This window comes from Dendrobium catenatum, unplaced genomic scaffold (genome assembly GCF_001605985.2).
Source record: "Dendrobium catenatum unplaced genomic scaffold, ASM160598v2 fragScaff_scaffold_556, whole genome shotgun sequence".
NCBI classification, from domain to species: Eukaryota; Viridiplantae; Streptophyta; class Magnoliopsida; order Asparagales; family Orchidaceae; genus Dendrobium; species Dendrobium catenatum.
In genome coordinates, this window is record NW_021319018.1 from 91,597 (window position 1) to 225,734 (window position 134,138).

Below are 134,138 nucleotides of genomic sequence, written 5' to 3' on the forward strand. Positions count from 1 at the left end.
ATTTTTCTTACTGGTTGTTATTACAGAAAAGGAAAAAGAAAAGATCAGAGATGACTAATTGCAAGTACTTAAATGTTTCAAGTAGTTTTAAGTCTGTTTGTAAAACTACGCTTAAGGTATGTGAACTTTATAATGAAGTGTTACTTTGGATTTCTGTAGTGGCTTTATAAGTATCTTATGTTAAAATTTAAAGTTATTAGTTGTTTTCATTTGATTAGATGTATGAGAGCTGAATTGTTAGATACTTTTATAATGTTCAAAAGTAATGTATGATCAGAAAATAAAAGGTCTATGTTAGTAATACTTCTTGTATTGTTAAAGGGTATTATGGGGTTTACAGTATGAGAACGATCAAGAGAGAGAAGAGAGAGTGAGAGAGAGAGAAGAAGACATCTATAAAATTTTGTCATATGAAGCTAAATGTGCTTTAACATCTGTAAAATGTAGATTGCTTGGTTAGTTTTGATCCAACAGTGTAGAGGAAATAAGTTGAGGTGGCTGCTCCATTCGCTATTGTATAGTGGCTGTCGTAGTTACAATCAAAGTAACAAAACCTAATTATTTCTCCCAGCACTAATTAAGAGCTTGAACCATTAACCCATCTAAACCTCAAACATCTACAAATCTAGTAACAGTGCCTTCCACCAAATCAACCGCCAGACCACCCATTTATAATTCTCCCATTACAATTAGAACTCAAGAAAACGAACACTCACCCAGTACCGCCGAGCCAGGGACTCGGACGCCTCCTCCTCCTGCCTCCCGTAATCGTCTCTGTGCTTTCCCAAGCTCAAAAGTGTCGGCAGCGCGGATCTGATCGCTGTCTGGATCCTCCCTTGAACTCCAAGTTAGAAGCGCTAATCGCGAGCGCCAGCCTGCATCTGGAACTCCTCCTCTGTTGAATAGTAATCAACCCGCTCCACCGCTGTCGCCGATGCCCTCCCGTCGGCGATGGTGGGGTCATCACCGGCAGCGCTGGAGGCTCCACCATAGCAGTCTGGTGATCGGAGGCGCATGACCTGGCTACGGCGCCTGATGTGACAGCTGGAGCCGGAGAAATCTCTCCAGATCGGATATGATCTTGGGTACTTCCGATGTGAAAGCTTCCGAAAAATATTCTTCATCGTATTCTGCTTCGAGGATAACTTTCTCGCCCGCTAGCTCTCGTGGGAGCTCGCAGGAGGGAGGGAAGAATTGGGGAAGTCTTTTCAGTATAACCAAGCTAAGTATGGTGGGCATTTAGTTTTATATAAAATAGATTATTCTATTGAAAATTTACCGATGCGACCCAATCTCCGTATTCGTAAATTTAGAGAAGATTTGGCCCTAAATCGAAACACAGAGAACAGCACGAACGCAGTAAATAATAGTTTGCTCTTTGCCCGCGGCAAGTGTCGAAAGAACGGACAGAATATTTGTTTTTAATTAATTGACAGCGGTTGCACGTCGATTCGTATAAACTTTTTATGCGTACTTTTTTTTATCGTAATCAATATTATTTTTTTTCACATTTATTAGTACGTCTGTTTTATTTTTGTCTTATTTAAAAAATTATTATTTTAAATATAAACTCTAATTAGAGTGTGAACGTGATTTTATTTTATATATATATATATTATATATATATAAAATTGAGAGACTAACCCATTTAAAATTGTTTGGTATAAAGAAAATTGCAACGAAGTCAAATAATCAGTTAACAACTCAATTGGGACACAACTCTCCTTGGCCCTATTGGTTGAGAACTTAGGCTTCCAATTAAGAGATTCAAAGTTTGAGTCTATGTGTATGCGTTGTATGTGTGAGTTTGCCTTCTATGACCTAAATGTTCAATAATAATTTGGTGCCGATCAAAATTTTTATTTTTTAGATAAAACTTTATTAGTATATTTATTATTAACACAACTCCCCTTAGCCTATTGGTTGAGAGTTTAGGCTTCCAACTAAGAGGTCCAAGGTTCGAGTCCATGTGTATGCGTTGTGTGTGTGAGTTTGCCTTAAATGGCCTAAATGTCCCAAAAAAAAAAACAACTCAATTGGGAAAGAGCCAAAAAGGTTGTAGAAGATTATGCAACAAAAAAACTTTAACAAATAAAATAAATATATAAATATAATTTGTAAACATAAGAAAATGAAAGGAAAAAAAAAACTAAAATAAATTGGACTCAAACGACAACGAAAGCACCCAAAGCCTAAAAATACTTTTAAATAACCAAATTCTTCTGGTTGCCTGAGCAGGAGTAGAGAGCATCGAGGAGCGAGGCTAAAGCAGACCAAAAATTAATTCTCATCGTCCAGTCAAAACGACACTAGAAAAAAAAAACAGTACTATCAAATTTGTAGAGCATCCCAACTAGGGGTATCAATTTTTGACATGACCCGAAATCAGTCCCGGACTTGGCTCAGAAAAATCTGGGTTCGGGTCAACCCGTTTGTGAAACGGGTCGGGTTCATGTTCAACAAACCAACTCGTTTCAAAAATCGAGTCGGGTTTGGGTTGACCTGGCAACCCGAAAATGACCCGAAAATCCTCTGCTCGCATCTGCTGCCAGCCCTGCCTGAAGTGTCGAGTGCCCGCCAGCCCGGCTACCCGCGTTACCAGAAGCGTCGAGTCGCATCCCCAATCGTGTCACTGGCAGTCTAGCGCTGTCTGGCTCTGGCGCTGCGTCGCTTCACGAATCACGAGTCGCGAGTCTCGACGTTCTCTTGTTGCCGCCGCAGACGCTGCGCCGCTGCTGTCGCGCCGCCAGGACCAAAACTGGAAGTAGCGACTTAAACCCGCGCCTTTGAATTTTTTTTTTTTATATAATTTTTTGAATTCCTAAAATATTTTTTAAAATTTTATAAATTTTAAGAAAAATTTTCAAGTTATTCAATAATATGATCTTTATTAAAATTAATTATAATGATAACTTTATTAATTTATAAAAAATTAATAAAATAAAATTTTAAATTTTATTCACATGCAATCATATTATATAAATATTATTTTTTAGTTTTTATTAACGTGCACCATGTGCACGTGCATTTATACTAGTATAATAAAATGACGTTCACACTCTAATTAGAGTTTATATTTAAAATAATAATTTTTTAAATAAGACAAAAATAAAACAGACGTACTAATAAATGTGAAAAAAAATAATATTGATTACGATAAAAAAAAGTCCGCATAAAAAGTTTATACGAATCGACGTGCAACCGCTGTCAATTAATTAAAAACAAATATTCTGTCCGTTCTTTCGACACTTGCCGCGGGCCGTTCCAAAGAGCAAACTATTATTTACTGCGTTCGTGCTGGATCTGCGTGTTTCGATTTAGGGCCAAATCTTCTCTAAATTTACGAATACGGAGATTGGGTCGCATCGGTAAATTTTCAATAGAATAATCTATTTTATATAAACTAAATGCCCACCATACTTAGCTTGGTTATACTGAAAAGACTTCTCCAATTCTTCCCTCCCTCCTGCGAGCTCCCACGAGAGCTAGCGGGCGGAGAAAGTTATCTCGAAGCAGAATACGATGAAGAATATTTTTCGGAAGCTTCACATCGGAAGTACCCAAGATCATATCCGATCTGGAGAGATTTCTCCGGCTCCAGCTGTCACATCAGGCGCCGTAGCCAGGTCATGCGCCTCCGATCACCAGACTGCTATGGTGGAGCCTCCAGCGCTGCCGGTGATGACCCCACCATCGCCGACGGGAGGGGCATCGGCGACAGCGGTGGAGCGGGTTGATTACTATTCAACAGAGGAGGAGTTCCAGATGCAGCTGGCGCTCGCGATTAGCGCTTCTAACTTGGAGTTCAGGGAGGATCCAGACAGCGATCAGATCCGCGCTGCGACACTTTTGAGCTTGGGAAAGCACAGAGACGATTACGGGAGGCAGGAGGAGGAGGCGTCCGAGTCCCTGGCTCGGCGGTACTGGGTGAGTGTTCGTTTTCTTGAGTTCTAATTGTAATGGGAGAATTATAAATGGGTGGTCTGGCGGTTGATTTGGTGGAAGGCACTGTTACTAGATTTGTAGATGTTTGAGGTTTTAGATGGTTAATGGTCAAGCTCTTAATTAGTGCTGGGAGAAATAATTAGGTTTTGTTACTTTGATTGTAACTACGACAGCCACTATACAATAAGCGAATGGAGCAGCCACCTCAACTTATTTCCTCTACACTGTTGGATCAAAACTAACCAAGCAATCTACATTTTACAGATGTTAAAGCATTTTAGCTTCATATGGCAAAATTTTATAGATGTCTTCTCTCTCTCTCACTCTCTCTCTCTCTCTTGATCGTTCTCATACTGTAACACCCCATAATACCCTTTAACAACACAAGAAGTATTACTAACATAGACCTTTTATTTTCTGATCATACATTACTTTTGAACATTATAAAGTATCTAACAATTCAGCTCTCATACATCTAATCAAATGAAAACAACTAATAACTTTAAATTTTAACATAAGATACTTATAAAGCCACTACAGAAATCCAAAGTAACACTTCATTATAAAGTTCACATACCTTAAGCGTAGTTTTACAAACAGACTTAAAACTACTTGAAACATTTAAGTACTTGCAATTAGTCATCTCTGATCTTTTCTTTTCCTTTTTCTGTAATAACAACCAGTAAGAAAAATACTGGTAAGATATGAGGCTCAGTAAGCATTGCAAATTAATTAACATTTAAGATACAATCATTGAAATTAATCAAATATTGAAATTATAAAAAAAATCATAATTAGCTTTAATATTTATTTCTTCTGAATTATAACTGAATATCAATTTTAATCTATAAAAGATTTGACTACATTTTCAAAACATTATTCAATGGAGCCCAGATAAATTTGATATTATCGCTATTGAATTATATAGAGGTTCCTTTTTCCTCTTAAGGGGTCCATTTTGCCCAACATGCTATGTAGGTATCATAATCTCTGAAGTACCTTTTACCCCACTTATAATGTAATTTCATATATGGGAACCCTTTTGTCTCACATACTTTTATAAGTTATACATCAATTTTAGCTAAACTTTACTTTTAAATTAATATTCACTAACTTTTCAGTATTCATAAGTCATACATAAGTTGTTGCATGCTTCATAATCATTTCTGTACTAATTTGTACACAATTAAAATGTATACCATATGCAAGAAAATTGATAAATTTCTAAAATAGTATTAAATAGAAAAAATATTTAGATTAACATACAAAACCTTATTTTATACTTACACGATTAAATTATGTATATGGTCATTCATACTTGAAAATTTGAATGAAAAATAATTTCTATACATTAAACAAATTTAAGAACCTTTCACTTTAATGCGTTCAATATTAATCTTCATGATTATAATTGAAAGTTGTTATATTTGAATATAAAGGCATTACTTACTTCCTTGACGAGTGTTCCCTTCCAAACCTACACCACGTAACCTTCTTCTTTGATACATTAATCCAAAACCTTCTTTCTGCATAAATATACGAATAATCTTATAATATAATTGATATAGTTACTTTAAGAACTATTATCAAATTTATAAAAATCTGAAAAACAATTATAACATTATCATACAACAATTTGCTTACCTCTTTCGTCTTCCCTCAACTTGTTTATTATTCATAAACATGCCATGACATTACCAGATGGAGTTTGCTTTTATGGCATTATAGATTTTTGCCTAGCGGCAACACCCAATCACCTACAATGGATCAGTCGGCCAAATCTCAGCCTGGCAACAAAATATCCACAGTGCAAATCAATGATCCTCCCATCCCCTCACTCAGATTCTTTATATCCAAGACCAAAACCATTATTCCTACCCAACTATCAAAACGAAAACTATCTAATGGTTTTACTGGATTCTTGGAAAGAATTGCCGACTCCCTGTGCTGTCTTGTCCTTGAAACCAATGGGCAGTCTCGACCTAACCCACCTAGAACCAATGACTTCTCATATTCCAAAACCTCACCGCTTCCATGCGCTCCAACCTAGTAGTAGTTGTCCTTATGTTATCAAGCTTGAATGCTATCAATACATTTGAAATGCGGGTAAATGGCAAACGGTGCTTACAATCCTTCAACCATTCTCGTCTGATCCAACTGAAAAACGAATTCCACAAAATCTCTATAAAAAACCTCTCTATGATCCAAAATCTTAGTAAAATCAAATCACTGATTGGCGACTTAGCAATTGTTGGATCCATAGTGGATAGCAAAGACATCTACTATAAACCCTCAATGGTCTCCCAACCCAATATCATGCATTCAAAACCTCCATCCGGACCAAGCTCACACCCATTAAAGTTGAGGATCTCTACTTCTTCTTCATTAGTGAGGAGATCAATTTGGCAACATAGTCAACCAAAGAACAAGTCTCCCATGATACACATAGGGCTCTTTTTATCTCCAGAGGCCACAACCACCACGGTCATAGCTGCAAATTCAACCAAAGCCTACGTGTCATAGGTCCCACTTTGGGTGATTGAGGAGGATGAATTGCCAATCCAATCTCTTGCCAAATTTGTGGCAAACATGGTCACACCGCCCTCACATGTGGTCACCGTCTGACATTATGACCCCCCAAACTCTCAGCAATAGCCTAAAGCTTTGTTTTCCACTTCACCCTACACCTTACCTCAACAACATCATCTACACTAATCCACTCTCTTTCAAGGCTTAAACCAAGTCAAGGTAGGCAAGGGTGGTTCATTTCCTATTGCTCACATCAGTAAATATTTGTTACCTACACCACATTGTAAGCTTTCACTCTTAAATATTTTATCCATGTACCTCATCTAGCTCATAATATTCTCTTTATATCCAATCTAACCACTAACAATAATGTTTCCATTTCTTTTGGTGCCTTTTGGTTCCATTAAGGACATGAAGTGCAACTGTGTACTCTGAGGGCTATGCTGTAACAACCTCTATCCTATTCAACTATCACCATCGCAATCTGCTTATCTAGTTCTAATAACAACTAATTATCCCTCACTGCTTTGGTATCAACATCTCCTACATTCTCACCATCATGTTTTGACAACCATCTCCAAGCAAAATAGCAACATCAACATTCCTACTACTTTCTCTCATTGCATTTCTTGTAATGCCTCCAAATATCATAAATTACCTTCTATAAAATCTAGCAATCACAATTACAAACCGTTGGAACTAATCCACTCAAATGTATAGGTCCTTCTGCAGCCTCATCGGTTCAAGGTTTTAACTTTTAAATATTACACTTTATTTATTTGTAACTTCTCTTGCTATGTTTAGACATTTTCAATGTACACAAAATTTGAAGTCACCTCTCACTTCATTAAATTTAAAACTCTACTAAAAAATCAACTCCTATACAAAAAAAAAGCCTTCTCATTGATGGAGGAAAGTAATATCTCAATAATTACATTCAAACCCATGATATAATTCATCAAACTAGTTGACTACACTCCAGAGCAAAATGGCCTCGTCGAATGCAAACATAGGAATATTCTTGAAACTACTCAAACCCCCTTCACGTTGCCCATCTCCCTTACCACCTTTGTATTGACACTCTACTTCAGTTTATCTTATAAAGCACATGTCCTTCACTAATAGAAAGCACAAATCCCCATACCACCTTTTGTTCAAGCAAAAGACAAACTACTTCCATCTATGCACTTTTGGATGCATCTGTTTCACTTGTCTCTCCCCCCTCCCCGTCATGTAGCCATAAATTGGCTCCTAGATCTAATAACATTTGTGTCTTCCTTGGATGTTCTTAAACTCACTAAGGATACAAATGTCTTCCTTGGAAAGTTGGCCTCGTCGAATGCAAACGTGAATTTTGATGATTTGTCCTTAACCTATCAAATCCCTATCTCTTAAACACTTCCCACTCCTCTCACCTCCAATCCTCATCTTCTAACATGAACATTTCAATACAGCCAACTTTCCAACAACCCACACTACATTTAGTATTCACCTCATAACTCTCCAATTTTCCCTCCCATTCACAGACTATCCAACATTCCTTTAACAACGTAGTCTTCCCCCGCCTCCTCTTCATCTAACCGGAAGTAAAATCTCCCAATCCCACTGGCCACCACATGCTGACCATATTCAAATTTGGTTCTCTTAATTCATGTCAAATCCTAAATCTCTTACACTACACAACCATTCCAAAAAACCCATCCTTCTTCAAAGAAAGCATGGAGATGAGCTATGTCGGAGTAGTTTCTTTCCTTTCCACAACTAGGTACTTGTCAACTAGTGCCACCTCCCCCTCACCAAACAATCCTAGGCAGTAGATGGATTTGCTGGACAAAGCATAATGCCGATGGCTCAATTGTTTGATATGAAGTCCGACTAGTTGCTCAAGGCCATCAACAAGAACCCAACCTAGACTACAAAGAAATGTTTAGTCTTGTTGCCAAAATACCTTTGATATATCATCAACAAATTAGCTTGATCGGACACGAATCTCGAGGCAAAAATCAAGTTGGAAACTTCAAAAATTAAATATGGGATCATTTAAACTCCGATTTCAGCAAACTTATAGTCGAACTGATCGTCTCGAAAATATGAACCCAACGACATCAAATTCAACTCAATCCGAGCCCAAATGAGTCCAAATCAAGGACCCGAAGTGCTGTTGGAAGGTTTAAATCACAAATTGGATTACCAAACGGTTTCCAAACATGACATGCTTATATTCGAATCGAGCGGCTAAACGAAATGAATCCAACAAGCCCAACATCGCCGAATTCCGATATCATTAAGACCTTCAAATGTCTGATGAACGGTCCATGATCAAGGGATTCAATATGGACCGTTCATTCGAACCACTCCACATTTTCCCTTGATCCTCCTATTTACGGATCATGCCACTATAAAAAAACTATAAATAGTCCCCTCATTTCTCTTGAGAGGGGACCCAAGCAAGAAGAAGAAGAGAAGCAAGAAGAGGAGAAGAGAAGAAGAATAGGAGGGAAGAAACTCCTCGACCACCATCAAAATTCTGCCTGACCTCCAAGTGACGTCAAAATTTCGCCCGACCTCCAAGTGACGCCCGAGTTTCACCTGAACTCCAAGTGACGCTGGAGTTTTGTCCGACCTGACGCTGAAGTTTCACCTGAACTCCAAGTGACGCCGGATTTCTGTCCAACCTTCAATTGATGCTGAAGTTCCTCCCGAACTGCAAGTGACGCCAGAATTTCGCCCGACTTCCAAGTGACGCCGGAAATCCGCCTGGCCTCCAAGTGACGCCAGAATTCTGCCCGACCTCCAAGTGACGCCGGAGTTTCACTCGAACTCCAAGTGATGTCAGAGTTCTGCCCGAATACCATCTAACGTCAGAGTTCTCCTCGGTCGCCAACTGACATCGAATTTTTACCTGACACCGGACCTCCGCTCGTCACCAAGTTTCTATTCGACGCTAGACTTCTGCCTGTTGTCGTACTTTCGCCGGACATCTAGCTGATGCTGGATTTCTATCAATTGTTGGATTTCTACCTGACGCCATCTTTCTAACCTCCGTCGCTCGCCTACTACAGTCTTTCTGACTTTAGTCGCCCACTGACACAGTCCTTCCGATCTTCATCGCCCGCCGACTACGATCCTTCTGACTTACGTCGCCCACCGACTGCAGTCCTCCCGACCTCCGTCGCCCGCCAACTATGGTCCTTCTGACTTACGTCGCCCATCAACTACGGTCATTCTGACCAAACGAACATGTCAATAGTGATTCTTTGTATTCACATTATGTAATGTACTCAGTAAGATGTACATCAAGCTAAGGCCTTCCCCCAAGGAAGGGCCTCATTTGTAATCAACTGCAATAATAATGGATTCATTCAAACTGGGCAAGGCCCCGTGGTTTTTCCCCCTTTTCAGTGGTTTTCTACGTAAAAATCTTTGTGTCTCATAATTGCTACACCCTCTCTTTATTTGTATGCGTACCATATTTTCGTACAAAGTTAAGACGTTAAACTTTATATTTCTCTACTGCTGCGAATACTCCAGGACGCAACAACCTTCAATCCGCATCTTCCTCACAGTGGCTCTCAACCAACATTGGCCAATACACCAACTCGAAGTCTCTAACATATTCTTACACAACAAGTGCAATGAAAGAGCCTGCATGACATAACCAAAAGTCTTTTAAGATCCCCAACATCCCAACCCTCATTTGTTTAATGCATTTGGTTTGTCCTTTTTAATGATGGAATTAACGTAGACATGAACTATACCACTAACTTAGCTAACCCAGGAAATTTTTGAACTGTGTTGCTGTTGTTGCAGTTGGATTGAATTAGAGGATTGGGTTCTCTTTTGATATTAGTAATTTCTTTGTCAAATTATATTTTATAATGTTTATTAGCCATACAAATGGGGTTCTCGTTTAATTTTCATATTTATGCAGAGGTGCGGCTCATATGGTTATATGTTCATTGGGTTTCTGGTTTTGAGTTGTTGTCACGTAAAATTTAACATTCATTATATGGTAAAATTTAGTGGGAGCTGAGTATATTCCATTCAAAAAATCAAAAGGGACATTCAAGCATAAGTTCTCTTAGTGTTTGTAATCTTTTTTGAACATAAATCTCAACTTTATTTATTTATTTATTTCCTCTTAAGTTATTCTCTTTTTTGTAGTGTTAAATGTCTGTCTCATCTAATTTCAAACAAAATCTGCTCTCTTTTCAAAATTTTAATTCAGTAGTGTTTTGAACTCGATTTAAAATTTTAGGACTCATTTCATGAATATAATTTGCTAATTCAGAATATAAATAAACCTCTATTTGTTCTCACTATTTTGACATTCTGAAAGCTACACTGATTTTGATGCCATCCTTATGTTCAGGACTACAATGTGCTAGATTATGATGAGAAAGTCGTGGATGGCTTCTATGATATATTCGGGCTTTCCACTAATTTGAACCATGGGAAGATGCCATCTCTTCATGATCTCCAAACGAGTATTGGGGATCTTGGTTTTGAAGTTATTATTATAAATCGTGCTGTTGATACTGCTTTGGTTGAGTTGGAGCAAGTTGCTCATTGCATTGCTTTGGGCGTACCTGCTACTGAGGTTATGCTTTTGGTGCAAAGAATTTCTGAGCTCGTTTCCCAGAACATGGGTGGGCCTGTAAGGGATGCAAACGACATATTAGCTCGTTGGATTGAAAAAAGTTCAGAGTTACGAACCTCACTCCAGACAAGCTTATTGCCCATTGGCTTCATAAATGTAGGTCTCTCTCGCCATCGTGCCCTTCTTTTCAAGGTTTGTCTTTCTAACCTAGTTATCCTAATGTCTGATGTTTTTGCTGCATTTGATATTCAGTGCAAATTTTTTGTTGCATGTTAGAAAATTGACATCGGCAATGGCATGGATTTGCCATTGATAGCTACGGCAAGTAATCTGCATTACCATGCACATAACAGATTATAACTGATAATGATGTGAAACATATCGGGAGTTACTTTAAGAAATTAAAGATAGCGAATTAACAAAGCGTTTCCACAATAAAGTTATTACTTATAGCAATGATTGATCCTTAGAATTCTTGTTTTTTAACTTGCTTAGGCAAAGAAGAGCAAAGCCGATTCTCAAACAATTCAAGAAAACACAAAGAACAATTGTAAAACTACGACGATACACCAGAATCCATGATTTAATAATGAGAACTTTCACCTTTGGAGCCCATACTCTCAACTAGTCTAGGCTTTAGCGGAAGAAGAGTCTCCACATTAGAACCGAGGTCACTCCGAGGAAGAAGGAGCTTAAGATCTTCGTTCTTGGATAGATGGCCGGAGTGGTGGAGGATGACGGTCGTCCAATGATGATCCAATGTCCCTTTGATCTTTGCTCGTCGATCACATCAACTAATGTGTAATGGATACGGTCGATGTAATCTTCAATCGTGTCGTTGAAATCAAAGTCCACATCAAAGAACGGTGATTGGAGGATGTCAACTTGATCTCGCTCGTCATGTACGAATCCAAAGTTCCATTCAAATTCGGGGTCCGCCATGCATGGTGGGATCTAGTGGGGAAGACAAAAGAGGGAGGTGGGAGAGGGGGCCGTGAGCTAGGGAGAGAGTGGTCACGGGTTTGAGCTAGGGGAATTCGGTTATGGTGGGGGTCAAATGGTAGAGTGCAGGAATTCTGAATTAATTTCAGAATTTGGGAGGTTTAATGGTGGGAGTTAATTTGAAATTCAAATTAAATCAAGGAGGGAGGGGGGCCGGTAAAGAGAGGGGAATTTGGGGCTGAATTTGTGGAGCTATTAAGGTGATTAGGAGAGAGAGAGGAGGCAATTAAGGGGGCCAGCTACATGAGGGGGAGAGAGGGGTGAGTTTTGGAATAAGTGGGGACCACCAATTTAATTTCAGATTTTTACAAAAATCTGAAATAAATTTTCAGTTTTCTTAAGGAGAAAAAACTTCCATTTAGGAGGACAATCAATTTAAGCAATTTGGATTTCAAAATTGAAATTGAAAATCAATTAAATTGACGGCGTAAATTAAGGAGCTACTTTAGGAAACAATTAATGACCCCTAAAACATTTGAATTTCAAATTTGAAATTCAAGGAGAGGGAAGCCGGCGGCTAGAGGAGGGAGGAAAGGGGCGGCCACGGTGTGGAAGGTGGCTGGCCGGCGGGAGGCAGTGGCCTGGAGGTCGGCGGCCTGAGCGGGAGGGAGGAGAGGTGGTAGAAGTGCTGGGTGGAAACGGGTGAGGGGATGGAGTTCAAGGAAGAATGCGATCCGGACGGATTCTCCTTGAATTCTCACACTAATTGATAGCAAACAAAAATTCCAGGAAGCTCTAGAACTCACGAAGGTCTAGAACTCACAAAGAGATCTAGCTCTTCCCAAAACTCACTAAGAGATTTGGGAGAGGGATGCACTCACAAAGAGAACACAAAGTAAATTTTCATTTCATCAAAAAACTCTCATTACATGAGAAAAGGGCCATATATATAGGCCTCAAATGACAAAGAAAACAAAAGACTAAAATGCCCCTTGGGCTACAATAGCGATTAAATACCCATGAGGGCAAAAGCGGAAAAACATAAATAATAAAATAAACTACTACATAAAATGACAAAAAATACAGCTCATGATCGTGGCCGTCGATCTCCGGCGTCTCATAATGGTACATGTGTCGAAGTTGCTGACGATGTCCTCATCAGATAAGAATAAAGGTTTCATTGATATAAGATACAATATTTATGCCAATCTCTATATCATACTGATTTATATTTTTTTTTTTTACATTTTTGAGGAGGATAACTATTGTCGTGCTGTGGGAAGGGGCCTATATAGAAGGTCACAGGAATAAGTGCAACGTTTTTTTATTGTAAAAACTCCTTTGTGTGTTTTATTTTTTTGTAGCAACACTTTAAATCAATGCATGCTATGATGCATTGACACATATACAATATGGACATGAGATATTCATATTATTAAAATATATGACACAAACACATATTGGATATAATTTTACTATGCAAATATCTTAAAATAAAAAACCATGATGGGTAATTACACAAATTAAATAAACATAAAATGCATACAATCTAATTCATAGAGTGATAAATTTTTTGATGCACATAATAAATTTAATTAAAAAAGAGAACCTAAAAAAAATTAAATTTTAAAGGCATATTTCACTTTTCTCTTTCAAAACTAAAAGCCTCTTATTTGTTTTTGACTCTTTCTTAGTTCCTTCATTTTCATTATTGATATTTCACTTAACCCATAATACGCATGTCAAATATATATTTTTATTTATTCATTATTTTTTAATCAGACACATAGACGATGTATTTGACATGTGTTAGACATGTGTCGTATTCTGCATATGAAAAGAAATTGCTTGAAAGAACTGAAGTGTGAAAAGAAATTGCTTGATGATACGCACGAGGACTTATGATAAATTACTCAAAAAGTGTAGATTTGTATTTTTAGTAAATTGATACACCTATATGAAACTAATGTAAACTTGAGAAACTAAAGGCGGCATTTTGCAAGCAAAACATCTGATTCAAACTTGCTGCACTTAGATGTCATTTAAATTTAAATTTATCTTATGCTGTGAGATGACCTGCTAATACTAGTTTCCAGAACCATGAAATGTACTATGCTTGAATTCCAGATTATTGAGACTAGAAAATTGTATCTAGTTGTTTTTTTGTAATTACAAATTTCTCAGATCCTTTTACAGCCCCATGTAAAATAAATGACCAATTGTATTTACCTTAAGTAGCCTATAACGTAGTGATAGGTGCATTGTTGAATTCTATTTAGTTAGGAACATGGATACTTGTGATACATCATGATTTAACTGAAATAATTGCATTTGAAGGATATAAAGCTTATTATTTTTTATGCTTTCAGTGACGATGCCATGCTACTATATGCCTTGAACAAATGTTGTTGATATGTGCCATTATTCATCTTCAACTCCTCAAAATGCAGGTTCTTGCTGATAATATTGGCATTCCTTGCAAGCTAGTCAAAGGAAGTCATTACACAGGGGTTGATGAAGATGCTGTCAACATAATAAAGTATGGTGATAACAGGTAAGTGCTCATATGAGTAATAGTTTCTCTTGTATGCTGTCTTCATTTGTGTTTCTTTTTGCTAATTACATGTTATTTAATTTTTAGTTGCGTTTTTATTAAGTTATATATTCCGCACAATTCTCCCAATAATATAAGCAAAAGGGAGTGCCATTTTTTTCCCAAACTGCAGGATTGCATATTTAAGTGTTTCAAATTGTCATATCTTTATGAATGAACTATGATCTCATATTTAGCGTGCATCATACAATAAGTTCTCAAATGCTGTAATTTTTCACTAGGACATAAAACCCGAGTTTTATTTGTTGTTTATCGGTCTTATAAGCATTTCATAAACTTTAAACTTCTAGTTTTTAATCTCTTTTATGAGGTTTTAGGTTGGATGATAATCTTTCTTACTTTAAGGAAAATGACTAGGCTATATGGAGCTTAGCAATGTTTTGTGATATTTTGATGATAAAATTTGTGTGTGATGCACTTGAAATCTCTGATATGCTCGTTGTTTTAAGTTGGAGGGTAATAGTTTTCCTTGTATCTAACCAGTAGAACTGTTATGTACAGCCTTTAGTTGTTAACCAATACATGAATTAGAGCATTCAAAAGAACTTCAACACTTTTTGCAGTTAAGATTCATATGCTATTCCTTTTATATTTCATGCTTGTATGCAAGTTTTGTTTCATTCCTCATGACTTTTTGTTGTTTTGCACTATGAGGAAAGTCCTCATGGAATTGATATTTATCAATTGGAGGATTTCCTATCAGATTAATGATAAAAGAATCATCAATATGTTAATTAACTAAATTATTGTGAATGGAATAGAAAGATAAAAAAAAAGTTGGCCAAAAGTAAATTGCTAGAATTGGTATTAAAACTTTTGCAAACTAGATTTTACATGTCATTTAGCATTGGATGAGAATGGAGTATTCATCAAGCTACCTCAATGAGATAAGGCTAATGATGATGGCATGACAATGCATTCATGTCTGCTCCATGTTGGATTTTGCACACTTGGTGTTGATGAGCATGGCTAGAAGAAGGGAATTGTAAGACATTTCTCCAAATGTTCAACTCAATACTAGTTAAGTTAGCTTTCATATTGACATGCTGTTAGTTGCTAGCCATGGTATGTGGTTAAAATGTTATATTTTTTTGAAGGTGAAATTCTCGTTTTTGATTACATTTATGTTTGCCTATGATGCGCTAATACATACATGATATGAATGATTGAAAATATAGGACACAAATATATATTGACATTACATTAATATAATACACACTAAAAGTATGTTATAGAAATTGTAAAATTAATTAAACATGAAATATATATATATATATATATATAATTCTATTAATCACAATTAAAAATTTTGATTTTTTAATTAGAAAATAAAAAATTTCATATATAATTTTGAACGATTATATGATTACATTAAATGTAAAAAGATTAAAATTTTTTCCTTAAAAAGATAAATTAATTTCCATGCTTTTCAGTTATAAAAAAATGGTAGAAGGATTTAAATAAGTTTCAATAAAAATGGTTTTGCTGAAAACAGTATGATATACCATTAGGGGCAAAAATATAGTGATTTTGTCAATTGAAATATATGAAAAACAAGCAAGTAACGAAACCAAATCCTGAGAAAACTCAAGCATGTGTATCCAAATCTGCAAAATATTATCAAATATTTCAAAAATATTTGGATTCATTTAAATTTATCTTTAAAATCTAATATAGTTAAAGTATTTATTTTTAAATAGTTGGACAGTGGACCGGTCTAACAATACTCCCCTCCCAAAGATCCACCTTGTCCGCAAGGTGGAAAGACGACACCCTCCATTCCTTCTTCATCACAAACAGTAAGAACCTGAAGAGTTCGGTCCTTACACCTGAGCCTCGGCGTATACCTCTCGTCACATCTGAAACAAATCCCCTTTGCCCTCTTCTCTTGTAATTCTGTCTCGGTGAGCTTCTTGAAGTTGTCCCCACTCCCTCCTCCTGGCTTCTCCATGGTGGTCTCATTAATGTTGCCTGATGTAAGCCCCTTCGGTGCTAAAAGAGCGGTCATAGTCTTGTAAGAGCCTCCTGAGCTGCTGCTCCTGGCTCCCTTATCCAGATTCTTCTGATTTTCTACCAGCTGTGCCAACTTCATTGCCTCCTCCAAGTCACTAGGCATCAGAACTTTCATTGCAGCTCGGATCTCTGCTTTCAACCCCTTCATGAAGTTCCCCTCCAATATGATATCTGATAATCGCTCCACCCTACTAGCCCAGTGCTCGAACCGCTAACGGTAGTCTGCTACTGATCCCTCCTGCACCAGAGCAAAGAACTGCTCATAAATATCTCCTCCCCGGTCGGTTTGGAAACGTTCTATTATGCAGTCTTTGAATTCCCTCCAGTTCCTGATAGGCCTCTTATGATCTCTCCACTGATACCACGATAGGGCTTTTCCTTCCAAGCACAATCCGGCTGCGGTTAGCTTCTCCTCCTCCGTCAGCCCATTGATGGCGAAGTATCGCTCCACCTTATAAATCCACCCATACGCATCTTCTCCTTCAAATATGGGCATCTTTAACTTCCTCACCTTCTGGTCGCCCCCATTGCCCCGGATTTTTCCATAGTTTCCCCTCTCCCAAATGCTAGGTGCACCCCATGTTTCCCGATCTTCCCTTGCTCTACCATAGCCCAAACCCCCTTCGAAATCCCCCATTCTGTCTTCAAAATCAGCAACTCGACGACCATAGTATCCCTCGTGGCGTTCCCCATATCCACCCCCTCTTTCTTCCCTATGGACAGGTTCCAAATGGGGCCTTCTTCTTCCTCCTTCCATGATTTCCACCTCATCTTCCTCCCTACGAATTTCCGAATTCGTACTTTTGCCTTCCCCTCTTGCCACGGAAGCCGCCGTTTGATTTTGAATTTCTAACATCTTCTTCATAATGTCTCGGAGATCGGCGACTTGTCCTTCCATGGAGGAAATCCTTTCCTCCACCGTCGTTTTGATTTGATTCATCTCCCCTTCAAGCCTTTCCTCAAGAGCATCCACCTTTTTGGCCGCCATCACAATCCGGAGTTTGTAAAAGTATAAATTCTGGATTTGGAACTTCAAAAACAGCAATTCCCCTTCCTTCCGGGCAATTAATCACCACTGAAATTTGCCGAAATCAGCCCTCCACCGGTCCCACGACTTGCTCTGATACCAATTTGATAGGAAACACTTGTAGATCTCAAGTATTTCCTATCAATCTTCGAAAAACAGCGAGAATCCTTCACAAAATCCACACAAAACCACAAAAACAGTAGATAATTTGTATTTTTTTGATGAAAGGAACAAGGAAAATAGCAAGATACACTTGATCCTCAATTCGAGAGGAGGATCGATCTCTCCCAAATCTCTAGATGTCGCTAGAGCCCAAAGAAAACCTAAATATAAGAGATATCAAATTTCAGCCAAATTCAAGATATGTCGCTAGAGCCCAAAGAAAACATAAATATAAGAAATCAAATTTCAGCCAAATTCAAGATGCCCTAACCCTTAGGAAAACAAAGTATTTAATGCATACAAATCAAAAGGAATTCCCTAAACAGTCCCTACATTCAATTTCCCTCCTAATTTTCCTCAAAATTCCTTCCTAAAATGCTCCCGCAATGCTAGCGGCTCGTGCGGCCTCCACCCAGGCAGACAAATTTTGGTGTTTCGCCCTTAAACCGGTCCCGCCTTCTAGTCCAGTGGACCGGTCTAACACATAGATGCTTACTTTTCTAATGATTTGTATTGTTGGATCTGTCAATATTTATATTTGATAATTACAATTTTAAGAATATATCATTTTTTAACTCGTGTCTTCCTGTTTGGCTGTTTGGCAATAGGGAGTTTTTGGTTGATCTTATGGCTGCCCCTGGCACCCTTATTCCAGCCGATGTGCTTAGTATGAAGGATGCTTCGTTGATTTCCTATAATCCACTGCTGACTCAAAACATACTTAATAGGGCAATAGATAATTCAGGTGATGGTTTTCCAGAAGGTAAAAATAGATATTGTAACTTGGATGGAGATAATAATTTTGATAGAAGGGCAAGCTCTGAAAAATCAGTGTTACTACCATCTGTGCTGGGAGAATCATCAACAAGTACTGCAAGCAATTCAACTGGAAATAAAGAAAGTTTTTATTTACATGGATTTTCAAATCTATTGCTATCTTCTTTTAGTGAAGCTTCAAAGCAGGAAGATTATAAGGTTCATGAATTTGCTTTTATGAATGAAAAGCCTAAAGAACCGAGATCGGAAGATGCCTTGAACTCAAGAAGGCTTTTTGCTGAGCTTAATCCATTCCAGGCTCTTGGGGTTGGCAAACATTCTACAGTATTCGAACTTGATGATAATAAAACTAATGAATATCAGAGATCTAGAGAACCAGTTGCTTTAGGACCTGGAAGGCCACAGCATCAGTCACCCCTAGTTCGTAAAAATCATTCTCCATGCAATGACGTTTCAAGCATGAAATATTTCAACTTTTCCGAGGAAATTCCAGGGAAAAATCTAGAATATAGAGATCTTAATTCATCACGTTATACATCCACCACAACTGGGGGCTCTCAGGCCAACCCTATTTCATGTTCTGGTATCTCATGCTCAGTCAGTTCTAATGATAGTTTCAGAACTCCTGATTGCTCGTCTGGAGCTTTTAACTTTGGTTCTGGAAAGAATGGTAAACTAGGGATTAGAAGTGTTGAACCTCCAGAGGATAAAGCACTTATCCCAGTTCAATTTAAAAAACATGGTTTGGCTTTGCATAACAATGTCATTCATGAGGCAAAGGAACGTGACAAAAATATTAATGCCAAGCGTGACAGAAGGTTTTTACATGATAAATTTATGGACAGAAATATAGCGTCAATGGATACAGTTCCATCAGCACCTAGTGCATATGATAGATTTATTGGTGGTGATAAGGGATTGCAGGATGCAGATCCATCATCATCTTTGTCTCCATCCAGATCAAGCAGGATTGATCCAATGCTTGATGATGTAGCTGAATGGGAAATTCCATGGGAAGATCTTGTAATTGGTGAAAGAATTGGATTAGGTAATTCTAGTAATCCTTTACTAAGTTTTATTATTTGTAAAATGTAGTGAGAACAAGTGACATTTTAGACATGCAGGTTTTTTTTGGAACCTCCATTCACATTTTTTAGATATGAGCTCAAGTTCCAAACACTTCAATAATCTATAGAAGTTCATTTTTTTTATCAAGTGAAGCAATTCCATTCACAATTTTTTAAACATGTGCGACTGCTTGGTGCCAGAGCCTGTCTAGCGACAGCTCCAATACCAGTCTCTACATGAAACTGAACAAAAACAATTTCATCTAGTGAAGGAGTTAGCTTGTAACCTTATGATTATTTTCAAAATTACATTATCTTAAGAAACATGATAGATAACGTTTTCCTTATGAACAGGTTCATATGGAGAAGTCTATCGTGCTGATTGGAATGACAAAGTGAGTATCATTTATAATTCAATTTCTTGTCTGATTATCCTTATAATGCATTGTTTCATGTTTTTTCTTTCTTGGTAGTTCATCATATTGTGAGTAAAAATGGTTTCAGATGAGCAAAGAGAAAAACCATTAATCAGTTTGTTTTTAACCTTTTAGCAATTATATACCTTAACACCCCACAATACCCCTTAACAATATTGTAAAGTGCCACCAAAATAAATATAATATTTTTCATCATTTTTAACATATGATACTTTTCATCACTTAAATATATATGTAAAACATAAAAAAATATTACATTTACTACATAAACAGAAGCATCTAATAAATTCAATTACATTAAATAAATACTTATAGAGTCACTAATACAATCCCAAAATATTACACCACTGAATTATCTACATACCTCAGTTGTAGACTTACAAACATAGCTAAACACTATTATATAAAATAAAATAACTTACAAATTATTCTTCATCGACATTTTTCTTTCATTTTCATGTACCAATAGCCAGTATGAAAAGAACTGATGAACTATGAGGCTTAATAAGTTATGCAATTTAAATAACAGTAAAAATTGCATAATTATAAAAAATCACCACATTGAAATCATAAATTAAATAAACTTGACATTGTGTATAAAACAACATAAAATCACATTTGACATCAACATTTACTTCATCTGAAGTCTATACTGAATATCAATTTTAATCTTGTAAAGATTCGGCTAAACTTTTATAAGAATATTCAACGGAGCCCTTGTAAACATTGTTTTATCGTCATTGAATTATATAAGATTCATTTTGCCTCTTTAGGGGTCTCCTTTACCCCATATGTTATGCATATATCGTGTATTTGGGGTCTCTTTTGGCTCATTTACAATGCAGTGTTATACGTGAGGATCCTTTTGCCCCACCTGCAATTGTAAGTTGTACATCATTTTGTAACAAAACTTTACTAAATTGACATTCATTAAACTTCACATATTCATAGTTCATACTTGTATTGTTGCATGTTTTCATAATAATCTTTATGTTATCTATTTATGTAAAGAAATTGTGTATGCCATATATAAAGAATGAAACTTCTTTCCAAGATTTTTCCAACTAGTAAAATCTTTAAATAAAAATAATAACTTTTATTTGAAAATCCATGATTCAAATATATAAGAGGTCATTCATACATGAAAATTTGGCTATGAACATCCTTTAGCAAAATAATTAACTTTAATACATATTTCCTTTTTAATTAATTTAATTACAAATATACATGTATAAATTAACAACAATTGCCTTTTAAAATTTAATTTTCATTACTTATTTTTTTGACTAACTGTCTCTTCCAATTTTACACCACACAATCTTTTCCTTTGATATATTCTCTCAAAACCTTCTTTCTACATATATCTGATTAATCCTCAATTCGTTCCTTTCCTTCAATTCTTTATTATTCCCCTGTAAATAGAATGTCTTCACTAAATTCCACTCTCAATTACAGCTGTAGAAATCAGTCGATCTTAGCAATATACTCAAACAATTCTTTGCAAATCTTACTACATTTAATTGCAAGTTTACTTACCTAAATTTGTATTATTATCTGATTTTCCATTTGCATTCAACACTTCCTCTGCCGAATATGGATACTTCCCTTAATGACAAACTCATTTCAATTTCAACCAATTTCCATTCATAAAAAAAATATAAAAATTTCTGTTAAAAAATTTACTACCTGCAGCCGAGCCCTTCTTCTTCAACAATTCAACAAATTATTGTGCAGAATGCACTCTGCAGACTCCCATAATTCACTGTGCCGAACAGCTACAGGAATTTCTGCGAATTCCTCTACAGTCCCGCAGGCACTGTACCGAACTCACTTTTTTTTGCACTGTTCCGAACACTCCACAGTGGCTGCTTGCATGAATTCTGAACAAATGTTGGGATAAAGGAGTGGATCCAATGCTATAACTTCTCTATCCTCAAACAACCCAAAGGAAACATCTATTCATAACATTAATTTCCATAATAACATCGCTTAGAATTTTTGTTAATATTAATTTAACAGTACTTAATCGGTAAGTAAAAATTAAATTATTTTATTGTGAATTATAATAAAAAGTACTAAAAATTTTAAAATAAATAACGGATTGAATTTCTATTACTGAAATTTCTGGTTATTACGTTTACTTTGTTTGGTAGACAAGTGCAGCCAGTGTTCAAAAGCATAGATTTTTTATGTCGTGGCTGTGTTAAATGAGATTTGAAATTTGGTCATGTTATTGAAGTCTACCCTTTTAAATGAACTACTCTCTGTTGTCTAATTGCTCAAAAAATGCAGTTTTGTCCCTCCTTTCCACACAAAAGGTCTCAACAAAACTTACAATTGAAGTGACTCTTAAAGCCTTTAAACATCTAAATATGGTGTTTAGCATAACATCCTATATATCAGAACCGAAATTATACTTTATACTATATGTTAAATCTCAACCTTACGATCCCAAAGATATCCACGGCTGTAAACAGTAATCCGTGGGAAGACTACATGGATTGCATTAATTCCTCCCATTAATTTAGGAATAATTATATTCATGTTATTATAAGAGTTATTTGTTTATCGATACACCTTGTATAGATCTATAAATAGGGAGTAGATTGCTTAATAAAATTCAAGCTTTTCCTCTCAAACTCTCCGATTTAACATGGTATCAGAGCCAACGGCCTTAATTGCCGTCCGAGAACGATCCTAGATCGTCGAAAGAAAAAGTGAAAAACAAAACTTGTGCTGAAAAAAAGAGAAAAACTAGTACTGAAACAAACCTAGTAAGAAGAGCCAATATTGTAAGTAAAGTTGCTACTGTAGGCAAAGCCAACATTGAAACAAAACAATAGTGCTGGTGTCGAGGAAGTGAAGTGTGCAAAAATACATAACTGCTACCATAACCCCACTAAGCTAAGCCCTATAGGTCACTGCTAATATAAGTAGTAAATCTCACTGATAACCATTTCACTAAGTAAATCTACTAAGTGAAGCAATGAACACCTAAAATTAAAGCCAGACAACTTTTAATAGAGGTCGTAAGTCCGACTTCAGTTAATGCATTAGGAGAAGTTTCTAGGTAAAAGTAATCTACCCCTAAATCCCATATACAAGCAATTTCTAAGTGAAGCAGTAAGACCCACATACTAGGAAAAGTTCAAAATGAACAACCATAAACCTAAACCAACAAGATACTTCCAAGGGAAGCCATAAAACTTGTTGTACGAGCAACTCTCAAGCAGAGTCACAAGTCCCAACCCAAACAAAAAATGTCGTAACATTAAAATTTACATATATCCACTTTAGTTTATTTGGGATCCCTAAGAGGAGGCAACCTATGACTGCTAATCAGATTCCCTGGATACTACAATCGATGATTGTTAGTGTTGGTAGACTAAAACCTACTATATTCTCGGGATGTTGGGATCTTGATTAGGTCTATCTTCATCCCCCATAAACAAGATTAAAACACTTGCACATCTAAACATTAATTCATCATTAATTGAGATTCTCTTCTATGTGGTAGAATGGGTAATTAATTATGAGGGTTTGCGCTCATAGGAAGAAGGACTCATGTCTTAATAAACCCTGATACCATCTTCAGGGAAAATCTGGTTAACTATAATCTGCCTTAAGGAGGATGAAATCCTATGGTTACAAAGCGGGATTCATGCCTACGCGCCATTTTCTCCGAGTGGACATTGGGCTAGATGAATAGTGCTCATGTTGTTACTATGCAACCTCTCATTCCTTTACCTTTTGTCAAGTTCTATTAAGAAATTTTGCAATTGTATCATCTCTTTACTAGTCTCAATAATAGCAATATACTTAGCTTCTGTGGTTGAGAGCACAACAATCTTCTTTTAATTTGAAAACCTAACTCACTGCAGTCTTTTTTAAAGTGAAGATATAACCAGTTGTACTTTTCCTACCATCAAGATCTCTAGCAAGATTATGTTAGGCCGGTTCACCCTGAACCGACCCAGTCGGCCCAAGGGCTGGCTCAAGTTTATAGGAGGCGGAACATGTCCACCTCCTTTACTCTTGCCCGCCCACATGGTGGGCCCCAACTTGCCTAATGGATTTGAAATTCAAAAGGAGGGGGTAGCTAGGTCTTGGGAGGGATATTAGATTAGGAAAGTGTTTGTATTAAGAGCAAGAGATTCTTAGGGAAGGGGATGTTTTGATTTGTTCTCAATTAAGGTTTCTTGGTGACTTGGGCTCTAGACTCTCTTGTCTAGAGATTTGGGAGAGACGATCCTTCTCTCGAATTGAGGATCTCTTCTATCATGTTTTCCTTATTATTGGGCTTTGATTTTCATACTGCAATATATTGTTTTGGGCTGTTTTCACCCAGATTTTGTGTTGTCCTCACTGTTTTTCATCAATTGGAGATAGGTTTGCTTGCGAACTCAAGTATTATCCTTAGGGTTACTTGCGAACTCAAGTATTTCCTATCAGATCACAATCCCTGCATCTTCGAAGCAAAGAGTTAGATTGCTGATATAAACATGGAAGATCACCAAACTCCTATAGATAATTTTTTTAAAAATTCTGTTCGCATTCTTTCACAGTTTTGTCATCTCCCTTCCACCTGCAAAACAAGAAAAAGGAAGCCAACAGTAACCAAACCTACAACAATTGGAAATAATGCAATCAATTTATTTCCTTCTTGTTGTCCAAAAAAAAAAAAAAAAGGAATGCGTTCTTCCTTTGTCCTGCAGAAACTAGCTACCTGGTTGCTTTCTAGACCCATTGCCGGTACCTAACAATAGGAAATGCTTGCTTCCGATTTCAGCAACTCCTAGAATAGGAAAACCAGACTATGCTGGACCACTAGAGACAATATTGTGGTTGGGTGATTGATCATGGCAAAATTCTGGACTCCGCTAGGATATTCTTCTCTCTTTCCTTCTCTAGAGTTAGGGGAATCCATCTCCAAAGCAGATAAATCGTTCCCAAACAAATATATGACTTGAAATAACTTTCCAAAAACCTACTTCTAACATGAGGTCAGTTATTTATAGAAAAATGCATATTAACTCCTATGCCACCTAATTATTACATTACCCATTCTAGGGAAATTTTTAAAGGATTCATGTCATGATTATTCGACAAGTTTTACGTTGGCTGTCGACTACCTAACGCAACCCTTCACTTTTCTCATCCAAAACTTGGGACCTGTCAACGACAGTGTTAAAACTAGAAAGGGAGTTGAAGGTAAACTTGAATTATGGAGGTCAACCTTAGAGTCTAAACGTTTTCTCTTGAGTAGATTTAAAACTGAATATACGGAGTGTAATTTTAGTAGCAATAGATCTAGTAAGGGGATTGTGACTTTCGACAATCAAGTCATTAATAAGAGTACACGTTTTAGATATCTTGGATCTATTGTTCAGAGTGATGGTGAAATAGATGAGGATTTTATCAGCAAAATTCAAGTTGGAAGGTTGAAGTGGAGGAATGCATCGGGCTTGTTGTGCGATAGAAAAGTCCCCCTCAAACTTAAGGGAAAATTTTATAATATGGTGGTGAGACCTGTAAGGCTTTATGATGTTGAATGTTGGCCATTAAAAGAGAAGCATAATACTAAGTTAAGTGTTGTAAAGATGAGGATGCTTAGGTTGATGAGTGGCTTTACCCTTAGAGATAGGATACGAAATGAGCATATATGTGAAAAGGTTGGAGTAGTTCCAGTGGAAGATAAGATTAGAGAGAGCCGTCTTAGATGGTTTGGTCACATTAAGCGGATGCCTTCCGATGACTCGGTTAGGAAAGTTGAGGTATTAGATTTGACTTATGTTAAGAAAGGTAGAGGTAGATTTAAAAAGACTTTGTTAGAAAATATTAGAAATGATCTTTCTTTATTAGATTTAAATGAGAATTTGACTTTTAACATAACACTATGGCGAAAAAGGATTCATGTAGCCGACCCCACATAGTGGGACAAAGGCTTGATGTTGTTGTTGTTGCACCCCTTCTAGGGAATTAAGAGAAAAAATCCATCTATTTAATTTTTATAAATAGAAATGACCTTCTATCTCTATTTCATAGTAGGTTGATAGTATTGTAATATTAAATGTTTTGGTGTTGACCATTTCGTGCAAAATTCCTTTATGTTGAAATAAAGTTCTTTTGATCATCTCGATTGACTTTGGAGTACGAACAAAAATATATCTTCGACTAAGGGCATCAATTATTCTGTTTTGAACATCTGATTTATATTTCAATTTGTTTTGTAAAATTGAAAATAATTCAACACGCTTTATATGGCTATATTTGGTAGTAAAAACATCTTGGTATTGTTGAAATAAAGGTTGAACCTTTCCTTGCTATACACTCATCTTCTCAATTTTCTTCCAACTCTACAAGTGAATTCGTGGATGGGGAGTCTTGCACTGGAATGGTTTTCAGACCAATCACCTAAGTTCTTTCCAAGTTCAGTTGGTGACCTTCATAATCAGGTTCCCTTTGTTTACAGTGAAGCTGCAGTGAATTCAAGAAGAGAAATGGATAGATAATAATTTGATAATCATTCAAATAATGATAATATTTTTTTGGAAGAATACGGACAATGGAGAACCTGGTCAAAATGTATCTTGATTCAAGAACATAATAATTTCCTTCTAAGGGAATTAACTGAGTGGATGCTGTTATATTTTCCAAGTGTTGATGTCACCTCCAACAAAATTTCAATTCTTTCACAAGTGTCATCTCCATTCCACCTGCAAAACAAGAAAGGAGCAGCTAGCAGTGTCAAAAATGCACAACTAGAGGAAATAATACAATCAATTTAATGCATTGTTGATGTAGGACTATATGATAAATTGGAAACTTGCACAAGATAGTTTAAGAGCAATTTAAGATTTTAGTTATTCGTGATTAAAACAACAAGGTAAAACTCTTAAAGGTTCAACTCAGTTAGGCTAAGCCACACAATAGACGTAAGTTAAATCAAAACACGTAGGAAAACTAAAACATTGCATGCGAAGTAGTTTCCAACTTAACCAAGACTTAACAATGAAATCTAATAGCAAAGAAGTAACAAACCTACGATTGCTAATGGATGGCGATTAGTAGGCACAGTTTCTTGTTTGGACAAATCTCAATAAGGTAAGTAGAATTTGAAAAGTAAATGAATCAAGGACGAAGATCACCTTCTCGGAGAAATGACGTGAATTACTACAAACCTTCCCTTAGTTTCTCTTCCCTAGCCTTGATCACAATGAGTAGCAATTGGTAGGTGGTCTTCTCTTTGAATCACAATGGTTGGAGTCAATTCGATGAAGGCAAGTGAGGAGATCCGTGCAATTTTTAGCCTTGTACGCCAAAACCGGATTCAAACTCCGGATCGATCATCCATCTCAAATCAATGAAGGAGATACGCCTTGAGAGGGGGCGAAGAGAGAGAGAGGGTGGACGGGTGAGAGGGAGGAAGAGGCTAGGGTTATGAGAGAACTAATTGGGATGAAGAAAATATGTTGTAATCTTCATACTATAATTATTCTCAGATTTTAAGTAAAAGTGGAGGGAAATTTTCTGAAATTTGAATTTCAAATACATGTAATTAGGAGCCTTAATTTAGCATTCAAATGAGGGGGGGACCACCAAGGGGCCGGTGGCATAGTAAGGAGGAAGGGGTTTGGGGAAAGTGTGACGAGTTTCCTAATTCGCTCCAACGATTTAATGAAGAAAATTTCAAATCCGTTTCAATTCAAATTTGAAATTGAAACCTCATTGAAACTTTCCTAATTTGACACCGACAAATTTGGAAAATTTCACTCATCAAAATTTTCAAATTTCGAAATTTGAAAATACATGAGGTGGCGGCAAGGGGGGGTCGGCAATTACCGGGATTGGGGTGGTGGATGAAGAGGAGGACGGCGGTTGAGGGGATGGCCGACGGGATGAATGGGAGTGGGCGGGTTTTGGGGAAGAGGGGAATTTCGGTGGTGAGGTGAGGAGGTGTTGATTGGAGGTGGGGAAAGACCGGGGCGGACGTCGGGTAGGAGAAGACAAGGGAGGAGGATAAACCAAGAGCCACCGGTGGTGACTGTTGGGTACGACGGGTGGCCTCTCCTAGGCTCCACCAAACTCCAACTCTCAAGCTCCACACGAAAGCTTCAAGAAGGCAAAATGCAGGAATTTCTTTTCAATATCCTTCATTAACCATCAAAAGTATAAGATGAAGGCTATAAATAGCCTAATACAAAGACATAAAATAAAAGACTAAAATACCCTCGAGGGGCTACAAGACTCAATCCCTCAAGCAAGGGTAAAAATGGAAAAATGCAGAAATAAAAATACATCCAAATAAAATGACCATACTAAATCAGAAATACATCGGGTAAATCGTGGCCGTAGATCTACGGCCACGTCGACGGTAGACTTTCCAACTGATGTCCCCATCAATTGTTGCTGTCCAAATAAAAAACGGTAGACATTCTTTACTTTTCCATTGGAATCCTACAGAAACTAGCTATCCAGGTTACTGTCCAGACCCATTTCCGACACCTAACAGCAAGAAATGATTGCTGTAATTTCCAGCAACTTTTGGAACATCAAAACCAAGCTATTGTTGACCATCGGGGATGATATTGGGGTTGGATGATTGATTGTAGTAAGATCTTGGACTCCACTACAATCTTTTCCTTCTTTCCTTCTCCAAGTTATGGGAATCTACCCCAATACTGGGAAATCCTTCCAAAACCTTGATATAACCTGAAAATTAACTCTCCAAATGTCTCCTTCCTAATATAACGTTTGAGTATTTACAGGTAAACACCTATGAACTCCTAGACCATCTAAATACTAAAGTTCCTCTCCTAATTAAATAAAAGACAAGCTTACTAAGTAATTTTTCTAAACAGAAATGACCCTCGTATCTGTAACTATGTTAGATGATGTGATATTTGCATCTTTGAATAGTCTTATGTTAATATATATTTATGTAATTACTCATTTGCTTTACATTATTTGTTGCTTTAAACCTTTTGTACTATTCTTTTTGGATGCATGAAAATCCCTTGTGAATCTTGGATATCTAGTGGACTGTTATTAAATTCATTGAATGCATGTTCCTTCATTTTCTTTTCCCAATTTGTGTTCTTTGCTAGAATATGCACCTAGAGATTTCTGAGGCGCCATTTGCATGATTCTATTAATATGTATATTTTTGGTGGACTACAGGAAGTAGCGGTTAAGAAGTTTCTCGATCAAGATTTTTATGGGGATGCCTTAGATGAGTTTCGAAGTGAAGTAGGTGAACTAATATCAGTTGATATAAAAGATTGTAGCTTAAAAAATTATTTTATGCGGTTTTTACTACTTTTTTTTTTAATTTTGTTTGCAATGATGCGTTTTGAGAAAAGGATCAAAATGATCCTCTACTCTTTGAGAGGGGCCAAAATGGCCCAATTATTTTGAGGGACCAATTTGGTCCTCAACTCTTAAAAATTACTAAAATACCCTTTTAAAAATTTTGTTTGCAATGACGAGTTTTCTTGATGTTGTTTATTTATTTTATTAGGTGCGGATAATGCGTAGGTTGCGTCATCCTAATGTTGTTCTTTTTATGGGTGCCGTTACCCGACCTCCTAATCTCTCAATCGTCTCTGAGTTTCTTCCAAGGTAAGATTATTTCTCCTACTGACATCATCATATTGAGATTACTGTAACTGGGTGTAGTTAAGTTCCTTGATAATCTCTATGCAGCTTTCATCTTGTTGGATGATGATATGCATATTTTGGGTCTGACAGTATGTATTTTTTGGGTCCATCTTGAGGAAAATATTTCCATGCATGTTGAGTCATGGACATTTTTTCTCCCTTTAGTCTTCACAATTGAATTCCAAAATATTCTTTACCAAGTGGTTAAAAAAAAGGCCAATTTCTTTAATCTTGAAGTTCTTTTTAGTTGCTGCACCTCATATTTTTTTTTCCTTTTAGTTGCCAGTTCGTCTTGCAGATTCCTACATGTTGACAGGCTCTGTTTTTATCCTTCGATGAATTTGCTGCAAAGGAAAGACAAACTCTGCTGAACAGGCTTTTTTCTTTGAATCCTGTTGCAATATATTATAAAAAATATTTCAAAGATTTTGCAGTTTGAAAGTTCTGATAATTTGGTATTTTGTTGATAGCATACAAATCTTTGTTTTTGTTTTTTTATCTTTATTATTGTTAATTTTATCATTTATTTTTATTATATTCATTGGTCTTGATATCATTTGAATCCTCCATTTCAAGTATTTGTTTTTAATAGTTGCTGGCTTGTTATCCCTTTCCTAATTTAATAATTAGTGCTATTTTTATTCTATTTTTGTCTTAAAATCAAAGTTATACCTGAGACATAAATCTAATATCTGCATTTTTTTTTCCATTCAGAGGAAGCTTGTACAGGATTCTTCATCGTCCTAACTGTCAAATTGATGAGAAGAGGAGGATCAAAATGGCTCTTGATGTTGTATGTATGCTTTTTATTCTTCTCTCTGTTGCTTGCTCTTACACCCTTACTTAACAAGTATTTGTTTCTCTTATCCTCTTATTTTCCATTTACAGGCAAAAGGAATGAATTGCTTGCATACTAGTGCCCCAACAATTGTTCATCGGGATCTCAAATCACCAAATCTTTTAGTAGACAAGAACTGGACTGTTAAGGTATGGGTGCTCAAGTCAGAAATGTCGATAAAGATTTCTTGTGAACTTTCTTTCATGGATTAGCGTTAGTCTAACCTTTTGTTTTGGATATAAGTGTTGTAGAGATGAGGTTGCTCAAGAGGATGAGTGGCTTCACTCTTAGAGATAGAATGTGAAATAAGTATATATGTGAAAAAGTTAGAGTAACTCCAGTGACAGATAAGATTAGAGAGAATCACTTTACATGATTTGGTCACATAAAATATCAGCCTTCCGATGACCTAGTTAGAAGAGTAGATATATTAAATTTGGCCTATGTTAAGAAAGATAGAGTTAGACCTAAAAAAATCTTGATTAAAAAAATATTAGAAATGACCTTTCTTTAGTAGATTTAAATAAAAATTTGACTCTTAATATGACAGTGAATAAAAATGATTCATATAGTCAGCTGCACGTAGTGGGATAAATGCTTGATGTTGTTGTTTTGGCCTTCCTATAAACTAATCCATTGGTTCCTGTTGATTTTTAATTACGGTGATTCACTTATATGGGAAATAAATTAAGTGTCTTTTACTTGTGAACAAGTAAAAAAATTTGGATCATTCTAATATTATATTTGTCAAGATTGGCTTTAGCTTCTAACTGCCTAATCCTAAGATAAATATAGTTATAGTAAATTAATCAATGCATGCATGTTGCTTTTGAATATGAACTAGCCAATACCTTGTGCAAATACTACAACAACAACAACATGAAGCCTTTATGAAAGCATAAATATCATATAAAAAGTGATTAGAAGGGTTAAATCAATAACTTTTATTGCAAAAGAAAAGTGATGTAAATATAAATAAATGGGTACTTTAAAAATCATTCAACTTTATTTTACTTTATAATTTGGCCATGAGTCAAATGATAACTATGGGCTCCAAAAATTCGGCCCCAGCCTCCGCTCGCTTTTCTTTATTCGGCGAGGGAGTTTTAACGGAATAAGTTCCGAGGTAAATTTTGGAAGGCAGATGGGTTTGTAGATAAGACACTACCCAGAGATTTCGCCCTCATTTTGTGAGGACTTTATGATCTGAGTTCTTATTACCTTTTAATTTATCACTTGTATTTTATGTAACTTTATCACCGTATTATTGGTAATTTTCATGAGCAATTATCAAAATGTCATGAAAATTGAAAATATAATATTTTCTTTTTTTTCTTTTTAATATCATCATCCAAATTGTAAAGTAAAATAAGGTTTAAATTTCAAGAACTTAAACCTAGATAAAATCACTTATACACTCGTATAAAATCACTTATACACTAGTATAAAATCACCTGCCTAGATACTTTTCCTTGGATTTTTTTGTGCAGAATAATCAAAGCCTCAATAGTGATTGTAGATGTCACATCATCAACTCTTATTCATCTGGATGACCTTTGGTCAACATCGTGTGTGCAAATCAGTCGAACTTCTTTCGACATAGGAATCTGAAGGTTTTAAAAGTCTTAGCATTCTCCTTTGATTGGAGTCTGAAAATTCAGAGTACAAAGGATGCCACAAAATTGCAAATATTATAGGGAGTACCTCAAATATAAAGAGAAAAGTTCTAGGGAATCATTGACTAATAGTATTCAAGAATTTTTACAGAAAGAAGTACTTTGAAGTAAATTTTAAAAAATTTTATGAGACATTCTCTACCAAATATTTCATCTAATTTCGATGAGTAGATAAATCACAAAGTTTAGAAGTTTAGAAATAAAAAGGACAGATATTATAGGATTGTTTATGAAATTTTAACCTTATCAAACAACTATATTGTCGAATGAAAATTCAGGGCAGTCAGAAAAGTATTTATTTATGTTCATAAAAAATTTCAAAAATTTTAAATAAATGGCTACAACAACAACATCAAGCCTTTATCCCACTACGTGGGGTTAGCTACATGAATCTTTTTTCTCCATTGTGTCCTGTTAAGAGTCAAATTCTCATTTAAATCTAAAAAAGAAAGGTCATTTATAATATTTTATAACCAAGTCTTTTTAGATCTATCTTTATCTTTCTTAACATAAGCCGAATCTAATATATCTACTTTCTTAATATTTCCTTACCGTGTCATCGGAAGGCCTCCGTTTTATGTGACCAAATCATCTAAAGGCGACTCTCTCTAAAAAGAATGCAATTTCGGCATAGATGGATAGATCACAAAAATTCATTGAAGGAAAAAGGATTGAAATTTCGGCATCATAATATTAAAACAAAATTTGAAAAAAAAGATAATATAATAAAAGTAATTAATATGTTCTTTTTGTAGAAACACAGTCATATAGATCATTCAACTCAAAATTTTCAGACCAAAATTTTGAGTATACATACAAAATCAAGTAAGAATTTTTTTGAAAATAAACAAAACAGAGTGATGAATAAAAATACAGGCATTTTTTTGAGGAATATTCCTTGTCGATATCTCAACATTGTTGCATCGAGAAAGATCACTCATAATTGGAACTAGTTGTGGGTAATGATCAACTCTTTTTAGAAAGAAATCACTAGAATTCTGCTAAAGCAAAATGCAATTTTTATGTTTTACTCACAACTTCGCTTGTTGGTGCTCTTGGTAGAAAAGCACTGGAGACTGCAAGGGGGAATGCAATCCGCCCATACAAGGTAGTGGTTAACCTCTAAGAGATGGAATCATAACCTATAAAAAGAGAATTAGGTGTGAGATTTCCCTTCACCCATGGGCGTGGTTATAGTTTTTTTTTTTTTTGGCAAAAGGGAAAAGATGAGTTACATTTTTCTTTGAAAATTCTGAGAAAATTTTGGATTTTCTTGCAATTTTTTTTTTTGCTGTTAAAACCATATACTTAATGATAAAAATATTTTTAATTTTTTCTTAAAAAATGGACTATTATTATAGCAGCTCGCACGAGTGTATGGGCCCAACTGCACACGCACCTACGTGCATGCTAGTGGTGGTAGCGGATCGACTGGCCAACATGATCCATCCTAGTTCAATTTTAGGCTCGATTATGCTTATTCTGTCATTTTTTGATGTTTTGATGTCAATTTGACTTTTTTTGGAACCTGAAGATGCCTCTTAAATCAAACTAATTTGGAGTATTGAAGGCAACATTTTTTAACAATATTTTGCTCCAATTGATGTGTTGACTTCAACATAAGTTGAAATATTAATTTTGGAGAATTTATTTGGTTTGCAGCCCCAAGTGAAGGTCCATGTTGATGTTCAGGGAATGGTCGTGTCTTGTAATTTTTCCAAAATTGTACTTTCTTGCTAATGGATTTTTTCAAATAAATAGATATTTTCGATGGTTTTCATCTGAAATTAAGGGGACAAATGATTTATCTCAAAAAAGTTCACTTGATTGACACAAATCTTGATGCGCTATTTGAATTGAAAATATAATTAAATTTAGAATTATTTGAATTTGATTTCGGCAAACTTATAGTCAAACTGAGCATATTGACAAGATGAATCTAACCACATCAAAAGTTATCTGATTCGAGTCCATTTGATCCTAAATCAAGCATTTGAAGTTGAAATTTTTAAGCATTGATTGAAGGATCAAATGATGTCCAAATTTTGCATGCTTATAGTTAAATCGAGTGATTCCTTTAGACAAATCCAATAAGCCTAAGTTCACTAAATTCTAAAGTTATTAAGACACTTAAATGATGTATGAACAATTATGATTTAAGGAGTCAATATGAGCTATCCGATGGAATGTTATGAAAATGTGGTCGAAAATACCAAAATGCTACTCTCAAAATATTATAAATAGGCTTTTATTCTATGAATAGAGAGGACCTAGACTAGATCTTGGAGATCTAAAAAACTTCTACTTGGTGTTTGACATTTGATGATCCCTACTATTGTCTGACTACTTTGTATGTTCGCCATCATCTTATACGACCATCATCATCTGGTTACCATCTTACATCCTATATATATATACAGGCTACTTTTCTCGTCGTCAACTCCTGAAAACAGAAGGGCAATATGGTTAACTAAAAATTTGGCTTGCAACTAACCCATGATTGAATTTACCTAAACAGAAGGGAAAAATGGTCTGACTAAAAAGTTGCCATCCTACTTTATGTTTATAATAAAGATTATTCCTTCATTGGCCATTTGTTGAAAATGGACAACTATCCCTGAGTGAGTTATTAACATTACCAGAAAGCTTTCCGATTCCACTACTTTCATTTCTGTTTTGTTGGTTGTTTTTTTATCCCAATTCTAGCATAATCATTTTTCAAGCATTTGTTAATGAGAGATTAATTAATTGTATGTAGGTGCATGTTTATATCACCGTTACCATATTTGCATAGCAGTGTGAATCAGTATGTGTATTTTTGCTACTCATATATTTTTGGGGTAACCATGGCGGAATTTGGTGAGATGAGGTGGGGTCATAGCAACCTTTACCTTTATGCTTTTTCAGATCTCTTTTAAATGGTATTGGTTTTGCATAACAAATAATTAAATGAGAACTTGAAGGTTTTGCTTGAAACTTATTTCGACAACTGTGTTTTTGTTCCTGTTTTTCTACTTCTAGTGCTCTGTTTGTTTATGGTGGTTTTCTGATCCAACTCGGTGCAGGTTTGTGATTTTGGTCTCTCCCGGCTGAAGCATAATACATTTTTGTCTTCCAAATCTACTGCTGGAACGGTGAGTACCCTTACAAACTGCAAATTCTTTGTTCATTGTTATGAAGGGTAAGCTAGGCGGTCATTGTTAAATTTTAATTATCCGCTATGTAATAACAGTTTTTTCTTTTCCTGTCAGCCGGAGTGGATGGCACCAGAGGTCCTACGTAATGAACCATCCAATGAAAAGTACGTTCAGCTTCCTAAATTCTGATTCATGTAGTTGCCTGTTTCTTGCTTGAATACGAAGCACTATTCTGCCTATTTTTTGTTATAAATTATCTATTAATATGCATAAATGCTTTATTTGTTAAACCTATCCAGATTTGTGAAGTAGATGCTTTTTGATGATTAAGAGCGAAGGGTGGATATTTTTTTTTTTTTACGTAGTTAGAAAATAGCTTCAGGTGGATGAGTGGCTTTACTCTTAGAGATAGGATATGAAATGAGCATATACGTGAAAAGGTTGGAGTAGCTCCAGCGGAAGATAAGATTAGAGAGAGTCACCTTAGATGGTTTGGTCACATTAAACGGAGGCCTTCTGATGACCCGGTTAGGAAAGTTGAGGTATTAGATTTGACTTATGTTAAGAAATGTAAAGGTAGGCCTAAAAAGACTTGGTTAGAAAATATTAGAAATGATCTTTCTTTATTAGATTTAAACGAGAATTTGACTTTTAATAAGACACAATGGAGAAAAAGGATTCATATAGCCGACCCTACATAGTGGGACAAAGGCTTGATATTGTTGTTGTTGTAGTAGTAGTAGTTAGAAAATAGCTTCAAGGGTAGTGTTATTTTGTGTGAGTCCATAAACTCTTAAAAAAGTGTAGTAGACGCATAGAGCCTTTTCTTTTAAAATGAGCAAGTAGGAGGTAGTATAAAATACTTAGAAATCAAAATTGCTTGCTGGAAAAATAATCTTTGCAGTACCAACTTTAATTTGGAAAAGCGTGAAAAGTGATGGGCTGTACTAAGGGTTGGCAATGCTATATTATTTCATCATTATCATCATTCTTATTCTAATTATTTGGGATTTACATCAGAATACTCATTTTTTCATTTAGTTTTATTGTGTGATGTTTGTGATACTAAATCTATTAATTACAAATTATTTTGAATAACTATCCATGTAATTTAAGGTTTATCATTTTTTCCTTCTTTTTCCCTTGACATTAATTTTATCAACTTGCCTAACAGATTTAATTTTTATCCTTCATTGAGCATGTCTAGATTATAAGGCCTATTTTTTGTTATCTTTTCTTTAATAAATGTCACTCTATCCTTTTCTCCAAAACACATTCATTAAGTTATCCATGCCAATTTTGCAAAACATTCATTTTATCATTCTCATTTATGCCACATTCAACTTAGATATCAACAAATTTTTTATAGCCCACCATTAGGATCCATACACGATCCTTGCTTAATTGCGGCATTATCAAAATTTATATTAAAGTCTCTGTAAAGTTCTCTTATCATACAAAACTCTTGATGCAATTCTCCATTTTAATTATCCATCATTAACTCTTGAAGTTATATATTCATTTATTTTTTATTGAAAAAAGAAACAAAATGATCCCTTGACTCTTTAGGAATGACTAAAATAGTCACCAACTATATTAAAGTATCATTTTGGTCTCTCAAATTTTTAAAAAGGAATCAAAATAGTCCCATGATGAGACTATTAGAGAAATGATTATTTGATTTGTGAAGGAATAAACATAAAATTTATTTGAAATAACGAACATTTACTTTTATTCGGGCTTGTTTAATAGCTTTGCTTGCTTTTCCTTATGGATTCCAAGTTTTAAAGAAGTATTGGAACATTTGGAACTCATCCCAAGTTATAGAAAAAGAAGAGATATAATCATAATTCATTGAGATTGCATTTGTATCTAATATTAAAGCACAAAAGAGAATATTAAATTCTTCGATGTACTCAAGATTCTTAGAATAATGAATATACACATGCTATTGGAACACAAATAAGCATAATAAACTTCCCATCTATTCATGATTCTTGAGAAATAACATCACTTACTAATTATTAATGCAAGCATCTTGTATGTCTTTGATAATGAATGATGCATTCAACACATGATCTGTTAAAATATAAGTGGATCATCATATATCACTATTTTTTTATTGCCATTGAAACTAAAAAGAAAATTTGACTAAGACACAAGACATTCTATACTTATCAAATAATTTCATCACTAGATATTAATACTCGCAAATTTTTTCAAACAACACGTATACACTATTTGTTGAACAAAAAATATTGTAAACTTCATGTATATCTCTAATGGCAAGCTATGCATTCAATACAAAAAACTAAACTGTAAGAGAACATAAAAAACTCCATCTATTTCATGTATATTTCAAGAAACCTTGTTGATTCCTCCTTTCTTGATCTCAAGAAAAGAGAGATCCCAAATTTCATTTACTCAACCTGATTGAGCGAAAAATTAAGTATTAGAGAATCCAAAATATCATCTCAACTTCTAAAGAACAATGACTATATATCAAAAATGAAGGAGATATAGCAACAGTTTAAATAGGGTTCATTGCCCGAGGGGAGGTCCACGTTTACATCCAGGAAGTGGTCACTCGTAATTAACCGGAAATCGTAATTTTGCATTGGAACACTTTGAAATGCTCTGACATGTATTTTCGGACTCTGCAAGCTTCGATGCCCGAAAATAGAGGGAAAATTGATGCATCATCAACAAATTATCTTGATCGGGCACAAATCTCAAGGCAAAGGTGAATCATAAACTTATGAAATAATTTCGAGACCATCCAAACTCCAATTTTAGCAAACTTATAGTCAAAATGAACATCTCGAAAAGACGAATCAAAGACACCAAATTTGATCCAATCGGAGCCCAAATGAGTTCAAATTAAGGTCGCAAAGCACATTTGGTTAAGGTCACAAAGCACATTTGGAAGCTTCAAAGCATAAGTTGGATAACCAAATGATTTCAAAATGTGACATGCTTATAGTCGAATTAAGCGGCTTGATGAGACGAATCAACGAGCCCAAGATCGCAAATTTTGACCTCATTAAGACACTAAAATGCATGATAAATAGTCTATAATCAAGGGAATCAATATCGGCCATCAATTCAAAACACTCCCAACCTACCCTTGATCTTCTCACTATTTACTAGCCATGTCACTTAAAAAAAAAAACTATAAATAGACACCCCATTTTTCACAAAAGAAAAAAGAAAAGAGAGAATGAGAAGGAAGATGAAGAAAAAAAAGAAATCTAAGATCTCTCTTGCCACCAAGCTCCTCCTCGACTACCGTCGGGCCACCAATCGTCGCCGGACTACTGCTCGTCCACCGACTGTAGCCGGACTTCCGCCCAACCACCGATCAAAGTTTCACTTCCGCCCGGCCCCTGACCGACACCGGACTTCTGCTCGGCCACTGACCAACGCCGGACTTCCGCTTGGCCACCGATCGTTGCAAGACCTTCGCCTGGCCATCGACCGTCGCCGGACTTCCGCCCGGCCATCGACCAACATCGGACTTTCGCCCGACCACCTACTGATGCCAGACTTCAGCCCGGCCACTAACTGACATCAAACTTCCACCTAACTCTCTGTACTATTTTAATTTTACCGTCTTCGATTTACTGGACGGATTAAGCTTTGCAATTCATCCAAATACTAGTGGAATCATTTGAACTAGGCCAGGCCTCATGGTTTTTTCCCCTTTTTGGAATTTCCATGTTAAAAATATTGGTATTTATCTTTTCGATTTGTGTACTGGATATTCATGAAACGCTAAGATGAAAAACACCCTCACTCTACTGCTGCGTATATTCTAGCATGCAACAACAATAATCCTTAGTTTTCTTAAATTTTTGTGAAAGCAAAATAAACGAGATGAAAATCCAACCGATTTTTTTTAAAAAACTTATTATTAAAACAAGATCATAATATATTTCCCAACATTCCTTAAGATTAAAGTTAACGAGGTTAATAATCATTCCAAGAGAACTTTTCTTCTTTCTCTACATCTCTTTTGCTCAAAAATAAGAAGAAAAAGAGTGCAGCCACTTAAGGAAGAGGAAGCCCTTTGATGCTATAAGAGAGGAAAAGTTTAGAGATAACACCTCTTTCATTTTTCAAAAAAAAATTGCAAGCAAGGGGCTTTCTTCTCTTGTTTTTGCCTCCATCCAGCATGAACAAAAACACTTCTCTCCTTGGCTCAAACGAAAAATGAAACCCATGCCCAAGCAGCTGCCCTCTTCGTTTCCTTGCTGGTTGGAATGAATAAAAAACTCACAGCCCTCTTTACCCCTTGTAAAACCTAATAACTCTATAGGAAATGAAAGACCATCAAGCCCCCATCCAAACCATTCCAAAGGCTCAAATTAATTGCTTGATTTGAGAGTTATTGAGGGCCGAAATTTGAAATAATTTTAAATCTTGTTTAAATTTAATTTAAATGAATTTGAGTAGATTTATTTTTAATCTTTTTTCTTATTATACAAATATATTTTTTTAGAATTTATTCTTCTATATTTAGTTTTATATTTTATGTTTTAATTTTGTAGATTTTATTTATCATACATGTTTATTTTAATTTATATATTTTATGTTTTAATTTTGTAGATTTTATTTATTATACATGTTTATTTTAAGTTATATATTTTATGTTTTAATTTTGTAGATTTTATTTATTATACATGTTTATTTTAAGTTATATATATATGTGTGTGTGTGTGTGTCTATATATGTTTAATGAACATTCCTTTAGATTTTAAGTTTATTATTATTAGTAGAGTTATCAAAAATAAAATAAAATTATCTCTCTTCGACACACATCAATTGGTGTTCGATTTGGTCAACAATTGGTTATTTCTTTGGACAACCAACTAGAAAGTGAGGCTCGCTACTCATAAAAAAATTAGATGATGTTGCTCATGTTGTGTCATAACCCAACCCGAGAAGCCCACTAATGGGATAGGTCCTATCGTGTTGGCTTGCAACAGACAAATACCAAGTCTAGTTTTGAAAAATTTCCAATTTTCTTCTAATATAAATTTTGACTTATGTTGAGAAAGGTAGGGATAGACCTAAAAAGACTTGGTTAGAAAATATTAGAAATGACCTTTCTTTATTAGATCTAAATGAGAATTTGACTTTTAATAGGACCTAATGGAGAAAAAAAATTCATGTAGCCGACCCCACATAGTGGGATAAAGGCTTGATGTTGTTGTTATTGTTGTATAAATGTTAATACAAACAAAGATTACAAAGATGCTAACAATGTCCAATACATTGAAAATAAATTCATCCACAAGGTCTCTTTCATTTTATCATCAAAATGTATATACATTGGTTATACTACAGTACATGAATACAAACAATAGAGTACTGAGCATAATGTAATAAAAGCTAGCCATAACTATACAAAAATCAAAACATAAAAATACTTAGAAAGACTTAAGTTAGATTCCTAAAACAACCACTCATTCGGATCCTTCCCTTTCCCAAACCTTGAAAACATAATGCAAAATAATGGTGAGCTAAAACAGTTCAACATGCCACATTTCAACTAATCTAAATTCTCAAATCATTTCGTTTATTAAACATTCACTAAGTATTAAAAGCGCGACTGAGTAGAAAACTAAATGTAGTTATCAGAACTTTAGGTAAAATACACAAGCATTTCATATATCCCTCCCAACTGATAGAATTTAATAAATTTGACCCTTATGCCTCGCAACAGGCAAAGTTAAATAACTCTGAACCAGAACAAAACTTCCTTCTCCCCTTTCGGATCTCTATTGAATCACCCATTACACCTAATTAAACACATATTTCAATGCATTACAGTGATTGATGCATAAAAAATATATAGAATTTGCCAAAATGCTCTAATGATAAACAATATAAAACCTTACTAAGTAAAAATGCACATTTTTAGAAAATAATCAAATTATTAGATATCGTGTAGAACATTGTTTTAAGACTTTAATTGTAATACACTATTAATCAGAGTTCGTATTATTTTATATTCAATAAAAACATTATAAATTCCAAAAATTTTAGTATAAAATTTTTTAGAAAATATTCAAAATGTTCATAATCCCGATCTCTATAACATATAGAATATTAGGCGGTGAAAGTTTTACCAGTACAAAGTTATTCTTATTTTTCTGTAACAGAATTATAAATTTAATAAAAAAATTTAGGAAAGCTTTGTAGGTTTAAAAAATGAGATAGACAATACGTGGCCTAGCTCGTATGGACAATATTCAAAACTAGGCCGACATCAAATAACGGGCCGAAGCAGCTCAAATCATCTTCTTTCCCTCTCAAAATCCCTCTCTTGATTGGCTGCGAAACAAACAGATGAAATGGGATAGTTAAAAAAGATATTTAAGAGTAAAAAAATTGGCCTAGTGGTGGGGCACCCGAAAACACAGCGTCAGGGTGCAATTCTTTTTTTCAAATTCCAGATAGCACAATGCCCTGATGCTAGAAAATATAGCGTCTGGGCGCTCCGGGGAAAAATTCAATGCCACAGATCATTCTCAGATCATGCAAAAGAACTCAAACACAAACATTTAATAGATTACCTTCCTTCTAATCGGGTCAGACCGATTTGAAGAATACTCTAAATCTCGAGGTGTCACATGTTTAGTCTCTTATCATCACTCTAGGTACTGGCTACATATGTCTAATGTAAGTAGTAGCGTGTATGAAACTATACTTATCGCTTATTGGGAAGATCACGAAAGGATTTTCAACCTAACTATGCGAGATCAGAAAGCCTGACTACAAATCTGACATGCTATGGACCATAAATTACATGAAATTTCACCTAAGTTTAAAAGTTATGTCATTTAATCTTTATGCAATGCAAAATGCTAAATAGTCTAATTGATGAGGAAGAGAATGGATCCTACAATCTTTACCTCTGGACAAAGTGACCCAACATGCACATAAGGATGATTATGTAGGTCATGATTGCAATATTAGCCTAGTATACATATAGGCATGTCTAGGAGTTGTTAATAAATTTATAAATTGATTGATGTTTGCTGGCTATTCCTATATTTAAGGGTACATAGCCTACGTTGATGTATCATATGTGACATTTGGCCATTTGTAGCTTGATATGCTCTTTCGGTCTTTCGGATATGCATGACTAGTGCTTATCTTTAAAATATTTGATAAAAAAATTAGCCTGAGTGGCTGAGGAATTCAAAGCTTTTTTTTTTAATTCCTTTTTAGTTTTGGATAGAAAATTTTATCTTTTCATCTTATGTAAATGTTCATAAATCATAATATACTTGACATTATAGAAATTTATTGAAAAAATAATTAATTCTTTATGTAATACTAAGAAATCAATTAAAAAGAAACATACACTAAATTGGAAGGAAGATATCAATAAACATTCTAGATCATCACTTGCTTGAGTATTTATCTTAACACTTCATGAGGTGTAAGGCTTGTTTTGATTGCTTGTAATGATTGAAGACAAAGGATCATGTTAGGGTGAGACGGCGGGTCATCTTGGGCTTAGGTAAGATGATCGGAGGTGGTGATAGAGAAGCCAAATGGTACCTAACGAGTTGAGTTTTCTCTAAACTTCAAATGTAGGCAACAAGGCCCTCCTCAAAGTCACTTATAGGAAACTCTAGGGTATTTCAATGGCTGACAACCCTCGTTACTTCCGAAGGATGTGAGAAGAGGGAGAGTTGTCAAGTTGAGTATGGTGGCGACTTAGGAGAGACTGAAATGTTCACACTCTGAGAGAATAAAGGGGGAGAGGCGTGATGACCATATCTATCTTAGTGATGTGCTCAGGGAAGTCCTTTTGGGTTCTAGCTCCAACACCATGTGCTTGATGTAGTCAGGCAGCTCTTAAGGGCAATGGTTATTGCGTTCTTTCTTTCTCAATAAGAATGGAAGGAGACTAGAGGGGAGGTGTTATTCCTCATTCTATTTTAAGTTCTCAAACCATTAAAAAGAGTTAGACAGTGGACTTTATAACCCCAAATTTGGTGGAGGATTTCTCAAGCTGCATCCTGTGTAGGATAGTTTCCAAAAAATGAGAAGCATGAAGAGAAAAGGACAAGATCCATTCATCGATTCACCCCTTTTTTTGGAGAGCATGCTCGGAAAACCAAAACATTAAGGGTTAAATGATTACATTGGCTCTTATGCATTGATTATAGGCGAGGATCTTAAGTTGGCTTGGCTTGCATGTGTGAAGGAATATTGGTCGGTGTTGACCCGCATGCTCAAAACACGCGAAAGGTGCAAAATTGACGATTTAAGCGATGCGTGTGTTGGCGCAACGCTTCACTTGAAGGGTCAAATGACCTCTGATCGCCAAACAGACTGCGTCGCTACAATCATAGCATCAAACTCACCTAAGAGGGAGCCTCTCGCAGACGAATCAGACGAAAACGATCAAAATAGGTGACAAGTACCCAAAATCGGCACGCAATGCTGCCCAAACGACGTCCGATCGAAAAACGGACTTCGTCGTTGCGTTTGGAACATCAACAATATTTAAAATCAACTATAAATTTACCCAAAGAAACTCGTCCAGGGAAATTGACATGCAAAATGAGGAAATCGGCGTGCAAAACGAGGGGACAAAGTGCAAATCAAGACAACGACATGCAAGTCAAAATCAAAATGAAATTCCACCTCATTTTCCTCTGTTATTTTAATATTGTTATTGTTATTTGATACGTCATGTAAAAATTATCTTGATGGGGCACGAATCTCAAGGCAAAAATCAAGTTGGAAACTTCAAAAATTAAATCCGGGAGCACATGAACTCCGATTTCAGCAAACTTACAGTCAAACTGAGCGTCTCGGAAATACGAACCCAACGACACCAAATTTAACTCAATCTGAGCCCAAATGAGTCCAAATCAAGGACCCAAAGCACTGTTGGAAGGTTCGAACCACAATTTGAGTTACCAAACGGTCTCCAATTTTGGCGAGCTTATAGTCGAATCGAACGGCTCGACGAGACGAATCCAACGAGCCTAAGATCGCCGGATTCCGACATCACTAAGGCCTTCAAATGGCTGACGAATGGTGTATGATGAAAGGATTCAATATCAGCCGTCCATTCAACCACTCCCTATTCGTCCCTGATCTCACACCTATTTATAAGCCATGTCACTCCAGAAAAACTATAAATAGAGCCCTCATTCTTCACAAGAGGGGGGAAGTGAAGAGAGAGAAGAAGAAGGGAAGAAGAAGAGAAAGGGGAAAAGGAGAATCCTCTCCTCCTCGACCACCGCCGGAGCTCTTCCCGCCGCCTGAATACGCCGGAACTCTGCCGGATATTCGGGAGAACGCCAGAATTCTGCCCAACTTCCATGGGATGCGGAAATTCTTCTCAATTAAAGACAGAGTTCCCTCCTGATGCCGAAACTCCGCCCAAGTGATGCCGGAGTTCTCCTCGTCCACCAACAGACGTCGGACTTCTACCCGACACCTGACCTTCACTCTTCGCCAAGTTTTTACCAGATGCCGGACTTCTACAAGTTATCAGACTTTCGCTGGACGTATATCCGAATATGGATTTCGTTCCATTGTTGGACTTCTACCTGATGCCGTTCTTCTGACCTTCATCGTCAGACACAGTCCTTCCAGCCTCCTTCGCAAGGCAACTGTCTTTCTGACCTCCGTCGCCAGCCGACTACGGTCCTCCTGACTTATATCGCCCGCCGACTACAGTCTTTCCGACCTCTGTCGCCTGCCGACTACGGTCCTCCTGACTTACGTCGCCCGCCGACTACAGTCCTTCTGACCTCCGTCGCCAGCCGATTATGGTCCTCCTGACTTACGTCGTCCACCGACTACAAGCCGTCCGACCTCCGTCGTCCGCCGACTACGGTCCTCCCGACCAAACGAACATGTATATAGTGATTCTTTGTATTCATATCATGTAATGTACTCTATAAAATGTACATCAAGCTAAGGCCTTCTCTCAAGGAAGGGCCTCATTTGTAATCGACTACAATATTAGTGGATTCATTCTTACTGGGCTAGGCCCCGTGGTTTTTCCCCTTTTTCAGGGGTTTTCCACGTAAAAATCTTGGTGTCTCATAAATGTTAGACCCTCTCTCTTTTCTGATTGCGTGTCGGATTTTCGTACAACGCTAAGACGATAAACTTTATATTTCTCTGCCGCCGCGAATACTCCTGGACGCAACATTATTAATTATTATGAAAAAAATTAGTTAATCAATCAAATTACCTCAGCTCTGTCAAAATCCCGCTGAAACCTCAGATGGTTGCTTCACGTCTCTTCCCGTAAATCCCGCGACTTCAGCTTGCCTCAATCGCCCACCTTTGCCTTACTGTCAAAACGAAACTAAACAAGGCTTTGCGGGTTTTTCGTCGGTCTTCTACACGCACCAACCTCCATGATTAATCCTGTAAGCTTCCATCTCTCGTGCCAATCCACTGTATGCCAGCCCCCTCTGTCCCCTGCATTTCGTTGACTACACATGAGTCTTCACTCATATCTACTTGCTTCAACACTTTCTTCCTCCTTCAAATAATCCAATCGAACTTACCAAATATGTCCATCTCCTTTTCACCTTGCCAGAGCCGATCCCCTCAACTCATTCTGTCCCTCAATCCCGTTAACTTTCGAATACCCTTCGAATCCGATCCTTCCTCCCATCAGCATGCGAACAAGATCTGATTCATCCTTGGTTTCATCCGACCCAAGCACACAGCACCAGGCTCCTTACAGCCCATCCTCAACCATTGCAGTCGTTCTCCCTACAAGCCGCGCAGCCACTATAGCCTCGATCGGACCCTGTTCCGATCCCATCTGCCTCACGCAGATAGGCCAAATCCCGCACCAGGAGCTTGAACCAATCCTTTTCGGTCCTCACCCAATGCTGACCCCTATTTGCAAACAAGTTCCGATCAAATTCTGCTTGATTTGGCCCCGCACACATCACCAGCCCAGTTCACCTTCTTATCTTCAGATCCATACCTGATCCACAACCATAGCCCCCTCTACTTTCTAGCTTCAAGCCAAACTTTTTTTTACGCATAACAACGATAGTAGCCCTACTTTCTATATTAACTCACTCAAAATCCCCTCCTAACCCACTAAACTAAATTCCTACAGCAAATCACCTTCATCTTCTCTCTAACAGAGAGATTATTATTATTATTATTGTCTAAAAAAGGAGAAAAAAGAGAAAATAAAAAAAGGAAAGGGAAAAAAAGAGGAAAAGAGGGAAGTTTTTTGTGTTTTGTGATCGTCGTCACTGTCGCCTCGATCTTCATGCCTTCGACACCGACACCGCCGACCTCCTATTGCCAAGGTATAATGCCCCTTAAACTCAAAAAGTCTCAACTCTGCTTTTGGCTCTTGCGGCGCAGGCGCACCGGTGGACCACCTTACATGCTCTCATAGCGTGGTGGGAAGGAACTTGGTGCGACGTTTGCAGCGAGGCAGATAGGCTTTTAAGCACTCTCATAGCATGACGAGGACAATCTTAAGTACTTGTGTATGAGTTACAGTGCTTGCTCGAAAAGAATTCAAGTCTTTTACACAGGTACCTCGAAGACCTCTACTCGCTCTCGTATCATGGTGGGATTGAAAACTACGGCCGCGGTGTCACTTGACACTACGCGCTCTCGCAGCTTGATCGGGATGACCCAGCTCCCGAAATTTCTCCTAAATGGAGAGATGCCAGGAGGCTACCAAAATTCAAAGGATAGAGGACTTGAACTTATACAAAATGATAGAAGACTGAACTTGCAAACTTAAATGAACAAAGGGGACTTGAACTTCAACGGACAGTAGGAAACATAACCTAAAATGATGAACAGGGAACAGTACTTTAATTTGACAAACACACAATCACATTAATACAAATGTTAATTAAAGAACTGGATCATACAAATGAACAAAAATGAACGAGCAATGACTTGTGATGGGTTAGGGAAAATTCTTGCATCTCATTTGCAAGTAATAATTAATATGAATATATAATTGATTGCAAACAATGTTCCAAAACCTTTAATTTATATATGGGAAACATGAAGCTTGCAAAGCATGCATTAACCTACCTTTCCCACGAACACTAAAATACATGCAAGCAAATGCAAGAGTTTACCTGTAACGCCCCAGAATCAAATTTGGAACTTGGAAGAATAGTTTATTTATCATTTTAAGAATATAGTAGAGATTTTATTATTCATCAATATAAACAATAACCAGTGAAAACAACTAAAATCATATACATCAAGATATTTTACTATTTATTCACCTAAAATATCATTTATACGAGCAAGGAGATCACTTTAATCACTATTCTATCATAAGTTCATGACTACAAAAGAAAAATGAATATACAAAATAAAATTTAAAGAAAACTTGAGGATCTCTGATAATCTCACTCTAACTAATCATGATCCTTTTCCCAACCTGAAATCATTCAATTCACATAATGAATTTAAAAGCCCAGCAGTAAACCAAAACTCACTAAAGCTTTCAATGTAAGGATTAATGAATCAATATGATATGCTCAATCTAATATATTCAATAGCATTCAATTTAATTAATGATCAAATATTATCAGTAAGACTCTAAATGATCAATAAAAAAAACAAGGAATCATTATAATGAATCTAAAAATCAATAATTTGTATAAAATTCAATAAATCAGTGAAATAATGATGCAGAAATCATTCATATATTTCTAAAAGAAATGATCTTATCTATTCATATGCATTTTCTATTTATGTTTTATCAATGCATCTAATATTGTCAATGATATTAATGTATCTATTAATGTCAACAGAGCTATTAATATATGCATGCAAAAATGTATGATTTAGTAAGGCAAGACATCCATCTTGAATGTGGTATTTTCAACATCTTTTATCCTAACTGATTCCCAGGTGGTCATCAGTCATATTAAGTATCACTCATCCAATTAATCAATTATCATATTCAATTAATCAATTATCATTACATGTGGTTTCATTAAATCAATAAAGAGTCGTCACTCTCTACTCATCTGCGTAATCGGTAATCTGTTACAGGTTACAACCGAGATAACACCATAATCTATCTTTAAAGGAAAGCCCGTCAGCCCACCCTTCTACGGAGGGTATTATGTTTTAACAACTAATCCATTTTATAGTATTAACAACCAATCTTTCTTGCTTATGCAAATGCCACAATAAAAATGCAGTAGGAAATAATCAATTCTATTCAATATATAAAAATCTATATAATAATCAAAATTATTAAAAAGAAAAATGAGATTTAAATAACTTACAACGAATAGAAGAAATCTCTGAACAAAATTTATGGATGAAAAGCACTGATGAACATTCTATCTCTTCTCTCTCTTTTCTTCGATAAGGCTTGGTGTTGAAATTCAGAATTTTCATTAAAAAATCATTTACAAAAATTCGGATTATTACATTAACGATCATCGTGTATAAGGAAATGGATGAGAAATGCAACAATTCACCAATCAGCAGGTAGGGAGGTATTGGCGATGAATGCAACTCACCTGACAATCATCACTAATTTGCAGATGAACACAGATTCGCTTGCAAACCATAACCCTGACAGCTGCCCTATGAATGCACTCAAAGAGACTATTAAGAATATAATGACATGTTTATGAGCGAAGCATGAGAGTTACACAATAAATGGTGCAATCCCCCTACAATCAACATTAATCTGTATATGAACACAAACTAATCTGCAAATGTACACAGAGCAACGTGCAATGAATGCTGCTTACCCTTACAGTCAACAATAAGTAACTATCTAGCAAATACGTTAATCCACAACAAGCAATGGTAGTTAATACAAACAAATGCAAGTATTTACGGGTAGCAATAAAAAATTTGTATCAAGTGCAGCTTGCCCACAGATAATAACAGAAGGCTTATAGTGCATACAACGGTCCCACTTACGAGCAATGATAGTGGACTTAATGCAAATATGATGAATCCTCTACATGCATGAGTAAGAGGATAACAACGAATACTACACACTAGTGCGAAGAAGTAACAAACTTGTGGTAAATGCAGACATCTACAAGACACTACAAGAAATGTGTCGTATGTGCAGCAGTCTGCATACAACGGCTAGTGACCTCTAGACACCCATTGAAAACCTGCAAGCAGATTTAATAAAACTTGCAATGCACGATAACTTGCATGTAAGAAGCCACGGGCGACCCATAGCGCAGTGCTACGACCTGCCTACGAGCAATATACACGTCGAATGCAGTTCACTTGCATGCAATAGTGGGCAACATTTGAATGACTGTTGACGACGTATTACCCACGAGCAAATTAAATAAAACTCTCCGACGCTACAATTCACTTGTAAGCAGAAGCAAAGAATCTGTATTGAAAGCTGTGAATTTGTAGTAGAAGCTGCAGGCCACTGGTGAGTTAAAGCAGTAAATTTATAGAACCAGATTATCATGCCAGATAAATTAGGCTCGCTTGCAAATAATAGATGGAAGACTAACAAAGACATCAAATTATCATGCCAGACTGTTGGAACCAGATTATCGATCAGACTATTATTTTATACATTCATATTAGGCCTTCAAGGTCTATAACAAGGCCTTCAAGGTCTTTGTTATACATTCACTAATAAAGACATCAAACCGACAATGAATCCAATCCTCTATCGGCAAGTAGACCGAGTTTACAAGGTTCAACTGATAAAGTAAAATTGCCCATAAGTACCTTGATGATGGCCGTGTTGACTGAAAATCTCAACCGAAGGGAAAATGCCTCCCAAATGCCCATAAAAATCCAAGATTTCAAAAATCACCCTAAAATCAAGATATTTAAAATAAAATAAATCACAAATGCTTAAAGCAAAATCCATCCACCTCCGCAAAAGTTTGTCGAAGTGGACAAATTTGAAAATCACTTCAGCTTACAAAGAGCGAACATCACTATGATTCATTCTCAATCCGCATATTGCCGGTTGGACATGACACGTGTCCTCTAACCTGTATTTTCTCCATCAAATGACACCACAGGTAAACGGTTATGACCGGGACCCTCTGACTATATGATTTTGCCGCCAAATGGCACCATTAAATTACTGCCATTGTCAGAGTTCGTATGTTCTTAAGGAAAGTTTTAAATGTAAAAAAAAAAAAAAATAAAGGAGTTAAACTTGGGCTTCATCGTGGGCTCTTACACTTGTGTTTTTGTTTGCTTGGGCTTAGGCATTTTCTTTTATTTTTAGACCTTCAGTTTAATGATGTCATGTATTGGAGGTCATTCATTCAATTTTGAAATTTCATTTGCTATTTTAAAAATTCATATTCTTCTATTTTATGATTTTTCCTGAATGTGAGATCCTATTTTACATTTTCAAACATTGGAAGCAAGGTGCTAACAAAGGTAAACTAGGGATCTTCATCCAAATCTAATTTGATTCAAGATATTCGTGGATGGTGGATTGAACACCCTTTTCAAGCTTATGTGGTGCCTTTTGAAATTCGTCCCACATCATCATTCACGCTTTAACCCTCATTTGAGATGGGTGACCAAGTTGTAGGTGATATAATCTATGCTTTATACATGCATTAATAAGAGAAACTGGACTATTTTCATTGGTAATGTTAAGATCAAACTCTATAGAGTTTAAATAACCAAGACCCTATGAGGAACCCACTCTAATGAGCAAAATGACAATATCGAGATCAAAGCATAGGAAACCTAGCTACTGCTCCAAGCTCACCCTCTTAGTTTTATGAAAACTGTTTTGTCCATATTTCACTGAAAAATTTCGTAAAAACAACCTGCAATATTGCCTCTCAATAATCCTGATTTAATTATACGCAGATGTGATGTCTATAGTTTCGGAGTCATATTATGGGAGCTTGCAACGCTCCGAATGCCCTGGAAAGGGATGAATCCAATGCAGGTTGTAGGTGCAGTCGGGTTCCAAGAACGGCGACTTGAGATTCCCAAGGAAGTTGACCCCCTCGTTGCAAGGATTATCTGGGAGTGTTGGCAAACGTAGGTGGATCACATGCCATTTGGTTACTGTGAACCCAACCATATTGACTTTCTCACCTGTGTTGTTCTTTTGTTTCTTTACAGAGAACCAAGTTTGCGACCTTCTTTTGCACAACTGACAACAGCTTTGAAGTCATTACAGAGGTTAGTCATCTCCTCACACCACGACACACAAAACCCATCGATTCCTCAAGAAATTCCAGTAAACTCAACACCTTAATTTCCTTCTCAGAAATGTGAATAAAGCAAAATCACCATACTAAAATATATAGTTTGCGAGTCACTGAACAATTTGGCGAGTTTTGATGAGTACAGGCATCTGGTTTTCTCTTTTCCTACTGCAGCTAAGATAACTGCGGGTGGATGTAGAGTGAGATTGGGCCGTCAATGGCTTTAATTGTATAGTATGTATAGTAATCGCCAATATTTCTTTATTTTCTTTTTTTGCTTTGCTTTTGATTGCTTGTATGCTTTGCTGGTAAACCGGCAGGCTCTAGTGAGAAACTCTTTAGTGTAGGGAAAGCAATGTATCCGATCTTAGTTTATGAATATTGATTGAATCAATTGTAATCCATACTTGATTTGCTTTCCTTATTGAACTTTATTCCAGGAATGAAACTGCTTTGTAGGTTTTGTTACTCTAAAAAAATTCAATTTAATTGACACAATGAGATTGTTCATAGAGCCTTTTTTTTAATATTATGATATTTGAGTTTTATTTGTGGTGCAGCTGTCTTATCTTTCTTTTCTGAAGTTTAAGAATTATTGCATGCCAAAATTTGAGCCGATAATGTTGGGATTAATCTCCATTTATCTTTAGTAGAGAAAAAAATATAGTGCTTAATTTATCTTAATTTATTTTTTTTTTAATTTTTCTTAAAAATTTGATTCATCTTCAAATAATTGGAGTAATACATGGATTTACTTGTTCAATTAGGAAGAACAATGTAGAAGGCATCAAGATAAGTTCTCTAAGTGTGTTCTGATATAGTGCTATGGTTGGAGGCAATTATAGTGTTATTTTGCTTAAGATGGTTTTTGACTAGGTCCAACTAGAGGATCGAAGTGATACATGTCTTGAGGAGAAATTATACTGTGTAGAGTCCGGACGAAAAGAATTGTCCGGACATGTGAGTGTATATATTATGTATAAATTTGTGTATAGTGTGTGTCAAAGTTTTTGTACGTATTATGTGTACACAGTGTGTACACTCACAGTCCGGACAATTCTTTATGTCCGGATTCTGTACAAAATAATTTCTGCCTTGAGGGGCTGATTTTGACAGAGGTTCTTATGTGGTGATGATTACGACAAGCGAGATCATGATGTAAATCTTTAGAGAAATTGATTGTGATGTTTTTGAGGTTGTGTTGTATGTTCAAAAGGAGATGCACAATATATGATTTGAAGGAGATGATAGTGATACAAGTGAGGTTGTGAGGTAGATTTGGATAAAGATGGTTGTGAAGCAAGGGAGGATATGGTGCATGTCTTAAAAGGGCAATTGAGCCACAAACATAATTGTGTGGGATTATCATGAATGTGAGATTGCAATAAAAGCCTTGATGTTGTTGCAACCTTATGAATTCAATAATAAAATTCATAGATGAATCAGATTATAAGTTGGATTATCAAATACTTCATGTAGCAATCACAAACGCGTCCCCAATAAAGTGGATCATTAAGGTTAAAAAAGCAGGAAACTTTGGAGGTTTTTAATGAGCTTTACCTAACTAAAGTAGGCTCTCAAGTACAATGCCTTCACTAAGCCAATGCCAATAATAAAGAAGCAAAAATAGGTGTTGGGAATTGAAGACCCCTTTACCTTTCTATACTGAGTTCTCTTTCTTAAAGTTTTTCTTTTTAATTTTTATTTTGAATGGGGAATCCACCCACTGTCACTTCGAAAGTGTGTTTGGCGGCGTGACTAATCCTCGGCTGACCTAGAAGAGGCGCCCACCCTAAAAATCTCATGGCCCACACTTGATTAGGCCCCACTTAGAAGGCTTTGTCGCTCGAGGGATTCAAATACTGTTGGGAATCGGATTTGAGGGTTCTCAACCGTACTCGCCTATCAATCAAACTAAGCGACAATGGATACTCATTTCTTAAAGTTCAACTGTGATGTTGTTGGAGACAACCTTGGTGTTGGAGTACTCATTTCTTTTCTTTTCTTTTGTTTTTTGTTTTTCTTCAGCCAGCTTACATTAGCATAACTCTTTGGCCTTTATTAAGGATGCGGTTGAACTCATTGAAGTGCCTTCGTGCACAAGAATAAGACAATTCTTTGACTATTTTACAATTTAGATGACACTTTTTCAAAAGCAAAATCATATCTGCTATAAAGTTCAAAACTTCAAATTATTGCTGTAATGTGATTAAGATTTTATTTGGGATAGCTTTTTATTATTTTTAAAGTAATTTTTTAGTACAAAAATTTCTAATTTAAGAGATTTTTGTATTAAAAAGTTATTTAAAAAATAGTAAAAAAATTATCTCGATCAAACGAAGCCTAGGTTGATAAAAATGTTCATTTATGCTCATGATGATGTCTCTTAGCATGGATATGTGATGAACTACCATTGATGCACGGCTCATAGGTCTCACTTTGAAAAAAAAATTAGGTTAGGATATTCTGATTTAAATTTTATTATAATAAATTTATATTTATTGATTTTTTTAGATGAATATAGTAAATTATTTATCAATCAATTATTAAATTACAAACTAAATTCAATTACTATTAATTTTTTTCTTGAGTCTGAATATTTTGATACAAAATTTTACAGCCTACCTTGCTTCATGCGCATCAAGTACTATATACCATATTTGTATGTAAATGGAGCACCAGGATGCGAAGTACTTTTCATTTCAATTATTCTGAGGAGACTTTCAATTTCATAGGTCTGGTATTTATGAACTAATTATAGAAATTTTTGAATATTTTATGTAGAAAATGGAAAATCTTTGCCTTGATGACTACATTGGTTAAGTTTCCAGAGCAGGAAAGTTAGAAAACTCATTTAGAAGAGAAATTATTGTGCGGAGATCAGACGTGGAATGTCATTTGGAGATCAACCAGAATACGCCACGGAATGGTACCAAGCTGCAGTATCGAGCACAGGATGACGTGTCACATTTTGATTGGTCTCCACATAATAATTAATCTGTTTAGAAAGAGGGAGAGAGCCCTGAGACCCTAACTAGCCAAGGAAAATAATCAAGTAGAGAATTACCTCATAAATACATGTGATTAAATAAAACTAATCCTTAAAAATTATTTATCATTGGACAAATATCATTTCTTATTTTATAAAAAAATTTTCTTACTGAGAATTTGTTAGATTCAATATTGTTTGTGAAAGATATAAAGACTCTAATGCTAAATATTATTCAAACTCAAGTAACAGAGAGCAAGAGAGGCCAGAGAAAGATGATGCTTAGGATAGAGAATCCAACAAAATATCTCAAGGAGGTTTAGTATGATAGAATTGTTGGCCAAAAATACAAGATCATAGGATGCTAACACATGACTTATGATTGTTCTTCATACAAGAGAATCAAGTTGGTGATATAAAATTCGCTACGAAGACGAATCACATAGAAAATTTCTAAAATAGGCATCAATCTACTGAGCCTAAATTTTAGGAAATTTTCTTAATCAGCTCAATTATCCTTGACGAGTTCTCATGACAAGAACTCTTGATTAGCTCGTTGAGAACTTCATATAGGGGTATAAACGAGCCGAGTTGAGCTTGAGCCAGTGGGTGTTCGAGTCGAGCTCGACTGCCAAAAACCGAGCTCGAGCTCAGTATTTGACAGTCAAGCTCAACTCGTACACATCCTGACTTGAGCTCGACTCGACTCATTTGCACACCCTTAGATAACATCAATAATTTTTTTTATATATATAGAAACATTGATCAGTTGATGGTCATTATCTAAAAGCTTAATTTTTTATGTTGAAAACAAATTTGAATATTGATATATTGGAGAAAACTTTGATCTTCTTAGATCCACACTATCTGGTAAACACCCTCTTGATATAAATGATGTGATGATGGAACAAAGGCAAAACTATGTATGATAAATCTCTTATGTAAGAGAAACTGAAACTTCCTTCTCTAAGCCAAAAACTAAAGATGAGAAAACTAGCCAAGCTTGGATTCTAAGGATTGTAACTCATAAGTACTTAAACTTAATCTCGTTTCTTCTCTGTACATAGCAATAGCAACTTAATGAAGTATTGAATTCAAAAAAATACATAGCTTAAGTTAAACACTCTTAACATTATTCCAAATCAAAGCAACCTCTCCTGTGAAACAATCTGCAAGAAGAGTAAAGAGATAAAGACCTCTCCTACTTCTTCTTCGACGACGACGGTGAAACAGAAGTCGCCGTGGAAGCCGAGAGATCCCTTGACCTCCTTCTCAGCATCAGCCTCATACCATCTGCAACCAGAATTGCTGGGTTCGTCTTATATTTACTACAGAATGACATATGAGCCTTCAAAGCAGCCTCAGTTCCATTGTATTCCTTCTTCCATCCATTCTTGATCTCATCTCTCACTGCTTCAGAGCACAGACCACAAAGCCATTTTCCTTCAAAATTTGCCTTCACCTGGCTTATGTATTCCTCTGTACACTCTTCTCTTAAACCACAGCACTCGCAGTTTACTGAGTCTACCTCCATTACTGAGTCTTTGAAGGAGCTTTCAAAGTAGAAGAGGAGTTGGAGAGGTTGAGGAGAGGCCTTTTAAAGAAGAAAAATGATATAAATTTATCTAATTTAGACTGTATGACTGAAGCAGATTAAAGAATAATATGCTGAATTTGCTCCTTGCTTTAAGGGAATTTGTCTGTTACTTAAAAACAAGCTGAGACTGATGTGGGGACGGTGATAAGGAAAGAGACTTTAATACTTGATTTTGGCTTTGTTGATGGCTTCGTCGATTACTTAGGCTGGAATTGGATGGGCGGCTAATGGCTAAGATTGGGAATTCAATTATTTCAACTAATAATTTATAAGCATAAGGAGGAACCTTCTTACTTTCGAAGCTATAATTATTTAAATTTTGAATAATCATAAACTATAATTTTTAATTAAAATTGAAAAAAATGTATTAAAATATTCTGACCAAAAAATGATTATATCATCTTTAAAATTTTAATTTTTAAAACATAAATATAAATATTTAAGTAATTTTTATTACAATCATCATAAAATAGATAATGGAAAATTTCTCCACTTCTACAGTAATAATCATCCGTTTATTTTACATAATACAATATATTTAGAAAAAAAAATCAAATAATTTGATTCCAATAAAATTATATATAAAAAATAACTTTATGATCCGTTTGGGATAGCTTCAGCGTTTTATAAAGTTAATTATGAAGTTGCTGTAGAAAAAACAACTTCGCAATTATGATAGCAAAAAACATACTTTCATCACTAAAATTCCTAAAAATCAGTTGGAGGTAAAAAAAACAGCACCCCAATGAAATTATAATTGCTATTTGAAAGGGAGATTTACATAAATACCACTCCATACTACTCAATTTGCATATCTAACACCTAAAAATTTAATATTTCATGCATACCACCCATAGTTCATTTTTATATCAAATATGAGTGATAGGAAGAAAATACGAGTGGCATATTTGATATTAAAATAGTATATAATGGTATGTATGTAATATTAAAGTTTTAAGTATTAGATATGTAAATAGGATATTATAAAGTGGTATGAATGTAAATTTCCCTATTTAAAAATAAAAGTAACTAGAAAGCTATCCCAAACAAATCCAGAGTGAGGAATTTTACAAATACTTTATTTTTCATCAAATTTGTTCAAATGTCAAATTCTAATTAAAATAAATAAATTAATCATACATATATAATGATATAGATAATGGAAATAATAGAATTTTTTTTTTGCTAATAAAGCAATAATAAATTCTCTCTGGGTATATCTTATGAAATGGATATGTCATTATTGGAGGTGCCATAAAAGAATTAGGTGAACGGTGGAGGTTTTAGTACATGACCCCAAGAGCAGTTGGAGGAATATCTTTTGGCGATTATGAATATCTAAGAGCATCTGGAACGTCAAACGTGTGCATGGCTTCGTTCGGTCGCTCCAGCCGAACGCTAAATTTTCCGTCATTTACTTGCGGGTGAACAGTGTGACTCCAATATTGGCGTTGCACTGTTCACCTACGCTATTTTGCTCTCTCAACCGGAAAAACACGCGAAAGGAAGAAGGATCGTTACTTCGCAGAAGCACTTAAAATGGAGTTCGATTGGAGCAGCACCACGGCATTTTGGAGTTTTGTTGTATTTTGCCGTAAAAAATGGAGTTCTCCGTTGGAGATGCCCTAATGTGTCATAAGTCAGGTGATCACCGTCAGATCTTTGGTTGATAGTGAACAGTAATAGAACAAGTTGTCGATAAAAATAGGCTGGCAAGTGCACAATTTCGTTGTAATCAAGCCAGAAAGCATTCATCCCTCTTGGAACTGAATTATTAGCTCTTAACATTCAGTGTTCTGATTGAATATTATTATTTTTAAGTTGTCTTGCACGTTACACCGCTTTACATTTGTCTTAGAATTTTTAAGTTGTAAAGAAGGGTTGATGTAGCCGACCTCATGTAGTGAAATAAAAATTTGATTTAGTTGTTGTTGTTGTTGTATGAACATTAAGATAATTTAGGACAAGTCTATGTGAGTCGGGCTAATTGTTCTTCATACAAACTAGATGATTTTCTATGAAGAGGAGGGGGAGAAGAGGTAGTTCTTGGCTTGTTGCTATGGCTCCTTTAGGTTCCCAATGAGCCAATGGAATGGTCTCGTGGGCTTCGAAATTCGGCCCCAACCTCCCCCGATGCTTTTCCTTGGGGGAGTTTTAACGAATTAAATTCCGGGATGAATTTTGAGAAGGCAAATGAATTTGTAGATAAGACACTACCCAGAGATTTCACACTCATTTTGCGAGGATTTTATGATCTGAGTTTTGGTTTCCTATAAGCGCAAGCCCCTATAGTTAATTACTTCTCTCGGCAACGAGAGAGAACTTTCGATTAAGGTTAGTCGTCAATCATATACGTAGAGATACACATTATCTGACATATAGAAGCAGCATGTGTTTGGGAATTTGAAAATTTGATGTTTAAAACATAAATTTCACCATCTTCCAGTTAAAGCTGATGGTGGGAGGATGGATGATGGGTCCGATCAAAATCTCATAGTTTCGTCATCCCGGGCCATCGTGGTCCTTGGTCTACTTAGTCATATGAGGTAGTCGAACCAACCTGACAGAAGAATCCTTGTCGGCAATCATGGGTTGCTTCGTCCAAGGGTACCTTATAGACATGGGGTGACTATTTGCCTAAGGGGATAAATTTGAATTCACCTTAGCTAATAGGGCTTTGTGCTCTATCAATTATATCATATTTATTCATATCTCAAAGATATGATGTAACAAAGGAACGTATTGGCTCTGGCCATAATCATAATTTAGTGGTATCATTTGGCGGCAAAACCATTCGGTTCAGAGGGCCCCGGGTCATAACCGTTTACCTGTAGTGCCATTTGGCAGCAAAATCGCTGTTTAGAGGATACATAACACGTACTTACTAGCAAAACATTATTTGAGAATGAATCCTAGTTATATTCTCGACCAGACATTAGCTCTTTGTGAGCTGAAGTATTTTCAATTTATCAACCTCGACAAACTGTTGTAGAGGGTGGATTAATTTTATTTTAAGTGATCGGATGATTGGATTTTCAATTTTAAACATGTTGGACTTTAGAATTTTTAGAAGTTTGAAAATTTTTGTGGAGTATTGGAGTTTTAATGAGCATTTGGGTGACTTTTTGAAGATATTTGAAATTAACCCTATGGTTGAGATGTATGTTCAACACGACCATCATCGGGCCATTAATGGGCTATTCCATTCATGAATTAAACCTTGTCGACTCCACCAAACTGTTGACAGAGAATCAGGTTTTATAGGCTTTATGTCTTCATTGATGAATTTCTCTAGTCATAGGGCTTGAAGGCCTTATATGAACGAATAAAACAAATATTATGGTTGACACCTTAACCGTATATCTATTTGACAATTCGAGCCGTATCAACTCCTATCTATCTATATAGAAGGATTGGGCTTAAACTATGTTCATTTATTGACCCGCTCAAATCCCTAGACATCACGCGTGTACTCATAACACGCTTGCCGGGATCCATGCGGGTTTTATGATTGCACTTGTCCCTTTTGTGTAACTATGTGTATACATATTACAGTGCATGTGCGGGGGCATTTTGAACATATTTAATGCTGCTCAGTTGTGTGGGAAACCCTCATTGGAATGCAGTGTTCTATTGAGAAGTTCATACATACCTTCTATCTGCTTATATACAGGTTGCAGATTCGGTGGCGTGGCACCATGAGTTGTTTGCTGCTTTTGAAGATTTGTTGAGAAGTGAGTAGGGCTTCATTTGTGAATTTGTGCACGTCTTCTATCCGCTAGTATGCATGTTGCGGATCCGGTGGCGTGACATCGTTGTATACAGGTAGATTGTCATTCACTGTTTGTTATTTTCTGCAGGTATATTGTTGTGCGCTAACGAATCTTTTGTTATTGCTCGCAGGATCTTGCACTTGTTAAAGGTCTTTTTTATTTGCTTGCATACATGTGTTGAATGTACAATGGCCTCTTAAAAATGAATGTAGGCACTTACACTTGTTGTATATCACTCTCCCTTCTTGTAATAGGCCAGCGTATTTGCCTTCGATTGGATAGTCATTGGGTGTGAGGGTTTTACGATATCTTTGCCACAATAGCTCGTAGTAGCTTGTGTCTATCACCAATTGACTACCTTTTTTGGCTTGTAAGAGAGTTGCATATCTAGCCTAAATTCTTCTTATTTTAAGCGTTGTGAATAGAAGAATTTTATAAGGACGGAGGATCCCATGAGTCAGAAACACATTGATGAAAACCTCCAAAAAAATAGGCAGAGACAACCAAACTGCCATAATATGACAATTGTGCAAAGAAAACAAGGCAAGAAACCATGCTGAGTCTTTTCTATGAATTTTTTAGCAACGATGTTAAAAAAAAGGGAACATTTTGATTGAATTTATAGTGAATATTGGGCTTATTATAACATAATTTATTGGAGTTAGAAGCAGCATCATGATGCCCAACTGCTAAGAAATGAAACAAGGAAGCACATTCTATCATACACTACATGAATGGCTTGACATTAATATTTATCATAATTTAGATATTTGATATGATAATCCCACATGTGGTAGAGGGTCATTTAACTAGGATATGAAATAATGAAAAAGACAGAATCAAGCTCTAATAAAAAATGATAAGCCAAGCAATTACTCAAATCAAACGCCCTATTATGATTTTTTTATTTTTGGGACATTTAGGTCAATTAAGATAAATTCACACACACATTACATACACAAGACTCAAATTCAAGACCTCTTAATTAATAGCCTAAGCTCCTAACTAATAAATCAAGTTGAGTTATGTATCACCCGATTATGATATGTTGGCTAGATCAAAATTAGAATGATTGACTTTAAACAAAAGTGGTGTCAAATCAAGAATGAATCATTAGCATCCCCAAATAGAAACAAGATGGATCAGCTGATTTCTTATATAAAGAAAAATTAGAAAGTGGGGGTTTTTTTTTTGGGGGGGGGGCATTTAGGGTAGGGCAATTACAGTAAACTCACACGCACATCACATAAATAAGATTCGAATTCAATACCTTTTGATTGGTAGCTATAATAAGGCTTCAATAATTACTATGTGGACCACTTTTTTCATTGAGATTTATGGATATAGGAAAACAATTTTTCAACAACAAATGAGCTTTACTTCGAATAATAAGTGAAAATATTTCATAAAATGTTCTATCAAGCATAGAGATCTGTTACAAAATAAAGTTTTCCGGCATTCAACAATTAATCTCAATCTAAGGTACATATTTGATTCGCAAAATACCAAGAAAATAATTTAAAATTAATGCATCACTTGTTCTGAAATTAATTCGATGAAATTATATAGGGAATTCCCAACAGGATTTCTGTTCAAGGAACAAATATTCTTGACCATTTAATGGATATGCATGGACAAATATCATATAGGGGCGTAATTCTTACACGAAATACTTATATTTTTCAAATCTAACATGCATCAATTATGAGGAGCTTCACTAGATAGACCCTTCCCCATATTATGTTCATAATTTAAGAGAAAGCAGAGATGTACGTACCCTCAATTACAGCAAAATGATTGTCCTGGATGGCGACTTTGGCATAAGCTGCTACCAAAATGCGTCAAAGACAAAACTAATTAGTTCAAAAGCCACAAAACTCATCACCATATATTAAGCTAAATGTAGGCCTTGCAGAAAGAACAAATGCCTAGCAGACTGTCACAAACGCCCTATCTAAGCTTTCATCAAGCAAATAGATCAAATCAAACACACTCCAGTGTTGATCTCATTGGATTTTTTTTTTTTTAAATCTTGTGCATAAATTTACAAATATATATATATATATATGTATATATATATATACATACATATGTATATATATATATTATATATACATATGTATATATATATATGTATGTATATATATACAGATATATAATCAATATATACACTGTTTATATACAATGTGTACACTCACAGTCCAGACGGTTCTTCCGTCTGGACTCTGCAAAGAATAATTTCTCCTACAAATGAGAGTGAAATTCACAATCAAACATTAATATCTCATAGGATTCCTCATAACAAATTAAATGTTTTGTAGATTCATACTTAAGGAAAATAAAACTAAATAGCAGGGGTGTGCATTGATGTATGCCAAAATATTTATAAATATTTCGCACACAACAATACAATGCACAGATACACCCATATACAGCCTACTATGCATTGTTGCATAGAAAGTATTTAAATATTTACAAATAATAATATATAATAAAAAAAACACCAGTGCAATCTTTCCTCTTTGAGTTTTAGCTCCTCCAATAATTTTTTGGGTGGCCGGGGCCAAGCCCTACTGGTCTCACGCAAATTATCATGTGGCATTCATTGCTAAATTCTGGACAAGTTCTATTTCAAAGATTCCCCACAGCTTTTATTTGTCCCATGCTAACCTCTAATGTGTACTATAGTGAATCCCATTTCTCCTATTCTCCTTCATTTTACAATCGCTGAGCCATTTATTCTCTTTGAGAATGGCTTCAAACACACGCAAAATTTAAAAAAAGTGAATTTAGCACTTAGAAAACAAGATGCAATCCGCTAACATATAGTAATCTATGTAGAAGATAGCTGCATTGATGAATTACTGATGGGTATGATTACTGTGCTCATTTAAAAAAACTTGTAGATGGCTCATGGATGGTGTGAGATTTGTGAAATACTCGAATTTATCATGCTGAGGTTGTTAAGTATTGAAAATTCTACCAAAAACTTATTGTACTTGTGAAAAATGGAGCTGTTAGACCACCACCCAATGAGATTTACTTTGTATGGCCTAGAAGTTTTATGAACTTTCTTCTCATTAACATTACATGTATGCCTGGAACTTTCATATGAGAGTAAAATAAATATAACTATAACATGAAAAATTAATTTTTCGTGCATGAGAGGATAAGACTGGCACTAAATTGAAATAATTCCATATACATTATAAGAAGCACTAGCTAAATTATCATAGGCAAAGGGAAATCTCCACTCTCCTTCCAGGGGCGGATCCAACTTCTTTTCTTATGATAGGAAAAAAAAATTTTTTGGAGGGGATGGGCAAAAATGCTTAGGATTGATAAAATTAGGGCAAAATTTTTTTTTGAGAGGGGACAAAATATCCAAAATACTCAAAATATTCAAAAATATACCCTCCAAAATAAAAAATAAAAAATTTTGAGGGTGGGCATTTACCCCCCTCAATCTAATGGGGATCCGCCCATGTCTCCTTCACAGATCTTATATTTATGTTTGCAAGGTGAAGAAATACTTGTTCAAAAAAATCCAATCTTCGATGATAAGTTGTAACCAAAGAAAAATATTAATATAGTCAATTAAAATAATATAATGTTCTTAATTGGAATCTCAAGACCAATAGTATGGTTAAATAAGCTAATTCTTATCATTTCTCCTTTGAACCCATGCATATGTATTTACGTAAACTTGAACTATTATTTATTCAGAACAAATAATTGATTTGTTCTTTTCTCAATCTTTGAGCAGACCTCACTAGCCCAACTTATATTGATAGACTCCTCTTTTTGTATCATTGACATATTTGGATACCAATATCTATTGCTCCATAAATTATTGCTTTCTCAAAATAGAGAGTTGGGGCACTCCATTACCCAATAAGAGAAATATGTAGAATTTAATAAAAGAAAACGGAGAGCATTTAATGTTAAATGACCCTCACATGCAACCACATGCACTTGCTCTTCCATACATGGAACTTTCCACCCAAATCAATCAATTCACTCATTTCCCTCCAATCATTTCGCCTCACATAGAAAGATCTATAATATAAATAACAATTGCATAAATATTAGGACCTATTCAGTGTAAGCTTTATTATACTCTATTTCTTATATTAATTTGCAAAACCACACAGACAATAGCATTGAATGCCATACAACTTCTACATGGTTGTCATCATCATTAGCCTTATTCCTACTGCTTGGAGCCAATTTTATGAATCCTTATTTTTCATTTATTTATTTTGAATATTTTCTGAAGATTTAAACTTATTCTTCACAAATCATTTTACAAAAGTCTATCACCTAAGGTCTACTACTCCGTACATTAATTTTTTCTACTGATATAATGGTGCATTTTCAACTATTCAATGTACAAATCCAAACCACCTAAACTTATTATCAATCTTTGTATGTTAATCATATATCACTCCACTGTTAATCAAATCTCAATTTATCTTATTAAATTTTGTCACACATTCCTCTTAACATCTTTATTTCTTCCACGCTCAACCTAAATACCATCGATCTTTCTTTTCCACAACAATCGGATCCATGCAACATTGCCAGCTTAATCAAAATTTTATAAAATTTACTTTAGTTTTCATATATTTTATTGGATAAGAAGCCTTCTCCATTTTAACCACCTAATCTTAATTCTATAAGTTATTTCCTCATTAATTTTACTAAATCTAACATAAATAAATCTATCACATCAAGGAATTACATCATCTTCTAACAATATTGATTCATAATTATTAATATCACACACACTAAAATTATATATCATTTTGTTGACCTCTAATCAAAGACCCAACCCCACTCACGCAACCATCCGCTCCCAAGAGACATGATTATTCACTCAAACGAAATTATCCGCTCACTCCCTCAAAATGGCACACGGGAGTAGTTAGGAAAGGAATTCACACTCTTACGCACGTAGGAGCCTATTCGACTCTCCCTCTTCGCCTTTGTTTGTTCGCACGACACTCCGGACGGAAGCCCACTATCTCTCTCACACTCGAATCCTCCTTCACGTACGCAAGAGCTATCGAACTCCTGCTCGATCTTCACGCGCGTCAAACTTGCAGAGCCGCACACAACTGCACCCACTGCCTACGGCCCCTACGCCCGCTTCCGCATGTGACCACCATAGCCTTGCATTGGGTACCCATACCCACACCCACCCATGTACCCACCCATACCCAATGGGTATGGGTACACCCATGGCCTTGTGGGTGGATATGGATGGATACTCAACATCAGAGGATAAATCGATTTACATTGCTAATCACCGTATATCTTATATTACTGCAATCATCACTATATAGTGTACAACACTTAACCATGCTGCGACTACGATAAATTATGATATGCGTTTTGAAAGTTTGCAATCAGAGCAAGGGGCATCAAGTCTCAAGGCCATCAATCTGTGGCAGACTACATTCAAAAAACATGGAAAGTGGGTGGGTATAGGTGGGTATGGCATCCCGAAAGTCACCATGGGTGGGTGTGGGTGGGCGAAGCTCATCCGAGTAAAGCATGGGTACCCAACTAGAACCCCATGTAGGGCTTTGGTGACCACACATCCTGACCCACCTTCCGCCCGTTTCTTGTTAACGACCTTGCCTCCCTCTGCCCGACCTGACTCCGGACATGAAACCCTAGGTCGAGCCCGACCTCACTGTCTCCCATCTTCCCTGTACCACACCTAGACCCCCGGCCCAACCCAATCCCCTGATTCCTCTCCCACCTGATTTCTTTGTGCGAGGAAGACTCGATCAACCCGATCCAACAGACCCGTTTCGACCCAACTAACCAAATCTTCTGCAACTTTGAATTGATTCAATCACTTCATCATCGTCATCAACATTCTTCATACACTAAAATGCATAAATTTGTATTTTTTTAGCTTGCTTAAATAACATATACAATTAGGATGAATATTTACGCTGTTGTATCTTAGAACAAATTAGGAATGCTTAAATTGAAGACCTCGCACCGTCTAATCTTAGATCCATCCAAGAATAACTTAAATTGAAGATCTTGCACTGTCGCATCTTAGATCTGGCCGAGAAGAACTTAAATTGAAGACCTCGAGCTATCGTATCTTAGATCAGACTAGGAAGAACCAAAGGCAAGTGCCTCCCAACTTCCCTTCGTAGGGAGGGAACGCAAAGAGGCTGCCTAAATTTTGAATGACAAGGGACCCTCAAACAATTAATTTGTCACTTTAAAACATGTAAAAAAAAAAAGCATACATACATATATATATATATATATATATATATATAAGAGAAGGAGCCTGATCTGGGTAAAATTCTATTCTAAATGGCGAGATAATTGGAGTTAATATCCTTCCAGCAAAGCTTCTATGAACCTTTGTTATCAGTAAATGCCACCATTTATTTAATTACTCAGCGGATAGATCCTATAGTAGAGCAATAATTGAATATGGGACTCATCAGTAATATCACCAAGGCCAATGGATACACAACAAATCAGTAGGCAATCAATATTTAATTTGTCTCGTGAATTTATCAATAATTGATTTATGGGAACTCCTAATTATTTCCTGGCTTGACTACTTTATGACCACATGTGATATCCCTATTTCATATATAGTTACATCAACTCTATTAAAGACTATAACATTTTAAATTTTTGTAAATTGATATGAGATAATGCTAACATTTGTAAGGTTTGGGATATAAATGTTATCTAGTATAAAAAAAAACAAGTTGCAGGAGTTTTAATTGGGCATTTATTGTCGTGTTGACAGCCATGTTGGTTCAAGGAAAATTACATGCATGCATAAATCCCGCTTTGCAGACATAAAATTCTATTGTAGTTAATCAGATTTCCCCTGAGGTTGGTATCGGAGTTTAATTAGATCTGAGTTCTTACTTCCCATGATCGCAAACACTTATAGTTAATTATCCCTCTTAACACATAAGAGAGAACTTTCGATTAAAGATTAATAATTTTTAGGTGTTTTAGTCTCAATTGTGGGGAAATGGAAGAAAACCCGATCAAGATATCATAGTTCCGTCGTCTCGGGTATACCTTAGTTTTCATCTACCAACACCAACCATCATTGACCGTAATGTCCAAGAAATCTGATTAGAAACAATGGGTTGCCTCCCCTCAAGGATTCTGAGAAGACTGAAATGGTCATATGTGAGTTTTATTGGGTTTTAGGATTTACATCTATTAGAATACCCAATAGTTGGTTTGGTTTGGGATTTATGACTTCATTTACAAGTTACACATGAGTTTAAAATGAAGTGGGTCTTACAGCTTCTCTTAGAAGTATCCCGGGTGTTTGAATATGGGTCGACCCTGGTATTTGAATTTGGGTCGGGACTTATGGCTTTCATTGAAAGCAGTCTGTAAGGCTGGTCTTACAGCTCTTATTAGAAGTAGCCCAATGTTGGGTCTTACAACCTAGGTCTACAGCAAGGATGCCTATTAATATTGAATTTAGTTGACAGGTCTTACAACTCCCTTAAAAGTTGTCAATAGGTTTAATTTGGAGTGAGCCTTACGGCTCTACTCATGGGTTTGCCCAAAGATGGATCTTACAACCCAGATCTACAGCAAGGTTGCCCATTATTTGACTTATTTGGATAGGTTTTACAGCTTCCCTTTGGAAGTTACCTAAAAGTGAGCCTTACAACTTAATCCTTTAGATTAAGATGCCTGTTAGTTTTTGTTCGAGAGTTTGATATTTCATTTAGAAATTTTCTAAAATAATAGGTCTCACGACTCTGATTAGTAGTTGTCTAATTATTTAGATATGATGGATCTTACTGCTTCCCTTTGGAAGTAAGCTCATTGGTGGATTTTATTACTTCATTTAGAATTTATCCTTATAGGCTACACTGCCCGTTGTTTGAATTTGGTTGAGATTTTATGGATATTACATTTTTTAGAGATTCCTTAAAATGTGAGTCTTATTACTTCACTTAGAAGTCACTCAATAGTGGGTCTTACAAACAAGTCTTATAGACTAGGATGCTCAAATGATCAAATTTAATTTGAAAGGAGATTATCTCAAATAACATTTTTTACAACTTCTTTTGGAAGTTGTCTAAAAGTGTGTCTTACAACCTAATCCTTTAGAGTAAAATGCCCATTAGTTTTGACATTTTAGGGATATTGCATTTTATTTAGAGATTTCATAAAATATGGGTTTTATTACTTCACTTACAAGTGACTAAAATAGTGGATTTTACAACTTAATCCTTTAGACTAGGATGCCCATGTTTAATAGTTTGTTTGTCTGAGTGGACAGTAGTTATTTGTTAGCTTGACACTAGATTATGATTTTTAGTTGTTTAATAGCTCGACACTGACTAGCCAACAGTTGTTATTGTGTGACACCAGTATTTTTTTTCTACAGAAGGTTTTTTTCTGTTTGGCTATTTTTTTTCAATTCTATTAGTTTTCTTGTCTCCACTACAATTTATATTTTAATTAATATTTATTAATTATTATCGTGCTAATCATTTTCTACTATTTGGCTTGAAGGTGCTTGGAGTTACGTACCTATAGGAGCTTTCCCAGGAGCACTGAATAGTACAAAGTTTGTGTTGGAGTTATGTTTGAGCTGTGAGTTTGAGAATTGGTTGTGTATGAGTGGAGTTGTTGAGTTGAGAGTTTGAGTGTTGGTTGTGATTGAGTTATGAGTTTCATAGTTGGTTGTGTTTGAGTTGAATTATTGAGTTGAATTAATTAATGCAAATGTTTTTATTATGCATTTTATTTCATTTTAAAAAGGTTTTATATTGGTAGATTAATTAATTTAATTAATTAAATAAAAGTTTAATTGATTAATGATTTATTAAATGAATTATTAATTTAAATTTTATATTGAATGAATTGTTAAAATTTTAAATTAATTAAGTGTATAATGCATTATTAAGTTGCTCAATTAATAAACTTTCGAAGTTATTATTTCTTTTGAATTTAATTATATATTAACATTTCAATTAATTAAAATAAATTAATTATTTTTTAAATGACTTAGTTATTTAATTAAATGTTAATATTATTTTTGAATTAATCAATTAAATGAATTAATTTAAATTATGAAATTTTGGTTTGGATTTAATCAATCAATTAAATGAGTATTTTAAATGAATTAATATTACCTTATTTTAAAATTAATTAGTTTATTATTTGATTAATAAGTGAATGAAATGAATTATTAATATTTTATTTAAATTAATTATTTTTAAATGAATTAATAAATTTAAACTCTCAAAATTCCTCTCGAATGACTCCAAAAGAATTTTCCTGCAATCTTCTGAGAGATTTTGCTAGCCTCCCAACGTCCCCTCCTCTTGCAGAGTGGTCGAAACGGCACTTATCGATAATTTCTTCCGTGCTAGACCTAAGGTCAACGGTGCAAGGTCTCAAATTTTAAAACCATCTCGGCTGGATTCAAAAAATCAACAACATGAGGTGTTGGGTTTGATTTTCTCCTAACCAAATCTAAGATCAATGGCTTATGTCTTCAATATTAGATCTGCCTTTAAGACTTATTCAATTATATAAAACTTTAACTTTAATTATTGACTGCAAGTTATAAATATTAATGCATGAACACAACTAAACTATACTTTTGTCTTCCAATTAGAGGCCAAATGGGCCAAAAGTGGTCAATAAGGGCCTCTACAAAAATCACTCGCTAAGAGGCAGTTGTTTGATCACTCAGTTGGGGCAAGACGTGGAGTTCAAGTAGGCTATAGGAGACTAGGAATGGAGTGGGCTGCGGTCACGGGTTTTTTTTTTTTTTACATTTAGGTCATTTAAGATAAATTCACACACACGTTGCATACTTATAAAGACTCGAGAATAAATAAAAGAGGTGGGGAGGCGGCTAGTGTTTGGGACGGAGATACAGACGCGACTGGGCTCGCATGGCAGAATGCTGAATGCATGCAGACGGAAGGGGCTAGGGGTTTCATGCAACTGGATGTGTTTGTCGACAGGTGGCTAAGGGCGTTCGATTGGTCTAATCAGAAATGGCAGCGGGCGTGATTGGTAGCTCACGTGGGAGGCGAAGGCGTTCAGGGTTGCGTGGGATTCAGTCGGGCAAGTAGGTTCGATCGGGTGGAGGGCAGGTGGACTGTGGGCTTGGTGGGGTTTCACATGGAACAGGAGGCGAAGGCATTGGAGCTTTGACGGAAAGCACGGATCGTGCATATTAGATTAATCAATACATGTTGTACATATTCGATCGAATAGGTGCTTGCAAACAGAACAGACGACTTGAGGTCGCAGGCAAGCCAATCCGTCGGAAAGACAAGTTCGATCGCGGGAATCGTAGACGTGCGACGGTTTCACGAACAAGAGGCAACCGACTTCAGATAGTGTGAGAGAAGGGAATTGTAAGTGCCAGTTCTCCCCTTTTTTATTCTCTACCCTTCGTTTTATCGATTGAATTGCTGAGAAGGAAGTTACTGTGACCATAAGTTGCGTCTTTTGATAATCAATTGCTTAGAGTGGGGCTGAATTGAGAGCTTGAAGAGATGCGTCTTGATACGTCATCAAAAATTGTCTTGATCGAGCATGATCTCGAGGCATATTCAAGTTGAAAACTTTCAAAATTAAATTTGGGATCATCTGAATTCCAATTTCAGCAAACTTATAGTCAAATTGAACATCTCAAAAGGACGAACCAAATAGCACCAAAATTGGTCCAACCCAAGCCCAAATGGGTCTGAATCGGGGGTCCGGACTACATTTGGAAGGGTTAAAGCATTATTTGGATAATGAAATGATATCAAAATATGGCATGCTTATAGTCAAATTGAGCGTCTCGGCGAGACGAATCCAACGAGCCCAATATCTCTGAATTCCGACACTGTTAAGGCACTTAAACAGTTGAAAAACTCTAATACGATCGGGGGAATCAATATGAGCCATCCGATGTAGCACTCCGAACCAACTCCGGATCTTCTCTAAATTTACGGGTGTGCCACTCATGACAATTTATAAATAGACCCCCACTCTCTACATGAGGGGGACCTTGGCTGGAGATTAGGGAGAGCTCTGAAGCTTCAAGAGCTCTAGCACTCGGTCGCCGACAGTCGTCGGACTTCAGCCCGGCTGCCTACCGCCGCCGGACTTCAGCCCGATCTTTGTCGGACCACCGCCCGGACTCCGACCACTGCCGGACTACCGCCCGGCCGCCACCGGACTGCTGCCTGACCTTCGTCGGACCACCGCCCGGCCGCCGACCATCGCCTAACCACCGTCCGGCCGCCGTTGGACTTCAGCCCGGCCATCGCCGGGCCACCGCCTGGCCGTCGTTCACCGTCAGACCTTCATCGAATCGTTCCTTGTTAGCCAAACTTTTGCACAAAACCCGTCGGATTTTTATCCGACCGTCATCGGTCCTTTGACTAGCTCTTCAAATTAATGTAATCTGACCACCTCTAAATCGAGGGAAGGGTCAACCCTTGTAATTCACTCAAGTTTAGTGGAATCTTTTCACCTGGGCGAGGCCCCGTGGTTTTTCCCTCTTCGAGTTTTCCATGTAAAAAAGACCGGGTGTCTCAATCTCTCTCTTTCTGCTTGCGTGCTGGATCTTCGTACAATGCTAAGAAGCTAAACTTTATTTTTCTCTATCGTCGCGAATATTCCTGGACGCAACACGTCTTTATCAATGGTGCTTTAGACAAATTTTCAACTTTATTTACATTTTATAATTCTTATAATATTCATGCAGTGATACCACAGAAATATGAAATTATTTAAAACTCAATAGATTACCATTTCTTTAGCAGCTACCATTTTAGATATTGCTCTAAGTGTGCCATGGGAAAATATTGTCATGAACAATGTAATGCTCAAATATTATATATTTCAGGCAATGAACTGATCAAGAAATATCCTACGATTCTTCCATTTCATCGATACTATTAAATTCCCTCTTCACCCTAAATTCATTAACTGCACTTCCAACTTTAACAGAACTGCAACTAGGGACTTTCTCCATTCCGTAGATATTCATTTGCTTATGAATCCTAACTGCGTCTTCCCACCTTCGTTCTCTTGAATACAAGTTGTACAAAAACCACATTTGATTTTTAATCGAAAAATCTTATTAAAGAGATTCAGAATTTCTTCAAACCTTGAGCTTTTCATGCAAATATCAATAATCAAATTAAAGGTGGTGAGATCCTTCATATCGGTTGGCATCTGATTGAATAAATCATGAGCTTCTCCAATCTGAGAAACAACAGCATACCACCCTCCCCCCTCTTTTTTTTTTTTCTTTTTTTTTTTTCTCCTTTAATTTTAAACTCGTCAACAAGCCAAAGAGAGTTGGTATTTTATATCGAGTGGTAAAGATTAGGCTATTAAATCACCAAACATCAGAAACATTTCTTCTAGACCTAAATGCCCCAGGACTAGGATATCTGATTGGGATTATAGATGGATGGATTACCCATCTCATGCTAAACATCTGAGCTATCCATATGATCAGCCAGTGGAAATATACCAAAGCCATTCAATTTTAGGCACTATAATCTGCTCATATTTAAGAAAGATAGAGGTAGATTTAAAAAGACTTGGTTAAAAAATATTAGAAATGATCTTTCTTCATTAGATTTAAATGAGAATTTGACTTTTAATAGGACAAAATGACAAAAAAAGATTCATGTAGTCGACCCCACGTAGTGAGACAAATGGACAAAGGCTTGATGTTGTTGTTGTTGTTGTTCTGGTATAATCTACTGATATTTCTCCCCATCACATAGATGCAGTATCCACATTCAAATTGAATTTAGTTACCAAAGATGGGTTTTGAATCTACTGAAGAGGGGACTGAAGATATTTCTCCAGCCATTATGGATATTAAACAATTAGGCTCTGTTGACATCATTCAGAGAGCCTGCTCACCTCATTTTAGGAATCAATATGAAGTTCATCCAACAAAAATTCTGTTGATGTGGAAATTATTGACCCAACAATATTGGTTGTTGGTAAAGGGCATATGCCACTTGGAACAAATTTTAACAATGGTTTAGATTTTGCTTTTCCTGAACGGTTCAGATCTGAGGGTGACCTGATACATCTACTACTTGTCAAGCGGCTTGCCTTTCATCAGAAAATGAAAATTTATGACCCTGTAATGGGAAATTTCTTACCTCTTAATGATTTATATGGATTGTCCTACCCCTTCCCGCAAAACTATAGCAGTTTATCTCCTTTGGTACAGTTGTCATTGTAGCAACGTCTAACCTCACCTATCTCGAGAGTAACTACTGGGATGGTTGGAATAATAAGCAATCTAGTACTGACATGAACTTGATTGATAGAATGAAGAATGCGTTTATGTGGGCAGGGTTAAATATAAATTTCACATTCCAAGTTCAGAAAACATATGAGACAGAACATTTGGCCTGTAATTGTTGTTCGATGTCTTGCAACAGTATATTTTTCATAAGCATTATCCCGCATGTGCTCCAATCTTTATCTCAAGCTCCTAAATGCAGGATCTAAGAAGGCTTCACATATCCACTAAAATTGCAAAATGACCCCGATGATGACTGTGTTAATAGAGAATCTCAACCGGAGAAGACCCTATCTTTCAAAATACTAAAATCCAATGCAAATTACAAATATATTTAAATTGATTCATCATCACCCTAATGATGGCCGTGTTGACAGAAAATCTCAACTGGAGGAGCCCCTATTTTCAAAATACTCAAACCTCAAAGAAAAATATAAATCTTTTAAATTGATTCGTCATCACCCCGAAGATGGCCTTGTTGCAGTAAATCTCAACCGGAGGGGTCAATTATTAAACCTATTAAATTTTCATAATTCAAAGTCTAATCAATTCTAAACATTTAAATGGAAATATTATCATCAAAAACTTAAAACCAAAATCCATTCACCCGTTGCAACGACTTGGTGAGGATGATGAATTGGAGAATAACTTCAGCTCACAAAGAGCAAATGTCTTATAGAATGTATTACTAAAATTCATTCTCAATTGATTCACCGCCAGCAAGAACATAGCACATGCCCTTTAATCGAGGGATTTTATTGCAAAATGACATCACTATATAATGGTCATGGTCAAAGTCTGTATATTCCCTAATGGTTAAAAGCCCCTTAAGTAATGAATTATAAGAAACACTCTATAATATACCTTTGTTAACTAAGGTTGACTTCAATTCATCACTTTAAATAAAAATCCACCATAGGTCAACAAGGTATTCTTGGACTAAACAACCAATGGTTGTCAACAAGGTTCATTCTGTCAGGTTGAGTCAATTAACTCCTTTGACTAAGGAAACCAGGGACTATGACAGCCTAGCATGATCTTAATTAGGCCCATCATCATTCCCTCCATCACCTGTTTTAAGTATATACTGATAAATTCAAATCATAAACTCTAAAATTCAAAACCAAATTCAAACCTTAAAATTGTTGCTATTATATGTTAGGTAATTATTGAAACATATTTAATGACTAGCCTTAATCGAAAGTTCTCTCTCGTTATCTGGAGGGTAATTAACTATAGGGGTTTGTGACTATAGGAAACCAGAACTCAAATAATAAAAACCTTGCAAAATGAGGGAGAAATCTTTGGGTAATTCCTAATCTAAAATCCAATCTCCCTTCTAAAAATTTACCCTAGAACCTAAATACTTTAAAACTCTCCCCATCAATAAAAGATGGTGCGGAGAGGCCGGGATGCAAATTTTTGAAGCACACACATATATGAATAAATTTTGCATAGTTTAGAAATATATAAAATCAACCATCTAATGGTTGTTTGTGGGATGAATCCTGCTGAAAAATTTTGGCACAAAAGAATAAGATTTATAGAGTCATATGATGCGATATTAGCTATACAAATCATTCATCCGTACTGATGGCATATAGCAAAATTTTCTAATGCACCTAGTTACTCACAAGCATGGTAATCACAAACAGTTAGTTCTTTATCAAATGTCCTCTACCTGCTACCAGCAGAATTTATGAGTACATTTGACATATGTTTCCATTACTACTTTTTCATTATAAGATCCCTATACACAGGCTTCACTAGAGTTCACGTGCTCAGGAAATATTTATAATATTTATATGGGTATCTGCAAGCAACTGACAATAGACATATTGGTAATCACAAAGGAATGATGTGAGGAGGGAGAAAGGAGTAATATAGAGATACCTAAAAGAAAATGTTCCAAGACATTCTACAGTAATCATCAAGAAAATCTTCACCTCTGGATGATAGAAATTTATTGGAAATAACACAAATATTGCTAAATTCTAGATCAACCATGCCAAATTGCAAACCATAAGGAAAAAGAACAGCTAGAATGCAAAAGGAAAAGGCCTAACCTGCAAATATTCGGAACATATTGTCACAAATATTTCCAAGGTACTTCTTGAATAGATTTCCTTAATCTATAAAATATGAAAAAGGCATTGTTAGTCTCAGCAGATTGAAGAAAAGGTATAAAAGAACTAGTTATATATATTCAAAAATCTATCAGCAAAGTTCAATTAAAACTCAAGGCACGAAACTACACTATCTTCTTGTACATAAGTTAGTCAATGTCAACAACACCCCTAACATCTTGGTACATAAGCCGGGGTAACAAGCTCAACGATGCTCACAGAAACTAGAGTAAAACTGAACATCAAAATTCTATAGATGTTCAATGCATTTTGCCTGTTGAGCCTTAACTCTTTTATTCAAATTTCTAACAATTTTTAATTAGTTTAATTATTTTCAAGAACTTTTGTAATTGTAGAATTACAAAAGAAGGCATACACATTAGATTTGTTCTTGAGGCTGTTTTCAAATTATTATTTTTAATTAGAATTTTCTATTTATAATCTATTTTTATCCCCTTTATTTTGCTTTGTGTCTTGAATTTCACCTTTCATCTCCTTCATTCTTTGGCTGCATGAAGCATTAACAGAACAAATAACTTTAATTGGTCTCTTCCTCGTCGATGGTTTGAGCGGCTGTGGTAGCACTTTTTTTCTCTATGGGGAGAGGCCAAAGAATTTAAGCCTGCCAACAATCCTAGAAATGATTCTGTCCACCCTCATTCAATAGAAACTCAAAAGTTGTCATCAGACTTCTAATCAAACAGTCATTGCGAGAAAAAGAGTTTGCTATAATCGGATCTTCAAGTTAGTAGGATTAAAGTTCAATGATTTTTTGAGAGTAGCTCACCTAAAGAATGAGCACCTTCTTCATTATTTTCTTCCTGTTTTTCCCTCTCTCTGGTTTCCCTCTTTGACTCTCAGCCTTGTTTATGGTTTTGCCTTAACTCAATAACCCTCATATGCAGCACCAAGATAAATATCAAGGGCAATATCACAAATCAAAGACCTGCATAAAGATTTGAGCCATTTTTCAAAGATAACTGTTCATGCAAGCTTATGGATGACCTATGAGCCCTTTAAAATTAATGGCGATGTGGGCTCCAAAAATTCGCGCCCCGGCCTCCCCTCTTTTGGGGGAGTTCTAATGCTTTAAGCTCCGGCGTAAATTTTCAGAAAGCAGATTGGGTTTGAAATAAGACACTATCCAGAGATTTTGCCCTCATTTTGCGAGAAATTTATGATCTAAGTTCTTGTTTTCTATAAGCACAAGCCCTATAGTTAATTACGCCTCCCGATAACGAGAGAGAACTTTTGATTAAGGTTATTCTTCAAACAGATACGCAGAGATACGTATTATCTTGTGTATAGTATGGGTTTAGATGTTTGAAAATTTGATATTTAAAATTGAAAATTTCACCATCTTGCACTTAAAAAGGATAGTGTGGGGGAGTGATTATGAGCTCAATCAAAATCTCATGATTCCATCGTCCTGGGCCATCATGGTCCTGGTCTACTTAGTCAGAGGAGGTAGTTGACCCAACCTGTCAGAAGGATCATTGTCGGCAGTTATGGATTGCTTCGTCCATGGGCATCTTGTAGATCTAGGGTGAATATTTTCCTAAAGGGACAAATTTGAACCCACTTTAACTGATAGAGGGCTTTGTGCCTTATCGATTATATCCTATTAATTCATATCTCAAGAATTTAGTGCCATAGAGGAGCATAGGGGCTCTGGTCATAATCGCAATTTAGTGGTGTCATTGACGGCAAATCACCCGGTTCAGAGGACTCCGGTCATAACCATTTACCTATGATGACATTTGGTGACAAAATCGCACATGTGTCATGTCCTTGCTGGCAAGAGACATTTTGAGAATGAATCCTAGTGATATTCTCAACCAGACATTAGCTCTTTGTGAGCTGAAGTGATATTTGTATTTGTCCACATTGGCAAACTATTATGGAGGCTCGATGGGCTTTGCTTTAAACGTTTTAATGGTTAATTTCGACATTTAAATATTTCAGATTTGATATTTTCATGGAATTTTGGGTTTTATGGGCATTTTGGTAACGTTTTGAATATTTTGAATTAACCCCTCTGGTTGAGATCTACATTCAACTCGGTCATTATCGGGGTGGTTTTATGAGACGCTTAATTTAAGGATTGAACCTTATCGACTCTGTCCATTTGCTAACAAAGGATCAGATTCGTTGTGGGCTTCAGACCTTTATTGGTGAATTTTCATCATTTATAAGCCTTGAAGGATCGGGCTCGAATTTAGATTTAGCATTTGACCCACACAGCATCCTCATACGTCACATGTATACCCATAACATGCTCGTCGGGGTCCATCTGAGAGTATATTCTTATATGTATACAGGTTAATATGCGTGTATGCGTGGGCTAAGTCAAAGATGAACAATCGAGAGAGGCAAAGGTGATGAATCTGCGGAGGCTAAGGCGAGGAGTTTGAGCTATGAATTGATGGGGGTGAAGTCAAAGAGCAATGAACAGGCCGGGAAGGGCAGCGAAGTCGAAGAGGAAACAAAGAGCGGAGAGGGAAGTCGAAGAAGAGAGAAAGCAAATGAAACAGAAGGAGAATGAATCGGTTAGACAAGGTCAACTTGCTGTAGATTTGCTGGAAAAGTCACTAAAATTTCCTACGAAAATTTCCGCTGCAAATTCGTTGCCATTTTCAATGAAGATTATTCCGTAGGAAAATCCGCCGGAAATCCTTGCTTTTCTTATAGTGGCTAAACTATTGGACGGTATATGAGACAATACATATTTACCTAGTCTTAGGTTGTTTTATCATTTTGATCTTCATAGGGTCTTATTTGTAGCTATGCCAAGGCTCTTAAATATATAAAGGCCTAATTTTTATTTGAAGAGCTAATAGCATTTTGAGCTAAAAAAATTCGTCTACTATGAAGCAGTCTGTTATTCCACACCTTCTCCCTCTGCTCTTTAACTCTTGGTGATCACGGCGAGGTCCTCCTAGTTGTGTGCTAATCATGATTGCAGATTGGTGTAAAGTAAGACATAATAGTTTAGACTTTGAGGAAAATAACAGTAACTTCTTGGATGCATTATAAATTAATCAATTCATGTGGCGTGTTGCCTAAATAACTCCAAAAAAAATGATATCTACTACAATTTGACGTTAGGGAAAACCCAAAGAAAAATGCATACAATGAACTAAACAAGCGGGGAATGACTTCAAGCAACAACAATAACCATATTAATGAGATGGATTGAATCAAGGCAATGCTGTCAATCTAAGAAAGTTTATTCAACAGAGCCATTATTTAGCATGTGATTGGTCCATGTTTGTGCAAATGCACCTTATCATCAAGGCTGTAACTATGCACCCCAATGAAGAATCAGCTCATAACCACTCCAACCAGCCCACATACTCATCAAAATGGCACGAAAAAAGAGAAAGAAATATGGCCGTTCAAGCACCTTGGCCTGTTGGTTGATTAAAAATATGTAAAATGAAATATGGAGAAGAATATACTAGGAATATTCTTTTTTTGGTGTTAGAAAATAGAGTTCGGTTGGAGACAAGTTACTGCATTTTGGTGTATTACTGCATTTTGGAGTGAAAAATGAGTTTTTCGGTTGGAGATGCCCTTATGCTTCCAACTAAGAGTTTTTGGGTTCGAGTCTTTGTGTATGCGTTGTGTGTGTGAGTTTGCCTTCATTGGCCTAAATGTCCCAAAAAAAAAGAAAAAAAAAAAAGAAACAAATTCTAAAGCGAACTCTATCTAAAAGGAACCATAATATTAAAGGACAGATGATGCAGTTAAAGTCTTAAATACCGCATGAGCTTTCAGCAAATGCTAGCAAACGCTAGAAATCTTGAATTAATCACGCTGAGAACTTCCAAATATCAAAAGCCTAATCTCAATATGACAAAAAATAAATAAAACCAGTTAATAAACAATCCAAGAAAAGTATACATCAATTCAGGTAAGATATGTTAGGCGAATTCAGAAATACCTACCAAATGTTTTCATCTCATTTCCCAACCGCCTCCATTGTACAGAGCATCAATTCTAACGAACAGTGTAAAATTGTAAATAATGCTATTAGACCTGTTGAGAAGCAAAGAGAGGCGTGGAAGCTTTCACTATTTCCTCGTCGCTTCAGAACTTCGTGAATGAAGTGGCCTCCGCGGGAAGATAGCCGAACGTCGAGAAGCAGCAGCACAGGAATTACCGCCCTAGTAAACGTTAATCAAGTAATATTAATTTAAATATTTGTATTAGTGTGGATTATTAATTATTTATTTAAGAATATTAATAAATAATGATCAAGTGAACAAGGGTTTTTCCTTTATTATTATTATTTTTTTTTTTTTGAAATGTTAGGGTTTCGAACATGGAACAATTATTACGTCCTCTGACCGGGTGTAGAGCTACGTTCGGCCACCAATAACATGTCACCATGTGCTCTTACTCTTTACCGTGCGACCCGACGACTTGACCAGGACCGGAACCCGGGAATGCTATGTTCGCGTATTGCGAGGTATTACTCGGTATTTGCTCGGTATTGCTTGGCAATAATGAGAAATATCACTCTGTGAAGATCAATACCGAGCAATACCGAGTTGTACCGAGTTTTTTAGAAAAACTCGGTACAACTCGGTATTGCTCGGTATTACTTGGTATTTGCTCGGTATTGCTTGGTATTCGCTCGGTATTGGTTATTGCCAAGCAAAATTGACCAATACCTAGCAAAATCGAGAAATATATAGCCATCCTGGGTTCGTTCCGGGTCGGGTTGTCGGGGCGCGCGGTAAATAATGAGAACTCGTGGCGCGATTCTACTGGCGGCCGAACGTAAAACTATGTCATGTGACCGGACCAAATAAAAGTTCTCGAACATGAGCCACCGAGAGAAATTTCGTCGCATCTAAGCTACAAGCACGAGCTCATTATTATTTATCTCTTTTGAATTTGTGTATTAATGGATGGAGTGCAGATCAGGTCTTGTCATAAATAATATAAATTTTAAATAGTTAATTTACAATTTTATCTGCTCAACAATATTATTTTTAAAAGAATATATATACTATTTCAGTATAAGCTTAACATTGGTGAATTTACTCTAAAATAGTGCATTTATATGCAAAACTCATCTGAATGCTAATCCAAGGATTTCAAGGGATGATACAATTTATATTTGGGTATCCACGTAATGTTTAATATCACCTCTATTCAATTCAATTAAATTTTATTTTACAAATTTGACTATGTATGTCATATAATAGGTGAAATTAGATAAATAAGTTTATTATAAGATTTATATAGTTTGTTTGAGCAATGTTTGAAGTTTTTCAGAAGACTCTTTGAATCTTATTTGAAATCACATTAAAATGATCAAATAGAAATTAATTATGGTTCAAACATAAATCAAATGTAGCTTTGTTATAACTATGGATAATATAGTTGTTTATGCAAGTGTAAAATAAAAGAATGTAGCATATCATAGAACTATTATAGAAGCTGTGACATACAACCATTAAAGCGAAAGCTATAACACATCAACTAGGTCGTTCCATAACTAAGGGATATTCTTACAATAATCAAAATAGTAAAGAATAAATTATAATGAAAGTTGTGGTGGGCACTTTATCTCGCAAATAACTCAGCTGTAATTTTAAACTCCGCATCGATCACACCCTTTTTGCATTGCATTTTCCCCCCTTGAAGGCATTTTGTTCTTAATTTTACTTTGAATGAGTACTCTTTTGATTTCATCATTGGGGGTAGCAAATAACTCACGTTATTTCATCCAAAATCTCTTGTGTGTGTATGTGTATTAGAATTACTTGCAAGAGCTACATTACAAGCTAAAACACTAATATATTATTGACTAATTGTGAACCTCACCATATGTTGTTTTGTCACTCAAAACTATGTATCCTTCCTAATCTATTCCAAAACTTAATGATTTAGGCATGGAGTAGCGTATAACCCTAATTTCTTAACTATGTCTATAAATATCAAGTTACTGTCATTATCAAAATTAATAATCATATTGATAATTAAACTATTTTAACAGATATTAAGATGAAAGAGCTATACCTTTTCTTATCATTTTTATAGATCATCAATGAAAGGGCTTCACCCTTCTTCATTTTGATAACTCCGCTACTTCTTCCATTTTGGTAGTGAGAGTCACCTTGACCTCCTCTCGCTTAGGTATTTTCTCAGGATACAATATTTAATGATTCTAGTTTGAGCTTGAAATGAGAGTAGTCTTTGCTTCTACTTGTTCTCCTCTACTAACTTCTAATCTTTTAGCTTACCATTTTGGGAGATTTATCAATGTTTGCTAATGTTTTTAGCTTAATTCTCTGATCAAAGGCAATTATTTTGAACATTTTTGTTGAATAATTTTAATTCTCTTTGCATACTATATACTTCATAAAATTACTTAATTTTTTCTATGTGGAGATTCCAAAGGCATTGGCCCATTAATGAAATTTATTAGTATAGTATTGTAGAGGTTGTTAATTTTTTTGTTTGACTATGAAATTCAATGTTATAGCCTTGCCTAAATTGCTTGCACTTTTGTCTTAATTTTTGTTATTGAAATCACTCCCCTTGTAGCCAATGGGCACATATTTAACACCAAAGTAATACTATAGACTATATACCATGTTAGTTGTGATATATTATTTTGGGATTCAACATTCTACAGTATGTGTGCATGTGAAGACATTTTCAATTGAGCAATAGAAATATCTTACATATTGTTATACATGTAAATAGGAAATTATGCTCAAAGAATGTTTATATAGTGTTCCCTTTCTCTTATTGACCCCTCCTCATCTAGAAATAGTTCTCTTTCCATGAGGATCATGTAGTGGAAACTTCTTTTTTTCTTTTGGAGGGATTGGTGTCCTATAAAGATTTATCTAATGAATAAGGTTAATTTTAAGGCTATTTATTTTTTAAAACTATTTTCAAAATCTTATGGTTATCCATTAGAACTTGTCCATATGTAACGATTGGATTCAATAGCCTCAATTGGTTTGAAATGGATTGCTCTTATTTTCACCTTTTTTTCAACTTTATAACCTACAAGTTAAGAATTTGCACCCTAATACTAAGTATGCATGATTACTGGCAATTGTTCTTTTCCAAGATTAGATACAATGATTGTTTATAGTCCTTGGATCAAAATTATCAGTCTAGTCTTGAACTTTAAAACATTATAAAAAAATGAAAATATTAAATATATATTTTTTATATAAGTAGGATTGATAAAAAGTCTTTACAATAGAAAACCCCAATTAGGCTGGCCTTTTATGAGCCAGTGGGATAACAAAAGGAATTTGTTTGGAATCAAGAGGACATGCACTAATGAGATATCTAAATTGAAAGTATGAAACAACTAGATTTATAGAGCCATGCTAAAACAAATTTTCTTTGATTGAAGCCCTTCAATCTTATTCCTTTAATTTCTTCTATTGCTCCTTAATTTCTGCCCTCCTTATTCATCTCCTTCCCTTAATTGGTTGATGATCCTTCCTTCATTGACGTCTTCCTTTTAGCACCCAAAATTATTCTCCCCTTCTAACACAAAACCTGGTTTAAAAAAAGAGAGAAAGAAATAAAGAGTGAATGCTATAGAGAAAGGATTAGAGTGGATGGTGGCTATGAGAGAGAGAAGATATTGAGGTTGATTCTAGAGAGAGAGAGATCACCTTGGCCAAATTTTGAATGGAGGAGAGTATTTGGCCAGCTAGGCAGAGGAAGAGAGGATAAATTGGAGTGGAACTTTTTTACATTCACCTTTTTAGAATGAATTTAAAATACATAATGAAAATTATTATTTTATAAGATTAAGATCCTTTTTAAAAGTAAGTAAAATAAATCATAATTAGTCATTAATTTTAGATAACCAAAACAAAATCAACGCTCCTTGAAAAAATGATAACTTAGTCATCTTGTTACAAATTTAAAATAACGCCAAGCAATCCTATTTGCGTTGAAGGAACCTTCCCACTCTAATATGCATGGCTACTAATTTAAGGAATCTCACACTTTGCATTTGATATTGTTTTAGTTTTTCTTCCCATCTCTTTTTTCTATTTAGCCTTTGATATAGCTTTGAAGTTCATGAAATTTTCCTTATTCTTCTGTCTTTTTATTTTCTCATTCAGAAAATATTTCCATGCATGAAATTTTTCATATTTTCTTGTATGTTCGGAGCCTCTTGGATTAACAAGCCTTTTATTATTATTGTTGATGATATTATTCTACTCCTTTTCCACATTAAAGCAATAGTGCTCTAGTTGTCTCTCTTCTGTATGTATTTCCATCATATTATTTCTTCTTCAAGATGAATTTCATTAGCTCAACTAAACAATTCTTCCACAACATTTCATTTCTTAAAAGTAGAATTGTTTGTAACTCCCCATAAATGTTTCAATGCAAATACATATTCTAATCATCAATAATGAGTCTTCTTTGTTTTATACTTTACTATTTTCATACCCACTTGCTTTCTTCTTTTGGTTGAAACTGATAGTTATTGAGTTCATTAGACTTTTTCTTTGATAATTTGTTATTTGTAGGTTGTAAACCTGATAGCTTTTTGTGACAACCAAACAAGTGTTTAAGATGTAGGTGCATTCAAACAAACAAGTGAGCATTCAAACTTATAAGCTCAATATAAATGGATAGCTCAACAGTACAAACTGTGCTAATCAATTCACTGCACCAAAGATAGAAATGACTATACAAGCAATGATGATACAAAGAAAAAAGAATATAAAATTTTGAGCACAAATACTAAGAATTACTCTACACATAAAAAACATGACTATTTGATATATGACTCAACATAATATCCTTCAAGTAAATAGGAATATGTGAAAGGAATGTAAACTAAACATATAACAAATGAACAATCAATCATATGTTCAATCAAGCTTGTTCCAATCTAAAAAATTCATGGTGGTAAGATGAGGGAGTTTTGCATCTTAGTTTTGCATGAAGATCCAACACAAACAGATAAATGAAAGAGTTTGAATAATACCAAAAATTTTTACATGAAACACAAACACACGCACACATACAAGGCCTTGCTAAGCTGAAATGATTCCATTATGTGTGCGCTAGTTACAAAGATTGGCCAGTTCCTTAAATTTGAGATGGTAAAATTAAAAGATTTTGGGAAATGGGCAAAAGTGCAACAGTGTTCGTTAGGATGTTTGGGGTTAAGTGCCACAAGTTTGACAACGACAGCTAGGCGACGATTGGACAACAAAAGGTCTGATGGCTGTCAACCTATGAAAAGGTCCAATAATTGTGGGTGATCGACAAAAGGTCCGATGGCAGAGGTCTGGTGGCCACGATCAAGTAATGTAGGTTTGACGGTGGCAATCAACCAACAAAAGTTTGTTGGTGGTGGTGCTAAGGTGGAACTTTGGGATTCTTCATGCCTCTAAGCTCTTTTGAATTTCTAACCAAGAGTTCTATTCATATAGAGAGTCAAGGCTTATTTACATAATTTTGGAAGTATCATATAGATAAATTTGGAGCACTCCATCAGATAACATGAACTCAATTATATATTATTTCTTCAGATATTAAGTGTTTAGTGACATCGAAATTGAGAGATTTTGGGTTCGTTGGATTTATCTTGTCAAGTTGCTCGATTCAACTATAAGCATGCCTAATTTGGAGACTATTTGATCATCTGAAGAATGTCTTGAAGTTTTCAACTATGTTTAAAGCCCTTACTTTGACCTTAGTCGGGCTCAGATGATTGGTCTACTTTGGTAATTGTTAGGTCTTTCTTGTCGAGATTATTAGTTCAACTATAAGTTTACTCAGAGTTTTGATAATATTAAATTTACATTTGGAAGTTTCTAATTCGAGTATAGCTCGAGATTCATGCCCGATCAAGATGATATTTATGTATAAGATCAAATTTAGATAGAATTTTTTATGAATGTATGTGCTTCTAATATTTATTAAAATCTCTACAAAAATTTTTGTTGTAAATTTGCCTCGCATTGAAAACACTCCTCAAATTGATTTACAACAGTTATATGTAATTTTTACAAAAATCTATACTCATTTGCACCATTAGGAAGTAAGCATGCATGATTTGATGATTTGCAGAGTTTTTTTTTTTTTTAATTTAAATGTAATATACATATATGCAGATTTGAATTATTGAAAATTAAAGGTTTTTTAAAGTTTTAATTAATGCGTTCATCACTCTTAAAATTCTAATTAGAAACTAAAAATAATTTATAATGAATTACCTAAACACTACACTAGACTATTAATCCTTGGATATATCTTTACTTAATATCAAAATAAGATATCAATTAGCAATAATAAATTATAAACAATTAAGCTATTATGTTAATTGAAGAGAAACTAAGGGAATTAAAAATAAATTGCTTGAGACATATGAAGCTAATTATGCGCTAATATTAACATACTAATGAACAAAAATCAGTCTTAAATAGTTTATATCAATTAAGTATATTGACTAGTCATAAAACATTATTCGCTCGAGCTATGCATACTAAGAGAAATATTTATAAGTAGAGATGAAATTCAAATTCAAATTTTAAATTAAGGATCTCATGGTAGTTTGTTCGTAAGTAGTTTGATTAAGATTTTTATACAAATGTTAATGACTATCTAGCTGAGAATGCTCAGAGGATCAAATATATTTTGTATAAATTAGATAGCATCAATGTTTGTATCGCTTGGCTCGGAAAATTAATATTTTTATACAAATGTTAATGACTATCTAGTTGAGAATACTCAGAGAATCTTAGAAGACTATTTCATAATTTTAGATTGAGATTAGAGCTTTCAAATTTCTTAAGATTCTAAAATTTTCTTTGAGAAAAAAATCTCTCTCATGAATATAAATAGGAGATTGTGGAGGAAGGGTGAATGTTTAATTCATGGTTTAAATTATTTTATCTTATTTGGGGCGCATAAATGATCAAAAATTGGGCGCTTTTGATGTCATTTAAATTGGTACAACACGATAAACTTTTTTTATTATTAGTCTGTAAATTTTGGATTTCTTGGCTAAGAAATTAATTTGTGATGCTCTTCCTAACTTGAATGGGTCCATTGAGATCAAATTTGCAATTCACTTTGTTATGATTCACATATGCTAATCTTATTACTATAATCTCTATTACTCAAATTATTATTATTATTATTTGGGTGGTCATAGTAATTGAGCTAAGGAATTATTTCTTCTGAAATATTTACCAAGAAATATTATAATAAGATTCCTAACTTTTTCATGTGCATTGTATTAATTATTTAAATTGGGACCCATATGAAGTGATTTTTATTTTCTGTGTTTCCAAAATTCAGGTCAATTTAAGGGTAGAATGGGTCCCATGGGCCAAAGGAGGATTAGGCCTATCTATGAAGGGTAGTGAAGGAATCCACTTTATCCCAATCAGCCAAATTGCCCAATTTTCATGACAATGGACCCATCATCCACTTTAAGATAATTAGCCTATTTAAAGCTGTCAGGCCAATTTTTATGAGAGGATCCACCAATAAAAGCTTCACAGGTGTCGCAATCATGCAAAAATAAATTGAAAAATATAAATCTAAGTGGAGCAAAAGGAAGGCTCAATATATGGGCAAATTATTGCGTCCGGATGCCAATCCAGACGCGTCACATCATCAAAATACATTGGGCCCCGGTGTTTTTAGGTGACGTGGCGCATCTGGATTGGTTGTCCGGACATCAGGTGACCGGACGCAATAATTCGCCCAAGATATGACATGATTATATGATATTTTTCTAAATTTATAAGTATGTGATGTTGATAGAAGACATGACAACATCCAACCGTTCATTTGTCGAGCTTTGATCATAAGAATGCAAAGTCATAAGAAGTTTATATATATATATAAAGAATAGTAGATAGAAATTAGTTTAATTAATAAAAAATTAAATATTATTATTAATTTGTGAGATTAAATTTATAAATTATAAAAATTATGAGAAAGCTACCATGACTTCCAAGCATCTGAGGCAACTAGAAAGCTTGGCCTTGATGCTTCTCCTTAACTCCTAGGGACCCAAGTTTATGAAGCCTTTAAGTGTTTTATTGGAAAACACTATTAGTTAACTATTGGAGCATGTGTTTTATTGCTATCATCTAAAAGGGGGTAATGCCAAAGGTGTAGCAACTACTTTTCTTTTAATTGATATGAAACAAAGTTGTCATGATTTGCAAAGGTAATAAGAGAAATCTATAGGTTTGATTTCAAGAAAATAGTTTTAATTGTATTGTCATAGTTAGAGAATAATATATCTTTATGGTGGAATCATTATCACTACATAAAAATAGTTGATTTATGGCAAAACTTTTAGTTGAAAATAGGCTATTTTCTATCTGAAATATGCATTTCCGGCTAATTTTTAAAGAAAACTTTTTTGCCTATAAATTGCGCGTAGAAAAATATTTAGCCGTGAAAAAAATTCTCCAGGAAATATTTTCGATGAATCTTTGACAGAAAAACCCCCCTTAACTAATAGAATACGTTATGTCGAGATTTAAGATGGACCGGTAGAATTTCGGCTAGGAACGTTTCGCTAAAATTTCACCATTTTCTCTTTATCAAAGCGACTGAATTTCCATTGGAAACTTGTATCAAATTTCAAAAAAAAAAAAAAAAAATTCTCCTCTATTTCCATGGAAACCAATTACAATTCACAAAAGATCATTCAACATATTATAACTTGAACTAACAACCCTAAAAAAATTGAAATAAGTCGATACTTCTCTTTCTCTGCCATTAATTCATAACACTAGACTTGATAGTGTACACTTTTGTTTAGTTTACTCCATTGAGATTAAGTGGTACATTAAACTCACATTAATGTATTATTTATGATGCATTTCACTTGAATTTGACTATCTTTATATAAGAACCCCAAGAGCAAAAATAAATTTAAATAGTTAAAGAGAAGTATATATACTTTTCTTTCCCTATCATTAGTTCCTAACAATAGAAATGTATTCTCAAAAAGTATTTCTTAATCTTTATAAATAATATTCTAATGAATGCTTTAAGCTTTACCTAAATCAAAATGCACTTTTAACAAATTCTAACCCGTGAAACCTTTTAAAAATTAAAAATGATAAAAAAGAAGAAGTTTCACCTTTCAAATCTTGAAAAAATGGAGGAAAATGTGATTGAAATTACCTTGAACGGCGATGGGGATGGAGATGTTTTTGTCAAAAATTAAGCTAATTTTATGACAAAAAATTTGCTAAAAATTCCGTTGTGTTCACTAATTACCGACAGAAATTTCATCGGTGATAGGCATTTTTCCTATAGTGCACCTTTATCCTTTTTATTTTTCTCAGTTCATTAATATCTTCAAATATGATTCATTTTAACATGACTAAAGTGTACTAATATAGCTGAAATGGTTATATATTAGTGAATGGTAGCCATCATGCAAACAAAAAAGAAAGTTAAAGATATTGGATAAGTTCAACAACTATTCAATCAATAGTTGATATTTCATATTTAATGTGAAACTATTCTTCAATCTCTCTCATATCTCAACATATGGGTCCATATAAAATTAGGGTAATTAATAAGTGGATTGGACTAGAGATAAGATGGCTTTACTTTTTATTTTGGATTAGGTACATTTTTAGGCACTAAAGGCCCATCCTTTTCAATACAAATATGTACGTATGATATTAAGGCCTCGTTTGGGACGGCTTTCTTTCTGCTTCTTAAAGCGACTTTTTAGTACAAAAAATAAAATTTTTGTACTAAAAAATTGCTTTATGAAGTAGTAAGAAAGCCGTCCCAAACGAAGCCTAAATCATCTCCATTTTAGCTTTAGCTCATCTAGATGTTAGTACCAAATGAATGTATGGGTTGCCTTTCCAAGCAAGTTTTTCTAATTAGATAATGCCTTGCAATGGAAATTAAATAAGATACTAAAACAGTATTAATACATTTAAGCATTCACTTACTAAAATTTGTAAGGAAAAATATTTTTTTTTTGGATCAACTCTTTAATTATCAATAAAGGGAAAATGTTCTTTATTGATGAATAGAAAGAAGCCTAATTCAAATACACATAGTGAAAAAAATGGAAATTAGGAAAAAAGATTAATATTTAGAGTGCGCAAAAAAATTGATATAAATTTATCCAATTTATTATAATATCATATTGGCATTACTATATATTTCACTATGATTTAATTTTGAAGAATTGCATTTTAAGTCTTCTAATATATGTATTAATATAACACCCTTATTCTTTATATATTATATATAAAACTTAGGGCTATAAAAATATATAATAAAATTTTTAGCCTAACACAAAATTTAAGTAGCATGTTTTCTTCATGGGACAAAAAATTAAACTTCATAACAGCTTTTTTATTGCTTTTTAAAATGGAGTTTTAGTACAAAAATAAAAAAATTTGTACTAAAACTCCGTTTTAGAAAACATTAAAAAAGCCGTCCCAAACGAAGCCTAAGTTTTAGGTTTTATTTGGGAAATCTTTTTTACGGCTTGTTAAATAAGCTTTTTTGTACAAAAAATTCTTGAACAAGAAACTTTATACGAAAAAACTGTTTTAGAAAGCGGTCCCGAATGAATCTTTAATTTGTATATATAGCTCATAAGACCCACTCAGTCACACATCACATGCACATCAATATTTGTTTGCTATACTGTTGTGTTAATTGTGTGGTCACACACATGTTGGCTTGAAATGAGCACTATCATGTTATAGGTTTTTTTACTTCTAACAGTTGAAAGAAAACAAACCTCCATGCCCATTGGTTTCCCACTTCTCTTGCTTTCACAAAATAGTGAATGACCCCAAGAATTATTGAAGCAGTGCAAGGAATCCAAGTGTGAAGAGATCTCTCCAAAAGTTGTAAGGCCGTCTGCCCCAACTTAGGATTCGTTTGAGACAACTTATTTATTGAGTTCTAAAGTAATTTTTCAGTACTAAATTTTTTTGAAGTAAAAAATTTGGTACGAAAAATTTGCTTTAGAAAGCAATAAGAAAGTAGTCTCAAACAAAACCTAAATATTGGATAGTAGCCATGGCAACATGAAAAATAAGAAATAGCGCTTCTTATTACTTAAAAATTTATTAGGTCATGAAAAATAAGGAAAAGAGTACTTCTTAGGGCTACACAAATACCATTTCATCAAATTTCTCCGTCTAAAAAATTATTTATGAAATTAATTATAAAATTATTATGAAAAAATAAACAATTTTAAATTATTATTCGTATTCTAATTAATTTATTAAAATCAAATAAAAAATTTCATATAATTATCATATTTCAGTAGATTTTATTATACAAAATTATTTCTCATGACATAAATTTTAAAAAAAAATTATTAAGTAGTAAAAAAAGGTAACAAATGAACTGCTCTCTTAGATTTGTAAAAAAATTAGGATCTAATATGCTTGCTCATATGTAATTTATTTTTTCTTTTTTGAACATTTGAGTCAATTAAAAATAAATTCCTACGCACATCATATATTTTAACTTTTAAACTTAAGACTTATTAATTGATAGTAAAATATCGCAACCAACAGATCAAAGTGGCTGAGGCTCAGATGTAATTTTTTTTGAAGATTTTTAAATTAATTAATATAAACTCATATACAGATCATATATAATTTTTATATAAAAAAATGCTTTAAAAATATTAAAAAAATGGTCCCAAACGAAACCGGAGATGAGTGGCTCACATGTAATTTCACCATCCAACTTCCTCAACAAGCATTACGTCAAATCAAACAAGTGGTTCTCCTTTGGTCCCACTACTGCAAGCATTAAAACGCTTAGCAAGAGGACCTTCCAGTGCTCTCTTTTATATCTCATTTATTTCTGTTTTATTATTTTTTTTTTTTTGGTGTTTTCCTGTTGACAAAAAACACGCAAACTGACGAACGAATCGTTTTGCTTAATTGAGCTGAATAAAGCTGGGTTCGGGATGATTTTATTACTGTTTTTAGTATAAAAAAATTTTAAACTTTAAAAAAAATAATATATTTATAATATTCAAGGCAGATTTCAAAAAAAAAAAAATACCTATAACGCCACTACTATTGTAGCCAGTCACAGATAAATCCTTAGCTCTATAATTAAAACAGAACGAATTCTTTAAAAAAAAAATAATAATAACTTAGCTCTAGATATAAGTGCATAACAATATTTTTATGCCGCTCCAATCGGAGCCCGATTCACATAGCAAGTAAATTAATGAGTTTAGCCGAAATCAAGCACTTGAGCTTGGGCTTAATCAAGCTTGATTTGCATGCTATTTCATGCATGTTAGTCCTTACTATTACACTTGTTAGTTAAGAGTAGGAATAAATTTGTTATCCAATATAAAATTGAGAGGGTTTGATTGTTTTTTTAATGTGCGTGCAATTTAAATTTTTAATGAAATTTATATCAAGATATGTTCTTTGGTGGTTCTACATCCTTAAGATTGATAATAATGATCATTTTATAAATGTTTCATTTTCATAATTCTTGGCTTGCATTGAAAAAATGGGTCTTTCGAGCTTGATTTTAGCCTCAATTTAATGAGATTAGTATGCGTGGACACCGAATGCATTCGGAGGCCAATCAGGAGCCACACGTCATGCAATGTATTGTGCATTGGGTGATAAGGCGGATTCTGATTGGATACAGACTAATAATTTTTCTATTTTGATACATGTAAATGAAGAATGTTGATGCCAGGAAAAATTATTTTGTGTCCGGCATCTGGAGACCAATCAAAATGCGTCATGTCACTTTTTTGCTTCATACCGATGCTCGGACCACTGTGTACTAGGTGACGTGACGTGATCTGATTGATCTCCTGACCATCCGATATCCGCACAAAATAATTTCTCTGATGCCAGGCCAAGACATGTGACAGAGCTTGTCAATCAATTCGTTATTTGTGATGTGTGCTGAAACCTCCCTATTATTGTTCAATCTTCGAAAGTCCTTATAAATATTTGTGCTTTTCAAGGCTGATATTTTTACTCAAATGATTATTTAAAAATTATATTAATTTTTAAATTTGATCAAATTTGGAGAGGAATCAACTCTTTAATTATTATGGAAGCATGAGTATAATGAGTATAATTGCGTTGAAATTGAATCAAAATGGATTTATATATAAATTTATATTTATAGGGATGTAATTTTTAAAAAGATTGAATCATATTTTCAAATATATTTTAAAATGAGAATCAAATGCTAGATTGATAAAACTTTTTAACAACATCTAACACACTTGATAACACTTAATAGTTTAGTGTGAAATCTGATTGTGTATCAATCAGACTGTATTGGTATCTCAAATCTAAATATCATCGATCGAGCTCACTAGAGTGTTGTAAGGGGGCAACGCTTCCTTTTTTTGTGGATTGGGGGAGCAGCGATGTATGCTGGAATGCTCCTAACTTGGGGAAGAGACAGAGAGCTGAGTGTTGTGGCACTCCAAACTCCAATGCCGTAATACTATAGGATGTCCGGTGGGCTTAAAAACTTAGAGTGAAGTACGCCGACACTCCAAACCTCAGTGCTGCAACACTGCAAGTCAGACTGAGAAGTTTTTGTTCCCTTATTTTTCTTGTTTAATTTGATATATTAAAAGCATCACTTTTATCTATTTGTATATAGAACTAGGGTAGATCCAGCTTCTTTTTTTAAGGTGGACAAAAAAAAAAATTATGATTAAAGATGCTTATGATCGATAAAATTAGGGCAAAAAAGATTTGTTTTGGGGGTGGGGGGGCAAAATGCCCAAAATATTCTAAATATTATAAAATATCCCCTCTAAATATTATAAAAAAAAAAATTGAGGGCTGAGTCCATGATGGATCCGCTCATATTTAGAACAAAAGAGAAGTAAAGAAAGACAATAAAAAAGTCAAAGAGAAAAAAATCTATATAATTTCTCCTCATTTTCATATTGAATATTTTGATTTAATGTGACTTCATAAATTTTTTTTTCTAATAATGAGTTTTTGACGTTAACTCCTGATATTCTTTTTTCACTCAGATTTCAGAAGCTGCGCGCAACAGGAGAAGCATTGATTTTTTTTTTTTTGGGACATTTAGGCCATTTAAGGCAAACTCACACACACAACGCATACACATGGACTCGAACCTTGGACCTCTTAGTTGGAAGCCTAAGCTCTCAACCAATAGGCCAAGGGGAGTTGTGTGGAGAAGCATTGAACATTGGAAGCGCTTTGTGGAACTGTCATTATCATTAACATGCAAGATAACAAAACTTTACTGATTGAAAGAACAAAATCTAGCATAATTATACCAAAGATTTTATTTTTCACTCCGAATCTGCTTTAATCCGCAATATCTGGATCATGATCCTCTGATCAAGTTGTAGAATAAGAAAATAATTTGGGTTGGAATATTTTAACTATAATTTCATCAAAATACTCTAATTTAAATTTATAAATTTAATTATGTTGACTTAAATATAATACTTGAATTTATATTGCAATTAATATAAAAAAAATATAAATTATAATGATCTTAAAATAAATTTATAGTCAGTTTCGAATGGCTGCAAATTTTTTCATAGATGATTATACAGCTATTGTGAGAAAAATAATTTTTTTAAAAGTTGCTGTAATAAATAACTTTCATAACAAATAAAAATTTTTTGAAAACAGTAGAAAAATAAAAATTGTAATTGTGATTTTAAAAGCAAATCAATGAAAAAAATGCCCCAAATGAAACATTAATATTTCAGTGAGAATATTTTGATTGAAAGTTTCTCAATAAATTAATGTCACTTGATTAGAAGCAAACCCTAATATCTAATTAATTAGTACCAACTTTACTTGTTCTTTTGTCTTAATCTTTGAATCATTCATAACCTTAATATTTATTTAGACATTCTCTCTCTTCCTCTCTAATATAATTTAATATTGTTTATAAACTTTATTGCCTATGCACTACAAGAGGGGCAATTATGTATTATAACTAATCATCATCAAAGCCAAATAGTGCGTACCTAATCCTCAATCCTCAGACTAGGGAAAAATATTTTGTGCGGTCACCGGATGATATCCGGAGAAATCAAAGCACGCCATGTCACTTTTTAATGTGTATCGGTGTTGTGTACCGGATGATGTGGTGCACTCTGATATACCTCTGAATGATTCGATAAACATACAGAATAATTTCTCTCAAACTAGTGATATATTTTTAATGTAAAGGAGACCCTTAATAAAGAAAGCATCTTTTCCTTAATATTCTGTAGGCCAACAGTAATTGAATCAAATAGAAGAATTTAAAATTAATAGTCGATAAACTATAAGATAAAAATATTATTTTTGTAGAACTGTTGTCTTTGGGCTTCTATATATGTTGGGTTTGTGTATAGTGGCCCTAGAAAACTATAGTTAGGGGTTCTGTTGCAATGATTTTGTGATCTATATATACTACTTTAAATTTGAGCAATAACCCACCTAGATTTAGGGTAGTTGGTGAGCGAACATAGTTGAGAACACCCTATCACGGGTTTGAATCTCCTTTACTATGGCCTAGCCTCTTCAGTTGGGCAAAGCAAGGGTGAGCCCGATGCCGGTGGGTGACCTCGCTAGGTTTTGCCAAAGGATTAATTAGGCCGCCAAACGCTTCCTTTGGAGTGGCGGGTAGATACCCTCGTTCAAAAAAAAAAAAAAAAAAAAAAAAAAGATAAATAATGCATACTGTTTGATATTTATAAAACTGTAAATGTGCATTAATAAGAAATGTAAAGAAAATGAATTTGAATGATATATTATGAAAGAAAAAGAGTATTTCATGCACTCGTTATAATTATGCACTCTCTAATCGAATTGTAAATGTTTGTTTGAAATTACTGTGAGTCTCCACCTAAATGCCAAAAAGAAACAAATTTTTGTAGATGTGAACCGTGCGACGTTCAAATTTTTGTAGATGTGAACCGTGCGACGTTAATATTGACGTCACACTATTTACAGAAACTCATTTTTTGATGAAAATGAAGATGAAAAATAATCTATATAGAATTAGTGTTTTTTGTGTGCTAGAAATGGAGTTTGATTGAAGATGAATTTCTATTTGATATAATTATTATTGTATTTTGAAGTGGAAAATGAGTAGTTGGATTGGATATGTATAACCTTAGTTGGAAAATGCAATTATAATTTGCATTTTTCTTAAAAAATTAATTCGTTTTTTAAAATGCAAAATTTAATTTGCATTTTTTTTTTTTGAGAAAATAAAAATTATTTTTTTATAATTTTGCTTTTTTAAATTATATTTTATTTATATATTCTTGCTTAATTTTATACATATAATACTTGTCCTTAAAATTTAGCCTATATTTTCTGTAAAGTAGCCACTAAAATTGTTCTTATAATGACACTTTTGAAAAACTTTGGGAAACATTTAAAGTAAGATTATACATTGAATTTGTGAATAAATGTCTAATCAAAATTATTAAATAAAAATATAGTTTAAAAATATTTATATTCATAACTATTTTCATTCATGTGAACATTAAGCAAGGTTTAATTAAAACGAATACTTAAAGATTAAAGATTAAAATTTTTAGACTTATTTTAAGTTTAGTATAATATTAATTATTTAATTTTATAGTCACCTAAAAATATTAAAAAATTTAAATTTTATCCTGATCAAAGTATTCTATAGAGTTTTTTTTTTCAAATATTTGTAATAAAGTTAATTTTATCAATGTAGAAAGTTTGCATATTTTAACAGAATTTTTTCAGGTAATTGGCGGGCCATAAGGCCGTGCCAATCCTCGGAAGTTACAGTACTCCGTCACCGAGACGAATCTCATAGGCCCGCAGCGGCTCAGCTTTTGGCTGAGCTGAACTATTCAGAAGTAGACACGTGAGTGAAATTTATCGTGAAGTGAAATTGTCCGAAAAAAAAAAAAAATTATCGTGAACAATTTATGTAGTAATTAGTAAAGGTGTGTTAAATAAATAAAATATAAACATTTTAGTTAATGATAAAAGATACAGTAAATAATGCATTTTCAATAGAGTTTATTTTATCGAATTTAGGGTTTGTAAATGCTGCTCTCCTTGATTTATTGGTTGGAAGTTTTACCTATCAACTAAGAGGTCTTGAGTTTGAGTCTTATGTATATGATATGTGTATGAATTTATTTTAATTTCCCTAATTGTCCCTGCTGCGTCCAGGAGTATTCGCGACGGAGGTCGGGAAGACTGTAGTCTGACGACGAAGATCAGAAGGACAGCGTCAGGTAGAAGTCCAACAATGGAAAGAAATCCATCTTTGCGTAGACGTCCAGCGAAGTCCGATAATCGGTAGAAGTCCGGCTTCGGGTAGAAACTTGGCGAAGAGTGAAGGTCCGACGTCGGGTAGAAGTCCGCCGTCTGTTGGTGGCAGAGGAGAACTCCGGCTTCACTTGGGCGGAGTTTCGGCGTCAGGAGGGAACTCTGTCGTTAATTGAGAAGAATTTCCGCATCCCATGGAAGTTGGGCAGAATTCTGGCGTTCTCCCGAATATCCGGCAGAGTTCCGGCGTATTCAGGCGGCGGGAAGCGCTCCGGCTGTGCTCGATTCGAGTATAAGCTCGTTAAAATCGGAGACCGTTTGGTAACTCAAATTGCAGTTTGAACCTTCCAAGACGCTTCGGGTCCTTGATTTGGACCCATTTGGGCTCGGATTGGGTTGAATTTGGTGTCATTGGGTTTGTATTTCTGAGACGCTCAGTTTGACTGTAAGTTTCCTAAAATCGGAGTTCAGATGATCCCAGATTTAATTTTTGAAGTTTTTGTCTAGCTTTTTGCCTCGAGATTCGTGCCCGATCAAGATAATTTTTGCATGACGTATCAATCCCCAAAAAAATTGTTACTGTCTTCTAAAATACCCTAACATTTTTATGTTGGAGCAACGCATCTCGTACAGAAAAATATAAGATATGATGGGATTGTGAAATGGCAGCGTTGAAAGAGAAGTAACTTAAGATGTTTGGATTTTCTACAATGTAATGCACTATAATAATTGTGTGTTATTCTTCAGGCATTATTGATGTGATGCATGCTCATAATGACAATGTGATGAACTTCGATAAGTGGTGTTTTTTTAGTTAAATTAAGAGGTATTTTTGATGTTTTGATTTGTCTTATAAAATGAGCATTTTTGCAATCCTAATTGGAAGAGATTGAAATTCCTTTATTGATTAGGTTAATTCACAATTAATTGATTAATTCATTGTCTTATGAACTTTCAATTTGGTTGATTTGGGTGCTATAAATATGATGTGATTTATATTTTTATGAGAGTTCTTAATTAAGTTGTTTTTAGCTGAACTGATCTTTAAGTTGGTCAATTTGAATAGAGATAGATTGAACAAAACTAGAGAAGTAAAGCAGAAAACAGACAAGCATATTGTTTTAGAAATTCATAACTTTATTAATTTTATTGTTTCTATTACATGATTATAAATAGTGTAGAGGATAGGAGAAGATTATTAGAGAGTGTTGACTGGGCAACCATTGGTAGAGGGAATGGATTGTGAATTTATTGTGGTGAAAACGAGTAACTGATAATGGTTTGGTCAATATGTCCGCCTTTTGATCAAGTGAGTTGATATGCAGAGCGACAATTGCATTGTTCTTTATGTGTTTACTAATGAACTTATAGTCGATCTCAATGTGCTTGGTCTTGACGTTGAACATCAGATTATTGGCGAGTGTCATTGTTGAGGTGTTATCACAGAAGATGTTGGTTGCTTGGTTTAAGCCTCTTGAAATTCAGCGAGCAATCTGTGAAGCCAGATGATGTCTAAAGTGGCAGAGGGCAAGGCACGATATTTGACGTCTGTGGAGGATTTGGCAACTGTTACTTGCTTTTTAAAACTCAAGAAAATCAAGTTGGTACCAAGAAAGGTGCATAATCTAGTGATTGATTTTCGATCGATCGAGTTCATGGCCTAGTTGGCGTCTACGAATATGATGCATAATCCATAAAGTGCCACATTACCCGATACATAGCAGATACACAGCCGCGGCATATAGCAATAAGGTGACGAGGAGGACGACGTCTGGTGTCCGCACAGAATAATTAATTCTTTGTTTGAGCTCTACCCCAAGCCATATTTTTTGAATTTATTTCAATTATATAGAAGAAAAGATATATAAAGAAATATAAAAATAATAATTTAATACATATTATTTTTAAATTTTAGGAATTTATAGAAGTATCTTTATATATTTTTCTCATAAAAATTAAAATTCATAATAAAATCATTACAACTATTGTCAGCCTTTTATGAAAAATAATTTAATGACAATATGGGTAAATGTATCATGTATGAATTCAGGCCTTTATTCTTAAAAAAAAAAAATATTTATTTAAAATTATATATAATTTTGATGAAATTATATCAAAAAAATAGCTAAGCCAGCGAAGCGAACTTTTATTACGTCCGGTGTAAGGACGTAGAGGAACGTCCGGTTGGAGGCAAAATCCGGCAAAAAACTCGGTATTTGCTTGATACAACTAGGTATTATTTGATATTAATGAGAAATACCGCTCTTTGAAGACCAATACCGAGTTATACCTAGCTGTACCGAGAAATACCGAGTTGTACCGAGTTTTTCTAGGAAATACTTGGTACAACTTTTGTATAACTCGGTATTTCTTTATTTAGCTCGGTATAACTCGGTATTGGATCTTCAAATGATGGTATTCCTCGTTATTGCTAGGTATTTACTCGGTACAATTTATTTTTTGACAGGATTTGATCTCCGACCGAACGTTCCTGTGCATCTGATCGGAGGACGTAATAATTGTCAACTCCTCAATCCTCTACTCTTCCTCTTCTCTGTTGTAAAACCGCCCTTTCTAATTTTCTCCTGTATCAGAAACCATGGCGGTTTTTGAAGAAACGAACAAACACAACGCCCCACTATACATTTTCTCTCTCTAAACGAAATGGCGAAACCCAAGCACTCCCTCTTTAAATAACACTGCCTCCTCCTGCCATGCACCATCTCCTTCCTCCTTTTTAGTCCATTGTGTGATTGAGTGGAAAGAGAAGCTCTTTACCATTTCAGTTCTTCAAGAAAACAGATAAGTAAGACCAAAAGATCGATTTTTCTGGTCTTTTCTGTTTGCAAATACACCATTAACGATTTGGACTTTCATGTCTTCAATTTTTGTTCCTCCATTTTCTTTTTAGTTTGGGAAATTTGATCCTTTTTTTTTTTTGGAGAACAGAGAATTTGGTTGGTGCTCGTAGTTTTATAATCCTGCAACCTGTAGAAATTGGATTCGAACTTTTCTAGGGGATTTATTGTATTTTACTGGTTTCCGCCTTTCAATTTTATTCATCAGAACTTCTCTATTTCTCCTGATGAACTTACCTTGTTCTCTGTTTCTCTTCTTGTTTGCAGCGGCTATTAAATCTTTATAATTGGGAGAGCTTAAGGAAGGATATTTTGAAGTTGGAAATAGCCATAACCTGATGTCTGATAATCCAAAAACTACTATTTTTACTGCTTTGAAGCTCATCCGGAGCTTCTCTTCTGAGGTTATTAGGAGCCCAACCTCCATTCTTGAGATCAAACCCTTCTCTGTAGCAAACCATCCTTTCTTTTCCGAGAAAAACTGTAGAAAGCCCCATTGGAGCAATAAAGACTCAAGAGGCATAGGCCTTGGCATTATTGATGTTCTTATAAATTGCAAGTCCGATAACAGATCCCTGAATTCCAGTAGTAGAATGATTGTATTTGGTTCACAACTAAAGATTCAAATCCATCAAGTAGAATCCAGCTCCAATTCTTCAACTGGGTCAGTTGAGTCTCCTTACTCTCCTATAGAATTTGGTATCAAGAACAAAGATTCACAACTTGCTCTGCTCTCTCCTCCTGATCTGAGCATCGAAGATCTTCCACCTTCTCCTGAATTTTTGACGAGGGAAATTGAGCTTTTGGAGGAATATACCTGTGTGATCTCTCACGGTCCGAATCCAAAGAAAACTCATATCTTTGACAACTGTATTATGGAGAACTCTGATAATGGCTTTGCTATGTGGAAGAAGGAGAACAGAGAATTCTCTGACAAGAGCTCAGATTACCCTTCTGCTGATTTCTTAAGTTTTTGCCATGCTTGCAAGAAGACGCTTGTGTGCGAAGACATTTTCATGTACAGGTAAGTTAAAAATCTCTTTTTTCTTAGGAACCATTAATCCAAACTGAACCATGATCAAAGTGTCCGCATACTTCTCCATTAACTTTTAATTATTTAGTTCATTCTTCATTAATTTGTTTAGTCTCTTAAGATATGAAGTTGTTTTTACAGTTTAGCAAAGGGCACTCAAGATTTTTTTTACCATTTCTTATTTAAACAGAAAAAAAATTATAATTAAAGGTTTTTTTTTTTTTTTTTTTTGGGAAAGAACGTAAGGAGGTTGGACCAAGTATTTTTCCCTTTCAGTTGGATTATAACGAGGATCGGCTTTAAGCCTATAACGTTTTGCTCGGTCATGATCATTCTTACTAGACATTTGAAGCTGATGTATGCTTTTTGTTGATGATATTATTCTTGTTGATAAGACTAAATTTGAATTATGGATGTCAATTTTAGAGTCTAAGATTTTGGTTTGAGTATATCTAAAATCGAATGTATGGAGTATAATTTTAGTTTTGATAGATCTAATATGAGAATTATGAATTTAGACGATCAAGTCATTATTAAGGGTACACGTTTTAAATAACTCAGAGCTATTGTCCAAAGTGATCGTGAAATATATGGGGGTACTATTAGTAGAATTCAAGTTGAATGATTGAAGTAAAGAAATGTGTCAGGCCTATTGTGTGATTGAAAAATATCCTTTAAATTTAAGGGAAAATTCTATATAAGATGGTGAAGAGTCCTGTAATATTTTTATGGAGCATAATGTTGACCTTTAAAAGAGAAGCATACAATTAAGTTAAGTTTTGTAGATATGATGATGTTCAGGTGGATAAGTGGCTTTACTCTCAGAGATAGAATCCAAAACTAGCATATATGTGAAAAGATTGGAGTAGCTCTAGTGACAAATAAGATTAGAGAGAATCATCTTAGATGGTTTAGTCACATAAAACGTCGGTCTTCTGATGATCCGGTTAAGTAGATATATTAGATTTTGCCTATATTAAGAGAGGCATAGATATACTTAAAAAGATGTGATTAAAAAATATTAGAAATAATATTTTTATTATATTTAAATGATAATTGAACTCTTAACTTTTTTTTTTCTTTTCTCTTAACCTCACGTAATAGGATAAAGGCTTGATGTTGTTGTAGTTGAAAAGAACATGAAAATAATTTAATTATTATTTATATTTGTAATACATTATATAAGTATAATAATAATAATGAATAATTTAAATTATTGTAATGTAATTTCCTAACATTGGTATTATACTTATAAAGAGTCCTTTGCGGCCAAAAAATAATACCAAATATTCTTAATTAAAAAAAAAAACACCCACATATATCATATACTTCTTATATTATTATTGCAATATGTTTTAATTAATTTACTCTATTTTTTGCAGAGGTGAGATAGCATTCTGCAGCCGTGAATGCCGCCAGCAGGAGATGATCTCTGATGATGAACTGAGAAGCACTTCAAAGAAATTTTAGATCCATTATAGGGTTAAATCTTATGTGGATGAGAAATATTTTCTTTATTATTATTTTTTCCTTTTTTCTTTTTAATTTTTGATTGTGTAGTAATTTGATTGTTTGGTGATGTTGTCAATTTATTAAGAGGATTGCATCATTGAAAATTGGTTTTAAATTAAAGCTTCTATTGGGATAACTTTTTAATTTCTTTTTTTATTCAAAAGGTAATCATAATTTTTTTTAGTTGCTGTAAAAGGTTACTTCTTTTCTATAGCAGTTTTACAAATATTATATATTATTTAAGATTTATGTACATAATTAAGGCTTTTTTTAAGACAACTTTTCTATTGCTTTTTAAAACAAATTTTGACACAAAAAAATTTAGTTTAAAAAATATTTGAATTAAAGAATTACTTTAAGAAGTAGTAAGAAAGCCGTTCCAAATAAAGATTCCCAAACGAAAGCTAAGCTTCATTTGGAACAACTTTACAATATTTTTGCAAATATTAAATAAAATTAAGCTTCATTTGAAATAGCTTTATATTATATATAAATATTCATTCCTAGTTATTTCTAGTTGACTTGAACTATATTTGATCTAAGTTTCGTTTGGGACGACTATTTTACTGCTTCTTAAAGTTGTTTTTTAATACAAAAATTAAAAATTTTATTCTAAAAAGTTACTTTAACAAGTAGTAAAAAAGCCGTCTCAAACAAAAACCTGGTTAGACAATAAGAAATCGGCACGAAGTCACTTTTAGGTTTGGAGTAGAAATATAAATTGACACAAAATTGAGCTAATTTGATCTTTCAAGTCAAGTCAAATTAAAACAAAATTTAAACAGAATTTTGATGGGGGGATGCTACATTAGGCGTGGTCTCGACGTGCGAGCGTGCGCTGCTCATGTACGATATATATATATATATATATTTTTTTTTCGGGTATTTTGATTCGAAGTAAAAACCTAGTCATGTTCTTCAAAGAAATGAAATATTTCTCTAATTTTGATTTTTATGAGACATATAAAGTCAAATATCTCCAATTGTAATGCCATGGGATTTATGTGCTGACATTTATTTTCTAATGATAGAACTCATATTTCATATATTGAGACATTAATCTTTTGTTTTTTGTTTTTTTGGGTGCATAGAATCTTATGTCCAGTTTTTTATGTATTTTTTGCGATTATTTTCGGGTATGAATAATATCTTATGCCATGAGATTTAATAGCTGGTTATATGTCCTCTATGGCTAATCTTAACAAATAAGTGAATAACTTTTTTAATTTAAGAATCTCTTTTTTATTTATGCTGAGGAAGACAAGTTCTTAAGAAACTTCAGATTTTTGTAAAAACTGAAACAATTTTTTTAAGGCAAAATTCAACTTTGATCTTAAAAATTTGTACAGAGTATTGGCAAAGAATTTTCATTCCTCACCAGAATGTTTCCACGTCTTGATGACTCTCGGTATGTCACAAAAAATCGCCTTGATTGGGCATGAATCTCGATGCAAAAATATGAGTAGTAAGCTTCAAAAATTAAATTAAGGATGATCCAAACTCTGATTTTAGCAAACTTACTGTCAAATTAATCATCTCAATGACACAAACCCGATGACACTAAATTCGGGTCTAATTCGAACCCAAATGTGTCCAAATCGAACGACCAAAACCTACTTGAAAGGCTCAGAACATTAATTGAAAGATCAAATGATATCTAAATGTGACATGCTTATAGTTTAATCGAGCGGCTCGATGAGGCGAGTCCAACAAGCCCAAGATCACTTAATTCCAACATCATTATAGTATATAAATGCTATATGATCATGGGAGCTAATACCAGCCGTCCAATGAAACACTCCAAACTTATCCTTGATCTTCTATATATTTATTAGTCATGCGACTTACAAAAAATTATAAACAGACCCTCATTCTTCACATAATGAGGAGGGAATATAAGAAAAAGCTAGGGAGCTCTCTTTTCACTGGCAGTCATCAGATCTCTTCCTGACCACCGACAGTTACCAGACTTCCTCCAGTTCATTGACTACCGCCGAATCTCCTTCCAACTTTCAACTATCATTGAATTTCTGCCAATTTGTTGGCCACCATCAGATCTTCTCCTGAATTTCAATCGTCGCCAGACTTCCTCACGTTCTTTGGCCGTCGTCAAATCTCCTCTCGACTTCCAACTATCGTCCGACTCCTCCAATTCATTGGCAACCATTGGATATCTTCCCGACCACCATTTGACTTCGAACTTCCATCTGTTTATTGATTATCGCCAGATCCCCAACCATCATCTGATTTTTGCTGAATATTATTCTAATTGTTGCTACCAAACTTTTAGTATCTATCATTCAATCAAGATCGAGAATACCAATATGAAGTTTGGTCCATTTTCACATACATTGTATTCTCACTGTCTTTGAGTTGGAAGACGAGCTAACTTTTTTATCATGTTCAAGCATTATTGGAATCATTTCAACTGGGCAAAGCCCCATAGTTTTTCCCTTTTCAGGATTTTTCACATAAAAATTTTGGTGTGTCTCCATCATTTCAATTATCAATTTGTGCTTTGAATTTTTAGTCCGCAACAGAGCTAAATGGCATTAAAAGTTATCTGATTTGACGCTAATGAGATCAAATCAATCACTTGAAGCGTAGTTTTAAAACTTCATAATATAAATTGGAGAACTAAACAACCAATGAATCTCTTAAGCTTAGAGTCGAAAAGAGTGGCTCAATGATAGAAATTCAATGTGCCCAAAATATCGAATTCTAAGATCATTAAGGTACATAAATCATGATAGAGCACTCAATTATCAAATTAAATAATATGGGCTACTCAATGGAGCCTTTTAAGGATTTTGACCAAATTACCTAAATGCCACTCAAAAAAATTATAAATAGACCATTCTTCACACATGAACTAAAGACTTAGAAGCTTGATGTTGAACCTAGACTTTGACTTAGAGAGAGCTTTGCCTAATGATCGTCTCCAACCACCACTACCAACAACCATCGTTGTCTGTTCACAATCTTCGAACCAATGTGCCTGGACTACATCCTCATTACTAGTGTTATCAAACTATGGTCTTTGAACCAACATCACTCAACTATCGCTTCACACTACCTACTTCTAACCTCTGTTGCTTAATTATCATCACTTGTCTACCATCTTTCACTGACTTGATCACCAATTGTTAACACCAACATCTATACCGCCTTCTTTGTTTCTCATTGTCATCAGTAATTTTGAGACACGTCATAACTTATGAGAATAATAAACCTTGTTGACAAGAATGTTGATGCTCATAGAACTTTATCGCTCAATATTGTCATTAATGTCAATGCATGTCATCACCAATAAGGTCAATGCACATCGTTGACTCCTAATATAACCCATAATATTGATGCTTGTTGTCAATGCATGCTATTGCATACACGAATAATTCACGTTGTTGACACTAAAGCTAAATCTGTCTACTTCATTGCTAGTCGTTGCTTACTATGTCGATGCATGCCAATGTTGTCAAATTTAACTCCAATTCTCAACATTAACACCAAAGTTAAATAGATTTCTTTGTCCATGGTCTTCTCTCCTCAATAGGGAACAACTAAACAAAAAATAAACTCTCTTGAAAATAATTTCAATGACTCAATGCTCATTTAACTTCCACGACATAATCCACCAATCACAATTCATGTTTAATACATTATATGAATGTCATATCTTATTACAAAGAAGAACATTATTTGTAGCCTACTATATATATTAGTGGAATCATTTCATATGAGCTAAATCTCATTATATTTTCTTTCTATATGTTTTATAAGAAAACTTTGTTGCCTTTTATACTTTTTTTTTATCATTGTATACATATTGTTAGTACAAAATAAAGAGTCTAAACTATCTTGCTCTATTTTTTGGATTTTTTATATATGCAACATACTTAATTTTCTGACTCCAAAATTGTACAAGAAGACATGGAAGCGTTGCTTTAACCAAGGGACTGAATTTGAAGTGAATATGCGGCTGAGTGCTATAGATCTTGCAGAAATATGAATTTTGAGTGATGTTTAATTCTCATACAACCTAATAATGAAACAAAATGTTGTAAGAGCTTGGGGAGGCTATTTAGATTTCGTTTGGAATAGTTTATTTACAGTTTTCTACGTTAGTTTTTTTAGCATATTTGTCTAAACAAGGCCTTTCAATTTTCTTTCTGATTTCTAAAACAAGTCTTTAATACAAAAAATTTTAGTTCAAAAAAAAAATTTATATTAAAAAATTACTTTAGAAAGCAGTAAGAAAACAGTCTCAAATGAAGCCTTGGATTGTTTCAGATTAATGGTTGAAATAGTTAGGCTTAGGGTGCTTGGTGGGCGAGCACGGTTGGGATCGAACCCCCATCCCGGATTCGAATCGCTTCTACTACGGCCTCGCCTCTTCAGTGGGGTAAAGCAAATGTGGGGCCGATGCTGGTGGATGGCCTAGCTAGGTTCCGCCGAGATATTAGTTACGTCTATTTGGAGTGGCAGCGGATAGATACCTCGGGTCCGTCTTCTTACCGGGCAACAGGTCTACAGCAAAAAAAGCTGGTTTGTAATGCGTTTTTCATCTGAAGTGGGCTTGGAGCGGGCTTTTTATTCAAAGTGCTTTTTTGGCAAACTAATATGCGAAAAAGGGTTATGTGAGTTGTAATAATTAAAAATTTATATTATATTTATCTTAATATAAATTTAATAATTATAAAAATATACAAACTATTTTTTTTTAATGCTATGCGGCTAAATTTGTAGTTGTGTGATGGAATTTTCTAAGTTATATATAGAGTTTTATATCTTAATTTATACGATCCAAAATATATTATAAATAATAAAGTTCATATAAGAGATATCCAATCATTAAGTCTGACCCAATTGAAATAGTACACTATGCAAGTGAAATAATAGGATAGTATTTTTTGTCATTCAATTAGCTAATAAGAGATTATAAAGCGTAAAAATTAGCTTGACCTTTAATCTAGTTGTAGTAGATATTCTAGAGAAACAACGATAATTGATACTAGTGGTCAAGAGGCAATTCTCAAATAACTTCGTATGTGCGTGTGATGATACTTGAGTAATGGGTATTAAAAGACGGAGGATGGACGATGACAATTGGGTCATGTTAGCCGGGTGATGATAGTCGAGAGATGGAACTAAATGATGATAGTCAAATAATTGTACTTTGGCGACGATAGTAATATGTTGGCGGTTAAGCAACGATGATCTATTGACAATGATGATTGATGTTGATCATCAGACAATGTTCTAGAGTACCGTGGATCTTTAAGTTCTTTGCATTTCAGATCTATTTCATGTGAATAATAGGTATATATTACTTATTTTAGGGTTTAGTTATATTTTAAAAATTTTAGACTAAATTATAAGAAATTTCAAGAAACTATGGATTATGATTCTCTTAATTATAGATCATTCTTTTCTTTTTTTAAGTAATGTAATGATATTAAAATTGAGTGATTTTAGGCTCCATAGTTTCCTCTCACAGAAATACTTGTTTTGACTGCAAAAACTTAATATTTTGAGATCTCTTAGTCCATTAAATAATGTCATAAAGTTTTTAACTATATTTCAAATGCTTGTTTTTAGCCCCATTCAAACTTAAATTATGACACATTTGGCATCATTGTACTCTTCTCATGAAGATAGTTAGTTTGAGTATAAATTTGCTGAGCAAAGTTCATATGATTTTTCATTTAATTCTATAAATTTTCAATTCAAATATTACATCAATATTCATGCATCTAATCAAGTCAAAATTAACAAGTTTTACTTGCATTCGGTGATTTTGGATCATGATCACCATTAAAAAACATTCATGAGTAGAGTCACAGTAGTTTAGAACTGACTTACGGTATAGAACAATCTAACTAGGCCTTTTAGGCCCATATTTAAAGCCTTTAACCTTAAAACTTATCAAGATGAAGCCCATCATTGAATGAATATGAGCCAACCCAGCCCTGTTTAGTTCGATATTCTATAAAAATAAGAACAAATAATAAGAAGTCAGTACAAATAGAAGTCATAAATATGAACCATTTCAGACAGTTCTGGATAGCTAAGAACCAAACTTTGATTAAATACATTCGAAGTAAACTAATCTCTTAGCTTAATTAACTGATTCCTTCGTCTTCAATTAACCATACATAGCCTCGGTGTAAATGGTTGAAATATTTTGGAAGAAAGGTAGATAAGGAGGCAAACTGTGGGCTATAGATGTTTGCTTGGGTGAATAGAAGAACAATTTTATTATTGAACTATTGTTGAGTAGTTTTCAGCTTGGCTTACAACATCATGACATTACCTATTTATTAATTGGTATGAAGGCTAAATCTAGAGATTTTTATAATATAGCAGTTCTAGAGTCTTCTCTATTTATTACAAATATCATAGATCCTTATGCTACTCTAAAGTCTCATCTAATTATTACAAATATCATAGATTCTTTTACTACTCTATAGTCTTCTATATTGGAGAAGATTTTAGTATATATAAAATACTCAAGAAATATTGAGAAATGAGCATCAAATTTCATCACTCATCCTTGATGCAAATTTAAAACTTTGATAACTTCAATCATGCCGCGGAGTTGTTCAAATGTTTCTCTTGTAAGTACTTTTATAAATATTTTTTCTAACTGTTCTTCAGCCTTGCAGTTCTTGAGCTTAATCTCTTGATTGCTCTTAGCTTCTCTAATGAAGTGATATTTGATGCCAATGTGTTTAGTTCTGTCATGAAATACATGATTTTTTTTTATTACAATAGTTGATTTGGTATCATAGTATATTTCTATAACTTTTTCTTGTGGCTCCTTCATGTCATCAAATATTCATTTTAGCCATTGGTTGGACTTGTAGTTATCATTGTTGTAATATATTTAACTTCATATAAAGATTGTGCCACTATTTCTTGCTTCTTTAATCCCTAAGAAATATTCCATAGCCCAGTGTGAAAGCATATCCTGATGTGCTCTTCATATCATCCAATCAACTTTCACATTGTCCTTTCAATATATCCTATTAAATTTGAGTTGGGAGCAAATTCATAACAAATGCCATAATCCTTTGTTCCTTCCAAATATCTAAGGATTCTCTTACTTTCTCCTTGGTGAATTTGGCTTGGACTTTGTATGAATCTTGAGAGTAAACTTATTGCATACATAATATCTAGTCTTGTACATGTTAAATAAAGTAAACTTCCAATAAGATTTTGATAGATTGTATTGTCTACCTTTAGTGCTTTGTTTTCTTTCATGAGTGACTTATTGTCTAGTGGAGTACCTACTATTTTGCAACCATTCATCTTAAATTTCTTTAGCATATTTTATGTATACTTCTTTTATGAGATGAAGATCCCATTTTCTTTTTTATTTACTTCTATCTTAAGAAAATAGTGCATGATACATAAGTCAGTCATCTTGGATGTATTCATTAAGATTTTTCATACATAAAGTAAACCTATGTCGTTCTTGTGTAGTCATCAATGAGAAAATTGAAGTACATGTTTTGCTTGAATGAAGGAGTATGCATCGGCCCGTAAACATCTGTGTGAATAAGCTTCAGTGGCTCCTTAACACTCCATGCTTTGTCTGATGAAAATGGTTGTCGATGTATTTTATCAATCAAGCATCCTTCATTAGCACTATCGACCTCCTTTATTATTGAAAGATTTCTTATCATATTCTTTAGGCGGGGAATCGTTAGCCCATGGAAGTTAAATGCCCTAGATGTTTGTGCCATAATAATGACTCTCCCATTGTGCCTTCATTCCACTTCATTTTTGTATCTCCATTAAATTGGAGTTCCTGTTCTTTTTCATTCTAATCTTTGTTATTTCAAGGTATTTATCTTGTTTGTCATAAATTGTGTAAGTATTTCCCTCAAAATATAAAGAATATCATTTCCATCATTTGGCCCATGATGAGTAGATTTTGACCGATGTTTGAAACCAGAAGTTCATCATTGATATCTTGTCCCCTTTTTGTGTCAATGGCAATGGTGCCTTTTCTTGTTGCCTCCATAAAGTTACCATTTCCAATTTTGATTTTTGTCTTATTTTTGTCAAGACTACAAAATATATTCTCATTTTTCGCCATGTAGTTACTATAACCACTATCAAGATACAATGTATCTTTTTTCTCTTCTACTGCGACTGGACAAGCATAGAAGATATTTTTATCATCTTTCTCTTCTAAAAAAGTAGCTTTTCAAGCAACAAGCAAAGGCGTTGCTAGGGGAACATGTCCCCCCCCCCCCCTAAAATATTTATAACGAAAGACTAATAAGATAATATATTAAAAGAGAGAGAGATGGAGGAATGACTTTCCATTGTGGACGAAGGATATCCTCTAGAGGATTTGGCTAAAGCTAAAACTAAAAGTCTAAAGGGGCTTTAAACTAATAATTTTACTAGCTTAACAGAGCAACAAGTTTGCCAACGAAGAAACCTGCTCTAATTTATGTAATTCTTCCTTTTTAAAGTTTTATTAATTCTGAGAAGCCACCAACATCTTTTTCTGGATACTTGAAAAAAATTAATGGTTTATCTTCCTCTTTGCTCCTTTCTCGCGACTCATGACCTTGAGCACCGCCAAATGAAGACCGCCCACGGTAGATGTTTATGTATTCTAAGCTCTAAGGGTCATGTTATTTGTATTATTAGATTTTATCTTACAGCTCTTCTTAGCTTCGGTAATGAGATAGCAAACAAAATTATTTTAATGTATTCTAACCTTCTAAATATGGCTGACCTATTTTAATTTAGGCCCCCCTGAATAAAATTTTTAGCTCCGCCACTAGCGACAAGTACATTCTATATGTCTTATTTTTTATAATTTTGACATTGTAATTTTCCTTTAAATTAAACCAACAATCCTTTTCCAAGAAACTATTTCTTTTGCAAAAGCCACATGGAGAATGTTTGCCGCTCTTTCTTTAATTGTTTTTATCTTTAGTGCATACCTGTGAATTTCTCCCTTCTTTTTTTTTTAATTTATGAGATTGTGGATTTGTTTTATATTGAAAGGCATTTTTATAGAGATTATATTTTGTCTATTCAATTTTTTCTCAGTGCTTCAAGAGAGCCCATTAATTCTATTGGTCATAAGGCTTCTATATCCTTTGATTATTCAATTGCATAAATTATTGTATCAAACATTTCTCTACAAGAAATTACTATCCTCTCATCTATTTCCTTATCAGAAAATGTAGCTCCATTGGCTCTCATTTGATTAACTATTTATTTTATTCTAGATAAATTGTCTTTTGAGGTCTCATTATCATTCATTTTAATATTCTCAAAACCTCGTTCTAGATTATGCAGCTTGATGACATGTACATTGTTAGTTCCTTGGAACTCCTATAATGTATCTCATGAATGTTGTCGGCTATTCTTTGTTGTAAGGCAAATAATGCTTGAGAATCCTTTTGTTAATTCTCTTCAAGCACCTTTCATTGATTGTCGAAAGATCCGTCGTATCTTCATCAATTGGACCCTTCTTCAACAATCTTCCACAAATTTTGGGAGTAAAAATATGTCTCCATTTTGATGGACCAAAAATCATAATTTTATCCACTGAAGATTAGAATCGAGACAATAGAGCGGTTAGAGTTTTTCATTGAATTTTAGACAAGATTCCTACAACGCTCAATGAGTGATCGATCGAGGCTCTGGTACCAAGATGTTGGAAATATTTTGGAAGAAAGGTAGATAGGGAGGCAAGCAATGAACTATAGAGATTTTGGATGGGAGAATAGAAGAACAATTTTATTGCTGAACTTTTGTTGAGTAGTTTTTAGCTTGGCTTACAACATCATGACATTACTTATTTATACGTATGAAGGGTTAATCTAGAGACTTCTATAATTTAGCAATTCTAAAGTCTTCTTTATTTATTATAAATATCTAAATTCCTTCTCTAATTATTACAAATATTCTAGATTCTTCTACTACTCTAGAGTCTTCTATATTGGATGAAATTTTATCATATACTGAATACTTTAAAAATATTGGGAAATGAGCATCAAATTTTATGAGTAACTATTGTTGAACTTTTTTTTTTTCCTCTCTTGACATGAGGAAACAAGATTATATCATGCATGGGCCATCTTTCTAAAGTTTCGAAAAAAGGAATGGGCCGCAAAAAGCCCATAAGTAGTGGCTGCTTTTTTTAAGCTTGTGGGCATGGCTTCTGAAAAAAAGTTCAAAAGCTACGAGAGAGAAAAAAAGTCCAATTGAATATAGCTCAATTCAATATCTCATAGTGCTAGCCTTTAATCAAAGTTTGTTTGGCTTGAGATCAAATTGAAAGCTTCTGAGCAAATCTTTGAGCAAAGATTTGATCAATTGGAGAACAAATAGTTAACGACCCTTAAAAGTTTTCTAAGAAAATATTAGAATACAAAATTATTAATTTTAATTTTTATATAAGACCAAATTTATAATTTTTTGATCCCATGCAAGGGGTTAGTTTTTCATTCAATATGTCCCCAAGAATTCAATACATGCTCTCCAATAAAGGGATCCCTAAAACGTCATCTTTAGTTTATTGCGCATTACAATTTATTGAAACAACTAATTAAATAATGACTATGACTTAGTTTGGGATAGCTTTCTTACTGTTTCTTAAAGCAGCTTTTCAAAACAAATTTTTTTATTTTTGTAGGTTTATAAGTTTGATAAATTTTTATTTTGATGATGGCTATACATATAATTTGATGCATGAAAAATTGTCATGAAAGTATTAGCTAGATAGTATTAGGGTTAAGGATTAGTTAGGGGCAACTTGTTCACCGTTATTCTTTTTAAACAATCACCGCACATTCATTTGGCTATTGTTTTCTTTTCATTTTCTAGAAATTTTTTGTTGTGGGAAAGTACATACAACAAATCATTTGCAACAAAACTATAGCTTTCATTTCTTCAATAGTAAGATAATACAATGCAATCTTGGTTACGATTGCAAGAAAGGGTGGCAAAATGCTCTAACCCAACATCCAAAAACAAAAGATGGTCAGCTAATATCGACCAAAAGGAATAGCAATGTAGAACAAAGGCTTCTATGAGCTACAGTAGCCATAGAGACATGCTTAGCCTGATAAGTTCAATCCTAAAACTCAACGAAATAGCAGAGCTTCTTGAACACAGATTAAGAATAGCTGATGATATAACTGAGTACATCATTAGTAGCCTTTTCAAACATGGCTATCTAAGCCCATAACTCCTCCATTTTCCATAAGGTTTCCAGTTTTTACTGTATGCAGAATAAAATTGCAGGCACCAACAGCTTCCCCTACAGTTAGAAAGATCCAATCATGACCAATTGTCTCGAGCACCTTTGAGCTATCGAGCTTCTTCATCACTTCACTTCCTGGGTTGGCTAGCACCAACTGTTTAAAAAATATGTTCATAATTTGTATAATCATTAATCAAATTATTAATGTTTAACACAACAATATCAATGCATTTGAATGAAATGCTTTTTGATGTTAAAGTAATATGTGGTGGCAAAGCATATGTACCTGAAGCTCTTTTCTTTCTAGTGCTTTTTTTGTCTCCTTCATCATGCTTATTCCACTTGTGTCAATACTGGACACAGCTGAGAAGGCAAACAAATAGACTTTATTATGTTAGGAAAAGCTTAAAACATAGACATGCACACGTTGATCATAAATACATCATATTTGTGGCAGATGTAATTAACGTACCACCCATATCAAGTATAACATAATGCAAGCTGGTTTTTCCGTTCACCCTAAGCCTATCTTCCTCCTCGTTAATCCATCGGGAGATCCTAAACACCAAATAAAGATCTTTGTGAACTTTCCAAAAGAGAGAGAGAGATCTTTGTGATCACCAACTATATCAAAGTCATTAATTAAGCCTAAACATGGCATAAATACTATAAATATGTCCTTGCACTATCTTCCTAACTTGCATATATACCTCTCTCTCAAGTAATTTGCATTGGCAAAATAGATTGGGGCATCAATGCCAAGTACAAGAACACCAGGGATGCTCTGAGCTCCGGGGTACTGATCCATTCTTCTATAAGCCATGGAATTTGGAATGTTACCCAACATGGTCATCCTTGGCCTTGCAATGAACAACAAAACTCTAAGTATTGACACCATCACCTGCATAATCAGTTATAATTTGTTAACATATTAGTGATATTAACTAAACTTAAGAGAGAATACATTCTGCTTATCTGCTTCAAAAACATAAAGAAAAATACGAACCGCAGTAACCAGGCCGATCTCGACACTCCCAAAGACAACTCCAAGGTAAGCTCCTATGCACACGCAGAAGTCAATCTTATCAACCTTCCACAGGTGAAAGGCAGCTTCATAATCGATAAGGCCTAACATAGCCGAGATAATGATGGAGGCCAAAACCACCAAAGGAGTGTAATGAAAGAGTGGGGTGAGAAATAATAAAGTGATCATTACTGCCAATGCCATGACCACGTTGGACACTGCTGTTTTGCAACCGGCATTATAATTCACAGCCGATCGTGAAAAAGGTCCTGTTAAATTTCATTAATATTTTTTACACTTATAAGTATATATGCATAAATAAGTACTGCAACTAATCATTAATTACGTACCTGTAGTAAGGTAGCAAGAGGTCAAGGATCCAGCCACGTTCATGGCTCCGAATGCAATCATCTCTTTGTTCCCATCAATGTGATAGTTTTTGAACATGGCGAAGCTTCTCCCCACAGCAATTCCTTCCTGAATTAGTGTGGAAGGCAAAAGGATTAGAGAGAGAAGAATAATAAAAGCTTTGATTTTGTGAGATAAAGGAGTTGACTTGACTTACAGCAAGGGCAATGATTCCAGTGACCATGCCGGTTTTGAGGGCCACCATCATGTGAGGCGGAGATAAGGTCAGTTTGGTCAAAGAGGGAGGATTCAACCCCTTTGTGAGGTGACCAATCTGCAAGAAGTGTAATTAATGAGATCCTATAATAAAATGGAAGCGTTGACTTGCTTCTTGGTAATATATATTGGTATTTATTTACATAATTTTGCTTAATTATATCGAACGAACATTAATCCAACTCCTTATTAAAATAATTCTCATAAAAGTTAAATGGAGAAATAAACTGTCTCAGTTATAATTGGCCTCATTTTCAGTTGTGAGATGATAGGAGAATCCTGATTCCTTCAAGATGCCCAGACTTATCTTGGCAAAGTCTGTACAGGTTTAAGCATTATTTCTCCTATTGTACTCAATTGGGATGAATTTCTTATTGTTTTTTTAAAGTAGCCGGTTCTTAAAGCAATTTTTTAATACATAAATAAAAATTTTTATACTAAAAAATTGTTTTAAGAAACAATAAAAAAGTTACGGAGCCTTAATCTCATTAAGATTATTGATAAAATATCATTATAGAATGAAACAATTGAACTCACCACTTCAACACCATGAGTCTCGGCATGGCTGAAATACACCACTAGACTTCCTAATATCACTGATGTTAATGGCGCTGCTGCAGATAGCCAAAAGAACAGGGATCCTCTCTTGCTCTGAGCACAACATCCAGAGAGAAAATTATAATTATAAATATTTGTATTTCACAATAATGAAATAAGTTAAATTTTATTAGAAAAGAAACGGTCTATAAATATAAGAGAAGTGCTCCAATACTATAAGCAGAAAGTGACAGAAAGATCACATGCTTGAGATTATGAGAAGCTGATCTGATGCAGCAGAGAGAGAAATGATGATTTTTTTTTTTTTTGTGACGAGGAAGTACTGTCTTTAGGCCAGTGTAAACCCCGGTCGACCTAGCATGGAACCGACACCAATTTACACGGGCCAACACTTAAGGCTTTCACTGCTTGCCAAGGGATTAGAACCAGGGACCTGGGCTTTGCCCAGCCGGCTCTTCACCACCAAGACAAGCAGTGGTGGGTGAGAAATAATGAATCAAACGAGAAGAGGACAACATTTTGTGAGCCCTGCATATGGACAATGGCCAATAGAGCTTTTGGATAGTTGACAAAGAGATGACGCCGAGTTCTCATCCCTATGACCCTACGTTTGGTGGAGGAATCACGGGACTGCGTCTTTCATGCCACAATTAAGAAATTTTTATTTATCTTTTCTTTGGAATGTTTATGTAGCAATATTTAGCCCGGCTAGGTTCTTTGACCTGTTTTTAGATGAAAATTTGCATGTAATATAACAATTTTATATTATAAAAATGGTATATTTAAATAATTTTATTTATAATAATATGAATTTAATTATTTAGATTGTAAGAGAATTATCAATTTATTTTTAATGGTTTGCTAAGTTTATATTAATTTGATTATACCATAATGAAATATACATATTTCATACTTCATTTTAAAAAAAATAAGTTATATATATATATATTCGTTTTTATATATTAAAGTATTCAATCTTATCTTTGAGGACGATACCAAATCCTTTCAAAATATTTCTCATAAGAAAATAATCTTGCATTCACTATTAAATATATATCATAGTACTCTTTTTTTTCTTGATCAGCCCGTTCAATAAAATTTGAAAAAAAAAAAAAAAAAACTGGGGGCATTTTAAATATTTATTCGGGTCGACAGAGAAGATACAGAAGCCACATGCACACATTAGCATCAAAAGCTAAATTTGTGGCTAACCTTTTAAAGTAGACGAATATTTTTAAATGATATGGATATCGCTTTCATTGTTACAAAAGCAACACTAATAATCGATGTCATCAATCGTTACATATATCATAATATTTTTAATCCTAATTTCAACACGATTCTCATGCACTAATTAAGTTATCCTCTCTTTTGTATGTCAACATTATGCTCAGAATAATTGTTTTACAAAAAAATATTTAGATAAGTATGTATTATTTGCATCAATCAAATTATGATATTTATATAATATATATTATAAAATGTATAGTTTCCAAAAAAAATCTTAAATTTGTTAGTGTTTGAATAATTTCTCTTAATTTTAAGCTTGTGGTTAAACATAGATTATGAACGGTGGCGCGAGAACTACTAAATTAATTATTGTAAAGTATATATAGTATAAGACTTCATTTAAGATAATTTTGTTCCTGCTTTATGAAACAGTTTCTTAGCACAATTTTTTTTTTTTTTTGAATTTAGAAATTTTGAGCTAAAAAGTTGTTTCGTAACCAATAAGAAAGCTGTTTCAAATCAAGTCAATGGTTTAGTTTGAGACAGCTTTCTTACTACTTCATAAAATAACTTTTGAGTACACAAATTAAAAAATTTGTGTACTCAAAAATTATTTTATGAAGTAGTAAGAAAGTCATTCCAAATGAAACCTAAATCAATAAATAACGCTTCACAAACAAGAAATAACACGTGAACACTGTCCATATTTTAGTGGCAAGTTGATCTTTATTAATTTGATAGAGTGTAGACATAGTGCATAGCTTAATAATTCTCTCCTTGGTAAGTGGATTGATCAAAGAAAAAATTTAAACCAATTATAATTCTATGCGTTAAGACCTATCTTCTACAAATTAAATATTAGTTAATGCTTACAGAGGGTGAGGAGAGACTGATAGCTCATAAAAGAAGTGTGAATTATAAAAGAATTAATTAAAGATTCAACGAAGCTTCTCCTACATTAGTAGCAGATTAATTATAAACCTGATGAACTTGAGAGAAGACGGACTCCAGCACTGAGACTAGATCAGTATTAGTGGTGAAGTGCTCAAGTCCCAAAATCCCTTTCAGCTGCTGCAGGCAAACCACAGTCGCTGCTCCTCCCATGAATCCAACTATGGTTGAATGCGATAAGAAGTCCACTATAAACCCAAGCCTGCAACCGTCACAGAAAATTAAATCTAACCTTAGTTAATTATCGAGCATAATTCATAAGATTATTAGATAATATGATCTGAAGCTGATATAGTTTTTAAAAACTATAAATTTACCTCAGCAAGCCCAGAGACGCTTGCAGGACGCCGGCGAAGAACGTCGCAGTGAACGCCAAATGCAAATACAAAGCCGGCTCTTCCTTGGCCGACACCGTCTTCCCCAACATCGACGCCAAGAGCAGCGACGCCACCGCCACCGTCCCCACAGCCAAATCCTTCGAACTCCCCATCATCGCATACACCAGCGGTGGCACAAAGCTCGAATCTGCATACCAACTTTCTCATTACGGCGGCCTATCATCAAACACCACAAATAAAATAAAAAAGATACGTACATAGCCCGAGTATAGGCGGAAGATTAGCCAGCTTAGCGTAGCTGATGCCCTGCGGAATCGCAAGACTAGCTATGGTGATGCCGGCGATGAGATCGGCACGGAAAAAGTTGAAAGTGTAGTTTGGAGCCCATTCGAAGATGGGAAAGAAGTATTGGAGGGCTCGGATGGCACGGCGGCCGCCTTTTTCTTGTTTGAATTGACGGAATGGGTCGTCGGGGAAGAAGGTTTCTTTGAGATTGGAGCAGAAGGTGTCCAGGAAGGGACGAGGAGTGGGGACGGGAACGCGGTGGGCGACCTCAACGCCGGCCATGTAGGCGGCGTCGGTGTTTCCCATTGAGAGGTGGAAGTTAATTAATGTATTAATGGATGTAATTAGTAGAATAATTAATGTGATTAAATAGGATTTGGGAGCAGAGGTGAGGAGTTTAGCAGGAAGCAGTGGGGATGAGTGTTCAGCTGATAACAAATGGAGGGGAATGGATGGGTTTATATAGGGAAGAGAAGAGGGGCGTGTGGATGAGCCGGAGGAGGCTCGGAGCTTATCTGGTTCCCCTTTTTGAGGGATATTATAAAGTGGGCTTGATTTGGCTGGGATCTTTCTTTAGGCAGAATAAACTTAATGGAAATCGATTTTTGGAAAATAAAGGTCAATAATGACCTTTTACTCAAAATTCGGATAAAATTTATGAGTTTCGATAGTCTAAAAAAAATGAGTCTATCCTAATGCTAATTAATAGGTGAAAATGGTAGGTTAATGATATAAATTTAAATAGGGTCAAATAAAGATAATTAAATAATTTAAATAAGCTACCCACCACGCTTAGAACATCTACAACCGAACAGTAAACAAGTGTATGTTGTTCGTCAAACGATCTAATTGAGCACGAAATTATCAACTAAGCTCCTGGAGTGAACAATATAATCCCAATATTGACATCGCACTTTTCACCTTTGCAAAAAAAAAAATTGGCCTACGGGATTTGCGAAAGAAGGCTTGAAAGAGGAGAAAGACGATTCCTTTGCTACGAGATGAAGAAGCACACGAAAGAGGAGAACAAATGGCGTTTGGTTGGAGATGAATTACTACATTTTTTAGTTTTACTATATTTTGGACTGGAAAATGGGTTTTTTGGTTGAAGATGCCCTTAGCTTGGTTGGTGGGCGAGAGTGGTTGGGTACCCCAACCCACGTTCGATTCTTCTCTCGAGCAGCTAGCCTCCTTTGAGTGGAGTAGGCAACTGTGGAGTCGGATATGTATGGGTGGCTACTGCTAGGTCCACCAAGGAATTAGTTATGCCGCCATATGCCTCCTAAGAAGGAGGAGGAGGCAGCGGGTAAATACATCCATTCCAAAATAAATAAATAATAAATAAATGCAGCAAAGATAAATATATATAATGGATAAAGCTGGCGGTATTTGTTGTTGGTGAGATTATCTTATGCTCACAAGTCACAATTGCATACATTTTAATTATCTTATGACTTTGGAAGAGAATTACATTAAAGATTTTTCCTCATAAAATGCTAGAAATAAAAAGAAAATTTTATAGTTGCTATTATTTATCTTCTTTTTTTTTTTGTTATAGGTTTTCAAATTAGGCTTTTCTATCTTCTAGCTGAAAATTTTTGTTCTTCATGAAGTTGAAAATAACAAAACTTTCTTATTCTTGAAGAATAAAAGACATGCCTCTTATATCCAATTCCTCCATTCTCTTCGTGTTAGCAAAACTCTCTCTCTATCTATCTAACCGTCTTCTCTTTATATGTTTTTGGAAGCAAGATGTCAAATCCCTCTTTCAGAAAATTATTATGTGCAGACACCGGATAGTCCAGAGGCCAATCTGAACACGTCACATCACCCGTTACCCAACAGTACCCAGCACCGGTACCGAGCAAAAAGTGACGTTGCGCGTTCTGATTGACCTCCAGATCTAGACGAAGATATCAGTGTAGAATAATTTATCCCTCCTTCAAGAGTACTCTATTTATAGTGAAAACAAATAATGTGTTCTAAGAAGTAATTAATCGTAATATTCTTTCTAAGTTCTCTTTAAATCAATAAAAAATTTCATAACCTATAAATTGTTTTAATGCTATATTTAAGGTTCTTCGTCTAATATTTGCAACAAATAATATAGATATTTGACTAATATGTTATAAAAATTTGATTGGAGAAAACTTTGATTCCACAATGATAATACATAATGCATAGAACAGTTCCTTGATGGGGGATGGATCCAATACATATATATGTATTGGCTCAACTAAACATTCAAATAATTAGAAGCAATAATAATCAAACAGTAACAAACATTCAAATAGCTCAAATAAACAACCACATTCCATAAAATTCTACAATTGTCATAGCATTGTTAAAGTTTCAATAGTTCATATACGTACATCAAAAAGAAGTAAAATGAGTAAAAAACATCACAAACAAGCATGATGCATTCTTCCAGTTCAATCATCCAACTTGAATTCTACTAATAATATCTTCATCCATTACACCATCACCATGAACAATTGATTCTAAGAGTAAAGCCACTCATCCACCTAAGTATCCTCATATTTACAACACTTCACTTAATATTATGCTTCTCTTTTAATGACTAACATTCTACACCATAAATCTTTGCATGTCTGACTATCATTTTTTAGAATTTTTCCTTAAGTTTGAGGGAAACTTATTTATCACACAATATGCCTGATGCATTATCCTCCATTCCAAACATCCAACACAAATTCTACTAACCATCCAACATGCTATGATTATTGTATACAACATCCTCATCTCTAAAACATTTAATATTATGTTTCTCTTTTAATGGCCAACATTCTATACCATAAACCATTGCAGGTCTCACCACCATTTTTAGAATTTTTCCTTAAGTTTGAGATGAACTTAATTATTACACAATAAGTCTAATGCATTCATCCATTTTAATCATCCAACATGAGTTCTACTAATAATATCTCCATCTATTACACCATTATAATGAATAATAGATTCATAAATTTTAAGCAAGAAAGATGGACAACGTCTCAATGAACAATCTCTGATCTGCCGAGAGAAGGAACGTCGTGGAAGGATTCGAGCAAGGATGCGATCATAAGTCAGATGATGGCGAGGATGTGTCTAAAGAACATCGAAGAAGAATGGCGACGAACTTTGGATGTGACAAGAAGGAACATCATATATCAATGTGAAGTAACGTCGTTGAAGGAGGCAGAGCAACGGGCGGCGAGAGGGGATACGACGACTGCGAAGACAAAGATCAGTGAGGAAGTGTGACATCAGATGGAAGAGGAAGGAACGTCGTCGAAGGAGACTATGCCAAGCAAACTTCATCAAAGGAGCTCGCGGGCGAGGTCAAAGCAGAACGTTGAGAAAATGAAAGAAATTGCTAGTCAACAGGTTTAGATAAAGTTTTAGAAAAAAAATTGAACTTTAGAGAAAAAAATTTCATTGCATTGTCTGCCACAAATTGATGACTTTCCTATAGTGTATGGCGCCGCTGTACTCTCAAACATAGCGCCGCAACACTCAAAAGTATAGCGTCGAAGGGCTTTAGTTCAAACAGAAATTATAAAATTCACATTTTAAAATACTTTTCATTATTGGGTTATTAGACGATGATGAATACTGGACGGTTGTCCGAATATAATGGTCGGGCAGAGGTCCAGCAACAACCTGGTGGCGAGGGTTCACCAAAGGTGGTGCCGTGGTGGAGCTCCAGGATGCTTTAACTCTTAGAGCTTTCTTGAGTCTCTAGCCAAAGGTCTAAACCTCATAAAGTCTAAGCCCCCTATCAAGTGTGAAAAGGAGACTATTTATAGATTTTGCGAGTGATGCACTTCATAAGAAAACATGAAGAAAGCACTAATCAAATGAAATCATAATATATTTTGGTCTGCCAAGCAATGCAGTGGGAACGCTGTCCTAAATCAACACTATGTTAATTTATTAATTATATATTGCACATATTTCAAACTTCAGCTTTTTGTAAAGGTGGTTCTAAAGTTATTGTGGAGAAAATAATTTTTTTGAAAGCTGTTATAGAATAGTTTCTTAGTACAATTACTTTGAAAATGCAGTAAAAAAAAAAGTAGCCAAATAAAAATGATGGTTGTGGCCTGAAAAGTAAAACAGTAAGAATGTTATCCCAAACGAAGTCTAGATCTAGGCTTCGTTTGGGATGACTTTCTTATTGCTTTGTAAAACTGCATTTTAATACATTTTTTTTTTTTGAAAATAAGAAAAAAAAAATAGTAATCTAAAGATGTCCTAAATAAATCCTTAATATTAAGATAATTATTTTCACTAAATTTTAGTCAGACTTTCTTCTCCTTTAAAAGCTCGTGTTTGCGCGAGGCCAACTAGCTAATAAAAACTATAGGAGTATGCATATTAATGATCAAATTAAAGGTCTTGATCAACACTTCAGAATTACTAATTTTTATAATAATCTAAACTGAGAAAAAATATTTCCTCTATAGTTTAAAATAAAAATAGCTCCATTTAATTTAAAATGAGCATCTCCTTTTTTTTTTCTACCCATTTAGATGGAAATAAACTTCATATTGAAATTGACCTATCTCAAAATTTAAATATTTTTTTTATTTCTTTAAAATCATAAAATGAATCAATTTATATCTTTAAATAATTAGTTCTATATATATATATATATATATATATAAGCATCAAAATAAAAAAGAATTATCAAAACTTAAAACAATAATTTAAATAAAAAAATAATACAAAATGCTTTTTTTTAATGAAAATTGTTTCTTTCTCATTGAAATTTTATCCAAGTGAAGTCACTCGTTTAAGAGCTTGGAACATCTAAAAGAAGGTGAGTGGAACTCCACTGAGAAAGATTGTTATTATTAGATTTTTAACGATGGTGTCCAATTAGAAGAGGTTTAATTATAATGCTAAGCATGATTTGATACTAAATAAACTAATTAACATAGGTCATTTGAGGTGGACTGCATAAACGCGTACGCCACTAGAGCTGAGAGGCCTAACCGGAGGAAAAAAATTTATAGCAGAGAGGGGCTGTGGAATGCGAATTAATAACGGGCACATGGCAAGATAGGAGCGGAGGTTGTGAGGTTCATCGTACCGCATTCGTGGGGCGGAGATGTGACCGGTCAACACGGGGAGAGAGAAAGCTCCAGTCGTTGAACGATTTGACCTCCACGTGTCTCAGTGCGTCCAACTTGTTTTTGACTTAAACAGTTAAACGTGTTTTGTTATGGTTGTTATTACTAAAAATATCAGATGGAAAACTCATTTTTTTAAGACGCTTTTATTAATAATTCGAAAGTTAATTTTATCTATTTAATTATAATGCTTTATATTATATTTTATACTAATAAACTATCTATTTATAGAATTTCTAGAATTTATCTCAACTTTATTTTTTTTAGCAATAAAATCATAGAATTTCTATCATATTCTCTCTCTCTCTCGCTCTTTCTATTCCTCTACTTTCATAAATAATTGTGCAACATTATATTTTATTCACTTCTGTTATCTTTTAGCAACGGTTTTAACCCCTCCTAAAGTCTTTCTACGTCAGTATTCATGAAACCGCTGCAAATAATTTAGTAAATATTTAAATTGTTGTAGTAGGTAAAAAAAGTGTTGCAAAAACCTAATTTATTAGTAATGGAATAATGCCAATTGATAATTTTAAATGCAACATGATCCTTAATATTGCTTAATTAGGATTTGGGATGCTCTCATGTCCTTAATATTGAAAAAATAACTCTTATTATTATTATGTATAATATATAAATTTTAATTGTAGATTAGATTATATGATCGAAGATCCTCTTCCTGGTTCATTTAAAATACTACTTCTATAATTCATGATCGCACATGCATTTCTCAAGCTTAAATAACAAATGAGATTTGAAGGAAATATGTTATTATCGACGCTTGGAGAAAGAATCGGGATAGGGACATGCAAAAAATCATATCATTGGGGCATCTCCAATTGAACTGCAAACGTCCATTTGCAACTTCGGTGACTTGCCCACTTGATTGACATTCACAACACCATTTTTGAGACTATGAACAGCTTCACAATCCCTTTTTTATTATAAAATTATCCTAAAATTAATAAATTTTAAGATTTAGATTCCAAATATATTTGTTTAACATGTGTTATTAATTTTAAAATTTTATTATGTTTTATTTCTTATGTAATTCATTTATTTAAACATATATGAATAAGAATACACACATAAATATTTTTTTTTTGTGTTAAAAATGAAGTCTGGTTGGAGATGAATTACTGTTTGACATGATTATTGTTATATTTTGAAATGAAAAATAGATTTTTGAATTGGGGACGCCTTTAAATACTCTAATGGAAATTTTGGTCCCATATAAATTTTACCAAAGGCGTTGGGGAAGGAAAGACAATCGATAAATTGAAAAAATTAAATCAAACTTATTTAAAATATCAATAAATGTTATGGAGCAATTAGCATTAATATATCTTTGTCATTTATTTGCTTATAAACATACGTCAATTATCTGTAATCGTTTAATGTTATTTTAGTTTGGCGTTCAATCTAATGGTTAAATGCGTACTAAATAGATTGAAAGTACTTATCTTTTGCTTATTATGATAAAGTAAATTAAATTGGAAGTTCATAAAGCCGGGTGTCGAATGTAAGTGCTGATAGGCGTTAGATGTTGGTTGTTGGCGGGTACCAAGTGATGATTCTGAAGTCGTGCAAAAACTTGTAGAAGACTCGATTGCTCGTGTGATTGGATGGGACACAGGTCAACCAACAGGAAGTTATGGATAGTATACATCAAAGGCTTACAAATCTTAGATGCCGATCATTAGTAAGCATCAATCATCACCGACAATGATCCTCCGATCATCATCACTTGACAATAATCCTCTGGCCCAACTACAATCATCTAACCATTGTCAACCTATTACGATCTCCTAATGATCATCATGTAATCGTGATCTTCTAGCTATTGTTTCATGACTATTGTGACACCCATTAATTTTGCTACCCGTTATGACTAAAAGTTTTAATGCATAATATCATGCATGTCATATGCACCAACTTTCACTCTCGATGTTAACATCAAGATTTATATTTGACATATTAGTCATGACCTCCCCGCATCGAAGAAGAATGACTATATAAACAATAAATTATCGCTATAAAGATAACTCTCATGCTACACGGCTTTTCTACTTCCATGACAATTCATTTTACCCAGTTTATATAAAATATATTGTATCAACGCATTTTCAATCATGAAAAAGAGCATCACTTGTAACAAACAATAAATAAAAGTAAAATACTTCAATCAAGTAGAGCCCTCGATTTTCTTCTTTTGTTTAAGTTTATAACAAAATTATGATGCATCTTGCTACTCTTCTCTTATCTCTACTGGTATAGTTGGATCTCTATGGTATAATAAGATATTATATCCTCCTCACGCTCCATCCGCTACATGCACCAGTCAAGCAGAAGAAGGTTTTAGCTTGGGAAAAATGCATAGAAAAGTTTGATCTAGTTTATGTACTTTTAATTAATATTAAAACTATATATATATATATAATGAAAAATTATGTCAAATAAATCATAGCGGGTTTTTTTAGCCGCAGCCATGATTAGGCAGCAATAGCCAAATGGTTCTTGAGCACGGCTCAGAAAAGTTTGCCAATACATTGTAAATATATTTGTTATTAAATTAATATAAAATATTTTATAATAGCTTTCTAAGTATTGCAAAAAGCATAAATTCCCAATGGAAATCAGGATAACGCACTCCAGTTGATTTAATTACGAAAGAGCACTCATGATAACGACTTCACATATATTTGAAACTTTGACTCATAATTTCACATTTATTTTGGATAAATGCTAATTTTGAAGGACCGTAATATTAAATTTTTTTATAAAATTATTATTAAAAAATAATTTTATCTTATGATTATAAATTTTCTAAATACATATATTATTTAAAAATATGAAAAAAATAATAATCAAATAAAATTATAATTATTGATTGAAAAGTAAAATAATTAAAAAAACTATTCTAAATGAACAAAAGTTAAGATTTTTATATGGTAACGTTAGAATTAAATGCTAATTTTAATTGTATACATTATATTATTTGTAAGAAAATATGAATACTAATAGTCATTCTTAATTATATTATATAATGATTTTTTTTTTGTAATGTATCTTTTGGAAGATAATTATGACTAATCATATATACTTTGAAAAAAAACATATATTTTTTTTTTGTACCTTATTGAGAAGCGGTAAGGAATATAACTAAATATTTGATAAATTTCTTAAAAATTTTTTTCTTGCAAAAAACAAATCATATAGAATAAATTGTAAGAAGTATATAATTAAATGAGATATAATAATTTAATTATTTATCATATAGAATAGATTAAAAATTCATTTTTTTTAACTCATATGAATTATCATTTTAGAAAAAATTTATCAATTTTTAAGAGTTGCAATTTTTTTAAAGTTAAATTAATATGATAAAAATGTATTTACTGTTAAAAAATTTGATGTACAGTCGAAAGTATTATTAACAAAGATCATTAGTTTAACATAAACAGCAATCAGCAACTAAACTTTGCATAATTCTCGAGACTTCAGTGGCAATACGTTAAGGTTTTCCATTAGCTATCAGCAAGATTTTTATAATCATACCTGACATTGCACATTGAATCGGTCGAGTAGTCCAAAAAAAAAAAAAAAACGGTTCAAGAAAGATTCGAATGTTTAATAGTTGAGATCGGTTTTTCACCATCATTGATACAACCAATATAAAATAAACATTATTAAATTATTTATATAAATAATTAAAATTTCCATTTTAACTTTATAGTTTATCATTTCTTTTTTTTTTATTCATTATTCTCAATATAATTTAAGATCATTTGGGACGATTTTTTACTACTGCTTTAAAGCAGATTTTTTTTTTTAAAAATTACTTTTAAGAAGCCGCAAAAAAATTGTTCCAAATGAAGTTTAATTGATTTAGATAATATACCATCTTGAATTTAAACAATTTATAATATCACTTTGACTTGAATTGGACTAAATTTTCTTAAACAAATATCATATCTTTTAATCCAATTTAATTTTTTAATCAATAAAATAAATCATCAAAAAAACTTATTCCACACCACTCATTTCAATTCATTCATAGCATTGAATTAAAACATTTGTTTAAAGAGCAAAAATTCAATGTTATTCAAAATAATATTTAATTGTTGGTCCTTAATATATAATATATCATAAATGAATATATATATATATATATATATATTATATATATATATATAATATATATGGAATCTGCTGCTTGAATCTCAATGACATGAATCGCTTATGAGACACTAACCAAATTGAGTGTCTACCATTTTAATGATCAAGCTTGACACATAAATAGAAAACTCGAACAAGCTAAATAACAAAGCTCATACATGACAACACCTCCGATTCGTTTCATTCCTAAGGAAAAGCTATACCAAAAATAAGAAAATATATCGATTACTTGAAAAATATAACCCAAAAAATAATTAGTCAAGAAAATACACGTGAAAAATTAACTGTGGACAATCAGTAGTTAGGCCAATGAGTAGCATGACGAGTTATCCCGGACAGCCTTAATGAGTTGGCCTGTTGATTGAACCTAATAATTAGGTTCATTGAATGGACCTGATTAATAAAATCAATGAGTGAATTGATGAGCATACCTACCAAGTGGTCTAATAATTGGCCCATATAATGGCTTGATATAGCCTGGCCAAGGAGTAATTATTGTGTCCGGACACAAACGCGTCCAGATCAATAACAAGCGCATGCACTTGGGTGCTCGGTACTGAGCACTCGGTATCGCTCGGTATTGTCCGGATTCCTATTTTTTTTTCGACGTAATAACTTTCCCTGCCAAGTGACCTGGCAAGTTGGCCCGCTATGTAGATTGACGATGGGTATGTCTAGCTAAACCCTATACCTTTAAATTAATTTTTATACTATAGTTGCTTACTATTGAATTGAGCCTTTGATTTATTTGAGTGTTGAATACATATAATCTAAGAACACATTTAATTAAAATTATATTAAAAAAACAAAAATGATCAAATTCAACATTTTACTAAATGTAATTGGACATCAAACTTGACTTAAAATTTCACAAATATATTTATTTTTTGGATAAAAAAGATAATATTTTTTATATATTAAATATAAAAAAATAAAATGTTTTTTTTTACTTTTTGCTTACAAACAACTAAATAAGCTTTTAGAAAATGATTGGATGAACTCAAAATTGAATTTTTTATTGCCATAAAACTTTATGATTGGTATCCATCAATCATATTACTATTGCTTAATAGGTCTGATCATTTGATTATTCTCATACATTTTTCTTAAATTATCTTTGAATCTCATTTTAGCTAACTTTATTCACTATTATCATTTAGCTTTATATTATATTTAATTTATTTTAAATCAAATAATCAATTATATTTATTTTACACTCTATTAAATAATTATGAATATTTTAAATATGTTATTTTTTAATTTGTATTTCTTTTTTCTTTTTTTTGGATGAACCTTAAAAAAATTCTCTGCTCATTAAAAGTTTTTAATAATTCATTGAATAGACAAGATCCGGCGGCGATCGTGCCGTCAATCAAAGGATTAATGGCCCAGATTCTAAAAGCACTTTAAAGAACGCTGATGAGAAATCGGATAGTTTTCAGTGAGTAGTCTTCCAGTATGCCGCCCCCTAATGGAAAGCATTATTACTTGATAAAAAGGAAGATCCACTAATAAGTAATAACTCTCCATTTTCATGAAAGAGATTTATGATGGAAACTAATTTGTCTTTACAAGCTCTGCACAATTACCATTTCAGACATAATTATTTTTTTATGATTTGATTAAATTTTTTTTAATATTTATAGAAAAACACCTCAGGTAGTTGTTGGGTAAAAAATAAATTTAATAGTAATTTTTTTCACACGTATATTGCAAATCAGAAGTAGGGGTGTCAATTCGGGTCAGCGGGTCGGGTTCGGGTCGAACCCGGAACTGACCCTGCACTGTTCGGGTCAACCCGACCCGACCCGATTCGGGTCAGGTTTCCGGACCCGAATCTGACCCGATTCGGGTCCGAGTCAACCCGACACGACACGAATGACCCGAAGTTGACATAAAATTGCTAATTTTCGGGTCAAAATCAGGTCAATATTCAATTTTTGGGTCAAAACCGGGTCAATTTCGGGTTTTCGGGTCAAATATGAGTTTTCGTGTCACTTTCGGGTCAATTTCGAGTTGCTGGGTCAACCCGAACCCGACCCGATTTTTAAAACGGGTTGATTTGTTGAACCCGAACCCGACCCATTTCGGATTCGGGTTGACCCGAACCTGGATTTTTCCGGGTCGGGTTCGGGTCATGTTTCGGGTTGTGTCAAAAATTGACACCCCTAATCAGAATAATCCATTTTTTGTCAAAACATTTTTTTTATTTTTTACTAAATTTGCTTCTTTGTAATTATTTGAAAGTTAAGGTGTTAGAATTGAATTTTAATATTTGTTTAGTAGAATATGATTGAAATAGACTTTTTATTAATTAAACTTTGCGAAAGTTTGAAGCTGGCTTTATTGATAAAGCTTAGACTTTTTTTAAATTGACATTCAAAAATAATAAATAAATAAAAATTTAATTGGTGGATTAAACTTAATTTAATTTATATGCATACTTGATACATCACCGAAAATGATCTTGATCAGATACAAATCTAGAGGCATATCCGAATTGAAAATTTTCGAAATTAAATATGAGACCATCAAAACTCCAGTTTAAACAAACTTATAGTCAAATTGAGCACCTTAATTAGACAAATCAAATGACAATAAAATTGGTCTAATCCAAGCCCAAATGAGTCCATTCCTAAAGGTTGGAGCATACTTGGAAGATTCAATTTATTACTTGGATGACTAAGTGTTCTCTAAATATCATATGGCTATCGTAAAATCAAGCAGCTCCACGAGACAAACCCTTAAAATTTCGCTTTCGATGCTTTTTCGTGAGTGCCGTCTGCTAGGGTTTTTCCCTCCGTGCTGAGGCTTTTGCCCTAGCCGCCTTCGCCTTCTCGCCGACTTGCTTGCGTTTTCATGGCAAATAAAAGGATGGATTCGGGTTTTCTTGAGGGTAAGAACTCCAAATCCTTTAAAGATGTGTTGTCTGGTTCCGTTGCTTCGGTTAGCTTTCCGGATTGTCGTGTATCTACCATTCGAGGTATGCCTGCTTTGTGGTTTTCGAAAGATGAGTTTTTGCATCTTGCTAAACCGTTCGAGTTTGCTTTGGTGGGGAAGTTTCCCCTGAAACGGTCGGTTTTGGATTTCATTCGTAGATTTTTTTTTCAATATTAAACTTTCTGGTGACTTCTCTGTGACTCTGTTGGATCAGTCAAATGTGTTGATTAAGCTTTCTAATGATTTATATTATGGGAGGATTTTCGCACACCGTTCTTACTTTGTTTCTGGCTGTTTCATGAAAGTAATCAAATGGTCGCCGCTCCTTGACCTGTCGTAGGAGTCGCCGATTGTCCCTGTTTGGTTATCTTTTTCGGGTTTGCGTCCTCACCTGTTTTCGCCTATGATTTTATTTGGGTTGGGATCGGTGTTTGGGCGTCCGATTCAAACCGATAATGCTACAGCTATGGGATCGCGTCCCTCAGTTGCACGTATCCTTGTTGAAATTGATATCTCTAAATCTTACCCTGAGTCGGTGTGGCTGGGTCCTGAGAAATTTGGGTATGTTCAAAGGGTGGTTTTTGAAGGCTTATCCAGCTTCTGTCAGCATTGTAAGGCTGTGGGTCATAAGAAGTCGGAATGCTCTAAGCTTTTTCCTCATCTAAGTCCGGCTGTAAATTCGGCTCTCCCTTCGGTGGTTGCCTGTTTAAAACCTTTAGTGAATTCTGTTGACTCTATTAATTCTTCTATCCCGATTGTTAACTCTATTCCTCTCGGTGTAACGAATGTGATTAATGGTGTGGTTCCTTTAGTCCCTGGACCTCTGAATTGTGATAGTGAATGTAATTCTGTGGAGGCAGTGGCTTTACCTGCGTGTGTTTTTTCCCCTGAAGCTGTGGTTTTCCCAATTCCGTTGGCTGATTCTGACGGGTTGGGGGATGCTGTCTTACCTGTTAATGAGGTTGGGGTTGTCTCGCCCCCTTTTATTTCTCCTGCTATTAACAATTGTAAAGAGGGGTCTTTGTGCAATATTATGGCTGGGTCTGTTGAACCGGCTGTTCCATCATCTGAGGCTCAAGTTTCTGTTTTACCGGTTGTGACTGCTGTTAATGATCCCGAGTGTGTGCTGGTGGAGAATTTGAATGGAAACTCGGTGTGTTCCAATAATTTTGTTGATGTCCCTGTACACTTGGTGGACACGCTCAATATGGTGAATTATTTGGGTGAAAACTATGGTTTTGATATTAGGAATCACGTGGATTGGTTGCATGGATCTTCTTATTTTGAATATGAATCCGATCGTTAGGATGGTGGTTTCATCTCGACGGATTTTTGCGGGGGTTTTGACCCTGGGAATGACTTTTTTCTGGTTCGTGATAGACCAGTTCGTTCGATTGTTTCTCGTGGGAGAGCTAGTGGGAGGGGTCGTAGAAGACGATAACTGCTTGTTGTTTATTGTTATTTTTACTTTTGATGTTCGATTTTTGTTATCTGGTATTTTGTCGCCGTGGTGGTCCGCTATTTTTGGGGCAATAATGTGGCTGGGGCTCGTGTCCTCGTCGTTTTGCTGGTGGCAACCTTTGGTGATGTAAGTAGAGTTGGTTGGTTTCTGGGCGCTATCTTCACCTTATTGGATGGTCCGTGCGAGACGTCAGGGATGCTGGGAGCCTCGTCCGATTACTGAGCCCAATCTTTATTGTATTTTGCCTTTTGCTTTTCTTGTTTTCCCTTTGATGTTGTAACCTATTAGTTTTTTGTTAAAAAAAAAACAGCTACACGAGATGAATCCAATGAGTCCAATATTGCTTAATTCTAATATCATTAAGGCACTTAAATACTTGAATAATGCTCTATAATAGAGGGAATCATCATGGGTTATCCAAACCTGTCATGGATCTTCTCCATATTCACAGGGTGCGCCTCTCACAAAATATATAAATACACTCACACTCTCTACATGAAGGGGAACCTTTTGTTGGAGAGTCGAGATAGTTTTGAGGCTTTGAGGTTCCAAGAATTCCACCCAAGTACCACCGACAGTGAACTTTTGGTGATCGTCGCCAAACCATCGCATGCCCACCTACCATCGTAGGAACACTACCCGTCCGTCGATCATCACTAGACCATTGTTCGTCGGTCGTCACCAGACCACCGTCTGTCAATTGATCACCGCTAAACCTCTGCTCGGCTGCCTACTGCCGTCGGACCTTCGCCTTATTGCCATCAACACACCACTCTGATCACCATTGCCGTCGACTAAAATCCCCTCGAACATCATCGCCCTCCGATTATGATCCCTCCGACCTCTACTGCTCGATGACTATAGTTCTTCCAACCATCGTCGTCCGCTACTGACAATCTCATTGACCTCTGTCTCCAGTAAACTATAGTCTCTCCGACCTCCTTCGCTCTTTACTATGACCCCTCTGACCTCCTTCCCCTAGTGATTACAGTCCCTCTGACCTCCAACCACTATTACCCGATTATGATCCTACCGATCAAACAAATAGGTCAATATTTTCTTTAGAACAACTCTCATATCATTGAACTCTTTCAATTGACACTATGTAATATACTCTATATAATATATATTTGTTACATTGAGTCAAGGTCTTCCCCCAATGAAGGGCCTCATTTGTAATGAATAATAAACACTAGTAGAATCATTTTAACTTGGTTAGACCTCTTGGTTTTTTTTCCTTTTCAAGATTTTTCATGTAATAATCTTAATGTCTCTTATGACTTTTGTAACCCCCACCCCCCCCACAAATCATTATGTGTCACACTCCATGGTATGTATTGAAAGAATTATATATGTTTATCACTTTAATCATTTAAGTAGAGCTTACCAATGAATAGCGAAAAGAAATATGATTATATTTTTATCTTTTCTGGAGCCTCATATCAAAGGATCCTTTATTGAAATACCATGTATAGAACCATGTAATGAGCACATAGCTCAGCAAGTAACTAAAATTATTGAATTAAAATCAATGCATGATAAAAGATAACTATATGGTATAAATCATATAATGAAAAATAGATATTAATGTTTATATTGATTATCGGTATAAATTTATCTTTTTAGTTCATCATATCTCAATCCATTATATCATCTTTCGTAGTATCAGTAAAATTAAATAGTGTTAATTTTGAAAGCTTTCAACTCAAATTTGCCTTGAGATTCTTGCCCGATCAAGATAAATTTTTGATGATATATCAATGATGAATCTTAGTGTTCCTGAATTTGCTTTGAGAAGAGGGCAAAATTGTAACAATTAAAATTGCATACATATCAAAATAAATTTCAAAATTTTGAAATCCATCCATTTTATTCTTCATTTATTTTTCGGAAAATCAGAAGGCCACCTATTTCTTGATTTTGATTTTAGTTAATTATATTGAGAAATTAAAACAAAGTCTGAATGGAAATCTGACACCCTAGGGCTGTTTGGTATCGGATTTACAGCGGGATTTAAG

At 34.4% G+C, this 134,138-nt stretch overlaps 4 protein-coding genes and 1 long non-coding RNA gene across 7 annotated transcripts; 2 read left to right on the top strand and 3 right to left on the bottom strand.

Annotated features, from left to right (window-relative positions):
* Positions 1-3,415: 3,415 nt before the first annotated feature.
* Positions 3,416-52,136, top strand: LOC110111196 (serine/threonine-protein kinase EDR1-like). 2 transcript variants are annotated; one of them, XR_003700687.1, is made up of 13 exons: positions 3,416-3,927; positions 10,847-11,266; positions 14,467-14,570; positions 18,441-19,657; positions 20,031-20,071; positions 29,294-29,362; positions 29,634-29,734; positions 30,488-30,566; positions 30,662-30,760; positions 33,350-33,395; positions 35,353-35,421; positions 35,539-35,588; positions 51,280-51,309. XR_003700687.1 is itself a non-coding variant. In XM_020842959.2 (13 exons), exons 1-13 carry the CDS (start codon positions 3,523-3,525, stop codon positions 51,674-51,676), a joined length of 2,967 nt encoding a protein of 988 aa, XP_020698618.1. In that variant the 5' UTR covers positions 3,417-3,522; the 3' UTR covers positions 51,677-52,136. The 2 variants fall into 2 exon arrangements, 1 of the variants encoding a protein (XP_020698618.1); XM_020842959.2 differs by lacking the exon at positions 33,350-33,395 and adding an exon at positions 51,541-52,136 and having other exon boundaries at positions 3,417-3,927; positions 51,280-51,456.
* Positions 52,137-55,572: 3,436 nt separating this feature from the next.
* Positions 55,573-56,337, bottom strand: LOC114578325. The gene has a single exon (XM_028694792.1). The coding sequence runs from the start codon at positions 56,147-56,149 to the stop codon at positions 55,817-55,819; it is 333 nt and encodes a 110-aa protein (XP_028550625.1). The 5' UTR covers positions 56,150-56,337; the 3' UTR covers positions 55,573-55,816.
* Positions 56,338-61,208: 4,871 nt separating this feature from the next.
* LOC110111197 lies at positions 61,209-79,604 on the bottom strand. Its single transcript, XR_002304841.2, has 4 exons — positions 79,392-79,604; positions 75,382-75,447; positions 75,209-75,261; positions 61,209-61,810 (listed from the first exon to the last, which is right to left on the bottom strand). It is a non-coding gene; the product is annotated as an uncharacterized LOC110111197 (long non-coding RNA).
* Positions 79,605-99,269: 19,665 nt separating this feature from the next.
* Positions 99,270-102,285, top strand: LOC110111188 (FCS-Like Zinc finger 8). Of its 2 annotated transcripts, XM_020842949.2 has the most exons (3): positions 99,270-99,552; positions 99,872-100,628; positions 102,020-102,285. In XM_020842949.2, the coding sequence occupies exons 2-3, from the start codon at positions 99,943-99,945 to the stop codon at positions 102,105-102,107; spliced, it is 774 nt and encodes a 257-aa protein (XP_020698608.1). In that variant the 5' UTR covers positions 99,270-99,552; positions 99,872-99,942; the 3' UTR covers positions 102,108-102,285. The 2 variants fall into 2 exon arrangements, with proteins under 2 accessions (XP_020698608.1, XP_028550626.1); XM_028694793.1 differs by lacking the exon at positions 99,270-99,552 and having other exon boundaries at positions 99,559-100,628.
* A 10,764-nt stretch (positions 102,286-113,049) lies between these two features.
* Positions 113,050-118,828, bottom strand: LOC110111195 (sulfate transporter 3.1). Its single transcript, XM_028694794.1, is given in 13 exon segments — positions 113,050-113,545; positions 113,678-113,754; positions 113,864-113,949; positions 114,102-114,292; positions 114,398-114,684; positions 114,766-114,892; positions 114,981-115,097; positions 115,577-115,671; positions 116,152-116,186; positions 117,676-117,742; positions 117,823-117,980; positions 118,096-118,303; positions 118,374-118,828. Coding segments are annotated over 13 exon segments (1,977 nt in total). The 5' UTR covers positions 118,708-118,828; the 3' UTR covers positions 113,050-113,350.
* Positions 118,829-134,138: the final 15,310 nt, after the last annotated feature.

Bases quoted from the DNA above. Each gene is read 5' to 3' on its own strand.
- LOC110111196 (XM_020842959.2), top strand. From the start codon at position 3,523: ATGAAGAATATTTTTCGGAAGCTTCACATCGGAAGTACCCAAGATCAT. The intron at 14,571-18,440 runs GTAAGTGCTCAT...GTTTGGCAATAG, and splicing joins ATAAAGTATGGTGATAACAG to GGAGTTTTTGGTTGATCTTA. The intron at 30,761-35,352 runs GTATGGGTGCTC...AACTCGGTGCAG, and splicing joins ACAAGAACTGGACTGTTAAG to GTTTGTGATTTTGGTCTCTC.
- LOC114578325 (XM_028694792.1), bottom strand. From the start codon at position 56,149: ATGGAGGTAGACTCAGTAAACTGCGAGTGCTGTGGTTTAAGAGAAGAG.
- LOC110111188 (XM_020842949.2), top strand. From the start codon at position 99,943: ATGTCTGATAATCCAAAAACTACTATTTTTACTGCTTTGAAGCTCATC. The intron at 100,629-102,019 runs GTAAGTTAAAAA...TATTTTTTGCAG, and splicing joins GAAGACATTTTCATGTACAG to AGGTGAGATAGCATTCTGCA.